The sequence below is a fragment of the Hirundo rustica genome, chromosome 3, assembly GCF_015227805.2.
Source record: "Hirundo rustica isolate bHirRus1 chromosome 3, bHirRus1.pri.v3, whole genome shotgun sequence".
Lineage (NCBI taxonomy): Eukaryota > Metazoa > Chordata > Aves > Passeriformes > Hirundinidae > Hirundo > Hirundo rustica.
In genome coordinates this window covers 66,190,830-66,325,271 of record NC_053452.1, presented here as the reverse complement: position 1 = coordinate 66,325,271, position 134,442 = coordinate 66,190,830, and the positions used below count along the sequence as shown (strand labels likewise).

At 40.0% G+C, this 134,442-nt stretch overlaps 2 protein-coding genes across 4 annotated transcripts; one reads left to right on the top strand and one right to left on the bottom strand.

Annotated features, from left to right (window-relative positions):
• Nucleotides 1-17,960: 17,960 nt before the first annotated feature.
• CEP85L (centrosomal protein 85 like) lies at nt 17,961-124,806 on the bottom strand. Of its 2 annotated transcripts, none has more exons than XM_040058089.2 (13): nt 124,698-124,806; nt 108,311-108,472; nt 81,617-82,383; nt 46,209-46,330; nt 34,619-34,736; nt 32,418-32,594; nt 30,605-30,757; nt 30,168-30,322; nt 28,504-28,621; nt 28,137-28,187; nt 24,386-24,493; nt 23,760-23,973; nt 17,961-22,678 (listed from the first exon to the last, which is right to left on the bottom strand). In XM_040058089.2, the coding sequence occupies exons 1-13, from the start codon at nt 124,744-124,746 to the stop codon at nt 22,515-22,517; spliced, it is 2,358 nt and encodes a 785-aa protein (XP_039914023.1). In that variant the 5' UTR covers nt 124,747-124,806; the 3' UTR covers nt 17,961-22,514. The 2 variants fall into 2 exon arrangements, with proteins under 2 accessions (XP_039914023.1, XP_039914024.1); XM_040058090.2 differs by lacking the exon at nt 124,698-124,806 and adding an exon at nt 84,901-85,142 and having other exon boundaries at nt 108,311-108,448.
• Nucleotides 62,309-68,861, top strand: PLN (phospholamban). 2 transcript variants are annotated; one of them, XM_040058091.2, is made up of 3 exons: nt 62,310-62,519; nt 65,968-66,002; nt 68,394-68,861. In XM_040058091.2, the coding sequence occupies exon 3, from the start codon at nt 68,515-68,517 to the stop codon at nt 68,671-68,673; it is 159 nt and encodes a 52-aa protein (XP_039914025.1). In that variant the 5' UTR covers nt 62,310-62,519; nt 65,968-66,002; nt 68,394-68,514; the 3' UTR covers nt 68,674-68,861. The 2 variants fall into 2 exon arrangements, with proteins under 2 accessions (XP_039914026.1, XP_039914025.1); XM_040058092.2 differs by lacking the exon at nt 65,968-66,002 and having other exon boundaries at nt 62,309-62,519.
• Nucleotides 124,807-134,442: the final 9,636 nt, after the last annotated feature.

Here is a 134,442-nt window from a genome sequence, read left to right as displayed (position 1 = left end):
CACATTGCTTTGATTAATACAGAAGCTGAAAGGACACCATTTCCATTAGCCTGTTCCCTAGAAATAAGGCTAAACCTGCCAAATGATATGATGAGGATGTGGTTTCTCATATTATGTAACTATTATGCATAATTTCCTAGGAGTACCTCTTAAAAAATCTTTTCCCATAATAGCGTAAATACCACTGGAGCAAGTCTTACTTTTAACCCTCTGCTCTAAATGGTGTAAAATGGTGTAAAACTCACAAACAAGATGTGAATAAAGGTCTGTTGAGTTTAAAAGCCCTCTTATTCATACTCTGGTTGCTTCTAGAACACATCTGCCAGGGAGGTCTGTGGAGAGTGGTACTCAGGTGGTGATATGCTCTAACACACTGTCAGTCCTAGGGGTAGCTGTCAGTCCTGGAGCACCTAGAGCAAATGGATTTTGCCATTAGGTGGGTTTGTTTTGGTTTCTTCTTAGAGAAGGATAAACATGATGGAATGGGGCTCACCTCCTGCTACCAGAGAGGGTCAAGAAAACCCTTAAACATGAGGCTCAAGATCCAGGACAATTCCTGCTGGCTGATGTCCTGGTCTGTGTTCTTAATGTTGAACTTTTTCCTGCCATAGGATCTGTTCTGAACCACAGTGCATTAATCAGGATGAGTCATGCTGGCTCATGCCTGCACTCAGCTGTCACAAAGAAATGGAATTATATTAAACCTCGCAGATATCATCTGGTAATTGCTGATCTGCTTGGGGTTGCAGCAGTGTCCACATTGCTGCCATGCTAGTCAAAGCTCTCTAAAGCACTGAGAGCCTTTGCTCTGGGCACTGGTTTCACCTTGCCCAACCACCTGGTTTTTCTGTGGCTTGTGGTCAGTTTCAGGGTGGTCTCTCAACATCCTTCTTGGTTTTTTTCAGTGGTTTTTGTACAAATCTGAAGTCCTTCCATTTATGTTCCTTGTTCTAGGGACTCTGAGCACTACTTGTGCTTTGGTGACATCTTCTGGATAAGGCTGCCGCTGGAAGGACTGATTGATACATCTCAACTTCTAAAGCCTTCTTTGTGCTTGTTTCTGATGTCTTTTGGGAAAAAGAGCTCCTGGTTCCAGTGATTAGCACCCTGCCTGAAATTTAATAATGGGTTTGAGACTCCAAAGTGAAAGATTAAAAGCAAACAGAAACTGCCTGCATGGTGTTTCATATACAGGTGCAATATGAACTTTTGTCTTGCACTTGGATAAAAGATTTCTTTAACTTGATTTAGCATTCTCTTAGGACAGGTCTGTACCTTGCTTCCTGTTGGCTAGACAGAGAGGGTTTTCTTGGCCAGAGCAAAGATACGCATAGCCAGGTTTCCTGCTTTTAGCAGCAGATACCTAGAGGAGAGGATAAGGTCAAGGTCAGCTGGTAGCCATAATTCTAAAACCACATTTTTGGCCACAGGTGGAAATGCCATAGGAGAACTTCAAGACAGAGGTAGTAACTTGTATGTAATAGGTTGTGATGGATTTTTTTTCCATAAAATCTTCCAGGTGCTCTTTTGAGCCCATATAACATTTTTAGCCTCTATAATATCATTCAGCCAGGAGTTTATCATCTTCTCTGTCCTCTGTGGGGATCAGCCTCTTCGTTTTTTCTTCGGTTTTGAACTTGACACTCACTAGAATCACTTGATGCCCTGTTTACTTGTATTGAAAAGGATGGGAAATATCAGCTCTGCTCTTCTTTACAGCACAGAACTTTTCTCCTGTTAGCTGGGAATCCCTGCTCTGTGGTGGCCCTGGCCCCCCCAAGGAATATTGTTATCATGCTTCCACCTTCCCCTTCCCTTCCCTTTGGTGCCAGGAGAGGGTACACACCATTTACAGCTGTATCTCAGAGTTCTGGAGAGCTCCAGAGCAATTACAATTAGGTTCTGGCCATTTGCTACTGCTTTTTCTGTCCTTTTGCCACATGTTCATCTCCTCTTTACTTCATCCATTATTCCACAGTCCTTCTGTCAATTTTGCACCTGGAGAAAGACTTCCTGTCTTCCTAAAAAAAAGACTTCCTAAAAAAAGAGGGAGTAGGTCTAGCACTAGAACTTCTTCAAGTTAATTAATGATAGTTAACTGAGGTATTTGACTATGATTTACTTTTTCTGGAAAATTATATCACATGCTGGTCATCCATATGTCCTCTAGGTTCTAACCTTAATAAGTTCAAAAAAATGTTGGGTAGGTCATCAGGGATTTTGTTTGTTTTTAATACAGTTTATAAAATGTTCCTTGCACATTTTTTGTCTGTGTGCTGCAGAGTTTGCAGTCCTCATTAGAATGACACCATGCTTTGTTTATTAATAAAGATGTTTCCTTTCTTTTATTAGTATCTTTTACCTTAGCATATAGCCATGCTGATTTACTTTCTATGTTCTTGATTTTCTTCTGTTATTTTGTGATTTCTTTTTAACTTATTCTGTGTATCTGAAGAAGAAAAATCTAAATAATCTCAATGCCCCTCTAAAAATTTAACTCGTTGCAGTTACCCTTTCCACCTTATTTTCTTGGCAAGATTGACTCTTTGGGTGAATATCTGTATTTTAATCCGTTAAATTTATGATATAAAGATATGAGATAGAATAGTATTGCCTTTTGTCTGTAGATTTGAACTTTTCCACTGATCTCCTTGCCACCCTGGAAAGTTGCATACGACTCCAGATATAAATTTACCCCTGCTTTTACCTACTTCATAACTCTCTTTGAGAGAGTGTGATAATACTGTTTCAGTGTACTGGACATCACTGCTGGACTCTTTCAAAACACCACTAAGTTGTTTCAAACCAGATCCAAGCACTAACCTCAAAATTTTCTCCTATCATGGATCATGGGAAAGCTCTCATTTTTGTGAGGGCCAAATTGGAAAAACTTCGAAGCAATTTTTAAAAACCTCTAATCCAAATATTGATCCTATAATTTGTCAGTCCCTAAATACATTTTCAAAACTTACTCACCCAAGCTTCGATGGAACAGTGTTTCTCCTTTTGCTGCTATTCCCCCAGCATTCCCAGTTGCCCACTGTGCACTCTTTTCCCAGACAATCCATTTTGCACTGGGGGCCTTCTGGGGAAGTTTTGCCTCCAGAACATTTCATTACCGTCCACCCAGCACTCGGAGAAGATGCGCCCACCGAACAGCAGGATTAAAAGAGAGTTCAGGCAAGAAAAACACCTCTGTTGCTGCTCACAAGGCAGCTGTGAGTAAGCTTAGACCTGCATCCACAGTTCATTTACCTGCTGCGCTCCAACGCTGCCGTTTGGTGGGAAAGGGAAGGTGGATCACAGCCGAGCACTTGCGTATTTCGCACTGCGAGTGAGGCTGGGCGCTGGTAATGAAACATGGAGCTCAGCACGAATCCACAATGACATCACCTGGGGGAAAGGCGTCCACACCAAAACACCTCTAATATTCTTCAGCATGGGGGGGAAATGTAACAGTCTGCTGGCACAAAAAAGGCAATTAATTTTGATTTTTGTCAAAGGAGTTGCTGAAATGAGGTTTCCAATACTGCCTGTCAGAAAAGCTTAGGGTGTGTAGTGGTTTCATGGGGCTCTAAAGGCAGGAGTTTTATCAAATTTTTAAAGATTTATCATTGGTTTTGTTTGCTGTTAAAGTAGAACATGTTTGCAGACAAGGTTCAGGGGTACAGGGAGACAGTCACAAGGTCTAAACATTTCCCTCCGCCCACAATGATTCATTTACAATGCAAAGAAGGATGTTTCAGTCTAGATCATGCTGAGCAACTCTCTAAATAAGTCAAAACTGCATTTCCTTCCCACAGCGCCACTGATGAGCAGCACTGACGTGGTGAGAGCTACCTGGCTGAGAATGGACAAAGGCTGACGCAAGGGCTGTAGATGCCGAAACCACGAGGACCTCTGCGTATTTTATACTACCTGGAGAGCTGCTGAACAGCTGTCTACCAACAGCTGGAATGGTGTCACAAAGTTGTCATCTAGCTGCAGCACTGAAGAGAGAAATTACTGCCCTCCTCCAAGCACTGGCTGCTACAGGTCTTGTACAGATGCCACAGATCTTTGGATGCAGGGTCCAACTTCTGTATCCTGTCCAGAATGAAATTTGGCAAGTCCTGCCACTCTCAGGGACAGAAATCATGACACCCAGAAGGTTAGAAGTCTTTGTGTTAAAAGTCTTCTACCTTGATAGGTTTCCGGTCGAAGAATTTAATGATTTTCTTTCAGGAAGATGGATGGCTGCTCTCCAGGTGGCTCAGCACCACTTCCTTTCTACTCATATTTCTGAAGCCTGATAGTGACATTTCAAATCTAATCATCATTTAAAATCCTGGTAGGAACCAATTTCATATCTAATCTAAATCGAGTGAAATAAATAGGTTTATGCCACAGGTGAATTTGCCCATATCTACTTCTTGCTTTTCAGAAGTCAAAAAAAAGTCCCAGAAGTTTTGAAGCAGACCTTGAAGAATCACACCGTGCTTCTGATGCGAGATGTCGTCAGTCAGAGATCGACAGCTGTCCTGTTTTTCTTGGAACAGACGCGGTGTTGGCTGGGAGCTCTATGGCAACTCCTCACCGGTCCGGTTCAGTGTTCCCTTAGCACTGTCACAGTTCCACCCAGAAGATCTCTGCTGCTGTGGCAGGCTGCTTCTGGGAGGTTGGAATTACTGTTTTCTGTTTGCTTCATCCCTCTCCTCACAAAAAGTGACTGTGAGCATTAGATCAAGCAGACAACCTGCCTGCAGGACGCCTTTGTGGTGCCTCCTGACGCTTGAACATCTTATTGAAACTCCAAGGCCCGCACCGAGAACAAGCACACCGCGTTAGGGCCCTTGTCCTCAGTTTTTCCATCCACGTGGTTCAGTCCTCTACAAGATAAAGTGCAAAGAACTTGCATTGAAGAAACTCGAGGACATTAGAAGCGCTGGTCTTAAACAAGAAAAGGGCTATTATGTATAAGCATATAGATAACAAAGACAGAATAATCAAAGGTCAAATTGGAATGTGCTTTTTGTATAAGTACTCAAGCATCTTTATATTTTTCGCCAGGAATCTCCAAATCATGTCTCAAGTGGTTGGTTTGTGGGGTTTTTTTTCTCTTTTAATTAGGCATTTTTGTGCCTACGTAATTACTTACATACACGTACATATGCTACATATTTATACATAATACATTACACTTGTAAATGTATTATCTATGCCAGATTTTTTATTCTTATTTGCAGTGAGCTTTTTGAAATGCTGATATTTAGTGATTCAGACACTTCAGTTTTTGGTGCCATGCATTAAAAAATAAAATACTTGGCTATTTCTGGCTCCGTTTGGACTGGAAATTTTGTTTAAAATTATCCCATCTCAAGAATTCTGTGCTGTCCCAAACATTATTTCAGCACTGGTGTCTTTTCTACTGAAGCTCTTGGAAATATTTGCCATCATAAAGGTGTTGTTACGATTGTGCCCCATGTAAAACTCTATTAAATGAGCAATTCATGATATATAAATTGAGTGCATCAGTCAAGTCCTGCAGTTCGTAGCAATTAATTTCTCATGGTTTGATGAGACAATTTTATAAGCTTAAGCACTGGTAGATTTTGAGGTCTCCAGAGCCTGAATTCTTTGTGTCAAACAAATTGTTCTCCAAGAATGCCATCGTTGTGTGATTGAAAGGGGAAATCATCAGTTTAGCCTTGATGTTTTGCTGAGGTTTGCATTTCAATGACACTGAGGCAAGAGAGAAGATTTTTAATTAGTGGATTTTGATGATGCTCCTGGGGCCTAGGCAGACTTAGACCTGTCAAGACAGACTTACCAGTTCAGAGCTCCTCTCTCCACTGCTTTAAAAATGTGGATGCTGCCCAGGTAACGTGTGCAGTACGTGGAAAAATTTAAGAGTTCCTGAAGGCTGGGAGGAGTGATGGAGAACCTTTGTTCTCACCTCAGATCTCACCATCTGGCCTGGAATCAGCACCTACCTCTTGCAAATTCCTCCCTTCTGTGCTTATCTCACATTCCTGCTGTGGTGGTTTCTCTTATGGCATGTTCCTTCTGCGGTCCCGGCGGTGCTTTGGGCCAGGAGACGTGGGCTACTGCAAACCCAGCCCCTGCCTCCAGGGCTATTCAAGCAGTGCCTGAAATAGAGAAATGTCAGTCATTGACTGTGTAGAGCAAACAGATTATATTTTGTCAGCAGTTTACAGGGTGAAAGGCTTAAGCACTTCATGTGAACTCGTGTGTACTTGTGTTTGATATTATTTTTTTTCCTTTTATCATCTTCTGCCCCAGCAATAAAAAAATAAAAATATTGCCAGATAATATACAAATGTCAATGCTATCATAATACCTTCTACAGTTATGTAGGAATTGTAGTGTCAGCCATCCTTAGTATGTGAAATATTTTATGAATACCTTAAATGAAATGGGCTGAGTGTCTGCCAGGATGTAGACACCTTCATTGCTCTGAATTTAAATGATGTGTCGGGGGAAAGAACAAGATTAAAGCTTCATGCATATTTTAAAAGAGAAATTTGGGTCATCCTGCACAAATGTTCGATTTCTCTTTTTTTTTTTTTTTTTGTTTGACACAGCACTGTGCTTGGTCCTGTGGGAAGAACAACTTTCTGTCCCTCACCAAACCTCTTCATCCCCATCCCCTGCCTCATCAGAGGGGTCAAAAATTGAGTGAAGGAGAAGCGGTGTCCAAATATGTATGAGCTGTGCCTACTCCTCACTCTCTTCTCTTCTCTTCTCTTCTCTTCTCTTCTCTTCTCTTCTCTTCTCTTCTCTTCTCTTCTCTTCTCTTCTCTTCTCTTCTCTTCTCTTCTCTTCTCTTCTCTTCTCTTCTCTTCTCTTCTCTTCTCTTCTCTTCTCTTCTCTTCTCTTCTCTTCTCTTCTCTTCTCTTCTCTTCTCTCCTCTTCGTCCCCCTCTCCCCTGACAAAACCCAAAAGGCCAGAGCCAGGAATGGTGTCTCCCAGAGCACAGTGGTGGTGTGGACAGGAGTGATGGGGACTTAGGCTCTGCCCTTCAGTCCCATGGCTGGGACACCAGGGAATAGGGCAGTTGCACAAGCCATAGGTGGGAGTAGGAATCGGAAGCCATAGGAATGGGGAGAAGCTGCACAAGCCATCGGTGGCTTCAGCTCCTGCCCTCTCCAAGGTCTCCTGAGGTTGGTGTGGCTTTCTATCCAAATATTGTCTGCACAAGTGTAATGTAGGAGAGACTGAACCCTTCCAGGAAGAAGCAGTGACCACCATCATTTGTTTTGCTGAACCCCTGGCTTTGAAAGAAGACGTTTATAAATAGCCTGTTGCAATTAAATGTGGATTATTTTTTTTTTACAGCACTGCTAAACAATAGCAGTGCCTGAACGTGGCTGCAGGGAACAGGTTGTGGTATGAGGCAGGAATGGATGGTGGCTGGTACCAAACATCTCTAGAAGCCACTGCACCTCTTCGTGCGGAACTGAGATGTGACCATTCTCCTGTACATGATTTAGTGAAATATGTCAACTTTTTGTGTTGCCCATCTTCAACCAAAAGAAATTCCCAGGAGGAATGGGGCAGTTGGCCTGAAGTGCTGATTTGCTGTCATCATGAAGAAGCTTTAGTCGTGTATCCCCTCTCTCCACCAGACACCAGCAGGGGCCTGGGAGCTGCATGGGGCACACCAGCCTGGGGGCCAGCTGCACCCCACTCTGCTGCCAGGATAAATAAGTTTGCAGCTACTGTTATGGAGATAAATATGGGCAAAAGACTGCGTTTAAATGCTTTTTTATTGTCTTTGCCAGAGAAACAGAATGGCGGGTGGGGGAAGCAAATTCTTGCCCACATTAATAAGGTAACTCATGTGCCCATTGCTAGGGTGGATGTTGTTGGTGATTAAACTGTGACTGGTGATAAATCCCTAATAAAGAGAAATGTTCACCCAAGGCAAAATTTCATCCCAACTGATCCTCATTGAAATGGCAAGATTTCATGCCCTTTCCTGAAAGGAAATTCTTCCAAACTGCACAAAGGGAGAATGAACTGGAACAAACACTCTGGCAAGGAGATAGGCTCAAATAAAATGCAATTTATAAAAAAAAAAAACCAAAAAAAAAAAACAAAAAACAAAAAAAAACCAAAAAAAAAAAACCCCAAAAAAACCACGAGAAAATTTGCAAATGGGCTGACTGCAACCAAATGTACTGAGATTAAATGAAGTGCAGTGAAAAGGACCAAAACTTACCATAATTATTCCCACTGAAATTCCAAAATTGGGGAAGAAAGGTAAACAAAGACACAGGTGAAGGAACTGAAGAAATTAAATTCTAAAAAAAAGGAGAAAATTTCCCAAACTAAGTGAAAACAATAAAAGCAACTGGGATGATCCAATTCCTTTTTTACTTACTGCAAAGTCCATGCCTCTGAACAGTTTTACTGGGTACTCAGAGAAAACTGCTGGGCAGAAAGAGAAAGGAAACCACATACACACACTCAGCCTGAGTCTGGGGTTTTCCAAACACCTGACTCATAATATCCAGGTTTTTAATTTTCAAGGTTTTTCTTGAAACAGGGTGTTTTGGGGTTTTCCTCCCTTGGTTTAGACTCCCTTCCTGTCCTGAAGTGTGCTCATTTGCAGGTGACAACTCGCTGAATGACAGAGAACATCTCAAGAAGGTCCCTTGTGCCTCAAAGCTCTCCATGAGCCATACTGAGGGACCCAGGCACAAGCAATTCTGACATGCACTGAACCAGCTGCATCTGTGTTGGTGATGGTTTTGTTGAAATGTCTGTAGCCTTCTCCCTTTCTCCCTTTGGTGAAAGAATAGGATCTGCTTGTTAGAAATGTACTGCCTGCATTTTGAATGAGGAATCTGTACTGCATGGGATTTTCTTTGGCACGAGTGAATAGTCTTTATGCCTCAGGTAAATTTGCTTTATTTCCTCTTTAATTCAATACAGTACTTTACTAGTAGTACTGTTGAATGTTTTCCTCCTAATTTTGTTTGTTTTGCTTTAAAGAAACTTCGTAGTAGTGATTGAAAGAGCAGCACCACCAGTTCATGGTGATCTTGTTAGTTACAGATGCTTACATGCTAGCAAATTGACATGAGTCTTCATGACTTCAAAGTCATTTTTCCAGGTTCTGCTTTGCAATAACTCGATAGTTCACTTGCAGAGAAAGTTTTCTTCTTCTTCTTGGTCAGCACTGAAAACACTTCAACAAGCAATGGTGGAAATGTGGTCTGTTTGGGGATAGACTCCCTGCTGGTCAGCACTGTGAAGAGTGCCATGCTGAATGCTGAACCAAAAGCATTCAAAAATAAAAATCTCCATTTTGAAGATGCAGTTCATGGCTAGATTGGCCAATAAAAGTTGTTCTCCTCAAAGCTACCCCTCTGTGAAGGGACACTTCAGCCAGAAACAATTGGATGTTTCTAAAATGGACTGTGACAATGTCACCTTTTCCCTCTGCTTACGGTAGCTGGAAAGGGTTGTGCTATTGAGTCTGCCTTGGGAGAAGGCCAGACATATTTTTCATTAGCTAGCAAAATGTCAAGTGGTGGGAAGAGTGATTGATAGGACAAGGAAAAGGTGCATGAGAGCAAAATGCACAGGGATTTAAGTCAGGATTGTTTTCAGCCCTTGCTTTCAGTTTGTCTGTGCCAAGCACGGGCACTGAGAGCTCACAGTTTCTTTCCTCTCCTTGTCTCAAGCCAGAACAAGACAAGTGTCCCTTCCCCTGTCCCATAGCTCCTGCAGTGGGGGCAGCAGAGGCAATGGATGCTCTGGTGTGCACACCCAGGGCCTGGCAGGCACCGAGGAGGATAGCAGCAGGTGAGGCACAGGATGTGTCCTCAGGCTTTGCTGGGCTCCCTTGTACTGCAAGGGTAAGGAGTCAGAGGAAGGGTGTCAATTCTTAGGAAAAGCATTAGCAGGTAGTAATAAAAATCTTTGGGTCACAGCTGAGGAATGTTTGCACTGTGGCTGTTGGACTGAGTGGTGTCACCCACCTGCAGTGAGGCCAAACCCCTGTTTTCAGGATGCTCCTGCACAGTGAGGAATCACTGACACATGGGAGCATCTGCTGCTGATGAGGTGCACCAATTACATGGGGAGTACAGGAACTCTAGCTTATAACAGGGATAGAGTTCTTCATCCCCCACAGCTAAAGATGGACCCTAAAATGGAATCAGAGACACAGGTAGAAGGACCTCCTGCTAAACTTTTTGTGCCCATGGAGTGGGATAATATCCCAAGCAGCTGGTGCTCAGGTGTGAAACAAAGGGACAAAGTCAACTGCTTTTCTCTGTTTTTATCTGAAGGAAATAAATAGAACTGCAAATAAAACACTTGTGATTGTCATGATCCAAGATCTATCCACTTTAACTATTCCTGTACATTTTGTTCTGTTCCCATCAGTGTTGCAGATTTCTCTCTGCTTGGCCGAGACTCCTCCTCGTGAAACTACTATGTATCTGCAATCTTGATGTTTCTTCTCCTGGCTGGGTATGAAAGAGTATAATCTGTCCACCCTTTGTCAGGGATCAAGCAGCTGTGCCCGAGCTTTTGAAGTTGTTCATAATATCCTCTGGTTCATTTTCCATTTTCACACACACAGCCTGAAGCACTGTCAGAGCACGGAACACGTGAGCAGGGACCTTTCAGTCCGGAGAGCGAAGCCACAGAGAGCAGCAGTGGGCAGCAGCAGCAGCCATGGCCTTGCTGCTGCTCCCTGCTCTGTCCCTGCCTTGGTGACCACTGCCACTGGAGCTGCAGCACGGCAGGAGGGGCAGGAAAAGCACCATGGTGGTGGGAAGGGGTGCTGGGAGCTGCTGCTCTGCGTATTCAGGGGCGGATGGAGAGCAAGGGAGGGCAGGCAAGGCAGTGTCAGCTGCCAGCTGTGGGCGGGAGGCAAATCCCTGCACCACAGCCCCGAGATGCTGAGTGATGCTCTCCCTCAACACTCCCTTCCCAGTGGGCCAATTCCCAAAAAAGCCAGATGGCTGGGCAAAGCGCTCGTTTTTTCCGCTCCCTTGGCCGTGCCTCTGCAGGCACGCGAGGCAGCAACATTCCACCATGATGCACAAGAACAGGGTGACAATCTCCCAACCACAGCTCAGCAGACCCTGATGTGGGGAACCCAGCAGAGATTTTAATGACTAACAGCCTGGTCTGGTCCTTGATGAAAGAAAACTTGAGTATTGTGCTGGCTCTACAGCAGGAGGGGGAAAAAAAATTTAAAAAAAAAAAAAAATCAATCCCAGGTCTTCGTGCAAAAGAACCCGTGGATTCAGGAAAATCATGTTGTACGTGAATGAAATGACAGATTTTTTTTTGGATACTAGTCAGGAATGTTTTTAAAGCCTGGGGGTTTTCCCCCGCTCATTGTATGAGGAATACATTTAGTTTTGTGCAACTCCAGTAATCTCAGTTCTGGAAGTGGGACAGTTTTCCTGGACTATTGAGGTGGTGTGGTAGGGGATTCAAGACAGGAGATGTATTAACTCAGTTTTGTGGTCAGATTGAAAACCACTCATATTTTTTGCATTCTAATTTTTTAGCATTTCCCTTACACAGACTAATGTGTGAATGCTCATTAGTGGAGAAGCTGTCTAGCTCTCATGGAAGTTTTCATCCAGGGGTGTCGAGATGCTTTCCGAGGGAGCCTGTGTAATTGCCACTTGACATGCACATACACTGAGGCACTGAGAGGAGCTACTTGCCCCAAACTGTCCAGCTCAGACCAAACAGAACAGCCAGAACTGCATTTGCACATTTTGTGCCTATTTTCCGGGACATGGTGCCTCTGAAATACATTTCAGGCATGCCACAGGTTGACCTCTTCTTGGTTAGTTAGTGTCAAGAAGAAACAAATTTTTCACTGCATACAACAAAACAATTCAAAGCATTCCAAAGTCAGATTTAGAATATGTAAGTGCAGAGCCAATAAATTTCTTTTTATTTGAAGGTCAGCTTATGTAATAGATTTTTCTGCTTTAATTAGACAGACACCATGTTGTGTTGTGTATTAATGTGCACATAAATAATTGTACTACGGTGGTGTGATATTTTTAGATATTCTTTCTGGACATCTGTGTGAAACCCTAGACCTAAGACACAGAAAATGTCACTACTGCTGCCTCAGACTTCTCCATGAGAGCTTCTTTTATCCCCATTTTAATAATTTGAGATTGACTTGCCACATAAATGATTTGTTTTCAAATTTCCAAGGCAGGGCTCAGCTTTGGCTTCTTGCCATGCTGGTCTCGTGGAACCCATCTATCATGAGTGAAGGCTTCTCCCTGTCCCTTTTCTCCTTGGGTAAGGAAGGACTCTGCCAATCCTCTGTGTTGCCCTGGCTCTGTTTTTCAGCACCCATCCAAGCTTCCTATTCCCTGCCACACAGCATGAGGGACTACCACAGATGACCACGGAGAAATGTTGGCTTAAGCACCAACAAAATGCAAATAATGCGAGTGCTGTAGGGAGCCCAGCTGCAAAGCAGGCTCTGTGTGCTTGTCTCTGTCGTGTGTGTGACTTCTAGCCATCCAGTGATGTTCCAAAAGGACCCGTGTAACCACGTCACGACAAGCGACAAAATGTGCTTGGAACACTGGATTCACTGCTCCCCCAATCACTCCACCCCAGGCTGGGGGAGAGAAGCAACAATTCACCTTTTTTCCTGTATATCCCGCCTAGCAGGCTGGGCTGCCTGCTGCGAGCACCCAGCAGTGCTAGGTGACACTGGGGTTTGGTTTTGTCCTTCTGTTGCCTCACTCACACTAAGCACCACTGCCTTCCCTAAAAAAAGGAAGAAAATTTCCTTGGAGAAACACAGCTGTTTAAAATCATGTCAGGAGTGCCCCACAACACGGTGTGCCTCCAAAGGTTCAGAAATCTTTGCTCCAGTGTTGAGCAGTGAACAGGGGGGCGAACAGGAAGGAAAACTGAGTAAGTGCTAGAAGAGGCACATCCACCCTCCACAGCTCTTCAGGGGTTTTTTGCTTGATTTTTTTCAGTTCAGAATAGCAGCGAACTTTCAGAGAGTTGTACTTCGCTTTTGGGGATCAAGTTGTCTGAAAGATGGAAAAAAATCAGTTTAGCATCATCACCTGCTAAATGCATTGAAGTTTTAACCCCCTTAACTGAGTGAGCAGCATCTGCCACTCTCAGGAGTTGGGGAAAGACTCTTACTTGTGTGTAAATGAAAAGTGTAGCCAGCAGAGATTAGATCATTTCCCAGACTCGGAATTATTCCCCCTCCCCAACATATAGCAATGAAGATTTACCCACTATGAAGGAGGCTCAGGTTAAGTGTTTTAACAAACTGGGCATGCACAAATCTTTGGGTGAAATAGGAAATACCCATGAGTGCTGGGAGAGCTGCCTGATGTCATTGCAAGGCCACTCCTGACAATCTTTCCACAATGAGGATCCTGAAGACTGGAAGAAAGCAAATGTCCTTGGCATCTTCAAGGAGGGCAAGGAAGAAGGTTGCAGGGACCTACAGGCTGGTCAGTCTCACCTTGATCCCCAGGAAAGGGATGGAACAAGTTGTGCTGAAAACTGTTTCTGAACACATTAAAGACAAGTGATATGGAGTAATCAGAGAGGATTTATGAAGGGGAAACCATGTGGGACTGACCTGACAGAGTTCTGCAACAAAATTATTTGCTTGGTGGAGAAGGGGAGAGCAGTGGATGGTTTCACCTTGAGCTTAGGAAGCCTTCCAGCTCTGTCTCCCGTAACAACCTCACGGACAAACTGAGGAATTATGGATCCTATTGCAGCTGTCCGTTCATTTATCTGGAAGCCTGTTAACAGTGTAGTTGTTTTCTTACTGGAGAAGAGACTGTATTTCTTTACCAAACTAGATGTTCTTACTTTATGTGATGGAGGTCTTCGACTTACTCTTCTGCTTTGTAAAGTCACCACTTGCAATGTGTGTTACAAACAATCCCTTTGTATTTAATTTGTGGAAATAGTTTGTTGCCAATTCCACGTTGCACAAACCAATCTATTGGGACTTTAGAAAACTGAACTGTTTGCAAGTGTATGAGCCCTGCTGATAGATACATAGGTACATCAAGATACATCACACTGTGTAGAGTTCCCAGGAGATAATAACACTAGAATTACACTTTTTTTTTCTTTTTTTTTCAATTAAGGAAGGTCCTCAGTTAAAATTATTTTCTCTTTGGCAGGAGAAGCATTTCTGCTTTGAACTCCAGAGCTGCTGGAATAAGTTTAATGCCCAAGTGAGGTGTCTAAAGGCCTAAGTCTCCTTTTGTTTATGCAGCCTGGGATCAGTGATGATCCTTGAGAAGGTCAAGGCGAAGTCTAGTCAAAGATTTTTTTATCTATTTATTTTTAAGTGATGAATTTTGTATTTGTTCTTACACTCTCGATGTGTTTTGGAGTGACACTGCAAACACATATTGTTAAGCTGCCTGGTACCCCCATGATATTAACTGCTCTCTCAGCCATTTGGGGGGCCTTTTTGTGCTGACATTTACAGCCACTGCACTGCATTAGAACTTTGGGAAACATTTGGGACATTTTAAAAATGCTAGCACCTTGAGAAGACCATTTTCTTTCTAAACGTCTAGGTGTTTTCAGCTCCGCTCACCTCCAAGATATAAATGGATGTCTGAGAGAGCCAGGTCTGAGCAGATCATCGCTTCTGCTTAAGTGACTAGCAGCACTCCCCACACTGGGCCAGCTCTGGGCTGGTGAACTGCCCTGGTGACTGCACACAATTTGGGCTGGCTCAGTGCACGAAAGCACCCAGGCAGTGGCAAACCCAGGCTCTGAAGCTGCCACTGGCCAACAGCAGGATATAGGCATTTGCTGGCCTTCCACGGTGATAAATAATTTTTATGAATGAGGGTGAGGAAAAGGATGTTAGAAACAGATTGATTATAATAGGCTTTTAATTAAAATGTTCAAGCCACAATTTAAACTAAAAATTTGCCATTACTTATCTCCGCTACTTCCCAGGCACCAAGGCAGTGGGTGATAATGATCTGATTGTCACTGCCTTGTGTAATGAGGTGTCTGGGGGCTGGTGGGATTATGCCATCAATCAAAGCCCTTTGCAGCAGTCCCTCCTCCAGCAGAGCTCTCAGCAGGGCAGTGTATGCCTGTGCCAGCTCGCTCCCAGCTGTGACCTTTATTGTCTCTCCCCAAAGTGAGGAGCTCCCGTGAAGGGTGCAGAAGCTGGGATGAAAACGGCACGTGGTTATAGTGTTTCAGGGATGATTCTGCTGGGAGGTGGCTGCTTTGTGGCTTTAACTCGCCAGTAAACCATTTACTGTTACTGTTATTGACCAAAGGAGGCTCCAGAGACTGGGTCCTGCCACCCCAGCTCTGATGTAGAGGACAACCAGGTGCAGTCCAGATTAGGAGGGTGCCTGCCATCAACTTGCTGTGGCACACCTGAGCTCCCTGAGGAGAAAGCTCAGTATGAAAATCCCGTGGGAGCTTTGAAGTAGCTCAGCTGAATGCACACTTCGTGGTTGCGCTCAAGGCATGACAACCACCACAGAACCTGAGTGGGGCTTTCAAGGACCGGTGTGGGGTGTGTCAGGCACCAGGGCCTGTCTCACAGCCAGGATGTGCTTGCAGCAGGACAGAGGGTCCTCACCAGCCCATCCTGTCCTGCTGCAGGCTGCTCTGCAGGTCTGGACTTGCCCCAAGCACCAGCACTACCTTCAGGCCCCCTTAAAACAGAGCTTTTTTAACAGCACAAGCGTCTCTGCATTGAGGGAAGACAAATCGTCTTAAAGTTTGTGTCATCACTCACTCTGATCAGAGCTCTCTCCTTCCCTGTTGCTGGAGTGCCCCCAATTAACTTATAACAAATTAGGCATAATCTCATTTAACCATTATGAGATCAAAAATAGCAGAAGGTTAGAAAATGCATTGGTCCATTAAGTCCTGGTGTCCACGTTGCCTGGCTCCTGTGAACGCAGCTCAGCAGGGCTGCAAAGGGTGAGGAGGCTTCTTGAGACCCCGGGAAAATCCTGCGGATTCAGCCCACGCTGAAGCACTGGGACCAGCCCTGGGGCTGGAAGCTGGCTCCTGATGCTCCCCCAGGGTAGAGCTTGGCCCTGGGAGCCCGGCTGGCCCAGCACCGGGACAGGAAATGGCTGGGCCCCCACCTCAACATAGGCTGACAGCAGTGGGGCTCAGAAACACCCTCCTTTGGCACCTGGGGCTACCTCAAAGCTCAGTACAACCCATTCGGTCTGGGAGGGGGTTTTGGCATCTCCCCGGCAGCAGTCAGGGGCTACCTGCATTCCCATGTTTTAATGCAGGGGAGACAAGCTTTTTTGATGCTAAATTCTATTCCGATCCCACAGGAGCAGGGGTTTTCAGCCAGAAACTCTTACAACCACCTTTAGCACTACAATTCAGTCTCTCAGCAGGAGACACCATTTCTTTCAACCAGAACTAGACAATGATTTTCTTTTGCCTTCCTTCAGGCAAACACTTTCACAGGCACACAGACCATTAAATCTGTTTTCTGGTCTATTAATACCTACAGGTTGCATTCTTCAGGGGAGCTGCCAAACTGCTCATCAAAGCACCTCAAAACATTAGCTGAACCTATCAGGTTTCCCACAGTCAGTCTCCAACTCCATGACTTGAAGTATGCCTTTTATCTCCATGAAATTCTGGAAACTTGTGACACCAAGAAAAGGAGGAGAAAAGCAGCAGCTGCCCCAAAAGGGGGAGTAACTGACACAAAGCTGGAAAAGAAATATGCACATACTAAAATGTGATTAAAAACCATTGCTCATACTATCCACCTCCCTTGCCACTTGGAAATTTTCCAACTACACTGAACCCATTCATTTACAAAACAAATGACCCAGGATGCAGAATTAATTTATGTAAGGAAGGCAATCTAGTGCAGATTTACCTGTTGCAAATTGTACTCATTCAAGATGCTGCTGTGTTATTTGCAGCATTACAGTTTAAAGCTTCATTTCTACCCACATATGGAGTTGTATTTTGTTTGTGGCACAAAGGACAACAGAACATTTTCTACCACTACTGTGGTTAGCAGTGCTTTAGTCGTGCTTTGAAACTAAACCTGACTTCCTGCAGCTCACAAAATGCCACCCTCAGCAATCTAGGTAGAGCTGGCATCAGTGCAGCTTGTTACGCAGGGCACAATGGTTTCAATTTTAGAAGCCCATCATGCAACCTTCAGTCACGATGCTGGAGAAAAGCAAGTGATGTCTACCACATATAATGCATTACCTGATTAGAGTGTATTTCTCAGCGTCTCTGAAAAGAAAAGCTAGTGCCAGCTTTTGTGCTCTGCACAATGGAATGTGAGGAGGGGAGAAGAAGACCACTCTACATGCAAAGCTCATTCAGAACCTGATGCTCCAAACAGGCTCCAAGATTTATCACAGGGAACTGCCAGGAAAAAAAAAAAAAAACCTTTCTGGGTGACCCCACTTCCCTCTACACTTGTGAAGACTCCTATCAGACTGACTAAACCCTTAACCTTTGACTTTACCTCTGGGTAACTTGACATGGAAGTCAACGCTGCTTGGTTGTGTTGTGCCACACTGACCTGCAGCATTTCATGCAGCAGGGATCACTGATTTCTGCCTACAATTATCTGCTTAGCCTTTTAAACAGACCTACCTGTGATCTCTCCAATCGGCATCCAAGATGGCCAACAGAACCATCGGGGAATGCTGCTCTGAAGTCTTTTTATCACACAGAAATAATATTTTTTATATCAAGGCCTTGATTCAAAATGAAACAAAACAAAGCAAAACAAAACACCAGGGAGAGAGAGCTTGGTCAGCTGGTATTCAGCAGAACAGACCACTGAAGGGAAGCTAGGGTGGGTGTTGGGAAGATGTTTCATGATTCCTTTCTTGCCTCCAGTGTTGGTCACTTCTGTCACGTGCCAGATACTGGAAAAATGAGAACCATGAAAAATTCATTTTTGTAACAAAATTTATTTCTGCTCTGTGGATACAAATCCCAAACATCAACAAACAAATTCCAGTGGAAAAATACCAGTCATTAACAATGAAAACTTTTATTATTATTTAATAAATAGAACTTTGGCATTCAAAATTCTAGCTGTAAATCCTACTTTAAAAAATTACAAAAAGAGGCAAGAACAACAAGCCTAAAGCTGAGCCAGCCAGTGGCTCCTTTACTTTTTACAATGAACACATTGTGATTAAGTCATGACAACTCTATTTACATATGAGGTATTCTGAGCAGTTCAAAAATTGAACCCAATTTACAAAACTACCAGTCTTCAGGGACTGATCCAGTACATATGTCAGCTGTGCTTTTAAAAGAGAGCTCCAGACACTCCTCCTCACTGAACTAATGATATACTGTAATTAATATACACAGAAAAAAACACATTATGATTTGTGTTTCCTGCTCACACATCGTATTCAAAGAAGCTGCATACAACAACCAGCCTAACATTCGAAGTGTACACCTAGTATCTAGTTTCAGTACTTCTGTTTCTAGACATCAGGCAAGAGTTCTTACTACAAAAGCTTATTAACAAAGTAATGGCAGGTGAGAAGAAAACAAGGTGCAGTCATCAGCACGCTAACAAGCTATCTGAAGTTCCAGGGGAATATACATTTACTTCAGGCTAAAAAGGCACAAAGGTATGCAGCTGTGGAATTAATATTGCTAATGAGCTACTGGAATAAATCATCCCTTTAGATAACAACCAATGATCTGTCTGCAGTGCAGTTTAAGAATGCAGATTAGGTCAGCAGATCTTTTCTCCAGTCATGGTAGAACTCATCATATTAACGAGAAGAACACAATTATACTTCCAACTGCACCTGCATCACACCACCGAGATGGGCAAGGAAAACTGGAGCGAATTATGCCCTGATGGAGAGACAAGCGTGCTGTCACTGCCTGTGCTATGGCAGCAGATCGTGGAGGAAAGGGTTTGCTTTCTTCCTCTCCTTGTGCTCTTACCCTTCTCAGGAAAATCTAAAAAATATTTGAAGCAAAAGACAGACAGCAAAGGAAGTAAGGAAACTTTTTGAAGTGAAAAGGATGGAATTTCAGCTCTTGAATGACTTCATGACCACCATCAGTTTGAAATGCTGGAACCCAAGTGGGTGGTTACAGCAAATCTCCCCAATTTCACACACCTGTCACACCACAGAGCTGTACAGCAGAGTTCAGCAAGATAAATCACATTTACATGACTGAGCTGCATTACTTCTATATAGTAAATACTTCTATATAGTGAATACATAATCTATAGCTTGTCATAAGATGGTTACTTTCCATGTCTTTTTCAAAATACATTCTTAAATACAGTAGTTACTGTAAGTATCTTCTAGAGGACCATATAACTTCTACCTGAAACTGTACAACATGTTACTGTACAGTTTTGCAGACAGCCAGGACGGTGCAGTATCAATTCACCTGCAGTTTGTTTTCAGCCCTTGGGATTGTCTAATAGCTACAGCAAAAAGTTGTCATGACTAAATCGAAGCAATTCCAATGTTAACATTCGTTAATCACCTCTGTATTAAATATGCTGAATGAGACCACACACACTATATTTTAACCAATTAAACAGTCATGCATATCTTAGACAAAGCTTATTCCATTTAGAGGCATCTGTAAACTGATGCATATATAGTAATTGCTACCACTACAACAGGCCAAATTTTAAGAAATCAAAGCAAAGTACTGTATCGCTGTAAATAATCAATTGGTAATCTGCATCTTTGGCTCACACATCCATCATTCACCTCCCTACTTTAATTTGACTGAGGCAGATAAACTCAGGGGGTTTTAAAACCAAGTGCTTTCATGTCAACATAAATATTACAGGTTCTGTAACAAAAACATTAGAACACAAGATTACAGCACTGCAATCAAAAGTATTATGAATAAAATGGGATCTCTTCCCAGAGGGCCTTTCAACTTGAAGAGCATAAAAGCTCTGAAAGTGCTTGGCAAATACTGATCTCAACTTTGCAGTACAGCCATCACCATTTAGCAGGACGGACAGTGGAGAAATACCAGCCAAGTGACAAGCTTAATAGTTCCAAGTGACTCAAAAGATCTGATCCCTTCTAACTGCTCTATTAAACTCCTCGTTACTTCCAACAAATGTAGATAAACGTGGGTTTTGGTGATTTTTTAATAGATACAACACTGCCATCTAAGGAAGCAGCAACGTGTAACTTGTGTGTTTCCTCTCTCCCTAATACTTCTGATTTATTATCTGAAATGCTTTTGTTGAATTCTGATAGGAGACAGATGCCATAAACTAAAGACTACTTCACTGCAGGGACGAACCCAACCATCCACACCAGAGGAAGGAGCTGAAGCCTTAGCACTGTCAGAGGCACAGGAAACTGTGCAAGCCCATAGGAACAAAGACCCTTGTTTTCAGATTTGCACTAGTATAAAAGTACACCTTTGATGTAGCAGGTGTGTACTAATGTGGAATTAATATTGTTAATGAGCTACCAGAATAAATCATTCCTTTAGATAACAACCAATGATCTGTTTGCAATAAGAACGCAGATTAGTTCAGAACATCTTTTCCCCACTCATAGCAGAACTCATCATATCAATGAGAAAAGCACAATTACACTTCCAGCTGCACCTGCATCACACCACTGAGAAGGACAAGGAAGACTGGAACAAATTATGCCCTGATGGAGTGACTGAAGTGCATCTAGAGAAACAGCACAGAAATTTAAAATAAAATGGCCTCGTTTTCTTCCTTGAAGCAGACACTAGATAGCTTCACTTAAGATTTTATCTAGACACTGTTTTAGTGCCCACAGGAGCTGAACCAGTCAGATTAATCTATCTGATAACACCTTGTAGCAGTAATATAAATAGCAACACTAATTTTCACAAATTAGACCAAGCAGAGTTTCAGGATAGAGAAAATGGTCAAATAAATAAATCCATACAGCTAAAAACAATTAAACCCCTAAATTATAAAAACATTAACAGTAACTGTTAAACAATGAACAGAAAGCAAAACATCACCAAATCAGAAAACTGAAGATACTAATTTTTGCCATAAAAATGTTAAGCTAGAATTAACTTGGCTCAAACTGCTAAGCTTTCCAAGAGATTTCTGCTGTTATCCCTACTTCAGATCAGTTGACTGCCTTGTACCTTAAGGCATCTGAAACCTTCTTGCAATACCATACAAGTAAGTGACACACATATTTTTCTTAACAGTGTGATTTAAAAATGGTTTTGCTCTTTGCAAGTTTTTGTTTCCCTCAAATACTATTTTCCCTTAAATACTATTTTTCTCCATGTATAACTGTTCAGCAAACTTGCAGTGATGTTCCTGGAAATGTCAACTGTCCCATGGGAGTTAGACAGCACTGCCAAGTGACACTCATTGAGTAAGCAATGGAACATGAGCTTACTATTTTATGTAATTGCTTCCTACAAAAATGGAGAAATTAAGATTTTCCAAACAATGTGGAAAATTTTTCAGTCCTCAGATAGCCAAGTACTTTATACTGCTAACTGGAAACATTCTGTTTTGAGCTTTAATTTTGCCAAGGGTCAAATGCCCTTTTTGTAGCTGTGGTAAAAATGGCTGAGGTGGTGTACAACCTTAACAGAGGCCTTCAGGAACAAAATACAGCAACATTTTGAAATGGAAAGGACCTAAAGGGAAAAATAAGTACAAACACCAAAATACAGTTGTTGGTTGTTTTGGGGGGTTTTTCTGATAGCCATGGAGTATGCTGGTTTTATGTCTTACAGCTTCTCTGGTTTGTCACAGACTTTGTACTATTGAAACTTCTTAGAGCAATGTGAGAGTACTTCAAACAATCTGATACAGCTGTATTTTATACACTTGTTTGCATAAAGGAGTTAAATGGGGTTTTTCTGCTACTGTACAAACAAGGTAGACATCCATTACTAAAAACATCTTTCTTATATCCTAATTTTTGACAACTTAGCAACAAACAGTTGCTTTGAAGAACAATTACTTTTTGAGTGCTTCAAGATTGTTCTAATTGCAATTCTTAGAGCGAAGTGCAGCGGCAGAAGCCTCTGGCTCCACCATGTACAACCAGACACACACATGCATAGGTTCTTCGACCCTCTCCCCTAAGATCTGAACTCAGATAATGCCACACAAACCCTTGATGAAGGAAAGCACTGAGAGTTGTAGCAGCATGGCTGTTCTGAAGCTCTGGTTCCAAACACTAGGCAAAGTAATAAAATGAGCCCAAATGAAGGAAACAGAGCGTCCAACTGAATCATTCTTCACAGCTTGTTCCTACATTCAGTAGTTTGGAGAAAAGATTTCTTGCAGTTTGTACCACTGTTCACGTGATGACCGTCCCGGCACACCGGACTCCCGAGGTCAATTCCGCACAGCCCCCGGAGATGCGTGTCTGGTGCTATTTGCAGCCTTCCCGTATGGCTCTTCAATGGAAATGCAAAGACCTGTGGCACAGCAGCACCCAGTACGGTGTGTGCTGCAGGACGGAGCGCTGTCATTGAGTGATGCAGTTGTCCCCCATGTCCTGAGCGTAGCGGTCCGACATTATAGTCCTTAACTCATCAATATCCTTCCGCAGCTGGCAAACGTCCAAGAGCTTCTTCGAAAGGGTCTCTGTGCTGTGGTAATTTTCACTCTCTTCAGATGAACAGCTCAGTGCTATGAAAAACAACACCCAAAGTTAAAGCTCCGGCATCTGTGTCTTGTGAATACTGTAACTAGTCACCTCCTTGGAAATAAGAGGCATCTTAATTACATCAAGACAATGTCACACTTCGGTGTGATGAAAAGTCTACAAAATGGGGTACCATGTGAACTTAAATTCAATTCAGAGCCCATCAGTGCTTCTCTGAAAGACACCCAAGACCTAGACTTCCTGAAGTCTGATGAATCAGAACAGCAGTGGGAAAAAATGGGTAGAGCAGCCATTTTCTAGAGGCTTTGGGGCTTTCTACAGTCACTCAGAAAAGAGGGTGAGCAGGCGTGTAGCAGCTCTTCCTGAACAAACACTGTACGCTACCTTTCTACCTTGCTGAGGGTTCAGTTCAGCAACCTGTCTACCAGATGAATTTCAATTAACATTCAGAAAACATCAGAATATGATACATTCAGGTCAATAAAACCAGCGTGTTAGAAGGAAAGACCTAACATAAACTTTGTCTGACTGGTTTTAGGGCATGCTTCTCATTTCCTGGTTAAATTTAACAGCTTAGTAAATGTTGAAGACTGGATGAACAGCACAAGAGATGAAGTTACCAGGCACAAGGCTTTTTTAAAACACCTGGACACCCCCACTCCCAAACCAGACATACACATATTCAAACAGTAGATGGATATTCCTATCACTTGACCCCAAGGGCTTAAAAACAAAGCACAAGATGAGTTTAGCATCTGTTAACCCTCATACTGATGGCAGTGTGTCTCAGGAGGGACAGACACCTGGCTAAACACCTTTCTTTTCTCAGCAGTGAACAGATCCATGACTGGGTCCACATGAAGAGCCAGCTGCTTGCTCTCCTGACCTGGCAAAGACCTGTGTTGTCACATGCATTTAGTGGCCCAGAGGCACTAGGAGCCCAGCTTTCCCAGAGAGCTCCGTGAGATCATGCACCACTGCTCCCTCTGCACAGCAAGGGGACACAAGCTTGTCCAGCTGGCAAGTTCAAGCACCATATTAGCTAAACTGTTATTCCTTTGTGTCAAAACATTTATTAAACACCGGAAAGCCAACACCACTTACATCTGATTCCCAGCAATAAGGAAAGGTTAGGCTCCTTGCCCTGAGCTCTCTGGGTAAGAATACTGCACAGTGCTTTCAAGTCAAACAAGCAGTGGGACATTTCCTTGAACAACTGGTCTGCTACAGGCATCTTCTCAGATACTGGCTGCCTGGACTGCTCCACCAGCCGCATCTGCTCCTTCAGGCAGGCATTCTCTTCCATCAGTCTTTGGTTCTTTGTGAAAAGCAAACGGAAAAAAGGGGAAAAGGAGAAAGTTAGTATGCAGCATTCACTGTAGCAGACAGTTTCAAGTCACAAATATTACAATTAAAAATAATTAATTTCCAAACATATAATCAGTATTTCTGTACCCCTCCAAAGAGCAGCATACAGACAGCTTTTACATGGGTATTTCACAATATTATTACTTAGCCATCTTCACCTTTTAAGTTCCCACTTCTTCAGGTAGGGGTGGCATGAATTATAAATCCGCATGATATATGCAGGACATAGGTATGATATATAATACGTTTAAGTCTGTAATTAAGCTCATAAAACCCTATTAAAGGATCTTATAATCATTCTATAAGATTCTTCCTAGCTCTGGTGTGGTTGGAGGTTGGGTTACTGGTGCTATATTGCTTACTTCAGAGAGAGTTTTATTCAACTGCTCTATATGTCTTTCTTTTTCCTCAAGTTCATTTGTCATCTTCTGAATTATCAGCTTTTCTTGTGAAAGCTTCTCTTGCATAGACTGAAATGAATGAAAACACAGGTTAATGATCTTAAACAACAACAAATAAAAAAAGCCGCTGTCAATTCCTCAGTTTTCAACCACAGAGTGCAAACTGAGAAATCATAAGATACTGCCAAAATAGAATTTTCAGGGTGAATTCAGCATGAGCACAGGTGCCTTTACTCTTGAAAGTACTCATATTTATTCCACAACTTGGATTTTAAATCTGTAGATATGTCTTTCCAGGTCATCTGGCAAAATTCAGAAAGAGGAATATTTAAGCCATATTATCTCAATACTAACAATGAATAGAGACTATATAAAATCCTGGTGCTTTCAAACAGAGATCTCTTCAGCTGTGACTTGCCACCTGTAAGATTTATCAGTAGTGATGAGAAGGCGGGGAGTAATGAGAAGCAAGGCAGGCCCAACACTAAATGAAGTTTTTAAAGACCTGGCTGGTCACAGGAGGTGTTGCAGCATTGACAAGAGTTCCCTGCTCATTCAGCTTGACATTGCACAAGCAGTGGGTAGTCAGTACTCTGTCATACTCTTTGCAAAACTGGAAAACGATGGTGCTAACATTTACAGACTTAATGAAGACTAAAAAAAATCCCAACACTTTATTTTCATGTCAGCAGTAAGAATGAGCAAGCAGAACCCAGATACGACTATTTGTTTTTAAAACCATTTCATACACTTGATCTGCTGCTCCTTTTACCCACAGCATGCCCCTCAAAAGGAAGTGCTGAAGTAACGTGTATCCTAAAGATAAGCTCTTTGAGAAAGCACAGTTACACACGCCAGTGGGAGGAAGGAGGCAAAGGAAACACCCTGGGCCAGGAGAGGGCAGGAAAAAACTGCTTCAGGCATTTCCTTTGCGTGCTTGCAGATGAGCAGAACCTGCAGTGCTGTTGAATCATTGCCTTTAGATTTTTAGAAACATTATCTAGTGAGCAGAATAGCCATTACTATGTTGGACTGAAGGTCCTTCTTGCTCCATCTGTGGCATACAGATGTCATACTTAAGAAACATGAAGTGAGCAGGGCTATGCAGTGCCAAAAACACCCTCCCAGCTTCCCAGTATCTTCCAATTTTAACAGTCTTTGATGAAGATCAAGTTCAGGGACATCCAGTGCCCCAGCTATGATAGATGCATTAGGGCTACCACTCACATTCATGTTCATGTCAACAACAGACAAAAAAGGTTTTGACTGTGCAACCTTCTGGAATGGGGGAGGTGGTAGGGAAGACAGGGTGAGAAATATTAACCTTCCCCAGTGTATTTTCAGAACTACATGTGCCACTAAATTTACATGACTCTGCAAACTAAGCAAAAAACAACTTTCAGAATATTTAAAGCAATGTACACATGTTCAGCTCAAGATTTGTTCCACATAATGGGAACTGCTAGAAGTAGAAATCAGTGTTGATTTTAAAAAGATACACGTAAGATCTATCATTCTCTGTTACCCTCATCTTAAAGCTCAGAAAAAGCACATGTACTTAAGAGCTTGGCTGAATCTACCGTGCTAAAATTTCCCCGTTTCTCATGGTGCTATGAATTCTCCATACTTCATCGTTAATTTTTCCATGTGCTTTCCAAAGTTACGACTTGGTGGCAATGTTCCCAGCTTGGCACAGTTGGGGTTTATTGTGACTGACAAGATTGACAAATGCACTTTGGGTAACATAGGCATTGTACAATCTGACTTACTTCTACTCTCTTTTTTTGTACCAAAACTGATAGTTTTGTGATATCTAAATTAATCATGTAAATATGAAGTTCTTTTTAAAAACACAACTGTCATCTAAAATTCTTCTCTTTCTAAAGATGCACTATATCTATGCAGCACAGCATCTTGCCATGACAAACCAAAACTTTAATCCCTCTCACTCAGAGCAACAAATCTATGAAGTAAAACCATACAAGGAAGATCAAAATAATTTCACCATGATTATGAGCAAATAGAAACCAATACTGCTTTATACAACTGCTGTCTGAAACAGAATTTGTTTTCAGTTTGCAAGTTAAAAACAATGAACTGAAATAAATTCTCAAGCATAAGTTTGCAACGTGGCAGAAGACAGGGAATAAAATGAGATCATCTTAGCTGAAGATAAATTGCATCTCTGTGCCGATAAGGGATTTCAATTTCTAATGAACTAATTTTCAACGCTTCCCAGGTCACACATATGGAAAGCTGGGGAGATCAAGGATACAAAGAAGCTGCTACAGTCCGTAAGTAATTTGAGGGCTGACACCATTTTCAAATCTTATTTTCTGTCCTTATATAAAATAACTCAAGAGGAAAAGTAAGAGAAAGTCCTGGAGAACAGAACAGTACCCTGTTCACAGGCAGTCACAACTATTCAGCATTTCCCAGTCCAGCGCCCTTAAGTCATGTCAGGTTAAGCACACAAAACACTGAGGATCACTAGTCTCAAGATAAAGGTGATGGTGAGAAAAAGACCAGAAAGTTTAGGAAACACAGAAAGATTCTGATTGATGATAATACCCTTAGCAAGTTGTGTGTATCTCTGATAAGCAGAGATATATTATTTATATGTAAATAATCTTAATTACAAAAAGGGACAGAGAACCTCAAAAAGGTTAGTGAATTTCAAGCTGAACTTCTTTTAAATTATGTAACATCTGAAACAACATTTGCATGTATCATAGTTTTTGCATATACCAGTCTGCTCCATGCAAACATCTCAGTTTGATAAAATCAGTCTTCTTCAAACCTGGAGAAGCTAAGTAAGTCAATTTCCTTTTCAGTTAACATATATACCTCATGTTGCAACTTAAATTCTCCCACTGCTTCTCTACAGACACATTTCATACACTGCAATCTATTCAAACAAATATATGGCTGTTGACGGGAATCAAGCCTCCTATTGACCATGGCAGAGAAAAGCAATTTAATGGTGGGAGACAACTTTTAATAGACAAATCACATTCTAGAAGAGAATTTGGCTTTAATAGAGTTTGACTTCAATACTTGCTGAAAACAGAGTTTAGATTTTTTTTAAATGCTCAGCTTTTTCTATGGCAAACCTTCCTCTCTAAAAGCTGTATAATGTTTCTTTTTCTCCACAACAAATAATGGTCACTGAGTAACTTTCAACACTCTGTTAATCAGATCTACAGAGCTGCAGCTGACTCCCAGCTGACAACATCTGCTGTCTGGAAAAATCTTTGGCTCTAAGCTGGGTGCCCAAGATCCACCAAGACAGTTAAGGTATCTAAGTGTCAGAACCCAACTGAACAGGTTGAAGTGGGATGATTTAGAAAGGCGCCTGTCTCTTCTAACAATGAAGAGCAACAACAAACTGAACAACGAAACTCCTAAGCAACAGCACTTTTGTACTTCGGATGATCCACCAGACCAGCAGAATAAGGATGAGACATAGCAACATTTTTTCACTTTTTGATGAGTACCAGTGAAGTGCTAAACCACAGAGACATAACAACTACACTACGAGCCTGCAAAAGAACATGGGTAGACTACAGTCCATCTGTAAGATTAAGTTTTTGGCATTTCTCCTCTTGACTCCTATTCAGAAAGACCGAAGAATAAAATTCAATGTTAGCAATGTTACTCTTATGAACTAAAAATGCACACAGTAAACAACAGAATATACATGCTTCCTTACCTGCATGTCCAGAATCAGTCCAGTTATCTGATTTTGTTGATTGTCTATGACCTAGAATATAAAATTGAGCAATTGAGAAGGCTTGAATCTCTTCAGATTGTTATGTAAAAATTAGCCTAGAGGTGTGTAGACATAGATTGTAAATAGCATCTTTAAAAATGCAAATGACAAGACAGTTCAACTCTGACAGAAGACAAAATTCATGCAAAATCAATGCTCTGAACAGAGACAGGCAGGTCTTGAAAAGTCATCTGAATTAGCAACAAATATGTAATTCTTTAGCGAGATATTTGTTTCTAAATTAAAAAAAAGGGAAGTGCAGAGCTTAAGGTTAAAGATGCCACCAGCCTATTATTTGCAAACTAACCTTACTGGCTTTCTCATTCTTCTCTTTGAGACATTCATTCTCATTCTGAAGCTGTTTTGTGTCCAACATAGGAAGCCGAATACCATCTTCCAGGCATTTTTCTACTTTCTGTTGTAAACTGCCATTCAACATGAAAGAAAGATTAAGTGGGCTAACAGAAACCAGAGGTTTGTGTGCTTTAGGAAGAATTTAGGAACTTGCACCATCTTCCCAACCATAACTATAAAACTGTACCTAGCAGAATCCAGCCTTATCAACGAGCATATAGTTCATGCACCAACAGTGCATGAACGATGCCTTAACTGTTCAAGTTACCATGGCACTGACAAAGCCAGATTCAAGCAGACGAATGCCGGTTTGATGTGCCATACTCTGTGCTGAGTCTCCCAACAGGCAGAGCTCCAGCAGTACTGCGTAGGAAGAGAGGGCAGAGAAGAGCAAAGCAAAGCTTCGTGGTGCTCAAGGCTGCTCTGTGCTATGGGGGGAGGCAAGCCATAGATCAGACGCATCTGTGAACCTTCACAGCTTTGGGAGCTTTTAAACCAGATTGTCTCACAAGGGAACATACAACTCCAAGTGGAGTCCAGAATCAGACAGTGAGCCAGTGCTGGTGGCCCATCCATCACACCCTCCGTGACTTGTAATGGGGAGCCCAAGGCCATTCCTGCCAGGAATGCTCCCACACAAGGGCATGGCCTTCAGACCCTCCATTGCTCAACTCAACCCTCACGTGTAGCTACAGCCTCTGTCTGCTCACCTTTCTCTCAGAAAGGAAATACACTTTATTAGTGCTAATCTTGCAGTCTAATTTAGAAACCAGAGGTCACCCCAACTATTTGTAGGCTTTCAGAAAAGACAGAATGATCCCCCCCTAGATTATGAGAGCACGAAGGCCTTCCACTGGTAAGATGGAAACAATGTGTCAACAATTTGGCTGGCGAGGTGTCCCAGCCAGCTCGCCTTTCATCATGGAAACCTTTCACACTCCTGCGGCATGCACCTTTACCCAACAGAGGGGCAAGGAACTGCAGGAACATCCACAGACACTTAAAAGTGATTCTCCCCACCTTTCCTCTAATAAAAAAAAAATAAATTGTTTAAGTAGGTCCCCTGATCTAAAATAGAACATAGTAGCAAAGTCTCCATCTCTTACCTGGATATTCTTGGATATCTGTCCCATTTGTTTTTTCATACTTAGGCAAGTTCAGTGACAACACATTAGCTACAGCTATATTTCCTTGTATAAACTGGCACCCTCGATGAAAAGGTAAGAAATAGCTGGGATTTCTTGAAATCTTTGACCCTTCCTTGATATACCCATCAGCCAATATCCAGTTTTTCCACAGCTCATAACAGGATCAGTTATTAAATAGCCATACTGACAGCTTCTATATGATGCCCCTTTGCCACACAAGTTTGTTCCATCCTCTATCAGCCAACAGACTATGATGCCATCGCTGGAGTGTCCCACATCCTTAAATACAGACAGCAAAGAATGCCCCAGGCTCACTTTTCTCTGTGGTATTAGCTACAGACTGCCACAGAGCAACTTGCAAAACCCTTATCATAAAAAATCCTTAGCACTGTAATAGATTAAGACTGCAGATAGCACCAGGTGGGGCAGCACACACATTGCAGGGCACAGCCTGAGCAGCTGTTCATACCTCTGCACTGTTGTGACCAGCTCTTTCTCTTTCTTCTTCTGAGACGCCAGCTGTAATTCTTTCTCTCTGCACTGCGACCGCGCCTCTCCGAGCTTCTTTTCCAACTCAGCCATGGTTTCTTGAAGTTGCTTGTTCTTCTCTTCTAGAATTTGCAGCTAACACAAGGTTACATTAGTCAGACACAGTGTCACACCAGCAGAAGGCCTTGTGTCAGACCACAGCCTTGCAACTGTCAGCTGCAACACCCCTGTCACTAATCTGACTGTGAGAAATACTAATTCCTACAGTGCTTTCTAAAAGATTGAAATATTTCTCTTCCTAAACGTAAGGGTGAAAAAAAAGGAAATTCTGAAACAGTAAAAGATTTGAGTAAAAGATTTCAGAACAGGGAGCTTGCTTATATTTTTTAAATGTAAAACAAACCCCCTTTACCTTACCTGTTTAGTCTGCCCTTCTATATCATCCAGTGTTGGAAGGTCAGCCAAGTATTTTTCTAAGGTTTCAATTCGTCTTTGTTTTTCTTTGTTTTGCTCAGACTCTTTCTGGCATTTCTTTTTCAGGCTGTTAATATATCGGTCTCTAGTTTTAAGCTAGAATAAAGAAAGAATACATGCTTTATGATAACAGTAAAAATAAGCCTGCTTTGGAGGCAGAGGCTGTTAACTGTCCAAGAATTGTACTCTCAGCTGCATGAAAGTGTTGGCTAAGCGCAGGACACAAAACCAAAAATTAATCCCAACAACTTCAAGTTGTAGGCCCATACGTGTCCTCAAATCACAGCTGCCCAGAACAATTCCTTAATGGCATATGAACTGAAAATAGAAACAGTTCAACACTTGAAATACTGTTAATTCTTTCAGCCACTGAGATGTTCATATGCAATACAAAATCAGGATATATTTTAGTTCTTCTGGACTAGGAAAACAACTTAAAACATGAGGACCAAGAACTTAAAGCTACCAAAAATGGAAGCCAAACCCCTGACTTTGATGTAGTCTGACAATCACATCAGAGGACATCGGATCAGAATAGCTGCTTTCTTAAACACCTTTTCTACAGGCACCTTAATTTTCCATAAGCTTGGAAAAGATTTTTTTTTTATTATGTTACATTTGTTAGTGTTCCTTGTACTTCTTTTGCTTTATTACCTAGATCAAAAAAGTGCAAAGGCAGGAAAAAAGAGTATTTTCCCCTGTCCCTGCCTGCCCTCTCTTGAGAGCTTTTTGTTCAGTGCATAGAATGGATGGGTGTTAAGGGGCAAATCAGGACTGTGCAGAGAATCAGGCTCCAACCTACAGACCATGCTGCTAATACAAGCACTGCTGCACAGGTTCTCTCCCCTGCCACTGCCTGCCAGCTCCTACACAGTGAGGAATCCAGGCAGGAAAAGCTCACAAAGAGGGAAGCAGAAGTATCCAATTCCTGCCCTTCCTGCCTCAGTGAAAAGCATACTGAGGGTTCACAGGAAATGGTAAGGCAGAATTTTGAGATTATTTATGCAGTCTTCTTTGTCTTCCCACCTAACACTTCACTGTATCACACTGCGTGTATCCACTGAACCTGATATAATATAAATTAAGCCCAGTAATTAAAGAAGATGAGGTAACAGTGACAACGTACCCCTAAAACATTAATTAGGAACCCCTTGGTCAATGGCACATTCCTGCTTGCAATAAAGGAAGGCTGTGAGTACATTCAGAACTACCCCTGGGAATTCCTCAAGCCTGCAAAGAAAGCCTTTGTCGAAACTGTTCCAAGAACACAGCTATCTTTGTCTCAGACTAAAGTCCACTCTGCACATTCTAACAAAGCTACAAGAGAATCACTCGTGCTAAATGGGCACATGCAGGCTGGAAAGTACATCTCAAAGCTTGAGGGACACATTTACAAACCATGCTAAAAATAAGGATTCAATTTTCACAATCTATGTTTTTAAGTGATAGTTTATTTACTGTAATAAACACTACAAGCTACAAGAATGAGCAGCTTATCCCAAAGCTTAACTGATACCCGATTAAAACTGTTAACATGATTACCATTTTATCTAGTATCACTTTCTAGGATATATACTCTGCAGGTCCAGATTTATCCATTACCAACACCTGAAATCATTAATCTTCTTCTTCTATCACAGATAGTTTAGCGACCTTTTGAAAATAACTCAAACACCCATACACTGAGTTGCTTTCTAGCAAACATATGCTGCTTCAAAAGTGACAAAAGGAAATGTGGAACAGGAAAGACACTTACCTTCTCCTCCATCTTCTTTTTCTCCTCACTAGATTTGTTTGAAAGTTGTTTCACAATTTCACTGAGTTGCAACTCCTTGCTCTCAGCTGCTGCAATCTTTCGCTCCAGCTCCTCAAGGTGGGATGCTGATCTTTCTGAAATGTGAGGTTGCAGTGGTGCGCTCTCATACTGTGGTTGCTTATGAAAAGAAATAAAATAATCACACAAATGAACACACACACCGCTGTACACTTCAACTGCAGAGCAAGAAATGGCCCTGCATCTTTTTTTTTAGCTGTCAGGAAGGGTGGGGTTTGATTTTTCAAACACTGAAATATGTAACAACAGTATGTGTTTCAGGAATCTGAAGCAAAAGACAAAGAAGCTGGACACCTTTACATTCATAACAAATGCACAAGAACATTGTGTGGCCACTTTCCCCCCCAAGATTTATGGAAGATGTGTGATCCCAAAATAAATCCCTATAAATGCTGATAAAAAGCATTTTCCAAACAAATCACCAGCACTGCATTATCATACCATCTCCTGGGAAGAAAATCACTTTAAGATTACAATGAATATACTGAAGTAAGAGACACTTCAGTGTGAAGACCCTCCTAAAGCAGAACATCAGTACTAGTCAAAGCTTAGACCTATCACTCCTAGGGAGAGAACGGTGCAGGAACAAGCCTGAGACTAGAGCTACAGCCAGAAGACAGGTCTCCTGTCTTTTGTTCTGTATACCAAAACTTCCATCTCCACTGCCCAGAGACAGACAAGCACCAAATGGAAGTTGGCTGCATGTGGGATGAAAAAGGAGATGCATCCCATTAGGCTTTCAATTTCAAGATTCTTTTAATAACATAAGTTGGTTATCTTTAAAAATACTGTCTGTGTAATTTCTTTAACTAGAGACATACCTTCAGCAAAGTATTAAGAGATTAAACTTTCTTTAAATTAGATTTGCTTTTATAAATTTGTCCTGTAGAAGCCAAGCAGAAACCCAAATACATTATAAACTTTGAAGTTTCTTTAAATAATGAAAGAGGAATGTACCTGCTGCTTTATTTGAAGCATAACATACTAAGACATATGCACTAAAATTTCAGGTTTTGCAATGATGTTTCCTTTGTTTGTTTTTCTGGGTGTTTTCTTTGCATATTCTCTCTTGCCTCCCCCTCCCAGAATAAAAATTCTGAACCTAGACAGATTTTAAAGGATTTTGTAAAAGAAGATCTGCAAGCAACAAAAGCCTAGACGTTCTTAGATGTCACAAAAAGTCTCTGTATACCTAACTTCGACTGAGTCTCCACCTGAATTTCTCTGCTGTCACAAAACCAGTCTCACCGGATGTACAGCTGCGTTATTCCAAGTACACAAATAAATCATGTCCTGCTCAAGTACCCTAGGTGAGATCCTAGTGCAGCGTTTGTGACAGAAAAAGATAACATAATAAAAGAGGGACAGAAAAGCTATTTCTCTGCATATCTGTCTTTAACAATCCCTTGCTGCATTGCCTTTTAGATATACCAAGGCCTGGAGATGGAATTTGTATGATGTAAGCAGCCACAGCCTTCACACTGGTCTGCATTTCTTGGTGAACCTTTGCTACCTCATCCTTATGCTACTTGATACCTGTGCTAGGTAGATGAAATTTAGTGTATACAAAATGCCACCAGACATTCTCTTTCAGGGTAAGTGCTCCCTAGGAGTTCTAGCCCATATCCTTTTCAGGTGTCTTGTGAAAAGGTATTCCACCAGTCTGCTTGCCTTCTCATATCTCCTCCATCTACTCTACCCATAAAATTTAACCATCTAACCAGGAGGGCAGTACCTCCCCCTCTTCAGAAAACCTCTCATTAGTTATTTTCAGATACTATCCTATCAAACTATTTTTTCTCCTACTATCTCCCTGTAGGACTACCATACATGCATGCTGTTAAACTCTTATTTCTATAGCGTCACAATCCCTCATTGCTATCTTATATCAGACTTCAAGGATGTACAAGATTTTAACAAAACTTAGCTTTCTGCAAATATAAGATAAACTAAAACACTTAGAAGGTCTTCTCTACACAATTTGCAGCTATGCAATTACACAGCCATCAATAATCACAAAAGCTCTGCACTTTGGCTCGCAGAAAATTGTGAACATGCTTTTAGGTGCCAGTTACTGGGCAGTGGAAAGCTTTGCTGAAAGAAATGTATGTTTTTCATCCTACCTGTAAGTTAGTCAGGTACGGTTCCTCGCAGTTCACAAGATGGCTCAGCCTTGCATGTTGAGCTCGTATTTCATTCTCCCTTATCTTCTGATGTAAATTGTTAATTTGCTGATTTTGCCTGTAATACACAAATTTAATTTGGAAATAAAAAAGGAATGAAACAGAGATTTAGAAAAACAGAGATCTTAAGACTTGCACTGAAGAATACATTAACAATGGTATTCAACTATCCTGGATCTACACTAGCTGTGGGCTTTTTCCCACTGCAGGCAGACTGCAACTATCGAAATACAATTTTAAAACTCTATCAATTTTGTGTGGGTTGAGGGAGGCTTCTGTTGCCATTTGCTGCTAGGGTTGGAAGCATAAGCAGGGAAAAGCATACAGAAAGCAGAACAAAACCAAACAAAAATGGCACCTTCGTTTCACTTGGACTTCTCCTGCTTGGCTCCTCTCTTTACCAGAGCTGACTTCTGACAGAAGTTGAAGAGATTTACAAAATCAGGGGGAACAGAAAGAACTTAAGAAGAAAAGGTCATTATGTAAGATAATCAGCACAGCTTCCCTCCAAGGTTTGGCCTTTTCCTTTGCTTAAGGCTTTCTCAATCAACTGCTCTACATAAAATGTACCTTCCCCTCGGGTAAAATACTGCACTGTGTGCTAAAACAAGTACCATGCACCAACTGCTTGGCCAGTGTACAGCAGAAACAGTATCAGCAGTGTATCATTATTTAATTATAACAGAAATCGTATCAGTGTTTAAATCATGACTGCATTTGAACTAGGCAGGACTGCAGGGCAAACACCTGTCAGGTCTCTGCCCCAGCCCAAGTCACAGCCCCACGAGGTGTGCAGTAGCTGTCAGCACCCACCAGAAACATACAGAGACCTTGTCAATAAACTTAAAACCAATCTTGTGCTCGCTGTTAATTTTCACTTTTCCTTCTTTTTTAGCCTAGGAGATATTTGCATGCAAGCATGAATTTTTTTTTTAGAGTGTTTCACCTCTAAGCACAGAGCACGACTGGCTTTTGTGAAAACATGGACACTGTACCCAGGTGACTAAACCCAATCTGAAGAGGAGATAAACAGCAAATATAGATTAAGGGAAAAGACCTGCCTGTGCACACACTGGAAAAGCAAATCCTGCAAAGTATATAGAAAAATAAAATCTGTTGCCTTTTTAAAAATCTGGAAGGGTTGTATTTAGGAAGAGCATCTTGGAAACATTAGCATGTGTATACAAAATATGCATTATATAGTCTTATAAACTAACATGAAATAAGTATTAGTTGAAATGATGCCAACTGCAAATTTTAACAGGATGCTAAAACCCAGCTAAAAGCTGAAGGGACCATTTTAGCTATTCACATTCTTCTAGCTAGTCATCAGCCAACTGTACCCCTATTATTTGGGGTACAAGAGGAATATCATATTTAAAAAATATTGAATATAGTAGAAGTTACACATTTCCCAGCTAGATGTGTTAAAGAAGACAGGATGAGAACATGGTTTTTTTTCCTGTTTCCCTATTTTTATATCTGTAAAGAACAGCAATGAATGGAAAACCAGTATACGTAAGTTGCCATTTGTTGGTACTTTAGAACAACTTATTCAACATTAATAAATAAGGAGAGAGCAAGTGAATGTATTCATGTGACTCCATAGCAAGTCTTAATATATTTTATTATCAGCACAGGTAATTTTAAGGCTTCTCCGTTCCCTCTATAACTAGATTGAACAAGCCTGCACAAATACAAGAGGAGTACGTGAGACCAAAAGACTGTGTACAATTCTGGTTGTCATCTGTAAGATGGTACTACAAACAAAAAACTTCCAACTTATTTTGGGTCATTAGGTAAAGAAATATGCTCTTAATTTATAAAAGACCTTATAAAAGACCAAGACTTTGTATAATCATATAAGGAAATATGAAGTCTTGATGACTTCTCTGCATGCCCCGTCACAGACAACAAAATTATTTAGTATGAGTTATCCAAACCTGTGAACTGAAGCAAATCTTCTAATTATTTTCTTATTCTCATTATTTCCTAGACAGATCTATTAAAATTTATTTGTTTTAAAATCATTTATGTGTTTTAAAATTATTTATCCACTTGTCAGATACCCCTTGAAAGCACTATATGACTTTCTGTTTATGGCTCATTTCAATTTAGCAGTGTCTTCCATCCCAGGCAGGATTTCAAGAGCCTTAATACTACAGCCTGGAGAGTATGTTTTAAAATATTTTTGAACTACCAGTGTAGTTTCAACTACATTACCATATTTCCTTTCATAATCCTTCCCCTACTCTACCAAATCCCTATTGGAAAAAAGGTAAAACAAGTTAATCTGAGACAATACAGAATTTAACTAGCTCGCTTCTTTTCACTCTGCAAAGCATGAAACTCTCCATTATTATATAACCTTGCCAACAAAACACTCTAGAAATGTTTTAAGGCTGTGTAGACCCCACTTCTTCACCTAACTGCCTCTGTGAAAAAAAACATTAACCTCATGGCACCCAGAAACAAACATTTTGTTGTGTAACCAGAGACTCTGAGCTTTATTTAAAGGGAATCTAGAAAGTTCAGTTGCTCTCAAAAACACAGGTTGCCTATTACAGTGGGAACACTGTCCCCAGAAGGCTCCCTATTACCAATCTCTAAAAATACAAAATCAAAATCAGCCTTTAGCATTTAGCTGCCTCCAAGTTTCTGTCAAGCTCCTCAACCTGTAGTGCTTCCAGAAGCCATCTGAGTACAAGTGGGCACATGCTGTGGCCTGAGTTCAGGGCATGGGGGAATCCAACAGGAATCCAGGCTTCAGGGCACAGAAACCAGACCCCACCTCACACATCTGGGTTTAGTCAAAGTACTGTACCTAGGTACCATGGGAACTGCTTTCCTTCACAACAGCCTTATTATTTTTCCCCATAAGTGAGTGTTACAATTTTATGTTGACAGCAAAGGAAGAGTTAATGTGTTGTGCAGTTGTACTGTGTGAGTGTCATGGCACTTTTCACATGGTTTCATTCAGCCCCTTTGTCCAAATGCAAACCCCACTATTCTACTTGAAGTGTCTGTCTTGACACATCCCTTCCCCTTGCACTGACTAAAGCAGAAGAGAACAGAAGGCTGAGCCAAAGTCATCAACCAACCAAAGGGACTCAGAGCTGAGAATTTTGTTTAAAAAGAAAATAAATAAAAGTTGAAAAATTAAAAGAAATCAGAAAAGGCAGGAATAAATCCATTCTTTTGGAAGGGATATTTTAGTGTTCCTTATGTAAAGTGATCTTCCAGAAGGAAGATGGCATTAAATGATGCATAAACCGTAAATATTCTATCCAATCATTAATACAAACATGAGACTAATAACATTGTTTTCACAAACACTTCTGACACAAACCTTTCCAGCTGTTCCTCAAGCTGTAGTATTATTTCCAGAAACTGGGGGTGGCAGTGCAGAAATAAACAGACAAAAAGAGAATCTAAAATCTAAACTCCCCTTGAGGCAGGAAAAGACTGCCTGGTATACAGAAGAGTTCTGCACTGAAGAAATCTTGTCTTTTTCTTCAGGTATAATGATTTAAAGGTATTTTCTTTTCCTTCAGAAGCTACCTGCTTGCTATATTTTCATCTTTTTTTTTTTTTTTTTTTTTTTTTAATTTCACTGATATACTGGACTATGCCTTTTCATCCCCTTTTTTGAACCTCCAACCACAATTTATAAAAAACCTGAGATCAAATCCTCCTCCTAGGTACATCGTGAGGGAATTCTGAGGAGAAGTAACAGGTTATCCAACATACAAGACTAAAAGTGGTGGATATGTGCTGCTCTATGGTCTCCTGAACCAGCTTTTATGTCTCAGTTCCCACATGTTAGCTATTTACATTCTAGCTAGATTATTTACAGAAAGCCTTATCATTTTCACAAAGTAATGACTTTGGCTTACTTCCAGGTCTTATAAACACGTATTTTGCTTCCTTTTCTTCCATTACCTTGAACATTCTTTATTTTCATAAACAAAATCTCAAGGCTTCAGCCATGTTCCACTACTTCGGAACAATGACATTTTGTTAGGAAGGAAAAGTTACAAACCTGTCATGGCAGATTGTACCATTCTCTCGCCTTTCCCAGAATGACCAACTACCACCCCTACATGAAATCCTAACACTAGAGACCAGGCTACCAAAGATGCTGATTCTGCATAACTATTTCCTTGGCATTTAAAGAGAGTAGTATTCCTTATCTTTCTGCCTGCCACAGATACTTCTATTAGTAATCCCCTCATCCTGTGACTCTACTTAAAAAGCCGTCTAGAATTCAGAGGAAAACTTCTGATGCTACTTGACCCTAACTGAATCTATTGAAATGACCAAAAAGAAAGTTAGAACCGTAACAATGAAGTATCAAGGGAAAGAGGGGGAGGTCTCCATTTTGATTCAATTGCAGTTCTGTCCTCTAGCTCAAACAATCCCCTACAAAAATTCAAGTCAGCACAGAGGATGTGGGATAGCAGAGAGCAGCACTCAACTCAACGTGCACAAGCCTGGACTGTCTTCAGAGATCAGAATTAACAAACTGCTTAATATACAAACTGCTCCTCCCTAAGTGTCAAAAATATTTGTATATACATAGCTGACATTCACTTAATTTTCTCACATTCACACTAGATAAGTGGGGACAGATACTTATACAGACACACATGCAGTTGTCTGGAAATAAACCATATTTCTTGAATCTGGGACTAGCTCACCCATTCTCCATAAGCCCATCTCACCCCTTACTTACTCTAACATGAAAGAGCCTTTAGAAACCCACATCTGCCAGAGAAGCATTTCGCCCCCCCCCAAAACTTCTAAACTATTCTTTATTTTTAAATTAGCCTAAATCTAAGTCCCACACTCCAAGCCAAGGTTTATATCATTATCTTCAAACAATTCAGGGACTTTAGAACAGAGCTTCCTCCGCTACAGAAGGGACACTAGTAACTTCTTAAGAAACCAAATGGCAATTGATGCTTACCTTCAAAAGTCACAAGTTAACAATAATTTGCTGCTTTAGGTGAAAATGGCTGAGCACATTTCTTCAGGATACAAAGTAAAACACAACATGAATCCCTCTGTATTACAAATATAGCTTATTCCATACTGCAGCTGGAGGTATGCTGCTTTGTTTTGTTCCTTAAGTAGGACACAATTTTTTATATCCCTTTGTTTTAGAGGCATGATCTCTTGGGACCAGAAGTCCAAACGTGCAGAGTGCTGATAGGGAAAGAGATCCTTAGTACACAAAGTCCTAAAAACAACGTGAATTGGTTTTCCGGAATTCAGAAGATAATGCCAAAAAACTCCAACATCAGCAAAACTGGTGAGAAAAGATCTCAAAATTCCTATGCAATAAAGTCTCCTTTTTTTTTGTGTTATTGTTCCAAGTGAACCTTTCTTCCAGTCACAGCAGAACTCACCTTGAAGGGAAGATGGGAACACTGTCTTCGAGAGTCAAGACATGATCTCTGATCTGGATAGATTGGTGTGGGCCTGACATTTCTAAGTCTAAGGGATTTTAGCCTGCTAACAGTGCTAACTGTTTCCCAAGGGAAAAGTTCTCAAGAAAGCCTCTTCCCAAAACAATCTTGGCAAAACAACCATCCTTTCCCAAAACAATCTTTCTCCAGGTGGCATTTTGCTGTTTCTCCAGTTTAGCGAATGGAATTAGAGAGGTGTCGTTCCTAGTCACGAATCATGTTAAGTCTATATCAGAACAGCTTAGGAAAGGTGGTAAGAATTAGACAATAAAGCCTTCTATACTCTTTGCCTTCTGAAATACTTGGAGTCTTTCATCTTTCATGTCCTACAGCAACAGATTGGTTCTTTGAGGTATTTTTGAATGAATTGCATAAAGCTTGAAATGCTTGCCTGGCGCACAGGAGGTGAGCTAGTGCTAAAGCAAGGCAGGCAAGAGCACAGACAGCAACTCTACTTTCTCCAAAGCCTTGGGCTACTTATTCAAGGGCGTGAGGAAAAAGGGGAACACAGACACAAATGTCTCCTCAGAGAGAGGACTGCACTCCCCCTCCAGGTGGGAGCTCTTCAGCTTCTGCAGTCTCTTGACAGGACAAACACAGAGCAACTCCTGCACCTCCCCTGCAGTTCTGCCAAATACTAGAACTTTCTAAAAAATATTTAAATCTACAGAATATAAAATGGTCTAGCACCAGTTCCAAAGAAAAATATCTGAGACTCCACTGACCAACGCTCCCCAGTGTTGTACCACAAAAAGCAAACACCGCCCAACCACGGCCAGGGAGAGACAAGCATTCAAGCCTGAGGGAGGCCTTGATGGCCAGCTTGGACACTTCAGGGAAGACGGGCTCATCAGCTGGAGAGATCTCAAAGAATAACAAACGCTACCCGATGTCTAGGAAACATCATGTAGGAGGGAAGAATAAGTCATATTAGGAAAAATTTTCTAACATTTGAGCTAATTAATCACCAAACTGCCCGAGCCAGAAAGGCTGTAGTACACCTTCTATTGCAGATACCAGTAGTGTAAGCATCTAGTGACAGCACTACTGCCTGCCTTCCCCAGGGCCTGGCAGCCAGGTTAAATAGGACCTTTCTAGCCCTACATCCTTTCATCATTGCCAAGACTTAGGTTACTAGATGAAAACTAATTTTATCACTGTCACTAGCATTCACATCTGACAAAGTGACCTTTTAAAACAGCTAAAATAGTTAGTCTGTAATAAAACCTTCCCAAACGTTTACCAGCTCAAGACATACAGAAGTCTCATCCACAAGTCACCTGGGTGATTGCTGGTTCTGAAAAAAAAATAAAAGCCTTTTTTCCACACCATAATTGGAAGCAAAATGCAATTTACACAGCAAAGCACTCTGAGGAGTTTCCTCACAGCTCCACTCCTGCACAGGACTCCCTGTTATACACACATGCACTCACCACGTGTGCGGTACAAAGCTGCAGGTTCCTCAAAAATGCCATCAAATTATCACTCAAGTGGATATGCTAATGCTGCAGACCTTAACACGGCAATCAAAATTAAAAGAATCACAGCTTTATACTAGCATGAAAATGAGCACTATTGGAGCACATACACTTTCATGTCATCTACTGAAGTCAGGACAATTTGATACAAGGCAAAGAAAAAATCTACTTCTCTTGTTCCAGTGAAAACATCTAATTCTAATTTAGATATGGATTAAAAAGTTAATGATTTAGGAACCATTTTAAGAATGTACTTGTTACACTCTGAGGGGTAACAGCTATTCACTAAAATTGCTCTTCCAAATCTACCTTTCCTTAAAAAGCTATTGAAATGCTCTTATGCAAGAGAACACTGCATGCACAGGGTTATTCTCAGCAGCTTGTGTCATATGCCCAGATATCTGGCATTTATTCACGCACCTACTACATGCAGCCCTTGCCACACAAACTCTGCCAGGAGTTTCCGTGCCAGAGGCATCTACAGCGGCAGGTCAGCCTCAAGAGACAATTCAGCATTGCACCAAACACTGCAATTTCACTGGTGTTAATATGCTGAACAGAGGAGCGAGGTGAAGAATTAAAATGTGATGCTGTAATTTTCTAAACCAATACAAACACTGCTGGCTCCCTCTGGTGCTAAATATAATGTAATGTTACATACTAAGCTTCCAGAGAAATAAGGCAATGATACAATCCAATTATTTCGTACAGGAGGTGACAGACATTAGAGTAGTAAGTGTTGCAGCAGCAGATTTCCTCTTACGGACTAAATCCTTAAGTCCTCATTCATGGCCTGTACAATAGTTCTTAAGTGGAAAAAACACAAGACACGCCTTTAAGTGCCCCTGTGTTCTGCTATGCACACACAGAGCAGGCTTGCTTTCTTGCACCATGTTTTCACTTCCTGAGAGTGGAGTTTTCCTCTCATTTTCTTAAGAGTACACTTAAAAAACATTCAGGTTTCCACTGATTAAATTAGCACTAACTCCTAAAGTAGTTTTAAAAAGCAAACCAAAACCACTTTTAAATCCATTTATTTATGCTGTGAACTACTTAAATAAGTGCTGAACAGACTGCACAAAATACATCAATTTAATTTATCTACTACTAAATCTGCTGCTCAACACAGCATACAGATCAAAATCAAGGTACTTGTTCTATTCTCAGGCTCCAGTGGCTGTTTGGGATTTTAAAAACGCTTGCATTTCTTCTAGTGACACACCGAAGTATCCAAATATTATGATTCATGCTGTTAAGCATTACTCCTTGAATTGTTTTTGTAACTATTGGAAACTGTTGGAATCCTAGAAACTTAGAATTTGGGGTTTTGTTGTATAGTGGTACATGTGAGTCAAGATGGAGGATTCTGGCTGTTGTCTAAGTCCTTCACCTTCTTTTTCACGGGTTTGGGTGGTTTTCTGTAATTGGGTGAAAAAGGTCCGCATTGCAGGCCTTGGATGGTCATTATTAGGTCAAAAGTATAAATAATATGGGTATCATCTTGTTATTGGGGGATTGTCACTTAAATAACCTTGCAAAGAGTTAGAAGCGCTCCATTTTACCTTTGTTTTCTAAGAGCTCACTCTGCGTAAAATACTGTAAATACTGTGTCTAGATAAGATATAATGAACATTCCAAGTCCGAACTCAAGCTTGGTGTTTCCCCAATATTATTCATCCTGACCTTGGCAGAGACGAAAAGAAGCTAAAATCTTTACAGGAAACTTACTTGCAACTATTCCTATCTGGTAGATTTCCAATGCAAAAACAAGGAAATTTAGTAATCTAATCTGGAAGGGCTGAATTTTTTGGCCTTTTTATCTTGGTGTGGAAAGAAGGGAAGCAGACAGCATGTTTCACTTTCCTTCTTCTGCTCTTCCTGCCTTTTTTAACAAGGTACAACAGCCTAAAGATACTACGCTGTACAGAGCATCCATTTCCTACTTATCAACAGATTTAAGCACTGCTATGAAGAACAAGGTGTGCGATGCTGATCTCCTCCACTTCCTTGATACATACAATTCCCAACAAAAGAATGTTTAGCCTTAAAAAAAAAAAAAATGGGTAATGACCCTGTGGGTGAAAGGGAGGCTGGTGACAAGGGCAAGAGGGTAGTGTTCCCGGCATTGTCTCTTCATCCAGCTGTTCCTTGCACTTGCCAGCTGCAAACAGCTGGGTCTGGAGCAGTGTGCCAGGTGCTGTCCCACTGCTCTGGCTACCCGGCAGGAGGAGGTTAAAACATCTCTGCTGAGCTTCTGTCCCCTCAACCATCAGTTTGTAAATTCAGCATGTGACTTAAGGAGACTTTTAAAACTCCATGAAAACCACACATACAAAGGGCCCTCTCAGCAAACACCGCCTACCTAACCTCAGTCAACAAATTACTTTCTTCTCCGTCTCCCCAAAGCATAAATTCTGTAATTTAATTACCATCCTGTGGAATTAACTACACTTTAGCAGGCTTTTTGTTTTTAATTTCAGGTCACTATTCCTAAAGAAATTCAAACTCTGAAAAGAAGTTTAAATTAAGTTCAGGAAGACCAAAACCTTGACTACTTAGGTTTACTCCCAAACACCATTCTGAAGCTCAGTGCAAGAAGGCCTTGTGTTCCCACGTGTTTAATATAGGTAAAAGCGTATTTTCACTCAGGGCTGCTTTGTGCCTTGAAGAAAGGCAGTTTTCACACTTAAGCCTTATTAACACCGTATCTAATAAGAAATGTAACACTAATGCTTTTTAATGGAGTTCTATTTCAAGGTTTTTGCACAGCAGATATGTACCATTTTCTTCATGGGTAAAACTAAAGGTATTTTTATTTATCACAGAAAGCACTACCTCTTCTTAAAAAAATTTTAAAATATACAACCTGCTGTAAAACCTTTGTAAATATGCAACATTGATTTGTACTAATCTTAAAAATACAAATCCATCAATGTTTCTATTTCATTTTAAAATTACTTTTCAGGCAAATATTTTGCTCAAATGGAAATACAATATTCAAAGAAGAGCCTGTTCTGTGATGTATTATTACACTGCATTATTACAAATTACAACATTAACACCAAGTATCTACTTGAATATGTAACATCACTAAGTGGTCTGTTCCATTTCAGTAGCTTCCAAAATGTATTTTGCTTTTTCAGCTGAATGAAATTATCTAAACTAACTGGTGAGAAATCCTGAAAGAACTGTATTCATTATCAGTAAGTCACACAAAAGAAATTACTTGTACAAAAAATGAACCAGCACACCATCACTGGGTATCAAAAATTAGCTTTTCTTCCTCCACACGGACAGTATCAAGAAACATTAGCAGGCAGCCAGGTTACAAGCAGGGACTTCAGAAACTTGTCCCTCGACTGTAAACACTTTCTGTGTGAGAAGAGCAACACCAACTGCATCTTTAGCTGTCAGTGTACAACAAGCCTTCATCCAGAGTGCACAGGATGATAAGCCCAGCAGAAGCACTGAAGACCACCCCAGCCACCATGAGCAATGTACTCACAAACACTGCTGACAGCATGGGCCCCAGGAGGTGGGCTGCAGGTTTGCTACTGCAGCATTACTACTGACATAGCAAGCCTGAAAAAAACCACTGTAATTTAGATGGCCTTTAAGCAGCTGATCAAAAGGCTCTGAGAGGAGATGTAAACAACAGCTAAAGATGTTTCCATTTTAACTTCCCATCCCCTTGGGAGATCACCACCTCCGCAGGAGAGCTGGCAGAGTGGGATGGTGAGCCCATGCCTCAGCTCCTAACTGCATCCCATCTTTGCTGCAGCAGCAGGTAAACACACACTAACATCCTACATCAAGCCAGGGAACCCAATGCCAACTTCCATCGCTGAAATGCCACCACAGGAACTGGCCAGAGTGCTATGGGACAGGAACAACTTCAATCACTGCAATTCCTCATTCTGCTGCAATAGAGGAATGAACAAGCTCTTGCACAACCATAATCCTCCTGGTACTAGAAACTTAACAGCAGTGAGTTGCTACTAAGGTCCATTCAGATTGACAGCGTTTTTAATAAGAGGTTATATATTTAGTGATGTAAAGAGTCTGGATTTAATGACTTAATATTTTATTATCAGAACAATTTGTATGAGGATTTGAATAGGATTTTATGGCTGAATATCACTACAAAGGCCAGTTTCTCAAAGCTTTATCAACTGGCTACAAATATATTGCATTTCTGTACTTGTGACGGAAAAGAAAATCAGCCCAATGCAGCTGACTAATTTTCATCTTGCAATTCACTTCCAAGACCTCACAAGCAGAAAGATGCTACCAGCAGCCTGGTAAGAAGCTAAGAGGGAAACCCGACAGCAGAAGTGGCTGCTGGGCTCACTGTTCCTTTTCCACTCCAGAGGTACTAAACCTCCTAAATATATTTCCAACTTTGTGTAAGACTTTAGGCCATCTGCCAGTCTTCTGTCCTAGCAGGATTAGCTCCTATATATTTGTGCATAAATAGTGGCTGGACTGAAACTTAACAACTTTACAGCGTTAAGTAGCTCTCCTGAAAGCCAGTCTTCACTTCATCTAATGCAATGAACACAGCAGGACCTGGGTACTTACCTATCAATCACAAACTCCTTCTGTCTTAGCAGCCCCTCTTTAATTTTCATTAGAGATTCCCAGTTGCTGGAGTCCTGATAGCTGGTAGCTGGGTAACTTGATCGAGATGTTCCAGGTGAAACCTGCATAAAATAATTGTAGGATTAGCAGCCAAAACACTGAAAGTAACTAATGTCCTACGTATTATGATATTTACAAAGTGGTTTGCTCTTACAGAAACCTAAGGACTATTTATCAGTTTAATTCAGATTAGCTTAGTATAAAACAACTGGATTTATAAACAGGTTTCTGGAAACAAACCTCAGCCCAGTGTAACTGATTTTACAATTTCTCTACTAAACAATCCCTAGCTCTAGAAACAGTTTGGAATGAAAAGCTCATTTAGAATTAACTACATCATCAAGAGGAAGACCACAAAATGTTCATAACCTGCTTGCAATTCTTGAACTTCAAACAACAGGGCCTGGTAACTGCAAGTAACCAGTTCAGCCCCGCTGGTAACTGCAAGTAACAGTTGGCACTGCCCCATTCAACTCCCACTTGTAAAATCAGTGTTCACAGAAAGAGAAATTTCCCTTGATGTGTGTGCACTTAAAATACGGAATATGAGAATAAAATTCTGGCTAAACTGTAAGAGAATAAAACTTTCACAAGCAACAGATTCCAGGCTTTCTGTCAATTTTCACAAAAGCCAGGCTTCGTGTCTCCCAACAAACTGACAGCAACAACTGACTGAACTGAATATGAACCAACAACATCGTGGTTTGGAAGAAAAGTGAAAAAACTGGGACATTTAATCAAACAAGCATTTATTACAAATTTATTACAAATATTTGCATCAGAAGTTCACATAAGGGAAGGTTTAAACTAGAGCTTCTGAGATTAAACTGAGGGATCCCAGCATCATCTGCCATGAAGTATCTTTTAATCTTCTATCAGTTTTTTGATTCACTGAAAAAAGATTAATCCTTTTATAATCTGAGAGGCATCCTGGACAAGGCTGTCTTTCTATGTTTTTGAAAAAGAACAAAAGGAAAAAAGTTAAAACATGTCTATTAAAAAAAACAAACAAAGAAACAAAACAAAAAAATCCCCCCAAACCAAAACAAAACGAAACAAAAAAAAACCCACCAAACACTTTAGGTTATTTTTTCTTTTATAGCTCCACAATGTTTTAAATTTCATCTGAAATTACAACAAACTGTACTAAGAACAAGACATATGATCAACAAAGTAAGTAAAACAATTGCCAAGCACTTCACGCTTTTGGTCAAAGTTTTACTGTGAATTACAACACTGAATGGAAAGAATTCATTGCTTAAACCACAATACCATGAGGTACTAAAGTCAGGAGCCAATTCCTCACAACTATAATCTCTTCTGTAACTTAAAGGAGTATTTCTTCCCAATTAGTCTAGTTCAGTTCAATCCCTAGCTTGCCCACTGACGTGTTTCTGCACGTATATTCTCTTTTTACTTATAACCTAAAACCAGATAAGATGACAAGACCACTTCTAAAAACCTTTCAAGACTGTTACACTCCCACCTCACCCCCCATTCCCACACATCCAATTTATCTGCTTCAGGGAATATTTCTTCTGCTTAACAAACTGGATAGCTTCAATAGTAATATCAGGTACAAATTATTAAAAAAACAAAAACCAATCACAAAACCCATCAACAGTTCTACACACTAAATAAATACTGCATGCCAATTAAAAACAAAATCTAAACTGGTGATACAATTTTTTTGTTGTTGTTTGGGCAGTGATCTAACAAAACTCAGGAAAGAAACCTAGTCATGATTCCTTCTGTAAGTAACACTTCTGTAGAATCTTTAAGGCCTAAGGAATCTAAAATTTATTTTGCCTGGGCAGCTCCATCCAGACCACATCACTTCAAAGTCATCTTTGGGGCTTACAGAATACCTTAGGATTGTCACATTCTGGTTTGTATTAGTTATACATATGACTGGCTGAATTGAGAGGCACCAGCACAAACCTATTCCAGTGAAAGTCTCTCTTAAGTGACCCATGCCATGTCATGCAGTACAAAGTGACAACGTCAGGAACTATCACTGGACTTCATGCTATGAGTTTTTTCCTTTGCTTTTCCCACTACACTGCTAATGAATGCTTTCCTACATCCACCTCAACACCATTACACTACAGTCAAAAAAGAAAGAAACAGTCCTTATTGCAGGTGGGATTAGATCTTTACTTTTCAGAGCCAGAATTTCTTCCTCTACCCAAAAGAAAACTCACAAGATTTTGACATGATAAACAGGAAAAATATGGCTTTATAAAGCCAAATCAATTTATTGAGCATGATGAAATTTGTCTTTAAGACTGAGCTATAAAAATGAAGAGATTAAAGACAACAATTTAAATATGAACCCATGTTAAATGAAGACACTATGGAAGTCACTGGTAATCTCTTCTAGGAGAATTCTTCAATGCAACCCCCTTATTTCAATCTAGCACCACACCAAACAATAATCTGCAGTGAAGTTGGAGAAAACCCCTCCAAATTTGGTACAGTAAGTAACTGCACAAGTCAAATATTGTAGTTGCTGAAAAGCAGTGCATTGAGTTTTGCCATGTAAAGAACAGAGTAATATTCTGTGATTTATACGCCAACAATAGTGTGTTAGTTTGGGGTTTTTATTAAATCTAAAACATAAGGCCTCCAAAGACAACTCACTGAGACGCTTTAACTTTGGAATATACCATATCCTATGGAGTATACATGCTGCATATACACAGGTAACAACAAATGAAATATTACTTTGTATTATAACTGTGTGCTTAATTTTTTCACTCTGAACAAATGAAAAGAGAAACAAGAATGTTTGATTCTGATAGCATGTTTCATCCAATTAAAAAAAAAAAAAGAATATTCTAAAAATACTTCTTAGCACTTCCCAAAATAACAAGACACTTCACTCATTTATGAGCACATGGTGTTGACTACTACAAACAGCTTTCTAGCTTTGAATTGTGTGGTAACACACAGGCAGTCTGCTTACGTGTGAGTATCTTGTCTCCTAAGGATATCAAACTAAATAGTGAGACCAGATACACTTCCAGGAGTCATATTTAGAAAGCCATCCACAACTCCAAGCCCTTAACTTGAATCATCCACAACTACAAAACAAAATACCATCTGGAAAGACACCGCATTCTTTTCTATCTGTCCTACAAAATACAACTATTTTTGTCACCTGGCACCCCTTCTGAGAGTATCAGCCTTGTCCTGACAACATGTGCTCAGTTAGAACAGTATCCTTTGCACGGGGACATCCAAAGGTCCTCACTAGCTTGTTTAGTGACAAAGGCTTGGCAAACCTTCAAGTCACTGCTGAGGCAAAGTCAGCTGCTGGGGAAAAAACAAATAAAATAAGTAATCTTTGCTGCACTAGCCTAGATGTAAATACCTACTGCTAGAACAGACACTGCTGACTGATAGTTGCATACTGAGTATCAGTAGAAAAATGATTTTTCTGTGGGCAGAGTGTAACAACATTTAGATAACTTAGGTCAAATATGGCTAGGTTTTTAATTGTGCTAATTAAAATTATCTTCTCAAACATGCCCATAGTTTCTGACTGAAGCAGATCAACGTCTCAGCACACAGAGTAGCCCAGCATTCCATGTGTTATATGCTGTATCATGCCAAATTATGTCATTTACAGCATCATGAGTAAAGGGGAAGTTGCAAAACGTCAATATAATACTTAATCACAAAAAAAACCCTCAAAAAAAAAAAAAAAACACCTCCAAAATACCAATGGATTTGAAAGGGTTTTTCATGAAAGCTGCAGCTTAAATAATTTAGTGTTGTCCATTCTACAACCATAAATTTTCACAGTCCATTACTAGCAACCAGCAGAGCACTAAGAATTATGCCAGGTGAGTGATCCTTTCTGGACAACTGTTTACACTGCCCTATGCTATCATAAACTCCTGTCCTTGGGGTCATTCTTCCCTTGCTGCATTTTACAGGCATTGCTCACCAGAAAGAGAATTCCTTGCATCCGCAACTAATCCAAGGTAAAGAATCAATACAATGTCAGCAGGAGCTAAGGATTCCTTTTTTGACTGACAGATGAGGAAACAAATAGGGGTGACCCCTCAGGCTGTGCCTCAGGGATATCACTGGATGGATAATGTGGGAGAAAGAAGAGGTGGATGTGGCAGCAGCAAGCTCAAATGCACTTGTCACAGAGATTCCTCCTGCCTATGGGTCACCTGTGACGAGAAAAGGTTTAAATCTGCACAGGCAGAGCAGCAGTCACTGAGGAGCTCTGTAAATGCTCCCCACCCTGGGTAAGAAAAAAAAAAATTACCCATCCCTTTCTCCCTGCACAGATTTCTTCCTAACATCAGGCTTAGTGTTTCAGCTCAGAACAGGTCCCATAATTTACACAAACTCAAAAGATGGTTCATCCTTTTGCAGGTGAAACATGACAGGGGTGGTGGCTCTCACGCAGGAAAAGCTATAGAAGGCTGCAACCATGGAATAAGGCCCTAATTTTAAGGAATTACTAATACAGAAAGGCTGTGCTTGCAGAAATGCACTAGAAACACAGCCATAAAGCTGAATCCTCCACACTGTAACAGATTCTGAGTTGGGTAGAAAAAAGACTACAGACAAGAATTCCTAATTTATGGTATCTGTGTATCACCACCACCTACCTATTGCTCTACGCAGCTCCATCTTTGCCTTTTAGGGAAGATAGTGTTTCTGCTCAGTAGGATATAATCACTACAGTTTTTGGCAGCAAAACATAGGCTGTATCACATATTGCCTATGCTTTCACAAATTTCCAGCAGACACGGGGGAAAGAACATCTAATCATGCCCTTGCACTTTTATTTCAGCCATGGTGTACGTGGTGTTCTTTGGGGAATTTCTGTAACGCGGAAAACATCATTAAAATCAAAATTGAAACACCATCAAATGGTGAGGTACTCAGAAATACAGGTGTATAGTAGAGTGGTTAACATTGCCAACAGCAAAATCAAAATAAAAATCAATAAGGCTTGGAAAAAAAAAAAACCCAAACACATACTTTATATAGACGTGCAGCCTGCAAAGTAGTCAATATAAGAGAGACCACACCAGGGAAAATACACTTGACTGGAGTTGACAATTTAATCTGCCTGAAAATCAGTTTAATGAAGTCGGGATTGCCTGTATATGGGATGTCAGGTTACAGAAAAAAGGGGGCGAGGAAAAGGATAAAGCAGTGACTTTAAACAGCTCTGGCATAAACCCAGATGCAAGAGTATGTCTGGTAGTACAATGTGAGGAACCAGAAAGTCATTGGGACAGTAAAACGTGTCCAAAGAGAAACTTTCATGGCTTAAAAGCCTAGAAAGAGTGATTTATGATGAAGAGCTAAATATCACAAAGGCTGACAAGACATGAAATCAGACAGCAAATACCTTGTTTCCTAGGTTGAGAGTCCGTGTAAACTAAAGTTGATGGAATGAAAACTAGATATGGCAACCTGGGATAAGAGTATCAGGAGAAAACAAACAAACTAAAACCAGCAAACAAAAACAACAAAAAAACAACCCATAAAACCAACTAAAGAGATGGAGAAAAGCAGCAAAAGCATATTGCAAACAACTGAGAGAAGATCCAAATTTTAAGATTTTAGAATCTGCACTGGATGAAGTTTAAGAATTAAAGGGCAAGCCAGTCCTTACTTGATGACACATCAGGACTTCCTTTGAGTTAGGGTTAAATTATGCATTCATGTGACTAACGACACACTGACTACACTATGTCAAGAGCAGAATAAGCACAGTTAGGCACCAATCTCATTGACAAAAATTCAAGAATCAAAATTCATTTTAAAAGGGAACACCTCGAAGATGTATAGCCAGAGCTGAACTGCATGGATCTAACATCTGTTGCGTGACGTTTTAAAGCTTTTCCAATAAAAAATTAAAATGCTAATGCTCTTTACAGACACCACCACTAACATCATAAAATTTGAGAAAGTGGAAGGCTTTCAAAATGGAGAAGAATAAACAGTAATAGCATTCACATGCCTCCTAAAGGCAGCACTCCCTCTAGTAATTACACTTTTACTAGCACATTTGTTCAAACTTCCTTCACAAATGAAATCCCCATTGCACACAGGGCAACACACTTAATTCAGATTTCACAGATTTTACTCTCATAAGCCTGGGAGGAATCTGACAGTCCTGCAAGTTACTGTTATTTGTATATTTACTTCTTCCCCAACATTGTTTATACTGCCGCTGAGGTTTCTGAACTTCATCAAGGTCAGGTCTGATAATCACAACAAGGGAAGAAGGCATGGTCCCTCTGCACAACAGCTTACAAATGAATTAAGAGCAAAGCATAGCAAGTACACGGTTGCTGGGATACAACAAGAAATGGGAGAAAACAAAGGCTAAGGTCAGGTAGCTATTCACCATGGAGGAAAAAAAAAATAAGAAAGAAGCAGAGATTTTTTTTTTTTACTTATGGCATAGTTACAGGGTTTTGATAGCAACCGCGTGGTCACTTAAATGTGGCATAAATGTACACGGCTATCAAAGGGAGGGGGCCTGTTCTCCTGCCTCTTCTCACCACTTCAAACATTCATACCTTTCAGCTCCCTCCTGACAGCCCCAGTCCTACACTCTTCCCTCCATCCCACACACATGAAGGTTATTTGCATCTCGGTCAGACTCTTCTCAGATTCATTGTACAAGGCCATGTGAGATCTAGCGCTGGCACACACTCTTAAGTGGGAAAGCAGCGCACAAGACAACACATTTTGCAGTGGTACAGCTTTGTGCTGGATTAGTATGAACATGACCACAAGCTGAATTATCTCAACTTCAGGCATTGCCAAACCCTTCCAAAGTATAAGTGTATATATAGACTGAGTATTTTCTATGCTTCTGAAAAAAACCCCTATTATGCAGTTGCTATGACATTGTTAAAGTTACTGGCCAAGACCTGGTGTTTACATAAGAAATCAGCTCAAGAAAAGGAACTTGCACATGAAGGTGGCATAACAGAATAAAACCAAAAGCCTCGTAATACTTCACTATTTCTCACAGTAGTCCTGCCTGTGTTGGCTCTATGAATTATGACGGCACACAGGACCAGCAGCACAGTCCCAGCCTACAGTCAGAAACTGCATGTGTAAAATCCTTATGTGTTCACAATCTGGATTCAGCAGAGGAATCTGAATAAAGCAGAAATATAGCAGAGGATTTGTAAGGGAAGGGGACTGGAATTCTGGTCACTGCTTAACAGGCAAGGTTTTGTTCCTTCTAGCATCCCCGACAGCACGGTGCAAAAGCCTCCGATGGCAAAGAAGTCGATTGATTAACTCTGAAAAGTTCGCAAGATCCTTAGGGATGCATGTTTTAGGGCAGAGACAAGAGCAGTCTCCTAGAAGAGGCTGCAGCTACTCAACAATCCTCCCTGACTTTCCTGACCCTCTCATCTCTGTCCCCTAAGCTACTACGTTCCTGAAGGGTGAAACCAGCACTCCCAGAGCTGCACACGGGATGAGGATACACCCTCCTCTGCTTATCTTCCCCTGAACAACCACACTTCGTTTGCTTTTCTGTGTTAGTATAACATTCCTTCATACTCCACGCAACACCAATATTATTTTTGTTATAAATCCTTTCCATTTATATTCTGGCAAATGTTATGAACACAAAACACTTCTAGGTGCCACTTAATATGACGTTAAAAGCAACAGTGCCTGGAATTTTCCACTGATAACAACTGGGTCTTTCCTAAGTATAGAAGCACTTGTTTTATTAAGTGTGCATTTTATCTTCCCACTGCATTGAAATTCAAATGTTCTTTACTATAAAAAAAAATTTTTAAACATCTGGAGATGAAAGGGAGTTTCCACAAGTATAACTTTTTTTTTTTTCCCTTAAAAGCTTTTTGTTGAAATTTCAGTGTTAAATTCATTATTTCTTTTTGTTTCTTATTCTGTCCTGGAAAGCAAAGTGATTATAGTTATTCAAAAAGACCATTGTTTTATGTGCTGCATAAATACAGGACATGTTATTCACTATAAAAAATTATGAACTGTACAAGTAAGACAGAAGTAACTAAGAAAAAAGGAATAGTTCGCAAAAATCAATCATGAATAGAAGGACATGTAAAATATCTCAGACATCCTCAACCAAGTTCTGATCGTTTATAAAAACCTTTATGTTAAATGTACATTGCTAATACCTACAAACACCTGTTCACTGAATGCCAGTCTGGATTGGTCATTGATTACTTACTATGCTTGCTCATGGCTAAAGCAGATGTAAAAAGTGACCTAGAAAGCAATTTAAAAAGCATCTATTTTTTGCCAACCTGCACAAACTTTGCAAGGATGAGCAGAGCTGGCCATCGATCTTGCACAGAAACTAACAGGAGTCCTCCTGTAACAAGAAGGTAACAAAAAGAGAGCACAACTTCGGTGAATAGTAGAGGAAAAAAACAACCCATACTTATGCAGTAATTGGAGAAGAAAACTTAGAAAAACCTTTTATGCACAGAGCACCAAATTCTCTTACTGAAACATGCAACATACTGGAAGAGAGAGAAGCCACTATGAATTTAATGTGAAGAAGGAGCATAAATTTGGGGAAAATAATGCTCTGCAATTTCTTTATTAAGGGTCTTGATTTTTTGAATGGAAGTTGTTGAGATTCTGTGAAGGGTGTTGGCCCCTAAAGCAGAAAACTGAGCCTCTCCTCTCTTGTGTTCCATTTGCTTCAGCTTTTCACCACTTCACAACGAACATGAGCCATGTGTGTAATACTCAGCAAAAATAACTGAAGCTTAAAAGAAACAAAAAATAAATCCCACAAAAATAAAGCAGAAACATTCAGAATATTTATATTAGAACAAATCCAAGTATTCCCACAAACTCAATAAAGTACATTTTATTTAAAAACAATTATCCAGAACTGGTCTCTATGAGCACTTGCCGAAAGAAGGAATGAAATTACTAGAACATGTGCACTTCAAGTTTTGCAGATGCAACTTCTGTGTACCTTATAGCTGATGGGGAAGGAATGATTATCTACTACACTCTTTCCCAGTTCCTTTTAGACTGATAAACCGAAATTGTTAGCAAGAACAAAGACATCCTCTCACACACACCTTTGTGTTGGGGGCTCCTTCCCTGGACTCCCAACACCTTTGCTCTACTCCAGCTCTCATTACCACGAACACAGATTTAAAAAAACAAGGAAAAAAAGACAAGGATACTCTATATATAAACAGTGGCAAGTGGGGGATTTAGTAAAGCCACCTTAAGCGGGGATTGGAAGACCAAACCGAGTTCTCTTCTAAAAGTCTCGTGCAGAGTTAATAAGGTCTGTGGCCATCAGAGCACTGCACAGTGTGAGTACAGTATTAATTTACATTTATTGGTGACTACCCTGAAAAACTTCCATGGATGGGAAAATTAGAGGCATACTCATGTTTTCTTTCTCAACTCCAGGAATTCCTCCCAGAAGGAACTAGCTGTTCCAGCCAGCAAAGCAAGCAGAACAATACATGGACCTACTGAGAAGATTAAATCGCTTCAAGCAATTCTACCACCATTCCTGTACAGCATCACATATGTAACATAGCATCACATAGGCATTTCAGCCACTTGCCCCAGAATTTTGGAAAAAAATAAAAGAGGATTTTGGTTTTCTTTTCTTTTTCTTTTTAACTCACAAGGAGAAGCCATGTGCTTGCATGGCTCTCTGAATTTCAGAGGAATTTACAGAGGCTCTGCACCCCTGACAAATCAGATCCTGGAATCTCTAAAGTAAGACATTTGAAAATCCTAGCCTGAAACTTCTACATCACTGATAAACAGAAGAAATGTTGTTAATTTAACACTGGACTGTGTGTGAAAGCAGCAACCACACAGCCATGGAAGATAGTCACATAATTTGTGTGTGGAGTAAGTGACGGATATTTGAACTGTTTGGCTTCAATCCAGATTGAACCTTTTCCACTTGAGTTTATGAGGGGTACTTGAAACACACTTGTCTCTAGCAAAAGCAGCAGTATGATGTAAGGGAGCATCCAAACATCCGTGTCAGTGTGTGAAGGTGTTTTCCTTCCTTACAAGATAAACTCAGGGGAAGCCCTAGCACCTTCTTTATATAGGCAGAAAGGGTAGAAGTTCACACTAAAAAAATAAATATCACTTTCATCAACAGCAATTAGTACTTGTCACTTGTAAGTCTCCAAGTTTCTTAAAAAGAAACTAGACTTGTTATTCTCATTCTACAGAGAGGAAACTGAGACAAGAACAAAGACAATTTGTCTTTTCCAAGAACACCAAAACACAGCAGATTCTCTGTTGTGGAAACCATTTTGTAAGCACAATACTGGTTTTAACAGACACAGATGAGACTATCTCTGCCTAAAGAAACATAAATATCTGTTGGTTAAGGGAGGCTCATTTAGAAGGTGGGAAAATTCATGCCTCAGAACAAACTATCTTTGTTTTCATTTTATAATTCACGGAGATGTCAATAATAATGTTATACCAAGTACTCACACAACCAATTGATACAGAAGACTGTCTTTCAAAACCAGAGAACCAATTCAGTTTCAATAAAGGCCACAAAAAGAGGAAAGCAAACAGTTTCTTTTATAAGAACGGAGTCATAAAAGCAAGAAAAAAGCTCTCCACATCACCTCAGTGGTCAGGAAACTACAGACAAAACAATCTGTGAGGCTACACTCAACAAAGCTTCCATGCTTCAGTGACTGACCACAGAACTTCCATGAGAAAGCAGCTGCCTGAAACAGAGTACATAGTCAGAAAATATCTGCAACACCAGGAAATCTTTTCTTGCTAATCAGAGCTGGTCTGAACCAAGGAGTAGAGCCATGCTTTTATTTGGCACATTCTGCAACAGAATAAAGAAAAATATGAAATTCTGTACCTCAAATTCTCAGGTAATGAAATTCAGGATCCTAATTTTCTGGGGTGCTTTTGTGCTGATTTTTTTTTTTTTTCTCCTGCAAAAGTAATTTTGAATCAGCACTCCACTTCCAAAAAAGGAAAAGACATTCTGCTACTTAAACAAACTTCAGTGATTTTGGATGAAGTAAAAAAACACCCTTAGCATTTTAGCTATTAATTGCATGAAACAAAGATACAAAGCAACAGAGAGCTGACACTCACCATGGGAATTAGTCTTATTTATAGTCACTCGATAGAGGGAAGAGGAAAAAAAACCCACAAACTTCAGAGCAAAGGACAGAAGTGAAGGAAAGACACACACCATTCTTTAACACCAAGCAAGAGAAAAAAAGGTGCTTCTGGCTCCCACTTCTCTAAGAAGGGCCATATGAAAATTAGCCTGAAAACTCTTTAAAAGCCCGATTTATGCCATCTCCATGTTGATTTGAATGAAGATCCCCATGAGGCAAGATGTTGAGCCCACTGGTCTACCTGCTTCCTCTCCACACTACCTGAGGGCCATCACCACAATAGTCTGCACAAGACAATCTTTCAGTTCCTAAACTATGACAAAACATTCATCATTTGGGCAATATTTATGTATTTCTGTTAGGACAACTTTCAGCTGAAGGTAAGTAGCAGCAAAAGCTAAAGCCCAATCATTTCTCCTCAATTCTGCAGTTACACTTTCAAGTGGAGATAATACAGCAGCACCACTTGGCAACTGAAACATGGTCTTCCAACTTTATCTCTCCTTCATGTGCCTTTGTCCCGCTGTTCATCTATCACTCACAACATGTCAAATAACACAACTAATCTCTCTGCTTCCCAGAACAGTTTATCTGAAAGACACTCAACACAGTTTCTTAGGTATAAGGATCTGGGCACACCACCTAAAGCACACTGTTCAGTTTAACCAACTGAGGACACCGGTAAGCACTAAAACACAGTGTTCCCAGCGTTTCATAGAAATAAAGAACCTTCAGTGCAATGAAGATCACTTAATTTCCTATCTTGTCGCTATTTTGAAGATACTTGGCATCACTGAAGATAACTGCTACTAGAAAACGATTTGACCTTCACTAAGCTAGTAAAAAGGTAAACTTCGTTGCTGCGAAAGCTACCAGGGATTTACAAGAACACAGCTTTTAGTGTTGTCAATATTTTCTTGCAAAATAGACCACCTACATGGGTCAGGTCTGTGTTCATTGTATTGTCTCTACATGAAATAAGTGCTTCCTAACGGGGTTTGGGAAGAGGAAGGACACAGCCGATTTTCAGAGCAACAGCCAGGCAAAACTTCTTGTTTCCCTTCTCTTGTAACACTGGGTCAAAGCACCAAAGACAGTAAACAGGCGTGACCCACTTCTGCACCCTGCGATCTACTTTAATGGTTTAAGGTTTGTGCCAGTAACAGCAACTGAAACGAAAACATTTAAGATGACCTTTCAAAAAATGTCTTTGGTCAGTAACAAATCAGATGACTAGTACTATCAGAGCATTCACCATTCCCAAAAAGAGAAATATTTCAGACCAAGGTTTCTATTAATTTATTTTGTACTTTTTTCTTAATCACTTTGCAATGCTATGCTTTACAAGCTGCTGCCTCAAAAAGTAATTTCATCTTGTTTGTGAAGAAAAAAAAAAAAAGTGAAGAGCAAACTAATTTAATGTCTGTCCAATGGTTAGGAAAAATAAGTATGTCTTGTCCCATAGGAGAATACCATGATGTGAAGCCTAGGTTCCTCAGCAGAACTGTTTCCTTTAACACTAACAAAGACCGTAAGTCTCACTATACAAAAGCAGGAACACCTGCAGCCTCAGAAAGGCAACTTCCTGCACACAAATCCAGAAGATATTGAGATTACAGATGTGAGTGAGATTCACTGAAGTCAGATAATCATTAAAGGAGGCTTCAGGTAAAACATATAAGCAAATGGGTCATGAGTCTACCAAATTCAAGTAAAAAATCTTAAATGCATTTAAAAAGTTATTATCTCTCAACTGATGACTGTCACCTTATTTAGTGTGATTCTGGAATGCTATTCACACCAGCACTGAAAATACTGATTTTTCTGTACTTTCAAAGGAAGGAAAAACTCACATTTCCCTTTAGGGTGTATTAGGCTTGCAGCACAAATGTAACTGAAGGATACATTAGCTGGGTCCTTTCTCTTAGAGAACAGCAAGAAGGGTCCTGTAAGCCACATCTGCTAATACCTGGATGGCTGCAAGCAATCTCCCATCACAGAATCAGACCAGAAAACTACTGGTTGCAAAAAGGAAAGAACTCATTTTAGAGTTCAGTTTCAATACCAAACTCTGCTAGTCTGTCCCACAAACACACAAATTAACGCACATTTGTGGGAGCATGCACTTCTCCCTTCTGTGTGTTCTTCGTTACTGTTAAACCAACCGTGCCAACACAAGAATTTCTGCCCTGTGAGATCACAGAAGCACTTTTGCAGTGTGAGAGAAAACATCATGCAGCATCATGAAACAACTCACTACCTGAAGTACTCAGACAAATTTCTTTACTTGTATATTATAAATAATTGGACTTGGATCTCAGTCCATTTCCATACAGTCATGATTATCAGTGGACCAGACAGTGACACCTCAAACTCTTTACAGAATATATAGGTGGCCAGCGTCTACAGTTTGAATTTTGAAAAGTAGCACAAGAAAGGCAAAAATAATCCAGGAAATTTTTACCAATGTGAATAGAAGTCTTACGATTATTATTAAAATAAAGGAGCTGTTATGCTGAAGCACAACACATCTCTTTTTAGACATTATCCTAAACATCAACCGGATCCCTAAATAATTTCTGAGGAGAAACACGTTCTAGTGGTAGATTCCTAATCTCCTGGAGAAAGCCCAGATCATCTCCATTTAAGGTCAAGCAGGCAACAGCTGCACATTTTTGTTCCCCAAGAACAAAATTCAGCAGACCAAAACCTCCAACACAGATTCCTTTTTTAAAGCTTTTCCTTCCTGATATCCACGGGTGTCTGGACCTGTTCACCCAGGAGTGAATGAAAACAGTACAACGATGTGCTCATACATCATGTCTGTACTTGTCAGACTTGACACGTCCCATAAGCTGTACTTTGGCATCTGACTCAGAACCCCACCAAAACCTCCATGAGTTACATGAGGGAATGATAACTAACCTGAACTGAGAAAAATTTTCTCAAGAGCATGTTCCTAAACAAGCTTGTTTTTAGAGAAACAACATCGATACAAGATCTACAACACTCACGTGGTCTGAACTTGTACATGTTATTGTTATTTGGCAAATACATTTTCCATCTTAAAATTCTTATCAGAGTTGACATTTAGAGAAGATGTATATTATGTTTCTGATGAAATCCTAGTATTTTTTCAGTGCCTTAATTTCTACATTTAAGTATCACTCTTTAAAATGGAGACCAAGCTATGACTGTGTCAGCAGCTCACAAACAAAACCAAATTCTCTTAAGGTATCTCGTTTCTAAAAAGCTCCAATTCATTAACAAAATGAGCCAAGAATGTGGAGCAGTGTAACTAACTAACATGACAATTTTACATCAATTTGGTAAAAGGGAGGAATGGCACTGCAGCTGTTGCAGTGCTGGGTGTATTTAGCAAAATACAGAGGGTGAATTTCAACAGTGAAAGTTTCATAAAAAAAACAACAATCCAACGCTAGAACTTTCCTTGGATGACAGCATACAATAAAAACATGAAATTTCCCTCATAAAAAAGCCAAATACAGTTTGCTTGACTGTGAGAGATTTATAATTTTAATAAAGCCATTATAAGTAAATCATGAAACACTTTGCACCAGCAAAGAACCATCACTCCTCACTGTGAAGATATTCAATTAACTTTCAACTGAAATATGAGACCCCAGACTTCCTAGGTTTGATACTAAAGGACAACTGAAAGACAGCAGATTTATTACACGAAAGCCAAGTTGCTAACTTCAACTGTGATATAATCAACTTGCAGAAGAGCTAAACCATATTTACAAAAATAAACACAGAGCTCAATTTGAAACACGGTTGTACACCATCCCCAAAGCCCTTCTGCCTCTGGTTTGAATGATGTACCGCAGCAGGGCTTCCAGGGAACAAAAAACCCAAACTAAACAAAAAAACCCCCACCCTCTCTGGGTTCCTGCTTAAAGCCAAGCACTCATCTATGCTAAACAATAATTGTCAAAACTGAACCTGAAAGTGTTCAGAGTTAGGCTGAGCTTCTGTATTTTTGCCTGCAATTTCCAAATCAGGAAAAGGCACATGCTGTCAGTTGCATCCACACAGAAAGCCTGATGCTGGATGCTCTCACTTGACAGCTTAATCCTTTCACATCCAGTAAATCCTTCACTTCCCCAATGCACAAAACCTACTCTGTATGTGCACTATGTTGTGACTTCTCAATACAGGGAAGTATACATAAGATAACCTGCAAAGTAGCATCAAGCTGCTACTCCTATCCAAACAAAGAGAAAAGGCTCTCAAAAAATTCACTGAAATAGTTTCCAGCCACAGAAAGTGGGAGCAGAAAAAATGTGGAAGTGTGTTTTAAAGGAAAGGTAAATACCTTAAAAAGCATAGTAATGATAAATTTCAGAGATGACCTTACATATTCCAGATTTGGGGAAAAAAATCCTCTAAGCCACCTATTAAAGGTTGGAAGAGGCTTGAAATACATTAATCATACACTATAAACTGAATACCAGCTATGTAACAGAATTAACAAAACAATATATATTGAGAGTGTAATTTAAAAAATACCTTGGACAAAAGAAAGTCATTCCAAGTCAAACACCCACAAGAAATGTGTCGGCCCTCACTATTTAGGGTTTTTTTATGAATAAGAAACATTGCTGTAGCAAAACTAATACATCCAAAACAGGTCGCCGAGTAAGTTCCCATTTAAGCTCCTGGTTAAAAAAAGGCAGGGTGGCAGGGAACAGCTCCCTTTGCTCCCCCACTGAAGCATGCAGCTTCCCAGATTCCCTCATCCTGTGATTGAGCAGGTGTCTCCCTGGCACACAGATCCTTTCACAAAAGGAAAGGTGCTGCCCATGTTTAATACATCACTGCTGGGAACAAGTTTAGAGGAGCCACTGCCTGTGTCAGAAGGCAAATGGAACCAATCAACTTGTGAGCTGCTGAGTGACACCGTGAGTCCTGCCTCTGAAACTTTTGTTATTTTTTCCCCTCAGCCTACTTCAATTGTTTCCACAACTTGGTCACAGACTCGGACAAGTTGCCAGAGATCTACAGGCACATCTCACAGCCCTGAGCAAGCTCCTCTGTGCTTCACTAAGTCACACCAGGGGTAAGGAAACTCTCCTCTGTGTAATCTTTTAGTTCTTGCAGGAAGGCATGCTGTAGCTATACTTTTCTACAAAAAACTCCTCTACTCAAATTAACAGCCGGTTTTAACTGTTTATCAAAAATATATGGAAATATAGGCATTACAGCTCTGAGTCAAAGATATACTGCTGTGTGGGGAGTCTTTCAGCAACAGGAAAGGCAACATAATTTCCTATATGTTCATGGGACACCGGCTGTCCTTGGGTAGATGATTTATACAGGTGGTATTGCACAAGAAGGTTAGAAGATTTCACCAGGTTTCTCACACCTTTATCTTTCCTTTTAAATTTATTACCTTTTGCTTGTTTCTTCTTTTGGTGGTTTGGGTTGGGTTTTTAATCCAAAATATACAACGAGAATAATTCTCTTAAAGTTTCATGGCGGCATTCTTTTTCCCAAAGCTGCCTATTCACAGACCAGCAAGGGTAAAGAAATGCTTTCACCATAAACTCTGTAAAACATTTTTCTGATCTAACACATTGAGAAAGCAAACCTTTTTTTTCCTGTGGTATGATGAAAAATTACCCTTAATTAAAAAATGTAATTGATTTATAGCAGTACTAGAACTGAAATTATATCATGTTTACTCTAAGTGCAGCCACAGAATGGATGTAGTGGTTTTGCTTCCATTAAATGTTTATTTTCTCCTGTTGTTCATTGTAACTAACACACTTGTTCTAGATTGCTTCTAATAACAAAGAAATAATTTAGCTAGGATTTGTAACGTCATGAACTGAATTTCAAATGCAGAAAATAACCTATATATTTCTAAGGGAAGCACAGACACGTTGTACAATGAAGCACAATCCCAGCTTTAAAATCACTGAAAAAAGGTGCACCTCAGAGAAACATGTCACATAGAGAACATTCAATATTTACATATAACAATATTTTAAAAAGAAATACGGTTCACGAATATTTATGTCTCTAAGGTACTTATGCTCCTTACAATCATGTTTCTCCCTTCCAGCAATTCACACCTTACTTCTCGTGTCTACATATGGTTCTGGTTAAAGAAGAGACAAACCGAATAGAGACTTTTAATTTTGTGAGGTGTGTTTTCTCTGTAAGTGAACAGATACACCTAATTCCTTTTCCTATTAGTGGCTGGTAGACATCAGGCAAAGATACATCCAGGTTTTTTTGCTTAGCAGCCTTGTGCCAGTTTTGAATATCCAAGTGAGAAAAATGTATGGACATGCTCTTATTCCTAAGGCAAACAATCTGTTAGAGAGCTCTCTAAAAGCTGTTTGCAGTAGGCAGAAGCAGCACTTCAGACCTCCCAGTGCCTCCAAAAGAGCAAGGAGATTCCGAGACAGTTTTTTTTCAAGGCTGAAGTATTTTCAAGTGAAGAGAGGAGTTAAGGTTTATTCTACCACCCAGAGAATCTTTCTCTTCTACTACAAATATTGCATATGCAGACCTTTAAAAATACAGATTTTATGCATACACACATAGATTGAACATACACACAGACACTTAATTACCATAGGCAGTTCTTCACTGGAAGCTGGAATGCGTCCCATAGCCACAGCAAGTTGGCTGCCCCATCATCTCAAATTTTATCCTGTTAGAGTTCAGTAATTTAATGTAGATGAGAGAGTGGCTCAGCTGTTAAATTAAATTTTAAAATTTCACACTTATAACATCCCATGTGACAAATGTCCAAACCCTGAGAAACAACCCACAGTCATGACAGAGGCATGTGCTGCAGGACAGGTGATAAGTGTTACAAATCAATGTGAAATTAAGCATTTAATTTACAGCAGGCAAATTTGTCTTTGTTTTTTTTTTTTTTCTAATCATTTGTCAAGACAATGATGCAATTGCTATTTAAGAGAGATTCAGATTTATGTATTACCACACTTTTATTTTTAAAATCTGCATTTATTTCTCATCCTCTGAGAAAGTTAGGAATATAGTGACTCCATTGTACAACAGGAAACTCACTGAAATCAGTTTGTAACTGGTAGTGTGAAGGTGATTTACACTGCTTTTTCAGACCATCACCAAGAAAAAATGGTTGGGATACATGTACAGAACTACAACAGCAACTTTTTGTTTGCTTTAAGAACAATTTAATTTAGAAATAGAAAAGTATCCCAACTGGAGAAATAAAAAATTCCACAGGGAAGTAAAGTTCTGTTCCTTAAAACTACAAGACACTAGAACTGAAGATTGCTTTTGCTTTCTGGAGATTGAAAAAAGGCTTAACAGGACCTTCCTGGCACCAAGTAGCTTCTCAGAAGCTGCATTTATCTATTATATCCTTCTCAATTATACCATTGTCAATCACAGACAAAAGGTAAAAAGAAAGATAAAGTGAGTTTGTTTTTCTGTTATGAGCCCTTCTCAAACTATGAGCTGTATTGTTGCTTCTTCCCCCATTCCAAGGAAATGTTTTCTCCATATGATTGAAAAATTACACTATATGCCACAAATCAGTGCCTAAATCTTCAATCAACATTACTTTATAGTACTTCTTCCATCACTATGTTTATGGTTAGTAAGGCTTTTTTTTTTTTTTTTCCAATAGATAGAAGTGAATTACTGGGGTTTGGGGGCATCTCATTGTAAAAATCTGTGCAATAGACTTATGCAACCTAACTTTAACAACCCCTCAGGGCTTCACTTGGTCATGCAGAACTGCAAGAATTCAAGTAAGTCAAACCTCTTCTATTCCACTGATATCACTGCTGCATTTAGTGAACATATGACAGGAAACAGGCTGTGGCATTTCCAAGGGAGCCAAATTTATCCCGTGTGACTTCAAGGGAGTCAGTGCAGTTGCACCAGGAATGAGCGTGGCTCACAGTTTTCACTTCGGTCACATACCCCCTCTCATTGTGAAGGGCACCCAGGAACAAAGATAAAAATAACCTAATACAAATCAGGGGAACAGGCACATGTCAGTGAAGTGGGAAGCAATAATTGTGGTCAGTGACTCAATCTAAAGTAAGGGGTACAGGGGATTCCCTATATAGTAACATATATGGTCAGCCACCACACCTCTTCCTGCAGATTCACTCTGTGAATCTCTGTGCTTAAGACAAGCCTTACACATCCATTAACAGCAGTGATAAATAAAACTGCACAGCAATGCAGCCAACTGTTCCTCTTCTGCGATGCTCAGTCTTGTCACCCAAATAACACTTTGTGACTCTTAAAAAACATCAAAAATAATTTGCCTTTTTGCTGCACTTTTGTTTCAAGAAGTGGTGTGTGCATGCACAATTCTTCTTTATATTGGCCTAAAACACCAGGGACTGAACAGCAGAGAGCAGATACTATTTGTGACAACGATCAGTTTTTGTTCCTGTGTAATTGTTTTCCAAGCTGTCCATTTTGACCTTGATAGCCACCCATATGCAGCTGCTTACTGAATCTGTTTCTCTTTCTGCACACTTTAGGTAGGTGACAGCACCATGGAGGATTAACAAGCAAGGTATGTGTTTATTAGTTGAACTCGAGCACTTGTAAAGACAAATTTGTTGAAATACAGACACAGAACTAGCTTCCTTTGCTTACAAGAAAACTGATCCCAAACACAGTCATAGGAGGTTAAAAACCATATAGATGTATCAAGAATTTCCAAAATCACAAACTATTAAATCAAGAAAGTCAGTCTATTTTATCCTCTCCTCATCTCTTCTCTACAATGTTTTCTAGCTGTATGAGGTACAGAGATTTTAAGTTAGGCTACCTTTCATTTTTTAAGATCCTTTTGCATACCCTTCTGGTCACATATGTCCAAATACCTATTTTAGCCTTGCCCCTTGAGCCATGCAAATGAAACAAATGCAGCAACACAGCAGTGCAGATGCCAGCAAAAGTGCAGTTACACCTAATGCAGTGCACATGAAATGGAATGTACATTTATTCTGCACGTATACAGGTACACATCGATGCTGTTACAATCCTTCCATGGGCCCCAAGAAAAACAATCGGGAAAGATAAATGTTGCTGCAGCAGGTCACACGCAGCCGAAAGACCAAGAGTTGCACACACGTGACGCTGAAAAAATGACATAAAACGCCATGATGAAGTCACGTGTAGGAAATGCTGTGCTCTGGGCAGTGTCTGTCACAGACGTTGGTTACACAAACTCCTCTCTATCCATGTAAATCCATTTGGAGTTCATCTACTGGGACTTGTCTGCAAGAAGATAAACAGCCCCTAATGCACTCCAGCCTGTACTAGGCCGGGAGAATGAATGTGCATTCAGCCAAGAGACTTTACAATTCCTGTGCATGTCTTGCTTTCACTGCACTTGGGACAGAGTGTGACTAGCAAAGAGCTAAGCAGAATATACTTGGCAAGAGTTTTAACTGCTTAAATAGATGAAAACAGGTACAGCAAAAAGTCAAACAAAGATGAAAAATTGTAGTCACTACCAGAGTATGTTCTGGTGTATGGGGTTTTTTTTGCAATAAAGTTAAGATCAACTACAGGTCAAAAAATCATAACAAAATCTGAAGTCCAGTTTGAGAAGGAGATGTCATCACATGGAATCCTCTAGCGGTATTAAAATAACCACATACAATCTGATTGCTTTTGAACACTGCCACTGAAAGCACATGCATTCTGCTCATACAGTACCATTTAACTCTACAGCCCAACATGGAGGTATTAGAAAACGAAGAGCCTGAAAGACACTCATTTCCTCTTAAGGTTTTTCCATTTTAGCCACATATAAAGACATAATCATGGGCAACAAAGTCTCTCTGATTAAGTCATGATAATCATGTAATTTGGGCAGCAGTCATCTAAGCAATTGTTTTCCTTTATGTGGCATATATAATTTCACTTATTTCCAAGAAAAAAATAATGAAGTGGTAATAAGGAGAGGCCTTCTGCGAAATAGAAGAACACAAAATAAACTCATAAAATGTTTAAGGGTAAGTGCAGCTTTAGGAACAAAGTCTGACAGATGTATATATCATCATTATTTTAAAAACCAAGTTTTCACATTGTGACAGCCCCTACATTTAGGATCCAACTCACCATGAGCTAAAAGCATGTTTCAAAGCCAGCTTCTTGCCATGGAAGGTTTGTACAGGAGGGTTTTAACATTGCAACTACTTCTTTGGATACACTTCAAATGTAATGCTCACTCAGAAGACAAAGTTGTGTAAATGCTTTGCTTTGTTCCTCACAGCAGTCCTCTGCACTTGCACCCATGTTTGTAATATATTGTCTGACATGCATAGAAAAAGATTTAGTAATTACTCTGTCTTGTCTGTTGAGAACTGTGCTACTAAAATTCCCTACAGCAGTGATGCATTAGGTTTTAATTGCCCACCATAAAGAACTTTTTCTTGGAATGGAAATACTTCAGCAAGATTTCTTTTCCTCCTTCCAGAAAAAGGTACTGGTAGATCAGATTACCTACTCTGTCAGTACCAGCCAGCAGGATTATCCAGATCTCCTGGCTGAAAGGTCTGTGACCCTACTCTTATCATCAAGCCTTCACATGTGCTTGAACAAATAAAGCAGAGGGGGGTGTGTGGAAAGGCAATCAGCCACAGTCCTTTCAGAGACTGTGTAAAATAGAAAGCTTAGGATCTAAGCAATAATCTGGGCAAAACCCAGATATCCACAATTTCCATAGTACAGTTACTCAACACTGCTAAGAAGCAGGTGCTCAGTAGCCTTCAGGAGAAGCATACAACACAAATCTAAACCTAAAACATCAGAATTTTAAAATCCTGTTTTAATCTAAAAAGACTGTAAAGCAATCTCTTTTAAAGTTCTAAAAAGTCTGAAATAAACAATCTCCATTTGCACTCATAGAAACACTTCTGCACTTCTAATTCTCTGCTTTCCTGCTCTACAGCTCCCCAAAGGCTGTCTAAAGCAAAGAGAAGATATTAGGCGCTTTGCACTGTTCCTGACCACTGCTCTTCTTTCCTGCACTCATAAAACCTCTGATTCGTGCCCTCTGCTTTCTTGTTGCCATGGAGAAGGTCCAACACATGACCCGCTCCGCTCTGAGGAGAGCCTCAACTATTGAGGTCAACCCACAAGCACGCCAAAGGCTCCAAGAGCTCTTTGTGAATTTCTGCCTGATCTTAATTTGCCTCTTGCTGATCTGTATCATTGTGATGCTTCTCTGAAGTTCCAGCACTTCTCTGCCCTGTCCTCTAGGAAAGTCACTCCGGGGGAAGAGAGACCTACACGTGCAACTCCCAGTGCAAGGATCCTCGTGTGACGGGGGCTAGCACTTGGACTAGAGGCTGTGCCAACCGGCGCTCAGTTATCTTACTGCCCGCTACATGTATTAAAAACCATTTTCTGTGCAGAACAGCGTTTAGAGCCTGTAGTTACAAAGTTGTGCATGACTCAATTTGTCAGTCTCAATCAAGAGGTGTCTTTACTATATGGGGTAAAGTATCACTAAATCAGATTATCTGCTCCAATGAGTAACAGCCAGCAGCTGGTAAATTCAATGTTTTAGTCAGATAAACACCACCATCAGTTTTTGGGGGCCTAAGTGTTTATAGGTTTCTCTGAAAATCTTTAAGCACTTGGAAGGGTTGCAAATTTGGACCATGCCTGCCCAAAAAAGAGCTTACAGGTACAAAGCCCTCAACACATCCTGGGAAAATTTCTGCCCTGCTTAGTTCAAGATGCTGCATCTCTGCATTATCAACTGAAGACATTCAAATTGCTTTAGTGTTTTTCAAAGGAATATGAGAATGAACCAAAAATATCTTCTAAATCAGAAAGGAAAAAACTATTTCTTATGTTTTTCTCCCATTTAAGGGATCTTATACATGTGACATCTGGAAAGACTTTTCATTATGTTTTGCAGAAAAAAATCAACACTACCACAACTGATATATTAAAAAATTGTTTTCCATAGTCATTTGACTGATACGGACAACTGGCACAACCTGGATTCTCAGAGTTCTTAATATCTGCCTTTAGACAACTTAATTAAGGCCTTTTCTAATTTATGTAATGATTTCCTTAGTTTAAAACTACAAAGAGCTTGGGACTTCCCAATGTCACATGAGGTGGCTTACACCTGATGTGGCAAAGGGAAACGTTTAGGTCACCATTAGTGTTGTGACTGAAGTGCATCCATACAAATATAAGTAACACCCCCATCTTCAGCTGCAAATTTCTGCTAGAGAACATGTAAGTACTTTCCTAAAATAAATGACAGATAAAAAAGTTCATTGTAAAAAATAATGCACAGGAGGCGAAAGCACTGCAGAAATAACTTTTCAACATGTAAACCATAAGGTATACAAAAAAAGATGACACTTCTACTCCAGAAATTGTGAGTAACAAGACTGAGTAGAAGACTCTCAAACCTACTAACCAAATTACATGTTGCTGGTATTAAGCAAAATTCCAAGAAATTCAATACACTTCTCAAATGTAAAGAAAGCTCAAGAATCAACAAACAGAGGTCACACAGACATTCATTTTTTAATGAATTCTATTCCATTCTATGTAAACATTCTTACTGATGAATACAGTAAATCAAAACAAGTTATCTTGTATTCTGCCTTTAAGACTTAATATTTCATGAGCAGAAGTTGACAATGAAAAGCTGAGCAGTAAGGGAAGAAGTCTTTGAAAAAGCTCTGTATTCGCTGGAATGCAAGCAAATCCAGTGGTGAATTTGCTATCTGGTGAGTAGGTATGTTGAGACCTGTTGAGACCAGACTCTGAAATAAGGTTACCCACTAGAGGAAATTAAGATATCTACTTGCATGAGGATTAGGGCAAGCACTGGTGAGACTGGCAGCACACCCCCACACTTGCAAGTTAGTATACCAGCGTTACTGATTTGAACTGTCACTGTAAATCTCAATTTCTATTTCATGCATTCTGATTACTCTGACAAACGCATGAGATTTTAGCAAGTGTATTTCCCCTTTTAATCCTTCTTTTCTTCTATTTTCAAATCTGTATTTTTGTGATGGATAGAGTTTCTAGCTTTAGTTTGCTTTGGATGTGTTTCAAGAGACTTCAACTGGAAACAGACAAGGGTTTTACAGTACTGAACACTTGCTGAAGAAAAAAGTGTTAAGAGTAAAGCATCAGCACTACATTCTGAAGACATGTTTGGGTTATAGGTTTCACAAGGCAATAATACGGAAGAGGCAGAGTAATGCATTGCTAAAAAATGTAGCCTAATAAAAACAAACCCTCCAACTTCCTCTTATGTACTTGAAAACAAATAACTTATTTTACAACAATAACCAAATAACAAAACCAAGTTATCAATAAACTAAAAGCTGTACTGCGATTTTACAGCAATGCAGATATATTGCATATACTGCATGGTTCATTTGTGTCTTAGGCTTCTGTAGATCAGAAAATCTGTTACTATCCTCTACATCACCAACTGTCAACTGAACACAGAAATTTTAAAAAAACCCTTTTGTAGATAATACAATCTTCTTTGTAGACTTACATAAGCTTTAAAAACAATCTACAGTATTTTTGTTTAATAAAAGGGCTGCTTGAAAAATATTAATGCATAAAATATATCCAATCCTGTTTAGAAAGAAGCTTCCATTCTATTACTTACTTATTAAAAGTTATGTGAAAAGAAGCTAGTCATCACACAGCTTTCTAATTCTCTAAATCTCTATTTATTCTGTTTTGGTTTTCAAGAGTAATCTTGATTATTCTGTGATCTCCAGGTCACTTACATGTACCTGATTCCCACTCAGTAGCTAGTGCTTGTAACTATTTCTAATTAATTTTCTGCAAGTGTAATCAAAAAGTTCAGCATTTTTATGAGCCATAATAAAAACTGCAAACATGTACAGCATGTAGCTTGGATTAAGTTTTCAGTTCTCTGCTCCACTCCACCCAAGCCTAATCTTTCTCCTAAGGTCATTTTACACACTATTAGTGAATAAAGACAGCTAAACAGGCATCAGTCTGGTATTATTCTTCCTTAAAAAAATGACCAACTTCCATGACAATTTTATATTGGGAAGGAGTTCAATCAGGAACCAAAACATGCTGGTTTTAAAGATACATTTCCTCAGCCAGCTCCTCAGCAAAAAATGATATAATAATTGATTCAGTAACTGAGTAATTGGTATTATTCTCTATGTGAAAACATTACCCATTTAAAACTTGAAAAACTGCTCTGACTAAGACTAGTCCATCAGGTGTTTTAGAAGGCAGCAGTTACTTGCATTTCTTTAATAGCTGTTTACTTTAACTTAGCAACAACTTCCCCTCCTGGCAGAACTGAACCACTCAGGGGACAGATGAGAGTAAAACAGCTGTAAACAAAATTATTCACACAACATAAGCACAAGATGTTTGTCACCCCCCTGCACAAAGAATTTTTTATATAAGTTTTGCTATAACTACACCAATGGCCAATGGTACAACTAGGCCAGTGGTATCCTGGGATACATTAGGAAGAGCATTCCCAGCAGGTCAAAGGAGATGATCCTGTCCCTCCACTCCACCCTAGTGAGGCTGTAGCGCTGTGTCCATGGAGCTCCTGCAGCAGGTCCAGCAGAGGATGACAAAGATCATTAAGGCACTGGAGTATTTCTGTTAGGAGGAAAGTCTGGGGGAGCTGGGCCTGTTCAGCCTTAAGAAGTGACTGAGAGAGGGGCATCATCAATGTCCATCAGTATCTGAAGGGGGGTGCCAAGAGGATGGAGCCAGGCTGTGCTGGGTGGTGCCAAGCAACAGGACAAGAAGCAATGGACAGAAACAGATGGAACTTCCTGAACACATGTTCCACCTGAACACGAGGAAGAACTTCTTTGCTGCGCAGGTGACTGTGCACTAGAACAGGCTGCCCAGAGAGGCTGTGTCTCACAGGAGATGTTCAGATACCACCTGGACACAATCCTGTGACGTGTGCTTTAGGATGACCATGCTTGAGCAGGAAGATAGTAGTCCCCTCCAACCTTATCCACTCTGGGATGCACGCAGAACAGTAATCATAAAAAATGTACACAGTTTTTAATATATGCTGAAGCATATGCCATCTATATCCTCTGTACCAAAATTAGAGCAAAGTAATTGGACACATTCATTTAGAGAGTGTTCCCATTTATATTTGGAAGCATAACAATACACTATAGATTACAGGCCTGTACAAATACCTGTATTTGTATGGCTATTAATGAACAGAGCCTAGCAGAATACAACTGTAATTTTTTTTGTGAAATCCTGCAAGATCCAGAGATGTCTTACCTAACAACAAATGTAATCCTTTTAGCTTTGACCTCCATGATAAAAAGTGAGGGGAAAAAAAGAAAAAAAAAAACAAGAATATAAAAGAACCCTGGTAATTTAAATTCATTAACACAGGCCCTCTATCTACTGTAGTAATATCTGATTGATTGCTTTATAAGCTTTTTTTTTTTTTAAGGTAAAATGATGCCAGAAGTTATACCTTTGTAAAAATTTAAAACTAGAAAACACTGCCCTCTTGTGATCTTCCCTAAAAATGTAGCTCATTATTAAAAGAAAGCTTTGGCAACTATTTGGCAGTGTTAGGGCTGAGTGGGTTTATCTGTTCCTTTCATTTATGTATATATATTTCTATAAATAAAATCAAATAGTTAGGTTATTAATGTTATCTTAAAATAAGTAATTGCATATGTACTATTAAAAGCACCAAGGACACATCCTCTGCCAGCTCAATCCAGATTCTTTGTAAGCCATTTGCAAGGCTGCAAGGGACCTTACACAGCACAGCTCCAGCTAAACACGACTGCACTGCACGATGCCAAACCCTAGAAGGGTAGGAAATATTTCTATTAACAGACAGACATTTTGCCCAGATAAGCAAGCAGGAGACCGAGGGGTGTTTCACCTATAGAGGTATTTTAGAAGTAAGTTTTCAACAGTCTGTTGCCAAGTCTTGAGAACATTCATTCTTTCGAAAATTCAATGGGCCTGGAAAGTACCATACACATTAAAATGCCAATGAAGTGCCAAACTGTATAAGAAAATTCAAGTCCTTCCTCCAACTATTAATTCTTCAGAAATTTTTCAGTACTGGAATGAAAGTTATCATTAACTTTAATTTTATTTCATTTTATTTTTAAGGTATTTGAGAAAAAAGGCTTGTAGGAGCACCCAGAATACTTTTCCAGATAAAAAGCAAACAACTAGCCATTGTAAGCATACATTTTTTTCATAAGTGGCAGAAACTAAAAACCAGGAAAAGAGCTGTGGACACAATGAAATTCATGTGAACCCACATGACTTAGTACTGAAGGAGCAACCCTAAGCTACAATTAAGAGTCTGCTGCAGGCACAAGAGGGCAGACTGATGCACATTATGGATCTTGCCAACAACAGAGGTCTCAACCTGCTACTCAATTTTCTGCTCATTGTCTTGGTTCTAGTGCTTGCATTTATCCTTGTGAAGCTGATGTGAACCTCTGTGAGGCTCTGCTTCCTACTCAGATTTTGCCCTCTGGATTTTGCAATGATAATCTAGACGCTTTAGACTACCTGAATAGAAGTATGCAAAGATTGCAGAGGCTGAAACATTCAACAGAGTTAGAGAATGTGTTCACACCCCAAATTTATCAGAAAGCAATCCTAAGAACTGTGCACAAGTACCTATCTGCCACTGAGAGAAGAAAGCACCTACAGCCTTGCTGAGTACCTGAAGAAACACAAGAATGCATCAACAGCTACTGTAGTTTCTCATTGCTACAGCTGATTGTTATTTAAAGATCTACAAATTATTTGCAGCATTAAAGGAACATAATTCCTGCAAAAAGGGGAGAGCAGAAAACAAGTTTTTAAAATGGCATTTCTGTAGAACATATACTTCATGGGAAATGACAGCAGGAAGGCAAACCAAAATGCCAGCTTTGAGTTGACAGCACACATCAAATTACCTGCGGAGAGAAAAGCACAGATGCTGTAAAGGGAAACAAAGACATCCTTGAAAAGCAGCTTGCAGTAGTAGAGATGGGGATAAATGAAGGTCAAATATGAAAACATAATTATTATTTAGACCTTTTTTGACCACCTGCGGTTCACTACAACACCTCAAAAGCCAGAAGCCTTCTGTTATCCAGTATATCAAAAGAAGCAGCTGTCAAAACAACTGAAAACAAAGGGCCATTACCCAGGGTTATCATAACTCTGCCCAGGAAACTCTTAGCACCAGCACATACACCAGCAGTAGGTGCAGCTGCACAAGCCCAAGATGTATTACAGCCTCAGTAAGAGGATTTACCACTTATACACAGGTCAAGTGAGCAGTGTGGGAGCGCTCCAGCCGTATTTGACAGACCGCTTGCTACTTGCCAGTGCAATTGTCAGTCCATAGCCTGTCCTCACCTCTAGGCATGCAGCAAAAACTTCTTACAGGACTTTCTTTTGTGGTTCTTTACAGGATGATGTACTTTTCCCACAGGGTCCTGGGAAGGAGAGTGATCAACAAGAGCACACTTTCCTTGGCATGACTTTCCAGAAGGTAGTGCTAAAAACATAAGAAGTGCTGGGAAAGGTGGAGACCAGAAGCATTTTTTCATACATTACATTGGAGCCAAACAACTTCCTCTTAGCATCTCACTTTCCCAAGTGAAACACAGGAAGAGTGTGCACCAAAAATATATACTGTACAGTCAATTTATTGCCATAGATATGCATACTAACACATGTGCAAAAGAGGCAGATATTGTTTCATGGACGGGGGAAGCCCCAGCTCCAGCTTCCTACTGCCAACAGCACATCCCTGATTCAGCACATATACCGCTGAGTATATTATAGATATATATTACAGAATACAATATATCTATTCATTTTCACACCCAGAACTTCCATACGATCACTACTGTTATTCAGTTATCTGCAAGAGACTCATCTAAACTGGAGCTATGAATAACCTTTTCACAGGAAAAGGCAGTATGCCCAGCAAACCTGAAAGCTTAAGGAAGTCCTGCCATTAATAAGTATCCACATTCCACACTAGGCTACCTGCTCCAAAGCTTGCAGAGCATTGGTGTGCTGGTTTTGTCTGGAACAAAGTTAATTTTCTTCATTATATAGTAGTTAGTAGGGGACTGACTACGGTTTCGTACAAGTCCAAAGTGTAATTCCCTATCAGCTACTCTGAAGGAAATTACCTGTGCCCCACCCAAATCAGCATGATGGACTAAAGCAGCACAGAGAGTTAAAACAAAAGCTTTTTTCTCACCTGCTCTGAAATAAGTGCAATAAACATTTGAAACGGCTTCTCCAAACTACATACCCGTAGTTTTTTGAAGATGATAGTTACACTAGTATGAATTCCAATCTGTTTGTATTTAAAGCAGAAAACTTTGCACAGCTACATCACAACAAGCAGTTCATCATTTATTTTGATAATCTTGAAATATTCTGCTTTAAATTTATATACCATAAATATATGTGGTAATTGTTACATAGTTTATATTAGGAGAATTCCTGCTGATGCTTGACATAGATAGCTCAAAGCACACCAAAACCACCAAAACAAACAGGAAACCCACTCTAGCTCAAGGCAGAATAAGAACAGTTTTCCCATCAAAATGCTTATTCACTGACATACTGCTCGGGACTACCCAAAGCTTATTGTCTCTATGACCTTCTGTATATTCAGAAGTTTCCCTGTCTTAGGGAAACCACTGTGACACCAGTTGGCCCTGACAAAACAGTAAAATCACATTTTCCTTTTTAATAAATTGAGGAAGATGAGCCTACTGCCACCAACTAGCATGTATTTCCAGATCAAAAATTACATACCAAGGAAGTCTGCGAGAAACTTTGTTAGAGTGTGGATAAACAGTCCCTAGATATCACCCAGTAGATTCCTCCAGCAATGAACATGACAGAATCCTCAACAAATGCAAAAATACTGAAATATGCTGCTGAAACTGAAACATGCATTTTCCCAAGATGACACATAAAGCTGGCAAAGTTATCAGCTAACCAATGCCAAGGCTCTTTTTGCAACCAAGCACAGTCCAAGTTTAGTTTCCAATCATCTGCTGGCATTTACTCCAGAATGAACCTACAAGCACCTTATGGGAATGGAATCCCATTTGCTGCGCTACCAACTTCTCAGCAAAAGGAGCAGACCATAAAAGCTTAGTTACAGCTTACAGTAAAGGACTTCGCTCCACTAGCTAAAAGGGATAATCTCTCACGTTAAAATGTTTTATATTCCTGAAAAGTATGGTTTCATCCAAATGTGATACAGGAAAAATGTTGACTTTAATAATTTTCATTTTCTGATCTGACAGGATTGTAAAAAAACCCTAGCTTTGAGTTGACATTTAAGAATAAAATTTTATGTGGCAACAATGCTATCTGATGAATGTTATGACTTTTCTTTCAATTCAAGTTTTACAACTTTGTTTACCAATGTTCAGACATGCAAGCAGTTTACTTCCTTTTCTGTTTGCAATGAAAACTGTTTTAATAACGCTAAACTTGTCATTCCATTAAAATTTAATTTCCAGCAACTTTTATATACATGGTAGGATCAATCCAGTGTTTTCCTTATTAAAACTAACCCTGGTACATTAAAAGGGAAAAGATGTGCTTAAGTAATTTCCACCTATTATCTCTGCAGTATTCTGACACAATTTAGTACACCATGAAATCATACAGATGCTCTGCACATTGGAATAAAGAGATTCATACTGTGATACTTACAACACTCTATAAAGTTAATATGTAGACAGGCAATCTTCTAAAGCTTTCCTTCTTATTATATGATCTCCAATTATTTTAAAGGCATGCTTTCATTTTAAATCTGATTTTTGGACTAGCACACAGCATGTACCCACATATATTCAGATAACAAGATACATAATAGGATCAGACTTTAAGAAATGCCATTGCTTAAAAACACAGAGCCTTTTAATTTAGATTTTATGGCCTCCAAGTTCAGTAAATGGGAAATGCTGTTGTGTGTTATAAGCATTTTTTTCCCTTAATACAGTCCTTATCACACATTTCTTTATTCAAAGATCAGCTGTATATTGAAAACAATTAAACAATTAAGTGTATGGTGAAATATAAATTCTGCATAGAAAATGTTTTTATTAAAGCAATATTTATTTGTTTCAGTGCATAAACTGAACTCCATAAACTGAAGAACTGTTAAAATCTCTTCCTAGGAAACGTGAAGGAGAATGTTTATTTTCAAAAAGCATGTGTTAAATAACTCACATTTTCAGATACAACTGCATGATGTTACACAATAACCAAAGACCAGATTCTCCTTGGAGACTTATTTCTGAAATGTACAAACAGCACACCCACAGCTGAAGGATGCACCTTCTCTAAGAGGCATTCTGCTCTTCCACAGCACATTTTCTGCAATCACAAACCTGACCACATCCTGAAGGACAATCACAACGTAGCTGCAGGTCTTCTACCCAACACTCAGAGCTCCCCTCTCAATGCACAGGAAATTTTCTTTTCCAACCCATGGTTTACAATTGAAATGGAAAATCCACGTGATAGGTGTTATAATTTGGGGAACAAAGTACAAGAAAAAACACTGGGTTCAGTCAACTTCAGACTACTAAGGAAGCAGAAAATCTTAACCTTGAAAGTAATTAACTTTGGAACAGCTTTTGAGGGGTGTTACATTATACATTAGTCTTTAGAGTAAACAAATAGAAAGCTTGTCTGATTTTACAAAAATTAACTCTGGATTAGAATTTTCTATGGTGAACTGTCTATATCAGTCTGTGAGGACATAAAACCTTATTTGCAGTGTGTATTATTAAGTCCAACAGCTGTTCCTGAACCATCAGTCCTCAAAATCAACTCAGAAAATTGTTGCTGTCTATTCTTACCTCATTAGTGATTGGCTGGCAGAAGGGGAGGCTACAGAGTGCAGCTATCTTAAAGATACACAAAGCTGCTCTAGATTAACAGTTGAAAGCAAAGTTTGTTGCATTCTCTGTTCATGGCAATAGCAGTTTCAAAGCAAAATAATGATAAATGAATTTTTTTCAGTCCTAGAAAAACCACAACATTTCCATCAGGATACACAGGTATTAAAAGCAAAAAAGCAAAAGTAATCCTCATTAAAAGGAAAATAAAAATAAAAAAATTATATAGAGCTGTGGCTTTTGCACCTTTTATAAATCATCAGCCTCCTCTTTCTACTCTATCTCTTAGATATATAGTCCACTTAGGATTGCAGTTTTCTCGGTTTCTCAGAAATAAAATAAAATAAATAAAATACAAATTCCCACATACATGTGATCTTTTAAGAAAAGCCACAGCAGAATGATCCTCAGGTTTCGTTTAAAAATAAGTGCCAAGACAGGAAGAACAGAGTTCTTATTCCTTCATTGCTTCTGACCTCTCCCCTCCTTACAGGTGTAACCTCTGTCAGAAAGGCAGGAGGGCAGGGAGGGACAGCAGGGGATGCCTCTAAGAGCCCAAAGGCTCCCTGCTCTTTAACCTTCTCTGGGTCCTACTTCACAACCACATCTCACCTGAGGACATAAAACAGATCCCATTTCAAGGCCCAGCAATATGCCAGTGGATCATGCCACGATCATCAGGATCAAGCTAGATCATGCCAACAGAAGTGCTTGCTAAGGCCGTCAGGAATTTCCTCCACAGAAATGTAAAAGTTACAGGTGAAACAAACAAACAAGCCAGCTTTAGCCAAAATGTCCAATCTCAAAAACCTGGAAAGGTACGGCACTGTTTTTGACTTGAAGTCAAAGATAAATAATGCTTGTATGCCCCCTGCTGGCTCTGTCCTCCAACTACAGGTCGGTAGCAATGCCCGCATGGATGAAAGTTTTTGAGTAACCAGTAACGCATACAGGGCTTCATCTCTTTCAAACATTTAACTTTGCCTCTGTACTGTGTTTAAAGGTGATCAGAGGGAGAAAGCACTTCTGAGACATGAAAGACAAAAGCTTGGACTTGTTTTCATCTAAACAAAAATATATTTCTAAAACACCCATCCTAAGCGAAGTGTTGTCAAGGCACATACAAGATGATGAAGAGGTGCATATCTAAACAAAGTAAAAAAGTAAATAAACCTTACTCTACTGTTGTGGGACCCTGGCTAGAGTTCTGCATACAGTTCTGGTGTACCTAACCTAAAGAAGAATGTTGGAGCAAGTCCAAAGGAGGCCACAAAGTTGGTAAGAGGACTGAAGCACTTCCCCTACCGCAACCAGGCTGAGGAAGGTGGGGCAGTTCAGCCTGGAGAAGACAAGGTTGTGTAGAAATCTCACAGCAAGTAGAAATCTCACAGCAACCATGCAGTATCTGAAGGGGGATACTGGAGGTTCTTCACAGGAACTGTAGTGATAGGATATTGAGTAATGGGTACAAACTGAAAACCAGGAAATTTCAGGCTTAGTATTAGGAAGAAATTCTTTACTATGAGGGCGGTAAGGCACAGAAACAGGTTAATCAGGGAAGTTATGGATGCCCCAACACTGGCAGTGTCCAAGGCCAGGCTGGATAAGGCTTTGAGCCACCTGGTCTAGTGGGATGTGTCCCTGTCCATGGCATTCTGTATATTTAAATCCCAGTACAGAACCACCAGGTACCTGATCACAAATCTCACAGACTGCACCACTGGTGGCTGCAGCCAACTACACATCTTGGGTGTTTGGGAAGACTTGAATGAATGGATAGACCAAGCTCCCTCATGGTACCCTGCTGTTGCTTCCCAAACCCCTCGTGTGCTCCTCAATGCCACCAGCAGGTGCCAATTGCCCAGAGTTCAGCTGGCAGTGCCCTGGCTGCAGCCTCAGCACTGAGTCAGTCTCTGTCACGTCAGTTCTGAGAGGAGCCCATCAGCCTCTGCTCTCCACCTGGGGAATTTACCAGCATCAGAATCTTCAAAGTGCTTAGAGAAAGATGAGGGTTTGTGCAGAAATAAAGGTAAAGGGTGGCTACCTGTAACAATGTCAGGTTTTTAGACAAACCCTTAGAGATTACTATTAGTTTGGCCATATTCCTTGGCTTCAATTTTCTTAAGTTAAATACAGAAAACCCAACAAAAACCAACCCCATAAAAACTCAACCCAAGAAACACCACCAAAAAACAAAATCAGATCATCATTAAGAGCAAAACTGGATGTTAAGAATCTCTAAACTTGTCATTCTTTCCATCAATACATAACAGAAGGAACAACAAAATTTGAACACAACTCCGTAAATTACCTCGTGTACTTCTGGCTGAAGAAAATATGAAATCTGAACATACAGCTAGATTACCTCTGCTGAGATAGTATCCTAGTCTAATCCTAAAATGCCTTTCAGAGAAATTTATATATTGTAAACTGGGATTTTTTTTGTCAAGCGGAGCTAAACTCACTACACAGGCAAACATGAACATACAGATCTTAAATACTGCCTTGCTTCACAAACTGTACTTCCCCATTAGGGGAAGAGCTGTAAACAAAGACTGAATTTCTGAGTTAGAAAGGGTTACCTGTCTCTTAAAACTATGTGCTTGATAGTCTCGATATGAAAATATTTCAAGTACGATGCATCAACCACATATACTATCTTATTTCAATAAACCCGATTTGTGGACTGCTGTTAGTTGATTTTTATTAGTTAGAAAGTAAGAAGTAATATCAAACTGAATTCTGTTTTTAAGTACCAGGCATAAGGAGACTGAATATTCATTCACCCAAGTTGCACTACACAAAAGTCATTCTTATTTTGCCGAATGCATAAATGCAGCCTCTTTGTAAGCCCATTCAAGTCAAACTACCTTCACATTTTTCCCACTATGCAGTTACTCTAAAACTACTAAAAAGGCTACTTGATGAACCTCTTTATGTGCCCAGCTTCAGATAATGACATGTTAGTCCCACGTAGACAGGCATTGTGAATCCGAGTAAACTGTATGTAGGCAGACAACAGAAACTGAAGAAAACCCAGGAAACAACTAATGTTGAAAAACAAGCAGCAACAGCCCCCATCAAAGCTTAAAAATACCGTCACCTGGTTAGGAGGACCTGTTCCTCTTCCTGTTTCATTAAAAACTGCCTGTTATTCCTCGGGTATAACACAGGATGCCAGATGATGGCAGCAAACACCAAGCTTTATCCTTACCTGCACAGGCTGGTCACCTGCTACTCTAAAGTCTTCGAGCTGCTGCATGTGCCATGCAGCCAGGCCGTAGGGCTCCTCAGCAGGCCTGCAGTCCAAGGGATTTGCCCGGAGCTGCTCCTTGAGCCACATCTGAGTCCTGACTGCCGGCTGTATGGGAGCTCCGCTCACAGCCTGCTGTCCCAGCGTCGCGTATCTCTGGCCGAAAGCTTCACAGCCGCCTGCACTAGGTTTGCTTTCAGCTAAGGCACTGCAGGTCATGTCTAAGGCATGTCTCCTACTTGGGGAATCTGAAACAAAGTCATCTTTGCTGCACGTTTCAAATTTGTATTTGCAGTCCAGTAGAGAAGATCGTTTCTTCCCCATTTCTTTGTCCTCAATCTTTAGCAACTCCATGCTGTCATGCAAACAACTTGGCCCATTTGTCCTTAATTGAGGTGGCGCAGCTTTGTTCGTACCAGCCCTGTATTCCACTGAATGACTACTTCCATCTTGGCTGAAATTATTTGGTGAGCTGAGTTTAGACAAGGAGGACCATTTTCTTACAGGTCTTGCATCTTTCATGTCAAGAGAATTGTCCAGGGGTCCCTGATTTCTGCCTCCTCCTGACCGTACAAAGTTTGTACTCCATTTTGAGCCATCAGACTTGAAAGCTTCCCTGTGTTTGGAAAGTGAAGAGCTGGCACTAGACAGCATCACATGGGCAGTGGGAATAGAAACCAGTGATCGGCTGGGCTTAAATGATGATGTACCACTTGAAGTTGAATGATCTGTGAAGAGAAATTTATCACGTAAGTAAGTGCAACACAGAGCTCATTAACATTAGTTCAGATAGGAAAAAATACCAAATTCAAGGTGAAATGCAAAAATAGAAGAGGCATCTTGACAAAATAGGGCCTTCTAGACCACATTCTAAACCATGAGAACAGAAACCAATTAAAGTGGGAGATTTTCAACCTTATTTTGCTCAGGTGTCATGATTACAAAAATAAAAGTGCACTAAAAGCACTGGCAAGAGCAGCTTCAGATAGAATTCTCAGCCTGTGAGCTCAGGAAACCTTTCCCAACTTTTAGGTGGCAGGATGGATTTCTCCCCCACCCCACGTAATACTAAGGCATTTCTATACCACAAACAGTAGACGTGTTCAGAAGCCCCAAGACTGGTTCCTCTTCCATCACCCCCTTTCTCCTTTTCTGAAGGCAAAACAATTCAATAAATGCACTTTGTAAAATAGCGATGCTGTAGACAAGCCAGTTAAATAATGGTCACTTGGGCAAAGTTATTCATCCATTCTGGATCTCACCAATTTCCAAGTATGCTTCCTGTGCAGTGTTTAGCTGGGAAAGAGCTAATTTCCTCCACAGTACCTGGCATGGGGCTATGTTTTGGATTTGTTCTGGAGACTGTGTTGGTGATTTAGGGATATTTTAATGCCTGCTGAGCAGTCCTTACACATAGCCAAGGCCTTTTTTGTTTCTCACCCCACCAGTGAGGAAGCTGTTAGTGCACAAGGAGCTGCGAGCGGACACAGCTGGATGAGCTGACCCCAGCTGACCAAATGAATATTCTGTATCCTGTGGCTCCATGCCCAGCAAGAAAACGAGGTGGAAGGCTGGTTTGGGATGCTGCTGCTCAGGCAACAGTCAGCTGGTGGTGACCAACTGTTTACACTTGCAGCCCTTCTAGGTTCTTATTTCTGTTACTTTTCTTACAATATTTTTCTTCAATTCTTCAATTGTTTTTATTTCAACCCATGATTTTTTTCACTTTTACACTTTGAATTCTCTCTCCCATCCCACCAGAGGTGGGGGCAGGGGGAGCGAGCGAGTGGCTATTTATTTACAGACCCAATACAACACCACAGAGAAATTGCGTTTATCAATTTATAAAATCTTTCCCAAGTCAAAATATTAAGAACAGAGAAATCAGAAAGGTGATATTCAGGAGGGAACAGTAGAGTAAAAGAGGAGGGAACAGTAGAGTAAAAGATGAGGGAGGTAAAGGAGAAGTTGCTGGGAACTGGCTGAGAGCTCACACACACCCAGCAACATGTGCTCAGCATGCCACAGGCTGTGGGCTACTAGAAATAAACATTTAATTCCCTCATTAGAGGATCAGCTTCCCCCAAGTCACGTTCATGGCAGATAGACAGAATGAACTGCTCGAATTAAAAGATTCTTCTCATGTCCCATTTATCAAAAAGCAAAACAGATATATTCTTCGTATTTCTTTTACCCTCACCTAGAGAGTACCTCTTTCTCTGCAATTTGTCAGCGACTACATTAATTCATACTGGGATCATTTAAAAGTTAAAAAAAATTGCTCTACAACTGGCATAACCAGTTTGATGGCTACACTAAGTTACTGTGATTTGGTGAAAGCCAGAACACATTATTTATTAATTAAGCACACTTCGAAAGCATGCATTTTACTCAACATACCACAGACAGGAAAAGGAAGAGAGCTTCCAATGATGCCACAATTTTCAAAAATGATAGCACTTATTTTTCCACTTATCAAAATAAAAATATCCCTACCTGCAACTTGAATATTCCTCCCTATTTGGGATCAGACTTCCTCACTTCTTACACTTGCAGCCCGACACAAAATAACCAAAAAAACGTAGTCCTACAGTCACACTCGTCATGAGAAAAATGTATTATGGCCCACCAAAGAATAAACAGTTCTCTTATTTATTGCATAGGTAATGCCAGGGCTCCTAGAAAGGCAGGAGATCTTGCTGAAGTCTTCCTGCCTCCCAAAGAGTCCCTGCCCCAGCACGTACCCTCCCGTTTCAGTGCCATGCCATGCGGTCCCTTGCCTCTACGCAGCCGCCTACTTCCACAGTAGTTACAGAACACCGCTCTCTGTAAGACTTGACAAAACTGTCAGAGCTGACAGAAGTGGACCAACAGTTTAAAAGCTATTCACAGGCTGCTGATGGTGGCCAGAGAACACACACATGGGTTGTCCTGTGCAGGGCCAGGAGTGGAAACGTCAATGATCCTTGTAGGTCCTTTACAATTCAGGACATTCTCTGCTTCTATGATAAAGTTAAATGGTAAGCAGAATACTATCAGCTTGTTACCTGATTATTCACGCTGCTAATTTATGTGGGGTAACATTTTTTTCCTCCCTGCACTTCTTCCTTAAAAATCCTAGACTGCAGAGAGAAATATTTTTACTGGCTGTTCCGTCTTTATATTGCTCAAGTGGCGAGACATGTTAGAGAGGAAGACAGAAGGCCACACAATCCCTTTCAAACAGAATGAATCAGTCTTCTTACCAAGCACATCAGTGCCCACAGATACTGCAACACTTGAGATGGTGACAGCAAATACTACTCATGTCCAAACTGTGATATGCAGACAACATGTAACCTTTTTGCCTGTGCCAGGTACAGTATCAGCTTCTTTCAGCTCTGCCTTCTGTCTTCTCTGCTGGCACATCAGATACTTGCATCAAAAGCCACTATAAACTGGGTACATCTGCCCATGCTGCATAGCCTGGGCTGCTTCCAGTCCTGCCCTGCAATGGAAAAAAAGATACACAGCCACCTGTCTGAGGAGGTCAAAGCAGTGACAAGAAAGCAAGAGAGGTATATGACCTGATGGAGCTGCAGTCACATACATATATATCATGAGATAGAAAGTGCAGGTTGAAGTCCTGCTTTCTGGAGAATGTGCAGCAGAAGAGCAGGAAGAGACTCTCAGGGAAAGTAAGGATAGAAATGCACAGAATAAAGAAATGCATCTCCTCTTGTAAGGGTAACTCCTTAGCTTGAAGCTGCTGGCTTTGTAGCATTCAAGAAAACTAATTTTTGTACTGAGCCTCACCTAGAAACCGAATCTGACACAGCACAAAGTCAGTCCAGCAGAGACAGCAGTCCCAAGCCTTTCTATCCAAAGAAAATAAGAGCATATTAAGATTCAAAAAGAATTGACCTATGTTTTAGGCTATGCAGCTTTCTAGGAGTAGAAATGTTACATCTGCAAGAGAAAGGTAAAATAAATCCTGTACACATGTGTCTGTAAAATTTAAAACAGTAAAAATATATAATAGTATCTAATATAGCATTTTCTGTCTAAAAATGCTAACTTAATGTTACCCATACATGGTCTTCAAACTAAAAATAACCCAATAATAATTAGAAATATATTATCTCCTTCATTTATTAGATTACAGACTTACTAATACGTGGTAGATTTTTTTTTTCTCCTTCTAAATTTAATTAAATTAAAAATTAATCAATTCTGAGTTAAGATTTACACTTCTTTTCCTCACTTCCCATTTTAAACTCTTCAAGCAGATTTGAACTTGGAATGCCACTTACATCCAAGTACAGCTGACTGATGTCTCCAGTAATTTGTCTCAAAGAGAAACACAGTAATTTTGGCTTCAAGTTGTCCTAATTAGTCTTCCCATTAACGCTCACTGAAACATATGAGAAAATTCACACTTTTTTCTTCGAGCATATTGCTCAAGTCTGCCTTGCCTGCAGGCTCAGCTGGAAAGAAAACCAGCCTGCCTTCGGAAACATCTCACAACACAAAAAGCAGGAAATTCGTAGATTTCATTGAAAACAGGAGAGAATACCGAAAGCATCATGAAACTTAAGAGACATTGTTTCTTCTGTAGAGATAGGAACAAGCTCCATCAGGCTAAATGTTACCAAATACTACTTTATCCAAGCAGCGGGTTTTTCCCTTCCATACAGGCAGGGGTAAGAAAATGCTAGTTCAGAACCGAAAGCGCTCCCTCCTTGGGATTACTTCACTGATCTGGTATTTATTTGAAGATTACAAACACTCTCAAACACGGCTTGTGTGTCTCCAGAGTGTTTCAAAGCTTAAAACTGCTCTCTTTAATGAAAGCCAAAAGAGACAGGAGGATAAAAAAGTAGCTAGATGCTACCGGTTTTCCTTTCAGCAGAAAGAAGATTATATGACAATTTTTTTCTTTTCAATTATCCTAATAACTTATTTTGGGGCCCCACCACAAAACTCCCTGGAGCACTTTGCTAACAGGCATGACATTTTAATACCTGATCCAGTACTCCTGAAGCCACACAAATAAGAGAATTGAAAGCATGCTACTTTAAAAACGCATCACAAGATTTCTACCATATAACAGCAGCAGATGGAATAAAATTATGAAGAACATTTCATATGGCTTTCTTACCATCTTGTGTTACACTTCTGAAATATTTAATTACTGCTTATCTGGCATAGAAAATAATGTAACAGAATCAATTTTGGTCTTATTAAAACACTAATCACAAAGAGAAAGCACAGCAGGCACTTTCTTCTGAAAGAGGAGCAGAAGAAAGAAACTTCAATATAAAGTTAATGAACACCTCCTACTCGTTCGCACTTTCTCGTGCAATTCTTTTTATATTACTGGAAGAAAAACCTCTGAAGTCATTTCTCAAGCCAGACACACCACCCTCATGCAGCTACTTAAAATCCTTATCTGTCACCCAACAGTCCATCAAAACACACGAGTCAGGAAAAGTTCACTGCAACCCTAAACTACTTCTTAAGCTGCAAAATTAAACCAGTGCTATGAGAACTCCCATATAAGATACACCTCTGCATGGGACAAATTCTTCACTGTTCCAGATATTATCAAACAATACCAGAGTAATCAGCTAATACAGTTACCCAGTATTAATCAAAATCAAAATGCATTTGATACACGTTTATGGGATGCATGTGCATCTAATGCCACTGAAAAGTGATGAACCTTCCTTGTGTGAAGGACTTTGAAATTTGATATTTTATCCAGGGTAAAATTAGAATGCCCTGATCATGGAGAAACCACCAGTATTAAAAACAGCTGACCTTCTCTTCTTGTCCTCCGTTCACACTCACCTCCCCAAAACACTGACATAGTTTACCCCAGTCCAGGAAAAAACTAACTATTCTTATCAACTGAGCAGAAGATAAACAGGGGAAGTCAAGCCTCCATTATACTAATTGAAGGTCTTGAGCCTGGCTGCGGAACAGAAATGAATCTTCTGCAGAACAAAAGCTCTGACATTCATTATAGGACGTCAGTTCCTCTGAACTGTGCCATAGCTCTTAACTGCATGGGCCCCAGCAACAAGCCACAAACAATTCTAGCATCCAGCATAGGACTGAAGCAGCCGTGAGTCTTCCATCTACCATGCATGCATGTGGGTGCTTCCCCTAAATCTCCAAAATGGCCATTTTCAACAATAGAATCTAACTCTCCTGGGAGTTGGCTGAAAGACAAAGACAACGGGATGATGCACCAGGACAGCAGTATCGACAGCAGTATGGGCGCTACATGTGTGTTCCTCCCTGCCTACCTACTCACAAACTGGACAGGCCTTAATGCATAATGAGATAATCAGATGAGCCAAATGAGACATTTCAGAGTGGCCAGGCAGGAGGCCAGTTCTAGCAAAAAGTAAGCAGACTGACCGGTCATCCTCTGGGAGCAAAAGCATGCCTTTCCAGGGTGCAGCAGCACTCACAGGAACGGTCTGGGCTTGGTTGGTTTGTTGGGGTATTTTTTCATACTGTTTAGAATTCTTCATCATTTTTTTTACAAGCCTTTTTCATATTACTTCAAGTTTACTATGTCAAAATATGAGGTAAATGAAGGAAGGAATCTCTGCAAATAATTCCCTTCCAAATAATAAATAAGAACATGCATCACAGAAAGCTGTGGCAGAAAAGGAAGCACAGCAGACTAAGTAGGGAACTGTTCAGACATTTAGTAAGTTTTGTATGAGAAAGAACTCCTAAATATTATTTGTTTATAAAGTCCTGTGTCTGAACAGCAAGGAACTAATAAAATAATTACCAAAGAACTTACTAGAGGCAAAACATAATACTAACTAAAGCTAATTTAAAATAATATTAAATGTTAAAATACTTACTGCCAGTAAACCAAGATAGTTGTGTCACATCTATGCCTTCAAAGCAGAATCATGCGGTGTTTAGAAACAAGTCCAATTAATGTCAATTGGAAAAAAGAAGGAAGTTCACTGCCTTCCACCATCACCATCACTGTACTGCCAGTATCAATCAGAATTCTTTTACATAAGATGTGGGTTGCAGACTCCAAGTCAGTTCTACTTTGTTTCACATTAATTGTATGGGATTCTGTGTGATCTACTGTGCTGCGTACCAAAGGAATGCAAGTTGTACTTAAAAACTTGCTAGTTTTAAAAGGTGAAGGAATTTAAAAGCTATATAATTCACAAAGAATTTGAACAGTACAGCACTGAATGATATGAATGTGAACTTAGAGGGTTGCAGTTGAGACAGGATTTTCAACAACTAAAGCAACTGTATTGATTTTAGGACTTTGTTTCAGATTAAATACTGGTAAAGCTACTATCCCTGAGCACTGTTATTGTAGAGAGATGGAAGAAGGAATAAATGGTAGGACAGCCTCACAGGCCTCCTACAATGTACAGGTATCAAAAAGATGAGTTTAAAGGACTTTTAGTAAGCAGAGCAGAAAGCCATGCTGGAAAGGGTAAAAGCTACATTCATAAGTACCAGGATGGCATCGACACTTATGCAAGTAAAGAAATGCAGAGGTAACACCGAATTCCAGCAACTGGCAAACAGCTTCTTATACATCCTTACAAAGAGAATGCTATGTACATATGAACATACTTGAACAGAAACTTGCCTAACATATCCCACCTAATTTATTAAGACCTGGCCATTTGGTATCCATCTTCCTTACCCTCCTCCTCTACGGTTAATGAACTTATTTTTCCCCCCACTTGTGACTTCTCATTATTTTCCATGCCCTTCAGGCAAACACACCTTCTCCCTTGTTTGACAGAGAGGTGATAGGGTAGCCACAATCATATTCAGTGTAAGTAATGAGGACAACACTTTCAGTTTGCAAATAATACAAAAAAGGGAGGAGTGAGGAACAAGTATCTTCTAAAAGTTATTAAAGCTTAACACAGAAACTGTCACTGAACAAGAAAAAACTACACCTTCTCACTGAGCAAATGAAAAATAATATGTATTTTCCTATTTTCTCATTATTCACATCCTGTTTTCAGCTTACCATGTAAAAGGCTGCCTTGCTTCACTTAGATTTACCTGAAAACACAGTATTTTCCCTAGAACACAGTACTGACAAGGAACGTGACTTATAGGAGCTACTACTTTGTACTAAGTTGTAGTATTTCTGGTACTGAAATACTCTTTCACAAATCTGCTCTGTGATCAAGTCTCACTAGGGCACAGCCAACACTACCAGCTTTGATTTATTTAAAGAGTGTTGGCCCATGCTTGAGAGGTCATCCCTGTACCTTAACATCGGGTTCTCACCACGCCTTCTGAGACAGCAGACCTGCAAAAACCTCATTAGCATCTCACCTTAGGACTACAGATCAATCTCTGCATTTCACATCCCATTTCAAGAGCCAAAGCTCTTAATTCCATCACTTAATTTAGATCACAAGAGGCAATCTGAACATCTTCCCAAAGAATTGCACAGGGGTGATCAAACCAAAATCAGTGCCCAAATGAAGCACAAAGAGATCATACATTTCCTTTTTCGATCCTATATGATCAGTTAAAAAAACATTACACAGGAGACAAGCTCTTAGAAAATGCCTAGTTTTCTCCTCTGTGCCACTGCAGTCAGATTTGAGGTCAAAGTCCTCAGAACAAACTGACGTTAAAATACATTTGGTAGAATGACCTCTCATCTGAAACACCCCTCATTAAAAGTTAATACACATTCCCCTGACTTAAATAGTTGTTTTGGATTTGTATTTTTTTGTGCAAGAAAATACTGGGTAACATGATCCACATTCTGCTTTAAAATAAACTTCTTTAAACTAGCTGTTTGGCAGCACCAAATAAGACTCAAAAAATAAAATTTTACATGTGTTTCAACAAATGAAGCTTAACAAAAAATTCTAACAACAGTTTGTGTTTTGCAAAAGTTGACTTCAGGGAGACTGTACCAAGCCAGTGCAACAGTTTTTGATATGGGAAAACAAATACAAACTCAACAGACAAACAGAAAAAGGCAAGTGCATTTGAGTGGTACAGCAAACCTGAGGTGTTTATACTCATTAGGTATATATATGCAGAGAGTTAAAAAAAAAAAAAAGAACCCTAAGCCCCCAACATACCAGATACACACCAAGTACAACTGTCCTGCCCAAGGGATCTATATAACTGGTATTTCAGGAAACAAAAGAAAAGAGTCTGCCTATTAATATTTCTGTGAAGTGCCAGTTTTCCCTAGCAATATCTAGGCTAATAATACTCAGATGAGGAATCCACAACTCCAAAAGAGAAGCGTCTTTGAAAAAATTTAGCAACTTCTACTCTTAAGCCAGATCTGGGTCAACTTAGCTCACTCACATGAAACCCAGATTCGGAAGATGATATAACAGGGGACTGTAAAGGAAAAGTAGCAGTGTATAGAGGTGAGACGCTGCCACTCCAAAATGAAGTCAGGCATCGGTCCTGTGCAACAAGGACAGCTCTGACAAACAGGCACACATTTCAAAAAGCAGCAAGCAAAATCTGTTTTACAGGAAAAGACTATTCAGCAGAGAAAAATAAATTACAGCAAAGTCAACTACTGCAAGATTCTATTCTTGTTTTCCCTACCCTATTCAATTACTCCAGATGCCAATGTTGGAGAAATCTGAAAATACAGATTCATTAAAAGAACAAGTGACAAATACAATACCATGGGATATTTAACTGAAGCAGAAAGTATTTCACAGATTTTATCTGTGCAAATAGTCTGAAGCACACAGCAGGTAAGCCCAAGAGCAAATTTTTACTCCACATCAGTCACCAAAACCAAGTTATTAATGACTGCTATTGGTCCAAGCTTGCAATGGCCATCTGCTAAATTAATCCCTAATGAGAAAGGCTAGCCTAACTTATATATAAAATCCCTTTAGATGAGAAAACTGAGCATGTTAAGACAGAAATATGCCTTAAAATAATAAACTTGTTTTACCAGAATACAATAAACCTTTTGATTTATGCACTTTGCCTCTTCAACCCAAGGATATCACAAACCCGGAGCCAAATATAATAGCGATTTCTAGAAATACAACAGAATAAAGGATGCTTTGAACAATCATTTTCAAAAAGTTAAACTCTCCCAGCAGTAACTGATACACACACAAAGAAGTACCCCATCCTCAATGTGTTTTCTTGATGTACCTCTCTACACTCAGCTTCAGCTTTGGTGCTATTTTGCTGCCATACATGTATAGCACCTGACAGAGCTGTGCTACAGGATGTTCACATGTGAGTTATATGCAGCTGGCCACCACAAAATAGTAAAACATATTATGCATGCAATGTGGATGCCATAAACCAAGTGAAAGAGAAATTTCTATCCCACAGCATCTATCTTCCCCAGCCATCTAAGAGCTATTTTTAAGAAACTGTTATATAACTAACTAAGTAGAACAATTTTTAGATTAATGGGTTCTATTTTCACCCCCCCAGATAAGCGGATAGAGCAATATTCCAAAGCAGCAGTCACGTAAACAGGCAACTTGATTTTGTTGAAATAGAAGTATGAGTGAAAACCTATACTGCCACAGGGGTTTCTTTTGTGGTAAGTTGTCTCATTTTTTAGAAGTCCAGATCTTAACTTGCATTTGCCCTTTTATGAAGGCCATCTACAGCTTCCAATTCCATTTTCCAACAACAAGCACTTAACAGTGAAGACATGAAGAAATCAAATATCCCCCTAGGACCTTCTTTAAAAGTAATGGCTAAAGGGGAAAAATACATTGGATGCCACAATATATCTGTTCTCCTTCCTTTCTGTATCTGTAAGACACTCATGACACAAATACCGTTCACTTCAACAGCCATCCGATACCCCCTCTTGCTGGCGTTATTTTTTCTTCCCCAGCTAGGGATGACTCAGAAAAACTAGAGTAACTTAGCCCATCAGAACAGAAATCCACCCCTGCCCTCCAGAGTGGGATAATTCTAGGTAATTTTGTTCTCTGTAAGAGAACACCCAGTACCAGGTACATACCTACCCTTTCCTATACCAAGACAGATGTAAGTTCTGCGTTCTCAGTCTCCACAGGCAACTTATTCGTATCATCCCAACTCTGTAATTTACCTCTGATGCCATCTACAACAAGATTCCCAGATTAGCTAGGCTGATACCTTTCAGCTGCAAAACTACCTCACCTCAGACACGCAGGGCAAAGGATGTGCATGCAAAGACAAACTCACACGAGGAGAGTTAAGAGATGCTCTCTAACACAAGGGACCAGAGCAAAACCTCGGGACTCCCACAGAGCACTGTCATTCCAGAGAGTTAAAACTCTGTGGTTGACCAAGGTTTATCAATACCTCACGTTTTCTTCATAACTACAGGTAGAAGCAGAGCCCTCAATTCAATGTCAAGTAACTTTAGAAGGTTAAATCCCACTTTCAAGGAGACTGGAGTTTCTGGCTATGTTTTTGAGATAATTATCCACTAATAACAGTTTAATCGCTGTTTCTACTAAGACTGTCTTTATATTGAAATAATTAAAAAATAATTAAATACTAAAGTATTTAGATTCAACTGGTGCCCATTCTGCTCACCACACAGCAGTGGATCTCTTGGTTCACAGCCCTCCAGGAGTAGCTCTAACAGAACCAGCATCCTTCAGTTTTATGTCAGGCCACGCAAGTGTGGAAGAAAGAATACACCTTCCACATTTCAGCTTCATTTCCTCCACTGATCTCCCTCAGTTGCACCTTGCACAATAGTCTTCCTCCTAGCTTACCTTCATATTGTCCCTTCGGGAGCCCCAGCCTGAACCCATAATCATAGAACAGAAATGTTTAGGTTGGAAAAGACATTCAATATCATCAAGTCCAACCATTAACCCGGCACTACCAGGTCCCACCCTAAAACCATGGCCTCAAGCACCATATCTACAAGTCATCTTTTGAAAACCTCCAGGGATGGTGAGTCAACCCACTTCCCTGGGCAGTCTGTTTCAGTGTCTGACAGCCCTTCAATTGGTAACTCTTCCAAGTAACACACAGCCTTCTGCACAATTAGAACACATGTACATTACTCAGATGGAAAAAGAAATCCTTTTACAGGCAGAAGCAGGTGCTGTGAGCAGCCCCAGCAGCAAGGCTGCCATGGGTCCGGTGAGGCAGGAGGGGATACTGCTTGCTGGCTTTCACTGCTTCATAGCAGGACTGTCCCTGTCTGACTCCTTCCTCCTGCTGCAGACCAAGGTCAGCCCAGGTCACCAAGCACAGTCAGCCTGCCTTGCTGCAGCACCTCTTGGAAGCACTTCATGGGCCACAAGCAGTTCACTTAATACACTTTGGGAATGCCTAGATCAAGCAGTAATCCCTTCCAAGGGCCAGAAATCATCCCTAACAACCCCAAAAATTCAATGGTTGCCTCAAGAATAACTTAACTCACTGGGGACATCTCTCTCCTTCAGATGCTGATCCCCAAATGGTAAAAGAGATGGAAATATGTTAACAGTAGCTAATATTCAACTGGAGTAGGTCTGTTGCAGACCTAGCAGTCTACTTAATTACTTACCAAGATCTGGGGAAAAACACAATATTTAAATAAGAAAAAATAAAAGAAAACAAATGTTAGTAAAACTCCGTAAAATAAATACAGAAAGAAGTAAAGTACAATGTTGCAGAAGTAGCTTTAGCACTCTATTTTCCAACGTTTATATTCCTAGCTTTGCTACTCTACCCTTCATTCACCATATACTAATCTCACCTTCCCTTAAAGTTTCTTAGATACATCAGGGCTTTGCTAAGGAATTAACAGCCTACTCCACATGTAGGTCACCATCTGGTACCCAGCTCAGGTCACAGAGGATTAACTTCAAATTGGATTTTAGCACAGCTCTATATCCTACAGAAGAAGTCACTTTGTATACTTCAAAAATTTAGATCATCATCTATGTATTCCAAATGAAGAACAGGAGAAAAACTCTTACAACAACTAGACTAATGTCACTTAGTAAACTTTACCCGCTTCCTCCCAGTGCTCTTTACAGCCAGCAGTACTGACTACTCTGGTTACCTTTTAAATTTTACAAATTCAAGCAAAACAAAGTAGTAATATTCTTAGGGGAAAGGAGTGCAAGACCCACTTGGAATTCTCATCATTTTCCTATAGCAAGATTCCTATTACTAACAGAAATATTTCTGAAAGCAACAGTGGCAAGAAGATATGGAAGAGTTTCTGGATTCCATCCCACAAAACTGATTACAATATAATAAACAAATGTGGAAAACCCTTTGCTTTCGTGCACCATCTGGCTTTCACTGTTTTGACTCCTGCTTAACATTCTATTTTTCAGGCACACCTGTGGAACCACGGTACTAAGACTACTTGTAACAGAGAATTGTTCCAATTCTAATACAGGATTTACCAACAGCAGAAAATAAAGGAGAGGGATTCATAGTTCTATATTGACCATAAACAACAACTCTTCCAGGACCCCCAACCTTCACACACCCTGAGGACTTAATTCTAGGTGTTTTTTGGAGGACAGCTGATAGCTTGAACAAATGTGAATGCTACACAGGTGAAATTAGGAGTGTTAATTCTGAGGGTGTATTTAGAACCAACTCTCACACTCTTTAGAGGATTTCTGTACTGTAAAACACAAGCCTCCACTCCAGAAAGGAACTATTTCTTCTTTATATGTCCATCAACAAAGAAACCATGAAGGATAATTTTAAAGACTGGAGGGAAAAAAACCCCAAACTTCATGCAAGCATTAATTCTTAAGAGTGTGTTTTCACAGCTAGTAGTCTGTCTGCAACATAAAGACAGTTCTATACCATTAAAATTAGCCTGTATGTCAAATTATTTTAGAAATATCCTAAAAATTAAAGGTCATTTGTGCCCTTTGACAAGACTGGCTGAGAGATCTGATTTTAACTATGACCAATGCTTAAATAAACTGACACTGAACCAGGAGAGAAACACATAATGACCAGTAGAGGGGTTTTTTTTAATCACAGCTTTTCCTAATGAAGATATTTAGCTTTGTAAGTAATTTCTAATTTTTTTTTTAATTAACAGCGATTTAGAGCTTCTCCATTCTTTCACTGGCAATCCATTTCTAAAGTTGTTTTTCCCCCACTTCCTACGCCAAAAGAGCTTAGTGCCCTGACATTATAATGACTTAGAAAATTTTACCATTAACACACTAATTAAATGAAAGCAATAAATCAAACTAAATCACAAAGGCAAGAAAATATATGAAAAAACGATTTAACAGAATGTCTCTCATCCTGAAAGACCGTAAGTTCCTTTGCCAAATTGTATATGCCAGGCACCATTTGGTCCACTGAATTCATCCTCCCTGGAATGAAACACACTCACTACAAACTATATTAGTAGTCTCAGATTAAAAGACTTGATCTACTGTAGATAATAGAACTCTCACCCAACTACAGCTTGCATAATCGAGACGATTTCTGTAGTCATTTAATGTAAAACATGATAAAGCATTCAAAGTGAAGACATTACATGCACACAAAATAAGAAGTCCTTCCTTGGTGCAGTTTGGGATTCAGTCATCATAGTTGTAGAAATCCATCTGGCATCTCAATTCACAACAGCAAGGTTTACCTAGCACCTGAATGGGATGCTGGTTCACTGCCAACACACCTCCCTGAGTATCCATGGAATCCCCAGCACTGAACACAGCCCATCATGCTTACACACAGCATATCACATGACATAAAAACTGCAGTTATTTTAAATGCTACTACCTGCACTGCTACCCAGTTTTAGACTTTATTTAAACAGAAGAGTGGTTCACTGTTTACAGACAACTAACAAGCCTGAACACAAACAATCTGAATTACATTTTCCTCCAAAGGGTTTAGTGACCACTTCTCTCTGCTCCACAGGAATACCGGAAGACAGGTTTTTTATGTCCTTTTTGTTTTCTGTGATGTGCACAATTAAAAGTACAGAACAAGAGGTAGGAGAGCAGAAAATATTTCAGTTGTTGCCTTTGATAATGGACAGAATTTAGTGTTTACAAATTTATTTCCAATTGTTGGCTTGTACATTGGGATATTTATAGTACTTAGCACTATGGCATCCAAACACATTAGCACTGCCCTGATCCCCACAAAAGAAAAACAGTTTCTTCTCCGCTCTCCAGCCTATTAAGAAACACTTCAGTTAAGGTATTACTAGCACAGCATGTTCCAGAAATTAGAAACAGAACTGTTTTCAAAAGGTCGACTCAATTTCAGATCTTATTTTTTGATTGGAACAAGCAGGGACAAAAGTCTATCATAAAAGTCGGTGTGGTAGACTTGAGACTTGATCTCTGGCTCTGAAACAAAGTCAGTTCCATAATCGCTAGCTAAGAAAGTCTGAACTGCATACTTACAGAAAGCATTTAAATTAAAAAAAAAAAAAAATTAAATTAGTCTAATTATGCAAATAACTCAAGTCATCTTCCACCTCAGAGAAATGCAGGACAGTAACTTTGCAAAATGCAGTATCCACAGTGTTCTTCAGGGTTACCCAATACCACCAGTAAATCCCTAACACAGCAAACTGTAATGGCATTCAGCCCACATCCTAGCTACCAGAATGAAATCTGAAACTCTGCAAAGGGTAGCAATTTTAGAAGCTACACAAAGATCTTCTCATCCCTGCTCAAGTGGTGTAAGGTTATTGATGCGCTTCAGAAGAGAGGTCAACACAAATGATTTTTGATAATCAAAACTACTGTGCTTCACCTTGCACAGAGTATTTTTATAATCACACACTACTTAATTACCTTTTGCATCTTGGGCTAACACTTACAGGCAAATTAGACACGATTAAAATAACGAAATAGTGAAGCAGCAGAAATAACTGTATCAATAACAATTATAACGATTATAAACACTGAATACAAGAACAGCTTCTTAACAGAACCTCCAAATATCTTTATGTACCCCGTCTTTTTGCAATGCACTTTTTTTTTTTTTTTTTTTTTTAAATTTTAATTTATATCTTTAGTTATTACAGGCCAAAAACATCAATGACGTTGGAAAAACAAGCATGGTAACTGTTGTACGTATGTGTATATATATATACGTATATACGCAAATAGATATTCTCATATCAAGCATATTAATAAATCTGTTTATATAAGCACATGTAATAAACTGACTTAACCAGTATCACAAATCAGTAAGCTTCAGAAGAAAAACAAACAAACAAAGAATCCATGCTTCTTCAAGTCTGGTATCGGACTTCGGAAACACAGAACTCCAGCAAACATAGCCTGCTCCATCAAGTCCCACAATTACTTCTCAACAGCTGAAATAACACCCACCCATGTGAGCACCAGTCTAATTAATGTTCTTTAACTTTTCCAGTATATTAAGGGTATACTACTCTTATGGGAGTACAGTACTCCCAGAACCATGTAAACATGAACTTTTGGCCATAAGTCACATGTTTTATTAGTTCTACTAGACTATGTTACCTGCCAGAACTAACTAAAGTGAATGCTCATATATAGTAATAATATTTCCACCTACTTTTGAATTTCCATTTCATTCCAAAACTTCAGAAGTATATAATTAAGAGATTCTGAATTTTTCACATTCCATTACAATTTCCATTAAGGATTAAATGTATGTTAATTTCTACTTAAAAAATTAAATTCCACTCATGGGTAAACACAAAATTTCAATTTTTGTTCTTCACTCATCATGTCTACGTATAGACCACATCTTCGAATCCCACAAGAGTTTGGTTACATAGTTTATTGACATCATCCTTAACATGCAGAAAAACAATGCAACTATCCCAGACCTCCATTCACAAAGGAAAAGAATGAAAAAAATCAGCAGGAACAGAAGTAAGAAAGTATTACTGCACCATCTCATAGATATTCTAAAAGCTGAAATACTACCAGTATAAATCATGGACTGTTCCTTCTTTTATTTACATAACATACTGTTCTTTTTAAGTGAAGAACAAAGTGTTAGAAGAATTGAGCTGATTGGAACTGTAGAAATTACAGATTTTAACACAAGAATTCAAAACAGTACTTTCCCTTTTTTTTCCTTTGGGACTGACACTGAAAAGACAGTAACAATCTGGAGCAGTTGTGTACGTAAAACTAACCCATATGGGCCTTCTGCACTGAAGTCCTCTGTCATAGTCTCCTCAATGTCAACTGGTAAGATCATCTGAGTACCTGACCAAGGTGAGAAAGATTTCATGTAAAGGCCTGACCTTGGAAAGCATTTCTATCCTGTAGGCTGCTTGAAGTCAGATTTCTTTCTCCCCCCGCCCTCCCTTCTTCCTGAACTCCACTAGCAGAGAGGAGATGGGAGAGTAACGAGACCTGAAAAGGAAAACCAAACCAGGGGACATCGATATGAATTGAGGAGAGAGAAAGTAACTGAGATAACCTTCAGACATGTCCCAGGGAGAGCACACTTCCAGTTTTACAGAAGCCATGAATCACTTCACTCAGAACCTTTCAGAAGCTGTATTAGACAACAGGTATCCAAGCCACCACCACAAAAATCTGTGCTGTTTTCACAGAATAAGAGAATGTCTTGAGCTGAAAAGGCCTCAAACATGATCTTGTTCCAACCTCTCGGAAGTGTGTTTTCTTCACATGGGAATTTCGGTTTTATCATGAGCATTTTTTCTCCTAGTCTAAATGGGGCATAATACTAAAACCCAAAAATTCTGCACTTCTTATTTGAATTCTCATTAGTCTTTAAAATTTTTTAACTAGACTTCTTTTGTATATGAAGATTTCTTTAATACACAAGGAGAACCACAACCCCATTATGGATGCCCTAGTGAATCCAATTCCATTTCTATGCACTCAGAACATATTTTTAGTTCAATTTCCTAGCTGTGCTAATTAGAATTAAAACCTTGCCATCACTCTCAACAGGAAAGTATGACTGCATGCAGATGGCAGATGGAATGAGAAAGAAAGTACTTTTAACTATAACACCTCTCTAAAGAAAAGCTTACTCCAGAAACACCTTTCACCCAGTCAAAAAGCTTCTATTTCTTTAGAATTTTTATGTAAGATAGAATAAACTATAATCCTGTCCTGAATCTCCAGGTACTCTCATATTGAATAAAACTTACAAACAGGAAAACGAAAACCTCCTACAACTTCATGCAATAAATGCCATTGTTTAAATCAACCAAGCAAGACAGTTCTATTTTTGAAAATATAAAATATTTTTAGCCTTTGACAAGGATAGACTAATCCTCGATGGAAAAGGATGTGCCACTAAGAGTTTATGATAGCTATACAACTTAAGAAAAACACACATAATACAGTCTTCTGATTCACAGACCAACATCAAGACTAAAATCATCCTGTATGCCTAAGAATAGCAGCCCAAACAAAAGGACATATTCAATGCAAGATGTATCAAAAATACATACATATATTTAAACTCTGGTTTATAGTCTTTAAACTTGCTAAAACTAACAGGAGGTAATACAAACTGGTATACAGTTTTGGCCAGAAAAAAAAAAAGAAAACAATAACAACCCATTCTCACACCTCCCCCCCACCTCAAAAAATACATAAATGTCAGATAGTCAAATTAGTTAACTTCATTTTACACACTATTCCTGGTAGCAGCACACAAAATAAGGACCAACAACAGAAAAACCATGGCTTGGTAGGTACAGGCTGTACATCAGGGAAAAATTCTTCAGCAGGACATCCTATAGCACAGGGACAAGGTTATTCAAAGATGCTGAGGTACCTGGGAAGGTTTTCAAGGACCAGAAAGACAAAGTCAGGGCTGACCCGGTCTGTTTTGGTGATGATCCTGCTGTGAGTATAGTGCTGGAAACAGAAACCTCCTGCAGTCTTTCCCAAACTACATTTCTACGATTCAACAGCATGAAAATATCCAACACAAATTCTTTCTCAAGGAGGCTAAAATCCTTATTAATTTTGCATTAAAAATATCTAAACTAAACTATTTTCTTCCTATTTTCATACGAGATGGGCAGTGGCATTTAAATTATCAAATACCAGTTGAATTGCAAGGAGCCAACCTACAACCAGGTAGAATTTGACATTGGCATTCAGGACAAGGTGTGTCATTTATTTAGGAGATGACTGCCACGTTACACCTATATTATTAACTGGCAAGATGAAAGCAAATTTTTTTCTACTTCCATCCCCTTTTTAGGGCCAAATCTATCAAATGCAGTATGCTGTGATCTCAAAATGGGAATGCCATTTCTTCTGGTACACTAAGCTTGTGGGGAAAAAACCCCAGGAACCTCTGCAATTCATTCAATTTGTTCGCAAGATCATTATAAGCTTTCTATTCAATGCCATAAGAGTTTTAAAAAAAAATCCAGTCATACTGAGGAACAAGGCATAAATTGTAATGTAAGAACAATTAACAAGGAGGGAGATGCTATTTATGTTTATGTAATTCATAAATGTAACTAATTCCTCCCAAACATATTTCATTGTTACCACTTTTTCTATTAAAAGGATCAAGCGCTGGGAAGAACAGCAGCACACAGAACAGGGAACAGAAGAGGGTGCAATTCCTGGACAACACAGGAATTCTGGAAACTACCCAAAAAGAAACTGATATAAAATTAGAAAGGTTACTCCAGTATGTTTTCCGGTTTTCATTGTAGTTACAAAAAACTTAGAAAAGTGCTGCAAAGAAGACTGGTCTCAGAGACATTTTTTGCAGTAGGGGGTATAGAATACTGCCTTTTTTCCTGCCAATCATCTTTCTGCTTTTAAGGACAGACTTCATGTTAGTCCTACACAGACGCCTAAGTTGCCTTCTGGTTTTTTTTTTCTGATCTATCTATTTAACAGACATTTTAAAAACAATATACACATACACAGAAAATACTGCTTAGATGTATGCAACCAACATTTCCTACTTGGCATGCCTCAAAAGTGCTTTTCTGCAGACAAAGCTATTTGTTGCATAAGTTGTATTTACTTATATAAGCCGAATAAGGCATAATCTTTTTAACCTATTGTACAGGATAACTGTACTAGAACATGTTCCAGGGGCAAAGAAGACCTCTGTGTAGCTGACAACACTTCTACAATGCTCACTTTCATGACTGCCGCTGACACAAACACAGTCATTGTCATCGGAAAATCTTATCTGTCAGCCCTAGGAGGAAGAAAAAACCCCAAGAGTTCTTTCCCCATGTTTTGCACTGGGAAAAACCCACACCAGTTTTCTTTCTAAATCCGATGAGGTAAGAAGCATTTAAGATGGCAAAAAGGAGAAAAACAAAAGAAAAAAAATAAAAAAGAAAGCACTGTTATAATAATAATACTAATAGCTTTTAAAACAAATCAATCACTGTTCTCTAAGGAATTTAACATCTCAAAAGCAACAAACTTGCACATATTCTGCCTGTAAAAAACCAGGGCAGCTGTTAACTACTACCACTCAAGTGAGGTTACTGCAAACAAATGCCCCATGAGCAGACAGGCAAGCATTCTTGAGGCTTTACGCCCTGCCCCCTCATTACCAGTCCCCACTACTCAAACTGTTTCATTCTACCCCAAACTTGGGCTAACTGATCACACTTGTCATTCGCTGTGTATTTTTCACTTCCTCTTACAGACCCCTAATTCCCCTAACGTGAAGAAAGTCAGAGATGAAGGAAGTGAGATGGAGTAACTATGCTTCACGCACAAGTGTGGTCTCTGCACATTGTTCTTCCCCACTGCTGCTTTTATACTGCCAAAACTGATGAAAAAACCCCACCTGACTTATCACAGAAACATAAGCAAGGCCCTGAAAAAGGTTTTCTGTAACAGTGAGCTTTTACGTTCTATTTCAAAGGGGAACTTTTACAGAAATTACTTGTTATCAGTACACTGAAATCATGGCTAAAATAAAGGATGACATTAAATACATTAACTGGACTTTACACTTAAAAAAAAAGTTTAATCTGTGCATACATTATAGTAGAAACAGGTCTGCTGAATAAAATCTTAGAGCAAAGTATAAGCCCTTTTCTTTGGGGCATACAAACAGTCTGCTCTGTCAAGCCCCAGGCCAGAACTCCAGGCAGCGGCAGTGGGTTTATTCTGGCTACAAGAACTTGTGGCCTACATCCCAAATGCCTACATCCCTAATGCCTAAGTGCCCTATTCTGTCTATAGTGGAAAGGATTAAAAATGAGTCCTGTGATTTCTTCAGATAAGGCTGCAAAGGCTACTTGAATATGTACAGTAAATACTGACTAGCTACAGAATGTTTCCAGTGTTCACAGAAAAATAGTCTAAGGCTGCAACTGTTCCTCTCTGGCTTTTCTGAAACTGATCTCACCCCTGCTCCCCTTCAGGAGATCCTGAGCTACAGAACGGCTGAGCACAGGCCAGAGAGTCGTCTTTGACATTATAGTAGCAAGGAAAAGTGGAAAGTCCTCCCTGAAATCCCTCAACAAAGATGCAAAATGATTGGCATGCCCAGGTCTCATGAGATCGACTTAGGTACGGGTGAGCATTTTACGATGCTCCTTGTTTTTCTCGTCAGAATGCCAGATATCCACCACACTCCAAAAATACAGATTATAGGACACTAAAAACATCTACCTAATATTTCACATGACCATGATGCAAATGACATGGAGTAAGAGGCAGAAACTGTACGGAGTGTGGCTGGGAGAGAGGTGGTTTCCTTCATAGCAGGCCCTACGGTGCTTGTTTTGGTAACACAGCACTGTCTCTGCTTTTGCTGAGAAGCACTTACACGGCACCATGGCCTCTGCCACCCCAGTGAGGGGTGCACAAGAGGTTGGGAGAGGACACAGCTGGGACAGCTGACCTGAAATACCAAAGAGATTCCATACTATATAATGTCATGCTCAGCAATGAAACTGAGGGACAGGTTTTTTCCAAAGAATTTGCTGCTCAGAGACTGGCTGGGCATCAGTCTCCTGGTGGTGCTTTCACATCACAATGTTGATTAGCTTTTTCTTTCATTACTAAACTGCCTCTATCTCAACCCTGAAGTTTGTGAGATTTTTTTCTTGCTTTTTTTTTTTCCCCCTTCTGATCCTCTCCCCCATCCCACCATTTAAACATTCTGGTACAACTCAGTGACATAGCTCCAAAATACATCATATGACAGAAATAACTTTTTACACAGTAACCAAGAGAATGCCACTAAATTCTAAGTAAGCAGAACTTATTTTCACTGAGTTATTTCCAATTAGAACAACAGAAGTAATTTTTCTGAAAAACAACTACTGATGTTAGCTGAAAATAAAATGCACCAAGTTCACTGCCCAGAACACTTCCACTAGCTGGAGGAAAATCCTGCTGGTATTTTTCATGTGAAGAAAACTGAGCATACTGTGAGAGCTTGCTATCACAAAAGAAGGCAAAGTATGAAGTTAAAGCAGCAGCTATTTCTCTCTGCAGAACATTAATGTATGAAACTAGTAAGTGCCTTTAGTTTAGTTCAAGTCAGTTTCAAATTCAGAGCGCACAAGTTTACATGGAGTACGTCACTGTTACTTGAAGCAATTTCTCCATCTTATTTTAGTGGAAAATTATTAGCATATTTTTTCCTATTTGTTAAATCCTGGAAATAGGCTTCTAGAATCAGAAATAAATGACAATTTTTATATTTTTTTATCCTAAAACCCCCCAAAATAAACAGCCAAACTCTGAACATTAATCTTTATATTCCCATCAGCTCTACAGACACTTCACTCTAGCAAGCTGTGGCCAGTACCACTTTCAAGGGCTAGAGACTGATACAGGCTTAAGTGCAGTGCACATTTCTGATGGTCAGGGTAGATAATATCCAAGTAACACAATAACTCTGACTCACAGAGGGCTGGACACCGCTTCATGACATGAAACTTGGTAAGCAGAGAGGAAGGAAACAAGGAAAAATGCCTCAAACATGATTATTTTCTACCCTGCAAACAATCAAGCTACTTCACCAAACACATGCCAATACTTGCCAGGATCCAAGAGCATAGAGATTAACCTCAATTCAATTAAAATCAGGAACTTCTCTGAAAACCCATCATCTTGCAAAACCACAGAACACAGTAGACAGTGAGCACTGCCAGCAATTAAGATGTAGGATCCTTGTGCTATTGCACTTCTGTGATACCCAAACTGATAGCACAATCAACATGTTTGACCTATGCATTGTCAATCCCATTATCTTTAGCAGCAGAAGAAAACCCCCCTCAAGATACTTCATAATTAAATTCTGCCTCCTGAAATTCAGTTCTGCCTTTTACTATATTGAATAATTATATTAACTTTTATATTAATTTTTCTTTTTCTCCTTAATGGAAAAAACAAATAAACAAAAAAAGGTGTTAGAATACCATGCTTGGGACCTTCTGGAAGAAAGGGTGCTTGAAAGAGCAAAACCAAGTAACTTTGATTCTGGCTTTTCTATGTTCCTTGGCATATAAAGAAATACTACAATTCAATTGAAGTAATTAGGGTTTTTTAATTCCTTAAAAAGATAATATATTCCCTTAAAATGATAGACAAGATACTCCTCTGGGTCTCATAACATTAAAACAAGTTCCTATTCTATCAGCTAAGCATTCCAGAGAAGCTGTTTTAGGATTGTTAGAAAAGAGGGTTTATTAAACTAGCAGAACATCAGCTCCCAAAAAAGTAGCAACTCTGATCCTCTGCATCCAATCTCTCTCTTCCAGCAAAGCAACATTCTATGAATTTTCACACTGTTAGCTTGCAACCAGAAATGCTAAATCATGAATTGCATGTAACAATAAAGGAGAAAGATCTGGGGACTTTCTGCGGCACAACTAGCTTAAGCTATGAAGGAAAATGTTTTGGTCTGCAAGAATCATGGGCCCTGTGTCTTATTATGTCAATATCTATCTGTCAAGTTCTTATCCCTCCTGTCCAAAAGACAAAACTCAGAATGCACACAAGGGAAAGAGCTCTGCTGGGGTTTAGAGACCATTTAATTTCTGCCAAGTCCCCGATTCTCTAATTAGGTAACCCAAATAAAAATAGTCTCAAAAACACTTAAAATATACACTTCATATTTCTTCTGTAAGTGCTACTGAAAGAATGGTTATACACAGGTATCACAACTGTTGTTAAAAATGAAATGCAAAAAGCTCATGTGAATCCAGAACAGGAAACAAACTGACAGGAAACAAATAAAAACCCCAAACACATTAACTGTAGTTCAAACAGATATAAAATGCCTTTTAGTCTTTAAATTAAGATCATTCTGAATTAAAAGTGTTAGATCTACCCAAACATCCCCAATTTAAGTTTATAAATTTCTGTCCTCAGCTCCCACAGTGCATATCAACATCATGCAATTTCAACAGTGAAACTCCCCTGCCTATTTCATTTTCTAATTTTCCTACCTTTGCACAACATAATATACAATCAACTGAATACATTTTAACATGAAAGGTTTCTTTCTTCTGTCTTTGTCAAAACCCATCTCCCCTCCAAATCACACAGGTTTGAGCCAAACACAAGAGGTACTTGTCGTTTTTTTTAAACCCCGCATTTTCAAAGAGAATGAATGCTTCTGAAATTAGTATGAGTAAAAAGATGACTATGAAAGAACATTTAAGCTGTTATGAAAAAATCCTAGTAAAATATATATTTTAAATGCACCTGGGGTCCATTCCCTGCTTTATTAGCAACTGTGTATCTGTACAAACTCAGGTGCAACCTTCAGAATTAAAGGAGATGTTAATGCTAATTCTCAAATTAAGTTGGTTTTTTTTTAGTGGGCATAATAGAAAGGAAATAGCAAGGCCACAATTCATTATCTGAGCACTGTTAAGAAGTATAATAATCTGCCAACCTGTGAAAAACCTTTCCCTCTTAAAAACCTCCAAGAGCTTCTTCCCAAGCACCACATTGATAGCAGATGGCCAGCCTCAAGTCTGCAATTACCAGTCTGGCCTGAGAGTTCCACAGACGACAATGATACTCTTTTCTTTTTGTGGATGTGTGCAGGGGGCAGCTTGAGAGATGCAGACAACTAGGTATCACAGGCAACAGCCCCTTCCACTAAAACTATACAATCAATTTCCAGGCTGGTCATATGAGTCCTCCATTAATCTTCATTTCACCATTAGGTTTCTCTCCTTTTTTCTTTAACACTGTATTTTCTGCTACTTAAAAGCGTTTCAAACCAGCTGATGGGAAATGCGTAACATTAAGGATGCAGCAGAACTGACCATGTCAAGCATTGCCAAATACAAACCTCATGAACTACCTGCTGTTGCCTTTCCCCTCTTTATTTTACCCTCCCCCCCAAGCCTGAACAGATTATTCTCTTGCCTACAGAGGAGAACAGAACATCTGATGAGGAGCTGCTGTTTCATTTCCTCTCCTTCATCCCACCCCTCAAATGGGGAAGCCCTCAAAAGGGGGGAGGGGAGGGCATGGTTTTAATTCAAATGCTGCGTCTTAAAATACTACCCTGTAGCATTTGGCTGGGAGTGATTAAATCTATATATAAATACACCATGAGAGCGCTTTATCCCCTCTACATCTATTGGAAAAAAAAACAAAACAAAACAACTTCTGCATTAATAACCATTTACTATTTCACTTTTACACCCAAGAATTTGAGTATCTGAGCAAAATCTTTATTTTGCCAAAGCCAACAACTGTTTACAAATGAAAGGAAGCAGAAAGCAAGTTATGAGCTGACAGATGCAACAGAAAGAGGGTGGAAAGGATTTTCTCATGTGCGAAAGAGGCCCGACAGACTTAACTGAAGCATTTGGACCTCTCCTCAGGAATGCTCAGCCCTCCACAGAGACTTCTGTCTTACACCGATTCAGCATTCCTTCCTTCATTTCTACTAATTCTTCCTGTTCTTCCTCATTCCAGCTACCCCTTTTGCAAAACTTATCAGGCATAGAAAGATGCCTGCTGTTATTCATTATCTGCCTCAAAAATCTTGCTGGGAAATAATACAAGAAGGAGACCTCAAGACTTACTACAGCCTAGTTTAGTTCTCTTTCATTCCAGCTTAATTCCAGTGACAGGTTTCATAGGGAGGGTGACAATATTACGGAAACACTGCCACTGTAGAGACTGTAACCCTCCCTGATACAATCATCTTTGACTAATCATGATTTAATCCAAACTAAATTCTGACAATCTTTAGATACTGTTGATTCTTCTCAAAGATCGTTGACTGTGTGTCAAATGCCATGCAATAAAATGCAAATTCCTTCCTACCAAAACTGGAGATGAGAAGAGACAACATGCTTTCCTCAGGGCACAATGAGCAAACTTTCTTTGCTGACACACACTATGTGACACACACAATGAATACCAGAAAGCATTGTCCTTTTATCAACTCCCTCAAAAATTTCTGCTTTTTCCCACTGGTTTATCAAGAGCTGTAGTACAGGACATTATTCCTCTGTATAAATCTGGCACTTCTTGCAACTGCAATTATCGAAACACGTAACACAAACACCTCCTTTGTGGCAGAGATGCAAGTTAATGCACACAACTCATGTAGAACTAAATTAATCAACCCTCACCAAAACAATTACTTGGCTCCAGCAAGGAAAAATCTGCATGCACTCAACAGCTTTGCAAAAGTATGGTTAGCTTGTGAAAAACATTCTCTCTCAGAAAGATACAAAACTCAGCAGTGTCAACTCACCTTCCACACTGTCAGAACAGGAGGTGCCAATCCCAGTGTCCCCGCTGTCAGAAGCTATGCTGTGTCTTCTCACAGGATTGTTTGGACTGCTTGATGAAATCGTTGAGGACTGCCACAGGGATTCAGTACCAGGTAACCATCCCACTGAGGAATAATCTGAGCCTATAAAAAAGAAAGACAGAAGTCTGTCATTAGAGATACAATACAAAAGTCAGCAACAAAATACCTGTCAAAATGAAAACTGAATCCTATGTTCCATAGATAAAACTTGAGCCAGACTGTGTATGTGTTCTTCGAGGTTTTCTTTTTTAGTTAATTAAAATCCTTTTGCTGGATGAAAGCTTCCCCAAAATTCCAACACATTTTTAACTATTTAGAAGCATGATCCTGAAACTTTTCTTGCACTCTTTAACAAGACATTTATCATATGATTCCTATCCTAGATTTGATTCTCAATACACAGAAGAATCTTGCATTGCAAGCCTTCAAATACGAAGCAATTAATTAATTTTAAGACCAAAACCAGTTGAAGATTTGGCCACTGAGATACAGTCCTTTTCTACTTTGCATAAACCACATGACCTAGGTGATAAAAGCCAGCAATGAAATCGTCAATACTGATATCTAAAGTAATTCCTTATGTAGCTGAACACAAGCTGCCTTTGTGAGACATGTATCCATCTAGTGGTTTGTTTCATTTTGGTTATATTTTAATTGAAATAATTGTTAAAATATAACATTTTAAAACAAAATTCAGAGCAAGAACTAATTCCTCTGTTCAAGGAGTTTTTAAAGTAGGCCACATATTCTCAGAGTCAACCTCAAGGGAAAATTTATCACAAAGTACAATCCCAGAAGACCATAACAATTTCCAACAGCCAACATCTAAATCTGAGCATTGTTTAGAGGCAGAATACTGATCACCATATTCATACTCTGAACCAGAACAGGCACATAAAGAACCGTGGCAAAAAGCACGGTTGCTCTTCATTTATATATAATCACATACATACACCCCCTCTAGCATTTAGCTTTGTATAGCACTTTCAGCAGGAAATGACTCATGAAGAAGTATCAGCTCACATATAATGTTTCTTATGGTACATGACATTAGTTTTAGATCATTTAAATACTTTCAGCAGTGTCCATCTGAAGTTGTAACAGCAATTTGCCTCTGCAATGACATCTGCTATTTCCAGCTGTACTTATTTTACAGTAAATAGTTCAGAAAACAATGCAAAAATTAAATATGTGGGTACATAAATAACCCCACATATATGAATACATACATAGTTTCCATGTAGCAGCCGAATCACTAGACACCTGGTAGCCAGCGTGGCAACAGCTACTTGCCAAGCCACTTGAAAATTAAGAACCCTGTAAATACCTGGTTACACAGTAAATACCTCATGGCATGTGCTATTGAACTGTAACATGACACCTAAAACAGTCTTTTTTGTAAGTAGGTTCTTGAAGGCCTTAAATATGCCTGTCCATCACATTTGCCTCAACTTCATCCTCCAATGAGATTATTGCTTCTTCTTCCCTTTAGCCTACCTTTTCTCCCCTTAATTCAAAATCATCCAATTCTCCTTCGCCTTCATTCTACTTCAGCCATACCTTTTGCAATGTATTTCCCTCTCTTCCTTAAACTTAGTTTTTCCTCTCCGTAAGTCTCTTTAACTATTCCAGTGAGTATCTTTCAAGTCCAAGGGTGAGGGAGAAGACCAGAGGAGCCACACATGAATGCAGGTGCCCATGGCTCACCAGTCACCACACCCTGTAAAGGGGTCCCAGCCAAGATTCCAAGAATACCACTCCAAGTGTCACCCTCCCTGTCATCACCTAATGTACTCAAGTGTGACAGTTTTGCATACAGGCAGTGGGAAACTGGGACATTTCTTCCTCTCCTACCATCCAGCACATTTTTTCACTAATATTCTGGCTGCTTGGGGAACTATAATTTTACCACCTCTCCCTCTGAACGGGGCTACTTTCCAATAGAATTCCACTTCATCCCTCTCAAGCTGTATCTAGCTACTCCAGCAAGAGTAAAACTGACTTATGGAAGGTCAATCTAATTAAATCAGAGACAGTTCTGATTTAGGAGACATTTAAAATACATTTATAGAAAAGAAATTTAGATTGATTCACCTTTTATTATGCCGTTTTCCACTATACAACTCTTTGGTGACATTTCAGCTTTTATGGTGTTACACAGGTGTTAAAAGAAATGCAGCAGATAATTTATTATGGAGTAGCAGCAGCATTAACACAGCATTAAGTGTCAAACCCTTCAGATCTCTTGGTTAGACAAATGCTCAGAATGTGAACCTATAACCATCCATACACAAACCTCCAAAAGGAAGAAGTACTTTTCACTCTGGTGGAACTTTGAGGAATAAAAGCTAAAAATACTACAGAATGAGCGTAACTTAATAAAAGACTTTCAGAAGTCACCTACTCTAACCTTCAACTGAAAGCAAGATAATTAGATAATACTTAGGGCCCCATCCAGCTGAGTCTTGAACACCTCCAAGGACATAGATTCCACAATCACTCTGGTTCTTCCAGCATTTTACCACCCTCCATTCCAAGAAAATTTTCCAAACATCTCAAGAGTCTCTCATGTTCCAAACATATTGTTGCAATATACTCCAAAATATGCAACAACCCAGTGCAACTAGACTTTGTTAACAAACAGGGCTAACATACTAGATATGGCAGACAGTCAATCCCATAAGGGATCTCTGCAGGTGGTGTAAGTAGAGAAAATAACAGGCACCACAAAACACCCTGGTATCCTCAGTTTTACACCTACAGACACACAGCCTGCGGACGCTCCAAGACCAGGTGGGGTGCTGAAGCACAGGTCCAGGAGGATATGCTGGCACATCATAGAATTAAAGCTTTCTGGAGCACCTTTACACCCAAGGACAGTTCACCATCACTAAGTTAACCCATGAAGCCTGATCTTGAGCTGGTAGGCCTGAAGAGGTAAGTGCTGGTACACATCCATAGCTGCACACAGACCAGCGTGAGGCCAGCAAGACTTTCCGAGCTGTGACTCAACACAGGCCAGCCAGATCCCATCTGGCTTTCCAGGGAAATACACATGTCTACCTGCACAGTGCTCAGGGCCCCAGAAGGGTCTCTTCACTCAGGCACCCCCCTCTCGCATCTCCTGTGCACAGCAGCAGGAGTGCACCCACAGTGCCATCACTGGGACCATGCCTTTTCCTTACAGCCATCCTGTACTCAGAGGTGTGGACATGGGCTGGGGTGGAACAGTCATTTTTTTCACTGTATTTCTACTGTTGAGGAGAAGCCTCTACATTTAAAAAGGGTATGTCCCAAGAAAGACACTTGGTTTAATTTTCAGAAGTTAAACAGTAGGTGGGTTTCAACCTCTTTTAGACATGTCAACAGAACAGGATTGCAACATGATCACGTCAAGAAATGCTTTCTCTTTGCACCCCTGACATTAAACATACCCCTTCTTTTTCTACAAACGATAGCTAATGACATAATCCAGGAGTCTACAGTTTTTAATGTTCCATGGCACATTCACACAATTGTGTTACCTTGCAGACCTAATGGACATTCTAATTCATAGAAGGCCATTACAAATATACAAATGTCTGCATGAGAAAGTGAATTCAATCAGCCTTGAAAAGCTGTATCATAAACAGCCAAATACAAGCACTGAGATAGTAGAAACAAACCCAAATATTAAGCCTGAACACTAAGTAACCCATAAAATAGGACTTTAGAGACCTCATTAGCCCAAGACGTTATTTAAAATTAATATATTATTTTCTTTATTTGAAACTCACCTTTGGAGCCAAGTCCTGAGGAATCCCCAATTGCTAAGTTCCCCATCTCCTTCTTGGACAGCTCTCTGCAAATGCATGATCTTTCATACAGCAAACAGACTACACTAAAAGAACCAAGTGTAAAAGGGGAAGATACACAGGAGTCCCCACACTGCTCAGTCAGCACACCTGCCTTACCCTGCCACTCTGATCTCGAACCTGCCAATCGACTGCCAGCATCCATGTGCCCAAACACAGAGTAAGGTAAGAAAAGCAAGTAAAAATTTCTAATCAGTATTTGTACTGCTAATTGTATATTAGCATTTGTCTGTGATCGTTCTTTACCGGGTTAGAAAAACCTGCCTTTCATAGGATTCACTAGAAGAGAAAAAAGTAGTGTCATCCTACTGGGCTGCAATTTCCAACAAGCATGACAAAACACACGTAAGATGACAAAAAAAAATCTCAAAAGAAGCCTTGTTTATACAAACAGTTGAATGCCTCTTTAAATTTGGCCAGTTAAATATACCAAGATAGTCCTCTGTTTCCAGCCTAGGCATTTAAAACATACCCCTTTTACAACTAAGTATATAAAGGGCAGGAAGTAGATTATTTATTAAAAGGGAGCAGTTGTTGAAATTTCACTCCACAAAAAACATCCATCTTTTTCTGTGTGTTACAGAATGCCGACATCTATTGCTGTCAGAAAAATTCCCAGTTAACTCTGGATCATTACCACACCTAATTTCAGTGGCATGCACAGATCCCCTATGGTGTACATACACAAAATAATAACATTACTGTCTTTACATTTGGTTCCTAAAATAACTCTAACATGCTTCAATGTAGAGATGATTATTTTAAGTGACAGCTATGATACTGTTACTTTACCTAGACGCTGAATGGAAAGCAACAGCAAAAGACTTAACTGGGTTTCACAGCAAATACTGAACTAAGAACACTGATTTTTCTGTTCCACACTGTGACTGACATGGATTGTGACCAAAAGTGAATGACCCATGACAAGTCAGTGCAAATTGGTACAGTTAAAGGATTCTGAAGAAGATCTCTCTACAGTACTATCAAAACTAAGTATGTGAGGCTCATTCTAGTCATCATGGATGTGACCAGGATGTACAATTATATTTCACGCCAGGGTGGCACTCAAGTCTGCCTGAAGCCCTTTCAAGGAAAGGGAGTCAGCATTCAGACCAAAGATACTGCCACAGTTAATTAGTTTACCCTCACCATCTGTACCTTTACCCAAAACACTGCTAATTATGCACAAAGATCACATGACAGCATTTTGAATGAAGTCAAGCCACCTTAAACCCCACACCCACTCATATAAACCCCTGACATTGCTGAACTTATTCTGGCTGCATCTTCTACACACACCTCCCCTCTCAATAAGTTCCCAGTAAGTTCCTTAAGGTGTCATAGCCTCTCTTTTGCTTGCTCTTCTGTCCCATAGGGCTGCATAATCACAGATCTTTTCAAAAGGCAAACTCTACAAACAAACCCACAAATGGTCTCTCAATGATGCAGTTGCTATATTGTAGGAAAAAACTTACTTTGGTTAGAAAATGTTTGTTTACTCATCATACCTGCCAGATCATTACTGCCACAAGACTAAAGAAAAACTCACTCTGGGGTGTGCTTCATGCACAAGCCTTCACGAGTAACAGTCTACATTTTTTAATTGCTGAAAAGACAACACAGTGATAAAAGGCAATGGAGGCAGGGGAACCCAAAATGCTAAAAAGCCTTTCCAAAGAGCAGATGTCATACTTTATACAGGGCTTTAAAAAAGCTGAGAGCGATAGAATGGTGTGACAGAAGCCTCCTTCAGTCTAAGGTGAAGTCAATAATAAGGTGCAGTCCTTCAATCTGATATCCTGACACCATAAAAAGATCCTGGCATGTCAATGTTCCTTCCAGACACAGGCAAAAAAAACCCTTAATTCGATAAATAACTACTTCATAAATTATTTCAAAAATAATGCTTAAAATATGGCATCCCAACCCTAACCTCCTAGAGACATACTTCCTAGGTGCACTTCATCTCCGTGGTCCTTCTGCAAAACAAATTGCAACTTTTATTAATACAAATGTCCAAAGCAAGTTCCAGGTCTACAATGCAGGTTTTTTCTCTTCCAGGATGAGCAGAACATTGGAAAGAGAGGTTTCTAATGTTTTCAGGGAAGGTGGCCAGATGACAGTTTCAGAATACTTTTTTTACAAATGCTCTGGAGGTGGTGGAAACTCACAGATCTACCAGCTGGCCGTGAACTAAGATACCAGAAGGTCCTAGTCCCTCCTCGCACACGAATGAAGCTAAGAGTAGGTGGATGATGCAGTTTAATCAAAGTGAAATAAGAAGCAGGGTAAAGTGGGATGAAATGACAGCCTGAACTATTACATTTTTACATTTCAGTTTCTCAAAAGTACTTCAGAGTGTCAGATATGAGTCATCCTAAGGACTCATATCCTTTATTAGTGTGCTTTCTTGACAGAGCCTGCAAGCTATTTAACTAAGTTCTCACAGTCTTCCAAACAGATTAGAACAATGAAGAAAGACAAAAATGTACAGATACAGAGGGAAGCAGGGAAAGAAAAATAGGAATGTGAGAGTTTAAACAGAAGAATATTGAGACAGGCCTTTTTACTGACATTTTTACTTGTAGAGGCTGATAAGACTGCCCAGTATACAAAGGCTTATGCTTGTCCTCTGTATTACTAATGTGCAAAACAATTCAGCTACTAGAGAGAGAGAAAAACATAAAACAGTAGAAGAAAAAAATTCATGTAGAAGAAAGAAACCTTAAGAAGAAAATACTCAAAATACAATCCTCAAAGTACACATACACCTGACTGTCAGTATCAGAATTCCCTTTACAAAAAAAAGGTTATGGTCATATTTTAAGGAACATAAACTTCTTCAGTTTCCTGAGAGCTACATTTTAAGTAGATTGTGTCACCAAACCTCCAGCTTCTTTTGCCTCTAATTCCTTAATGAAGACTAAAGAGTTTTGGTTTTTCCCTCCAGATAAGTGGCTAAATGTACAATCTCTCATCATAGATAATTACAACTATAAAACATTTGTCTTCCATACAAAACAGTATTTCAAAGTGAACCTTCACAAGGTCTGATTTTCATGACTTTACAAATGTGCACAGAACTGTACAACAAGCTACAAGGTATCCCATGCAGGAAAGTATGCATTTTAAAGGAACAATGGCAACTAAAAATAATAAATAAGTCAGTTGGACAGATGAGCTTCTGAGAATATTGCTATGGCAGTTTAAAGACACAATCAGGTAGCTTGCTCTCTATAACCCCCACACCAGAGTCTATAGAAAGTAAGAGGTGAACAGCTCTGTCTTTCCATCAGAGTCCAGCTGGCCAGCTTATGCCTCTGGCTAAAATGGGTCTGCGCTGGGAATGCTGTTTGACATCAGAGCTAATTGGATCTACTGGTCAGGTGCTCTGCAAAGGCTGCTCACCCTGCCCAGACACACACCCATCCTGCTTCCCCAGCACAAGCCCTGACACTCCAGAGAGTGATTCAGGAACAAACTGTCCTCACTTATGGAAAAGGTTATCTGCTCATTTGACTTTCTGAGCTTGTTCAGCAAGGGGCCAGACAAGAAGCAGTGCCATGGGAGGAGTGGGAACATACAGGTCTGATGCCCAGCAGCAACCAGGCTTATCCTACTGCCAAACTGCACACTGAGGCAGATTCTAAACTGGAGCAAGATAGGCATAAATCTCTGGCTGCCTTCACTGAGGAGAACAAAATTCGTTCAGCTAGCAGAGAGCTGTGTTCAACTGTTACCTAAAAAGGTGACAAAATCCTTAAACTGACACAAGTATGTAATATCGGGTTTTGCCTTCCCTGATTTCTGCTCTAGAAAGTATGTAAACCAAATGCAAATTCCTAACGCACTTTATAATCCATACACAGACAGCATTTAACTGTAGTTATTTAGCATCAAACCAATTCCAGCTTTGACAGGAAAGAAAGAGGTTTGCTTTCATTTCATCACGGACAGGAGCAAGACCAAAAACTCAGTCCAATTGTTGACGGCACTCCTGTGAGTTTTCTGCTTCCAGATAGAACATTTGCATAAAACAGAACTTCAAAATACAAACTGCAGATGTTTCTTCTTTCATGTTTGGCACACAGACTACAACTATTACCTCATGCCTGCTATGCTGGCTTGCCTCTTTGTTTTTGGACTCAATGCACTATTCACCCCATGGAAACACAAAATTACATTCCTAGTTTCCATTCACTTCCATATAGCAACTACAGAGGAGAAGGCTACCTTTTTAACTTGGAAAGTTTATCAACTGCAGTATGAAGAGAGGAACACCTAGGAAAATAAACACATTAAGCTATGCTTGAAGTTAATATAAACTTTGAATAGCAAGCCCTCAGGACCTGTAGTCAGTTCTTAGGGTCAGTTAAAAATGCTGTGTGCTTGTAGTTGATCAGCTGAATCCTCCTATCAAAAAAAAATGTAAAGATCACAGGTTATCATCTGTTTCACCCCTTCTTACAGCTTAGCTTTATTGATATTCAAAACCAGGTAAGATGTTCTCCAAGCTATTTGTCATGTTAATATTTTTCTTACAGAAATTGCCTTTGTCCTCTCTCTGTTTAAAGGTTTAATTCAATCTCTGTGCGTGGGGAAAAGTGAAGTGATCCTAACTGCTAAAATGAGTCAAAAAATACTAAATGGTTTTAAGTAGCTCACACATTTAGCAAAGTGGAACAAATAAGAGTCTAACAGTCTTATTTTAAAAAAGGAAAGTGCCTCATTTCTCTCCTCTTTGTAGTCAAATATCAGTTCTAAAGATATCCTTGGCACTAAAATAAATGGAGAAGACAGACTCCCTCGAAATAAAATTTCACTGAAATATTTTGTTTAAGTATGAAAAATGAAGAAAAAAATCTTAGCACTGTTAAAGAGGTCTAATGTGCATTATAAACACAACAGAACCTACTTTGATGTGCAAGTATCAGAACATTGTTACATTCCCACATTGTTACATTTCAGTGCAAAGGAAATTCTGTCTTCTTTTAAGACATGAGGAGATTTCCTTACAAACTTCCAGTGCCCATATCACAGAGCATAACTTTTCCCCACACTTAGCTTTACAGCTTCCTCTCACCTATTCAATATAAAAAGAAGGACAGTACCCTGGAAATTGAGAAATAGTAGTTTAAAAAAAAAATCCTTCATACAATACGCCATCAACTCTATTCAGGATACTTTCAGTCAAAACCAGCCCTTCTTTTGTTTGACTTTATAACTACAATCACTTTCAATGTAAAGCTTTACACTACAATAATTCTACCAACCACACAAAAACCTTTGTTCAATTAGTTTGGTAATTTCAGATGATGAAGAGAACAGAAAGTATTCAAGACTGCAACTGATAGCTTTGGTTTTACTAAGTAGCAAAAATTATGATGTTTTGAGCAACGGCATTTCCAATGTCTTTTTGTGCTTTTAGTTAGGTCACTACGCTTCATGCTTTGTTTTCTTACTACCCACAGAACCACCAGGTTCAGTGTTAGCCGCTGAACTTTTATACAAAGCACTAATTCTCAACTATAAGAATGCCCCCCCCCCCTCCCCGGCCCGAGACACTGAGAATTGCCAAAAGGTCTAAATGCTGAAGGAAGGCATTCTGGAGAGAAGACACCATCTTATAAGAAAGACAGGCTTGAAAAAAAGAAAAAAGTTAATTTGTTTTGAAAAATTCAAAAAAGTTGCAGCTTTCCACACCATCTGGAAACTATGCTACGGAAGGAGTAAAACAAACATTAAAAACATAAGGATACCTTATAAGGAATCTCAGATCTGACTCCAGGATCATTCAAGAATGTTTCTCATCTGAATACCACACCACGTCTCTAATGTATCAGAAAGCTGAAGGCATCTTTTTCTTTTTTAATTGCATTTGCTAAGTCTACTTCAGGTATTTAAGAAATGAAGCCATTGACTTGACACTACTTGCAGTGCCCTTCCTCAGCAGGACTGAGAGAGTCTCCCACCACCTCTTCAGTCATTATCCATTATTATGGACTCGCTTAAACCTGTGAGTCCACTAATTGGTGGAAGTTACACTGTCCAATGGAATTAATGTCACTTTTTCCTGATCTTCGCTTAACCTTCCTTGACCTTCCTGATAAATCTGGGGATTAACTATATACTTCCTGGTGTCACCTGCAGCAGCAAACCAAGACTGTGCTGTGAGACTTCCACTGTCCACCAGCCAATTGAAGAGCCAGTATGTTTGACTCTAAATATCACACACCTGCCAGATATCAGGATAGATGCTTCCTGCAGTGAAACGGACAGGTTCCTGTCAGATGCCTGACACCAGGGTCAGGCAAATGTAAATCACTCATTCAGTATTTAACCGCAGCATTTTCCCTGTCCAGCTTGCCCAGTTAGTTAGCTGTAAGGTTGAGCAAGTGCTAGAGTGGGCACATGGGAGGCATACAGAAAGGTAGGAGCAACTACCCATTAGATTATTTTAGCTGCAAAATGAAATCATGCCCTGCAATCCACCTGCATACACAGCCCTCCAGGCAAAAAGAAGAGTTTACCTGCAATGTTTTCCCACATTTCAGAGACTATCACACCTTGAAAGAAAAAAAGAATAAAAAATTCTCAAAACTCAGCATCTTTTCTTTGTGTTACTGACTCCTTTTCCAGATGGGCCTTTCAAATCTCAAAAAAAAAGCAGAGATCCCTGGGGAATGAGGAACAGAAAGATGCAGTGTCATTTACGGCACGGCCGGCTGCAGAGAAATAGGTCATTTGAGCGTGGCTGTGCAATCAATAGGATGTTTGCACTCAGGCAACGGAGCCAGCTGCTGTGGAGCACAGTGCCCAGGGAAAGCTAGCATCCTCAGGGGCAATTCCACAGAGGTCAGCAGTTTCTGAGAATATGAGGGATGATGTGCCAGGACTAACACACTTGTGAGCATATTTACATGAACTGTTCCCTGCTGCAAGTTCTCCTGCTCTTCTTCAGCCATCCACCTCTCGGCCTCTGCAGCTGGAATGCAGCATCCCACAGGCCACATTTAGTGCCTCCTCAGCTTGCCCAAGACAGTGAGAAACTTCATGTAGGAGCCTAAGGCAGGAGCCAGAACTCACTATACTTCAGTACACTTTCCCTCAGCGTTGGCAGGAATAGACTTCAGGACACTATATTTAGTATTATTCCAGAAAAGAAATATCAAAATGTAACGGCTTCCTCCTGAAGAAGTTTTATGGAGTCCAGCTGCCCAGATGCTGGTGGGGGCTGCAGGGAGGCCTGCGTGAGGATTGTCCAGGACTGCCAGGCAATGGCCTCAGCTGGTTCCAGACAGCTTCGAGGAAGCCACAGCAGGGCTCAGCTGAGCCCCGCTGCCATGACGGCCGTGCCTCAGGGAAAGCATTTGTTCAGAAAGAACAAAACACTCCCCATGAGCACTGAGTGAGGGAGAACAAGAGTGTGAGAAACAGCCCTGTGAACCCAGAGGGAAGAGAAGGAGCAGAGGAGGAGCAGGAGCTCTGAGCAGAGGTACCCTGTAAGGACCTGGAGAGACCAGGCTGCAGCAGGGGAATAGCGTGAGGAAGGAGTGCAAAGAGGAGTCGACACGGACTGACACCATGGCCTGTTCTGCCCGTGACAGCAGCTGGCAAGCAATCTCTGTCTTCATCTCAACACAAGCTTTTCCATCCTGTTCTCTCTCCTGTTGCACTGAGGATTGGGAGCAGCAAGCAGCTGAGTAGTGAGCCAAGGCTAACCCATGGCAAAAGCCAGTAGGAAAGCCACTCTTTGAATCACAGCGAATAGGTCTGAATGTATTTTAAAGCTAATCACAACCACAATGAGACTGTTTCATTGTCAGCGTACAATTCTAAGACATGTTTGGCCACACAAGAGATTACTGACAACTGCAACCAAGTCAGCGCTTTTTCAGCCAAAGAACCACCAGCACAGGAAATGACAATTAGTTTAACTCCCTAACTATTAAACCACAGGCAAGTTGTACGTTAAAAACAAGCATCCAAAGAGTACAGAAGGCAGAGCAATTGATATTGAACGAGAATAGTACTATTTCTCTTCTCCTTAACTAACGTGTCCACAACAAATAAGCTTTGCTTTCAACAATGGTAGATGATCACCTCTGGCTACAACCTCAAATCGCACAATTTAGGAGGCTTTCAGCTATTCTTAACACCATGCTCCATACTTTGAAACACATGGGTTCTTTAACAAGTATTAAGTGCCTGGCTAAATCTTAGCATGAATAATTTTGCACTTTAAGAATCAATATTTGATTGACATAAAACCTAGACTTTATTTGGAGAATTTACAGGTGCTATTTTCCTATTAGCATTTCCTTCACCACCTCCCCTTAGGACAGACAGAATGGCACAAGCTGCTTTTTGCTACATATTTATTCTGTGAAACACCTTAAAAAATACATTATTCTCAAACTTATTAAAGTAATAACTACTTCCTTTAATTAAAATTTTAAAAGCAAAGAATTACTGCAACCACAAGTCTGTATTCAGTCAGCTGAAGTGTAACACATGGAAGATCAGAATAACTGCTAACCTCCAAACCCAACACTATAATACCACCTTACATCCTTCATTCTTCTCTTGCCAAGCAGTTAAGACATTAGTGTTCTGCCCACATTGAAAGAGTGGATGCTATATCCATAAAAGTGAGTTGCCTGGAGGGAGGGAAAAAAATGATGTTGTTTTTGAAGGGAAGTAAGTAGCTCCTGTTAACCATCACTCAAACACAGATTGTCATTTGACCCCATAGTGATCTGTAAAAGACAGCAGCAGCCAATCTGGCAGCCTGTCTTGCAGCTGGAACATTACATTTTTAAGTCTGGGTGAACAATCTTTATAATGCACCACATACAAACACATTTATACACTTATAACTGGTAATCAATTTGAAATCTACACTTGGATTAACCCACCATTTATTGCCTTGCCTAGCCTATAAAGATAAACCTACCTTTTCAAGATGCTTCCAAAGCTGCACATCTCCACTAGCAAAGCAAGAAAACTTGTTACAGAAACAAAACCACCAGACTTCTCTTCCTCCACCTCAAAGGCTGAAAATGAGTGTCAGCAGCCCCATCTTCCCCACCCTGGCTGAGTTAGGCAGCTGCCTGTGAAGCCCACGTGTACCCCAAGAAGGCAGTGCCCCAGGGGCCTTGCTATGTGTTGGGACCTTATGGCTGCTGACACTTTGCTTGTGACATCATTAAATAATCTTTCAGACCCACTTGTGTCACGCTGCCAGTGAGGCTCAAGTACAAGGAACGCAGGGCAAATCACACTGCCGGGGCTCCAGGAGCAGAGAGGTGCAGGCTACTATTTTTAGGGAGTGTCAATAAAATCCTTTTGATGCCCAACATTACCAATAGGCCACAATGGACAGTGGAAAGAAGTTTGACTAGAGGTGGCACAGTTTACTAAAAGTAATAAATATGTGTTACTTCATTTCAAAGAGTGCTTGCTTCACTTGCCACAGTCATCTCTTGAACACACATGGCCTAACCACATCCAGATGAGCACTTTCATAGTGTTAAAAGAGTTATTAACCAAGCGTGCATTTCAAAGGCTGGTCTAGATAAATAAGCAAAGGGATTATAATGCAGTATGCCCTTCACTGCAGTTAAATCCCTACAGCACACGAGTAACTGCTGTCTTTATAGAGGTATGCTGCAAACTATGCTGCAAGAGTTTCATAAACAGTCATATTTACAAGAAGACTGAAAGACTTAAGCCAATCATATACATTTCAAAAACAGCAATTTAATTTTTCAGGACAGGCACTGAGACTGCAAGGAGCTGAAATTATTTTGCATGAGCAGCAAACTCATTAAATTCACTGATTATACATGAAGCACATATCTAAAAAAAAAAAAAAAAACCAAACTCAGTGGGATGCAAACAAGACAGCAATTTTTTTTTTTTCAGAGAAGGCACTCCTATTGAAACAAAAAACAAGTACCATTTGGAAATCAGAAGAAAGAATAAAACTGAAGGTCACAAGTTAAATATGCTCCAGAAGTGTCCTTGCCTGTTACATTTTAAGATAACCAGAATTAATTTGCACCTATTACTAAAAAACTGGTGATTCCCCTGTGTAAATAGAATAGCTCAGTAAGCACCTATCTCTTAAGGTATGACTTTCAATGGTTTTCAAAAGTAAGACTATTAAATACCCATATCCATAGATAACTAAAGTACAGCTAGCAAAATAGAAGGATTTTCAGTATAAAAATATGGTTTACCCAGAATTATCAAGTCATTAACTGTTATACTCCCACACCAATTAAAACCTACATCAAAGAGCTGCCACTGAAGCATTAAACATATCTTGACAGAAAAAGGTTCCTTCAGCTTAAGAAGTGCCCAAAATCCTGCTTCCTAGCAGGACACTACTGTTCTGCTACAAAATACTTCTCCCACAAACAGCTTCCTTACCAAAAAAACCCCAAAAACTAATATGTTTTTTACATGTTAACAATAACACAGGATCTTAGTAGCTGTCATTCCTTTAGTAAAAATACCTGCATGGAGCTAATTAACTTCCACATCTTTAGACAGATTACAAACCACACAAAACAGGTTCTCAACTGTTTTTTGCAGTAGGACAGATAAAGGAGGGCACTCCTCTGTTGGAAATTATAATACACACATCATCCCTCAAGGTTAAACCTCTATCTACCTGCCTTCAAATTAACCACCACGTTCTGTTAGTTTATCTTATCTGAAATTAGATCTTTTTTCTACCAGTTTTGCTACCTTACACTTCTACTGCTTATAAACATACATTTAAATAATCAGGGTTAATACAAGTCCAAAACTAAAAAAGGGATGGGGGAGGAACTAGAAGCAGTACACAAAATTTGTTCTCAAGTCTTACAGACAATTCTGAAAAACAAGCAAAGCAAAATATTAATCCAATAATTCACTGGGATTGCTGATAAATTCAACATAGTACTAAATCACTTTATTTGAGCCCAAACAAAAGGAAAAACAATGTATCAAATGTCACAATCTAAAGTTTTCCAAAACAAGAGAAAAATGAACGCCAACAACCTTTGCAATGGTCTGAAGTTAGTGTCAGAGTACATGGTGATATAACCTTTTAATATTCCTGTCCAAAGGACAAATAATCAAGAACTGAAACACCCTACATTCCCGCAGTTTCCATCAAATTAACTGAGATCTCCATACCTATTGTTCAGAATACCCACTATCTTTGCAAGCCGTAGTACAAAGATAATGTAACTCCATTCTTTTGCAGGAAGCACTAAATAATTTTTTAAAATGCTTCAACAAGGCAAACGCGTTATACATAGATATTCATAACTTAATCACAGTACAGAAAGAAAAAGAACAATGCCTTCTTTCACCTTATAGGGATGAACATTGGCCTACTTGTAGAGATTCAGGCAGCTGCTACGAATGTCTTAGCAGCTCTTGTATTTGCAAGAAAAACCCTGTCAGTCCAAAGCAAAACAATCTCACCATTTAAATATGTCAGCTAACTGCATACATATTATACAGTCATCTTTTGCAATCCCAAAATTAAAACATAAATCCAAATTTCTAAAGGAGAGAAATTACTCCAACAGCACTTCTTTGCACTTGCAATGGCAGAGCCAAACCACAGACCTCCACTTGTGATCAATTGCTTCAATAAATCAAAACATGACAAAATATTTGCAGAAGCCCTGCCAGAGTAAGACAGGTGATACAGGCGGTAGTATTTTCAGACCCTTTAAAAGGCATCCTAAAGAGCCGGTACCTTGCCTTACCTGCCCAAAAGCAATGCTCACACGGCTCTGCAGCCAATTCACTGGTTTTGCTCTGTCAGTTTGACAGCCGTGACGGGGGAAGTCAGCCCATCGCTTGCACAGAGGTGTTTCCCCTGGAACAGCCTAACTCCAAGCATTAACATTTCAACGCATCCCTGCCAGCCCGCAGGAACTAGGCTCTAATTAATCCAGAGACAGAAAAGTGGTGGAGGAAAAAAAAAAAAAAAAAAAACCAAAAAAAAAACCACCACCAAGACTCGACCCATTTGTTCCGGTCTAAATTTAAAACGAAAAAGCACCAAGAGCAGCACGATTCCAGACTCTGCTTAAGGGTATACTAACATAAATCGGGGATGGAAGAGAAAGCCCAAAACATGGAAACGGATTAAGTAGGTTAAGCTCAGCTTTTGTCATCCGCTGCAAGGTCCAGCTAAGGAAACGCTGAGCCCCCGGCTGGGGCCGATTCGGCGCCAGCGGCACCGGGCCGGCCCCCGCGCCCCCTCCGGGCGCCACGTCCCGCTCCGGGCGCGGGGCAGGGGCCGCGCCGCTTCCGCGCTGTGGGACGGAGCCGCTTCCTCCGGCGTTCCCGCGGGGACCCGAGCCGGGCCGGGCCGGGCCGGGCCGGGGGAGGGGAAGCGGCGCGGGCCCCTGTGCCTTCCCCCCCGCCCCAGCCCCTTCCCTCTTAGCGCTCCTTACCCGCCTTGTAGCCGCGCAAGCCGGGCTGGGGGTGCAGCCCGCCCCACATGGTGCCGCGCCGGGCCGGGCCGGGGGACCGCCGCTCTCCGGCGGGAGGGCTGGCGGCCCGGATGGGCGGCGGAGGCGGCCGCTGCCGCTGCCCCTGCCCCTGCCGCTGCCCGGGGAGCTCAGCGGGGCGCTGCCGCCGCGGCGGGGGCTGCTGCCCGCCCCAGGGGCGCCGCGGCCATGCTGCCGGCGCTGCCGAGCGCGGTGGGACCCGGCCAGCCCCTCGCGGAGACAAAACTTGCTCTATTGCGCTGCCGCCGCCGCCTCCTGCCTCTCCGGCGCTGGCAGCGGGGCGGGGACAGGGGCGGGAGCGCCGCAGATGCGGCGGCTGCTGCTCGGGGCCGAACCGCTTACATAACCCGGCCCACCGGGCGAGCTGCAGCCGGGGGCTGCGGCGGGGGCTGAGTGTGCAGGGGCCGCCCCGGCACAACCCGGGCCGGGCCGGCCCATCCCAATCCATCACATCACATCCCGCTCAGGCCCTGCCGGGCCGCAGAGGTGTTTTTGGGCTCGGGTTTGTCACGTATTCGCCGCCCGCTCACCCTGGGCTCGGGGCCGGAGCTGGAGAATGCCCTGAGCTGCCAGCACTTAGCGTGGTGTAAAGGTAATCGGGAAAAGAAGGTGAAATGCCTGACTCCAGGGTTGCGGCATTGGAAGTACTCAAGGCCAGTGTGCGCATACTTTAGTAAGTAGAGCTCATAATAAAATCGCTATTTTCCTCTACTTAACGTTTGTTTTAGTAAGAAAACGATGTGGAAATAAAGAAGGATCGTGACATCCGGTTGAACGGTCAGTTCCACCAAAAGATCCACAGTAACATCAAAAAGTTTAAGTCCCAGGACTAGGAACAAAATGCTCCTGTCAGCAATAATTCAGTCCCAGTAAGAGGCGCATCCCCTCCCTCCATGCTGCTTTGAGTCTGTTCGAAATACTTCAAAAGATAATTCTGCAATAGCAGCTTTCCTGTTAGCGTTGCTTGCAACTGCAGCCTGGTGGTCCCCATGTAAACTGCTTTATGAAGAAGACCCTGACTCAATCAGCTATCCACTTTATCAGACAAAAACAAAGATAAATTGAAAGCATTTGGACAGCCTCTAACTTCTTCAACATAGGCATACTAAGATTCCAAAATGCACAGCCACCAAAAGAAGAAAAGCGATGCTTCAGTAGCATTGTAGATTATGATAGACATGATAGTTTAGGGAGGTGAGGTGAAACGGGATCGGTTCTGTGTTTGTATGGAGCCATTCACAATCAATAAATAAAATTGTGTTCAAACATTTCCTGCTGACCCAATGCATTTTTAATTAGTAGCTGATGATCACAGAACAGCTTTTATCTCTTTGGGAAGATTAAAATGTTTTATTTCAGCACAAGTCATGTTTTATTTATGCCTAGCTTGGTATTCGTAATGTACTCAGTAAAACAGGCCTCAGAAGTACTGAGCGTGTAGAAATGCTGCATGTTGTTATTTCATCCTCTTTCTTATCTGTATAAAGACCTTGCACACTCACCAAAGACCTGATATGATGTGCATTCCTCGCCAGATTGTTTTAACTTCAAAGTGTCCGTGGGCGTTCTGTAGGTAGAGTTGTAAAAACATAGACTTTAAATGTTACCAAATACTGAATAAAAAACCCAAATAGTAAAACTGCAGGAGATCCTGTCAAAACCTTCAGACTGTTGCTAGAAGTCTCTGAACGATAAAAGGTCAGAAGCATTTTCAAGAAGCCACGAATACTGGTTTACAGCAGAACACCAAAGCAGGAACTAAATTTTTGTTGATGCCACCTCAGTGAAAGTGTCCAGCCTTCAACCCTGAAGCCAACGCCAATATTGAAGAATATTTGCAAGAGAGATGCATGGTAGGTAAACATGAATATTAGAAGAAATAATAAAAGCTAAGGTGTATTGCAGAACTTTGAATACAAAGAAACATGTAAACAGCTTAGTTTAAGACCTCTTTAAAGGACTTGACTGCATGTACATTGTAGCATACTATTTTGTTGGATTGGCTTGAGAACTTAGCGTATTTACAGGAGAATGCGGTGAGCCCTAAGGAAGCTGAATTTTGAGGCGGGAAAGGTGTCTAGCTACCGGTGAGAGGAAAAATTGCCTCATGACTGCTAAGCTCTGGAGTTTGTGGTGCTGTCCTGAAATGCAGCTGCCAGAATCCAGTGGTATATCATGACTGCAGGGAAGCTACATGCTGGAAATGGTGTGGTAAATGTTCTTCTATCTTCTGAAAAAAGTCGCTGCAATGGTTTTACGTAATTTGTATTGCCATTCGCAGAAGCTTTACAGTTTCTTATGTATCTCCTGTCTAGTCAGGAACAATACCCCAGAAGAAAAAAAAAAAGTTTAAAAGGCCAAGATGAGGATGGCAGAACACAGCCAGACAGTCTGGCTGAATCCCCTTTGTCCACAGGGCTGTGACTTCCAAGGTGTCCCTACTGGGACATCTGTGCTTTGACAGTGCTACTGCTCAGAGCAGACAGAAAAAAACAACTGTGCTTAAGTTGAAGCAGTCTGATAACAAAACCTGAGACACTTTCATTGTTATGATTGGATTTTAAGGTATTTTTATAGAAACTGAATGTAATTAGCAAAGCTTTTTCACTACAAATGACAACAGTGTATCTATTGGGAAACCAGGCCAAACTGAAGCCAGTAGTTTTACTCTATAAATAAATTTTAGCTTGTTAATTTAATGCTTTATTCTTTATCCAGAAATGTTTTACAGCTGCAGTCTGCTTCTGTTTACAGTTCTAGACCTGTAGCAGTATTCATTTTAGATTTTCAAAGATCTCTTGAAAAATTATGGTTATCAGTCTCAAACTCCTAAAAAAAAAAAAAAAAAAAAGAGCTTGTGCCATTTAATGCTGCTGAAGCAATCCCACATTTTCACGTGGATCTCAGCTAGGCAATGCAGTGGACCCTGAGGACACCCTAAGTCCTTCTTCTTAGCAAATCTCTGTTGTCCCACCTGCGAGGCTCAACCATGCAGAGGGGGTGGGTGGTGGTGGCTCTGCTCCACTTCCCATGCCTTTGTACCTCTGTCCCAAGGGAGCATACCTACACTAAGGTACTTGCATGAGAGCAGAAACATGGAGTCAATAAGGTTGGAAAAGACCTCCAAGATCATCCAGTTCAACTGCTAAGCTTGTCAACTCTTACATCTCTTGGGTTGATAAGAATTAAGGGTGTGACAGTCTGTGTGACAGTCTGTGTTCCAGTGGTGCCTCACTCAAGAGGGGTATCAAGGTCCTGATACTCATGGAAAACAGCAGCACAGTATGGGGGGAAAGTCATGTAACCTTACACGTGAATAAAACTGTAAGTGGAAACAGCCTGCATCCCCAGGTAATTATTGTGAAATGTGATGCTCCAGACAGTGAATGGAATCAATTTCCTAGTGTCTGAAAAGCCTTCTCCCCGCCTCTTTTTTTCTGACACAAACTCCACCTGCTTGGCGGAACAGAGGAAAATGGCAATAGAAAGTAACAGCTTAAGCCTGGTGCTAGGCAGATACTGTCTCACTGAGGTCAGTTGGAGCATGTCTTATTCAATGGCTTGTGATCTGTCTCCAGGTTCAGAAATCACATCCCTCTTTTTCCCCCTCAGTAAAAACATAATGCTTGAAGTGGAGTTAAGCTGAAGCATAACCTGTGAAAGCAGAATTTTCCTTTGAATAAGGCGAGAAATAAGTTCAGTGTTTCTTCTGCACTTGCTTTCGCATTTAATAAAATTAAAATATTATTTAAAAAACCCATATGGAAATACCTGAACACAGTTCTAAGAGATTGCAGACCATTTCCCCTATCTAATAGAATATTAAAATGCACACATTAGGCATATGTACATTCTATCAAAAAAACAACAGAAGTATTTTTGCAAGCATATCTACATTGTAAAATCATTTTTTTTTAATTAAAAAATTTGAAATTAAAATCACAAATTTTCAGTTACTGAGTTGCTTTACTAAGTACAACAATTCTTCCCCTCCACCCACAACTTTTTCAATTGCACACTGTGTCCTAGCAAAGTCTTGTCAGTCTTTAAGAAGCCTTAGAACAATTCCTCCTGCTTAGGGGAACAAAAAAAAAAAGGCGAGATGTTAAACTGTATTGGGAGCCACTATAATTAAGAACAGATTATCTTACCTAAGGAGCTGCACACCTGCTGGTAGGGGCATGCTGGCCTATAGAAGACTGAAATGTTTTGTTCAAAGTACACAGAGTGCACTGCACAGCATTAACAATAAATTGTGTCATCTAATATCTGCAAAGAAGGCATTAGAAATAACACGATGTATACAATGTTCTTACTTTTGCCTTTTCTACGAGCAAATGAGATTGCAGTTCTCACAGCAGAACACGATTTGATACCGGTTTGAATCTGCTTTACACTGTGCTTTTGCTAACACCTTACACCATGGGAGACAGTCAAACCAAGCAGCTCACTGTTAGCATACCTATAAACATAGCTATGGCTTATTACCAACATCTTGGAATTGCAGATTCTTCTTAATGTTCCAGCTTTCAGAGTCAGATTTTCACTTGAAAAATTATTTACATCATTGCTAAAAGACCCTTTGGTGTCAGGAATTTTTTACCTTTTTTGTGTGTATGTATCATATTCATTTAAAATAAGTCACAGAGAATTAAATCAACTTTGTGTTATCAACTCGGCGCAGGAAGAACGAGTGCAGGAGTGACATCCAGTGACATCTAACCAATAACTTATAAACAGGAATTTCCCAGGTACGTTTTTCTCAAGGGGAAATTCTTTGAATTCTGCTATCTATATTCCTTTTCCTCCATCTTCCCAAAGGCAGTAGAAAGGAAGAGGAAATATAAATGGTTTGGGAGGAGCTGGAGAGAATATGTTAAAACCAACAGGCCAGAGGCAAGTCTTCTCCCAGGCTTCCAAGTTTGGTCCTATAAAGTTTAAGTGCCTGTACCAGAACAGCCAGGGAGTCTCTTCCCCTGGACTCACTAATATATCCAGCTACCTTGCAAGACATTATGCTTTCACAAAAAAATTTTTTTTTAGAAATTGCTTCTTTTGCTCTACTGTATGACTTTTTCACAGATTCTCAAGTCCTTTTGTTCTTGAGCCCCCTGGAGTCACCTTCACTTTCTGTCAACACACTATCTGATTTTAGGAGCGCTGATATATTTTGTACTTGTTTCTCTGTGCCAAAACTTCTGCTGAAACCCAGGAAGCACCAGAAGTGCTGCAGTTCAGGGTTTTGACCCCACTGCCACTGACAATGCTCACGTTTTTATAGCTGGCATTTTACTTCAAGGCAGACTTGTTTGACTCCATGGTACACACAGACAAATGGGTTCAGAAGCATGATGCATCCAAAACTGGATGATATCACTACACAATAATTTGCAGAGTTTTAATGCTTCTTTATGTATGTTAAACTCCACCTCAAATGTGAAGTAACTGCTGTATTAGAAGGACAAAAACAGCATTTAGCCTGACCTGTTTAAACCCATCTGCTTTAAAGGTTAATCGAAAAGCACCCCCTCATATGCAGTCACTGCAACAACAAAGGTTCAGACCGTGTAGTTCATGTTCCTGGACTTTTTGCACCTCAGTGTTGAAAGGGGATAGCCCTGTTTTATTTTTGCAACAAATATCCCTGATGAATTATATAACTTTGCAGTAAATCAGAATTTTAAATTGTAACTAACTTTTACTGGAAGGCCAAACACTCTACAGCACAACCAGCCAGCAATGCGATGTTGTATGAATACTTGAAAATGGAAATTTCTTCCAAGTGGCCGTCATTATCTGCTTATAGCCTGAAATATGTTATTTGTTTATTCCAAGTCAGAAATATAACCTATGAATATTACCAGTCAGAAAATTATCTGGTCTCTTGTGTTTGAGCCAAACCCAATATTGCTGCAAAGGGATGAAATTTCAGTAAAGTCAATGGAGTTTTGCCAGTGCTTAGTTTAGTCAGCTCAGTACTGTCATATGTCCATATGTAAAAGTCGGATGGAAAAATTTATTTCATGCTGTAACTATAAATACTATAACTTAATGAGGCTCCCTACCCCATTTTTTTCTCCAACGACTTTTATTCTACAAAAATCACTGACATTGATTCTACAATAATTCATTGCATATTATATGCTAGAATAGTGTATCACTATTATAATTTTTTTTTTTTTTTTTTTTTTTTTTTTTTTTTTTTTTTTTTTTTTAATTCCATAACTAAGATGATGAGGTATTCTATGCTGGTAGAATAAAATCCAGTTTAATTGGGCACTTCTATAGCCACCCATCACAACCCCTGCAGGTGTCTCAGAAGCAGCCTGTTCCCTGTACAACACTCAAGGACCAGCAGCCAGCAGCCATGGCACTGCCGGGAATTGCCCAGTGTGCAGGACAGGCAGCCTTAGAAAACACTCTGGTTTTGATATGCCTGCTTCTGTAAAGCATAATTTGCTTATGTCTTGTGCCTTGTATGTTTCTCACAGTAAACTAATAAGCATATAGAACACACATTTTTAAATAAACCCTTTTTTCCCAAGGAGGTAGAAAAGGACTGAAATGCACAAATTGGGCTGGTTTGTACTGACCAACAGTGCCTATCAGATTTGTTTTGTGGGACCTCAGGGTTAATATATGACATGTATGAATCCACCACAGTATCCTTAGACTGTTTTGCTTTTGACTTAAAATTAACACAGACAAGAGTGTTTATTAAAAGTAACTTTGTGGCTCTGGCTTGGCTGTGTAAGATCATTCTACTTTTAACACATTACATGAGTGACCAAATTGATCTGGGAGGCGTAAACCTGTAACCTGATCTTTGGTCTCTTAGAAAACAACAAGAAATCATGCTCCTAAGTGAGCGTGTAACTTTCAATACATATGAGTAAAAGAAGCATAGAAGTTTAAGTATTGCTGCTTGAATTGTTAGGGACAATCCCACTCATTTAGAAATCCCATGGTTTAAGAATTGCACATCATTCAATGTGTTGCTGTACCACTCTAGTATTGTGAGGAAGAATATCTGGTTAAATCAATTAAAATGGAACTGAAGAATCACAGTTGCAGTTTTCTGGTTAGTGCAGGACAGTATGATATAAATATGCTCTATACTTCGACCATTTAGTTCTTGGTCTTACTATCTTCTGAGCCAAACTTCAGAAGGTCAGCCCACAACATGAGAATGTCTCCAGGGCTTCTGAAGGAAAAGTAATTGCCATCTGTTCACAAGAGAAGAAGTTTGAAAGACCCAGACAAAATGCATTAATAGGAAAAGAGAAATAGCTTAACTAAAAATCTGGATCTGGCATCCTTCCTAAACAATGCTGTGCACAAGCTTCCAATGTGAAAACTAAAAAAAAAAAAAATTAAAAAAAAAAAAAAAAGCAGCCAAACACCCCCCCCCCAAAACAAACAAAAACAAACAAACAAAAAACCCCAACACCTGAAACAGGAGATGACAAGCAGTCAGGAGGCCAAAATGGAGAGCGATAAAAATGCATTAAGGAAGTGCAAGAGGTAGTCATACTCACAACTCCCATCTGCACACTACCCCAGCAAATGCTCAATTCATTTATGGAAGTCCTTGCTCAATGACACTACTGACAATATGTTAACTGAGCCTTTCATGGCGTTTGCCCTGCTAGAACGCAGCCCCAGCAGTCATCATGACACAAGGTCTTTACTTAGCACAACCATTGCAATTAACAGATAGAACACGAAATATAAGAAACAAATAATAAGACAGCTATAATATAGTATCTTGAAATACATGAAAATACTCTTTGTCTTTCACTTCCATGTTCAAAGATGGTTGCAGCAGGGATAAACTCTCAAAATTTGGATTAAAAACACAAGAAAGCCAGGCATGATGCATCATATGAAGGTAGAAATCAGAAGCTAATTTTAAAAATGATAAATTGAATCACGTATTTCCAAAACACATTTGCTGCATTTTTATGTTACTGCTTTCAAATGTAACTGGTAGGTAGGAACACATAAAAAGCTGACTCTAACACACCTCTAGAGTAAACTGAAATATCTAAAGCCCCAGAAGTACGTTACAAACTCTAAAGGCTCTACAACATAACCATATGTACTCAGTGCTATATATCTTTGAGCTTATACATTCCAATTTAAGTAAACCAGTCTCCCTTGCACAGAGATAAGGAAACCGAGCTGTGTAAAACAAAAAAACAACCAGTCCACTCAAATCTATATTTAGTATTTGCTGCATCATGCTTTAATTGCTGAAACTGCCTCTACAAAAGCATTAAAAAATCACCAGAAAAAAAAACCATTATGAGGCACATTGAATGTTCAGAATAAAACCACCTTGAAAAATATATGCATGAGTTCTGAAGCACAAAGAAGTTCTAAAATCAGATGAATCATCAACATTTTGTTTCCATCACTGTAAAAAATACAAAGAACAAAAATATACTGAAACCCTCCTGGAGCTCACCAGCATGAACAAAACAGAATCTGTTGGGAGTTCACATTTGTATGAACAGAGAAGAAAAGAAAATGTTGCAAGATTAATTTCCTCTTTAAAAAGAGCAGAGAAGTTAGTAAATACAGTAACTTCCATTGAACTGGCAAGTGAGCCAGGTTGGATAAGCAGATCCAGATCTCTAATTTGAGAGGCTGTGAATTGTGTTTCCTTATCTAATGAAGTCCCTTATTTTCCCTCACTGTTTTTATTTTTTTAGCGTATTTTTTCATATTACTTTCAAGTATAATTTTACATGAAATATATATAGGTAGTCAAACTGGACCATTTGGTAGAAGACTTTGCAAATGACTCATTTATTTAAAATACAAGTGAACAGTCACCAAAATGGGTGGTTTTTGTAGAGTCCTGATCAACCATATCTCCACCTGCAGGGATTTCTCACAGAGAAATCCTGTCCCAAGTAGTGACTGCAGTATTGGGTTTTACAGCCCCTGAAACTCAGCCACATCAAACATTTCCTCAGCAGAGGCCCCAGACTGCACACTGAAGGTCCTCCCTGCTGGCGGTGATTCCATACAGAGCAGCACAATATGGACTTACAAGTTCTGTGGCTGGATTTACCAGAAAAAGAGGCAGAGAGAAGAGTTATTAGCTCCATGTTGAAGAGGACGAGCTCAAGGTCCTTGTGGCACCGGTCTGTGGGGAAGCTCTGCTTGCTACATATGCAGGGTTTGCAAACCCACTCGCAAAGGCTTGGAAAGAAATTTCATAGAACCACAGAATGGTTTGGATTGGAAGGGACCCTCAAGATCACCTAGTTCCAACCCTCCTGCCACCTTGCACTAGGCTGGGCTGCTCAAAGCCCTGTCCAGCCTGGCCTCAAACACTGCCAGGGATGGGGCGTCCACCACTTCCTCATATCTAATCTAAACCTGCCTTTTGTCAGTTTAAAGACATCATTCTTTGTCCTATCAGTTTGAGTGACTGGATCTCAGTAATGACTCCAATGATTGTATGAAGGATGAATAAGCACATTAGGACCATAAAACAAATTATCGAATTAGCTGTGCAACTTAAATCATACAGTTTACCACCCCAGCAGAGGACAGTTTTGAAGGAATTCAGGGTAAGTTTTTTTCCCAAGCCCTCATCCCCCATATGGTGAGCTCTTTGCAAAATCTGTCAGAGAGAGAGAGTTCTCACGAAGAACAAAAAGCCAGTTTTCTG

Excerpts from the sequence above, each read along its gene's own strand:
- CEP85L (XM_040058089.2), bottom strand. The coding sequence starts at position 124,746 with ATGTGGGGCGGGCTGCACCCCCAGCCCGGCTTGCGCGGCTACAAGGCG. Across the intron at positions 82,384-108,310 it reads CTGTTCTGACAGTGTGGAAG|ATCATTCAACTTCAAGTGGT; the intron begins GTGAGTTGACAC and ends TTCTCTTCACAG. Across the intron at positions 46,331-81,616 it reads CAGGTGACCAGCCTGTGCAG|GTTTCACCTGGAACATCTCG; the intron begins GTAAGGATAAAG and ends TATTTTATGCAG.
- PLN (XM_040058092.2), top strand. The coding sequence starts at position 68,515 with ATGGAGAAGGTCCAACACATGACCCGCTCCGCTCTGAGGAGAGCCTCA.